The sequence below is a fragment of the Caloenas nicobarica genome, chromosome 7, assembly GCF_036013445.1.
Source record: "Caloenas nicobarica isolate bCalNic1 chromosome 7, bCalNic1.hap1, whole genome shotgun sequence".
In the NCBI taxonomy this organism is placed as follows: Eukaryota; Metazoa; Chordata; class Aves; order Columbiformes; family Columbidae; genus Caloenas; species Caloenas nicobarica.
In genome coordinates, this window is record NC_088251.1 from 1,024,302 (window position 1) to 1,168,158 (window position 143,857).

Genomic DNA, 143,857 nt, shown 5'->3' on the forward strand with positions numbered 1-143,857 from the left:
ATGAAGATTAAAAGACATATGACTGTCTCCTCTGGACTTTGCTCTCTTTTCAGCAGCGGTAGCATCTCTACTGGCTCCAGAGGTAGGAGAAAAAATTCTCTGAGATAATGAGACTGGCAACTTATAGCTAAATATTGAGACTTTTGCTTGGAGCAGAGTAGAGAGTATCTCATGCAAGTGTTGGCAGTTTCCATTGCCTGAGCCTCCCATAGCCGAATGTCACATGAGATGGCCTTCGGGGTGGCTTTCAAGGTGAGAGGGAAGAACGGGTGATGTGCAATAGACGTCCTGAGATGAGGAGGGTGAGCAAACTCCAAGCTGATCAAGCTTTTTGAAACAAGTTTTTTTCTAGCTGGACTGAAACTTGTTAAAAATCAGTCAATTAAGGTAACAGGCAGCACAAATTTCTTTCTAGAAAAAGAGAAAGAGTACATAAATGAGCAGCACAAAAAAGAGTAATATTTTCTTCTGCGAAACCACGGGTATTTAGATTAAACGGATCAATAAGCCATCTGTATCGTGGTAAGAACAGTCATAAATTACTCAAAAATTCAGTTTTTGAACAAGTCTTTGGGCATATGGGCAAAGACAGAGCTGCTAAGTGCTGCCGCTGGAAGCCGTTCTTGCATATTGCAGATTTTAATGATTCTGTCTGCTGTCATTGGCAAGTGAAGGATGGGATGAAAAAATGGGCCAACAGTGATAAAGCCTTAAGGTAACACAAAATAAATGAAGTAACTACTTTAAATTGTGTTCCGCACAATGTATTGAAAATCCCAGTGTTGATTCTGAGTGTGGGAAAACCCCGTTGCCCGAGACTTATTAAACATCATAACGGGAGAAAACCAGAATTTTTCAAATTTTGTTGCTTACACAGCCGTTGGAAATCTAGGAATCGTAGTGTTTTTTTCCTTCTGGTTGCAAGTTAATTGCCACGACCCATGGTGACATTATCTCCAGCCCTCGGGGCGCTGGGTTTGCGGGGGCAGCTGCCAGGAGCCCCCGACCAGCAGTCCCATGTTTGCTCTCAGTAAACCCATTTCCAAGGAAAGCTGGCTGGGTGCCTGCCATCCTTTTCATGCTTTAAAAATGAGCTAATGATAATTTAAGCTGTTGAAATTTGCCCTTTGTCCCTTTGCCAGTTTCTCTGGTTTTATAAGCACATGCTGACAGTTAGAAGTGTTTTCCCCCTTTTGCTGTGTTATCCGCGCTGGGGAAATGATGTGATCAAGTACAGAGAGGAAACATGATGCTGCACAAAATGATATTGAAAGAACACAGCAGAAACAGATTTTTTTTTTTCTCCTTTGCTCTCCAGTTCTTCTCATCACGATAATGAGAGCTGGTGTTTGCAAAGCAAGCAGAAGCGCCTGTTTGGATGCGTGTCCGCAGCAGCAAATGGAGACAGACCAGTCCCTGAGTGACCAGGGGTCTGCAGAGCAGTGCGGGCGCTCCGGCTCCTCGTTCCGGCTCGGTGGGGCTGGTGGAGCAGCAGCTCTGCTGGGAGGGACTCGTGCCACCCCGAGGCAGAGGCTGGGATGTTCCTGGTGTTGCCCAGTGAGCGCACGGGGCATCGGGAGCAAGTGTCAGTGCTGCAGCAGGTGAGGCAAGACGATCATAGAATCACAGGATGGTTTGGGTTGAAGGACCTCCCCAGGTCCCCAGTGCCCCCCTGCCATGAGCAGGGACATCTGCACCAGCTCAGGTTGCTCAGAGCCCGTCCAGCCTGGCCTGGGATGTCTCCAGGGATGCTTCAGCCACCACCTCTCTGGGGATCTGGCCGGGCTCTCACCATCCTCAGCGTAAAAAAATTTGTTCCTCATGTTTAGCCTGAATCTCCCCTCTTTCAGTATAAAACCATCACCCCTTGTCCTCTCACAACATGCCCTGCTGAAAAGTCTGTCCCTATCTTTCTTATCGGGCCCTTTTAATTACCCGCTGCTGCAGATGGTTACGGTTCCTGCTGGCTGGAACTTGTCCTTCTCTGGGGTGCTGTGAGCTGCAGCCTTCTGCAGGTCCCTTCTGCTCCCTGAGGACCGGGCGAGCGGCCCGGCGCGGCTCAGCCCGCGGCTCCTGACGGTCACCATTCATTCTCCTCTGAAGACCAGCATGCTTGGAGAGATATGGAGTTATTTTTTTTCCCTCTGACTTCTGCTAAATTAGATTTTATGGCAATACCGCATCAATAAGCTTGCAGGATTTCTTCTGAAGGCGCTTTGCCACGCTGAATGATTCCTTTGGGGGGATTGCTCTGCAGTTTGCAGCCTCCTCCATGAATCTCTCCTGTGACTTTAAAGGCAGAAGCAGCAAAGGGGAGGGTGGGATTCACCTATCAGCGACTTTATCTGTTACTTCCAAAGGTCACATCAAGAAAACATGTTATAGTCAGCTGTGTTATCTGCTAGTCCATCTTTATATTACATAATATTTCTCAGGAGGATATTTTAATACCACTTCTTCTTTGCTTACCAGAAGCTCTTATTTCGGTCAAACAAGGCATGTGGCTCATAGCTGCATGCTGGAGTTTATCTGTGGCTCAGATATAAAGTATAATAACATATCTTTAATAATGCAGGACAGGGCTGCTCCTTTGGTGATTTATAAACTTCATAGATAGAGCAAGTCACTGCTGAAGTAGATTTACTGCTCTCCCTCCACAAACATCACAGGAACACCAGGGCAAGCAGACACCAAGTTAAAAGCAAGTCCCCGTTTGTTTCAGCCTGGCCTGGGGGCAAATCTGTCTGCTCATGTCATGGATCGGAGCTTTGCTTATGGGCCAAGCAGAACTTCTAGACAAAAAACAACCACAAGTGCTGTGAGGAAGAAAATCAACAGACGGGGATGGAGCAGGAAAGTGTGTGCAAAGCAGGTCTGGGTCTACGGAGGGTCTGTCTTTAGAGCTGCAGCACCAAGTAGCTTCTTGTGCCCATCCTCCGAAACATTGTCCATTTTTCATCTCAGCTTGTGAGAACTTGGTGCAAACAATTGGAGAGAAATGCCAGGACACCTGGCTGAGTCATGAAAAGCCATTTGGGTCTTCTGTGCCAAGTCCAAGCGCACCCTTTACAGTCCTTCCATTGTCCAGCCCCACTCCGAAGTGCTGTCTGTGGCTTCCACCCTGAAAATTAATCCTCTCTGGTCAAAAAATTGTATAAGGGGAGGCTTTGAGAATGCAGAGATTTCCTTGTGGATCTTCCAAGGAACAGCAGGAGGGTTTTTGAGGGGTGAGGGTAGATGCTTTGGACCAGCTCTAGGCTGTTTCTGTGGCCTGAACCCTGTGAGTGACTGGAGACCATCGAGTGGTCCCTGGGTCCAGCCCAACTGAGCTCTTGACTTGAATGGAGATGCTAAAGTAGATTCGTTCCCAAGTACCAAAAATAGCTCTTCCCACCTGTCCCTGCTGATGAGCACCCCAGTCCCCTCTGGGAATCCATCTCACTCCATCCAACTATCTGTATCTACAATTTCTCAGTAATTTTACAGAATCTTCAAAATGTGTGCAACCAGCTGGGCTCTCATTACCGGATAATATATCATTACGGTGACACTGCTACTAACTAACTAATAACAACTCCAGATGGCAAGGATGCATTATGGGAGCTACTGACCATGACGTGCTAGTCTTGAAAAATCTTAAATATTGTATTTGAATCTGCTGCTCTCGGTCTCTTTCGAAAAGCAGCAGGTCTGAGAGGTGAAGGGATTAAATGCAAGGCAAAGCTTGAAGTTCTCAGGATCTTGGGCTTTGCTGTTTTCCATCTGGAGGGGAAGGAAACCTGCAATTAGTGATGCATGACAAAGCAAGGGCTTTCTCAGGATTTTCCTCTAAGTGGATTTTTAAATGCCTTGTGTTGTGTTAAGTCATTTGTACCAAGTAATGAAGGAGGAGGTTTGTCATGTCTTCAGTCTCTGCTGCCATCAGTGTGAAAATCCAAATGTTACAGCCAACAAAAACACAGCAGGAGTGGGCTGAACACTTTGAACTTTTCAAAGGAAAGAAAAAATAAAGATATTTTCTACAAATTCCCTTAAAATACATGTTCTTATTGTTCCCAGGCCTGCTAAGAAGCAGGAATGGAAAGGAGCACCAGCTATAGCTGCATTAACTGGTGAGGGGGTGAGCAGAGCTTTCAGCAGCCTGGGAAGAGAATTCGTCATCCACCTGTTTTCTTTCTTCAAATGAACAAATGGGAAAAATAAACAAGTAACCTTTTTTTGGTCCATTATTTTCCCTTCATTGTCAAAACAGATGCTTGCACAGTTAAAGAAAGAAGGAAAGGTCTGTGCTTCCTATAAAGTGCATGTTTTCATTTTAGCTGACACTTTTAAAAATTATAAAGAAAATGATGTTCTATTTTTTTTTTCTTACTGAATATCTGTTTATCCTTGTTGCTGTGTCTCTGCTCTGAACTATTGTAATATGGTAGGAGGTTTTTTTTTTTCCTCTCTCATTGTTGGGTTGCTGTTGCACAACTAAATCACAGCATAAGGCAGATGGTTCTATCGCAGCCTCTTCCATCTCCCATGTGTCTTTATTAAATAAAGCAGGCAGAGCTCCTGCGGAGGAAGGGTCACAGCCATGCCTCCAGTTTGGTCGCTGATGCTCTTCCAGATGTCCCTGGTGGTGGCTCTGTCAGTGTTTCCTTCGGCATCCAACTGCTCTCCTCCCACCACCTCCTTTTCCAGCCCCAGGTGCCTTCAAAACCAGTTTTATGGCACTTGGTTTCGGCAGGAGGGATAATTCTCTTTGCTAGGTTGGATTTTATTCCAAATATATGGCTGAGAGTTTTAATCTGCCGCGAGCAGGTGCCACTGCAGGTGAGCACTGTTAAAAGCATATGTTTACTTATGCTGTTGAAATCTGAAAAAGCTGTTATTTTAAAAAACTTCCTTCAGTAATCTGTGTGTTTGGAAGCCAAATGTTCTCAGCTGCAGATGTATTCAACTTTTTATTTAAAAACAAATTTCAGACTTGCAAATAGACTCAATTAAAGCAGTTTAAGTACGAAGTAAAAAATACAGCTATTTCATTGAGGGAGGTGGTGTCAGACCCCTGGACGCATCCCCCGTTCCCAGGCGAAAGAGAGCATTTTCCTGGATAAACCCCTTTGGCTCACACCAAGTACGTCTGTGGCTGAAATGTGCAGGAGGCACCAGCGGTGCTGATGCTCCTTGTCCAGGGGTCTCTGGCAGGAAGATTTGGGTCAGAGCCCTTGTGGGGACAAAGTGCTGCTGGGTGGCAGCAGCAAGGGATGTCTGTGACCCTGGGAGGGAGATTTGATAAGGGACTCGCAGAAAGCCACGTGCCATCCCAAATGTCTGCCCTTGCCTTTCCTGAAGATTCTTTGACGCATCAAAGCTCTCGCCCTCTCCCGTTAAAATCAAAGGTGAATTTTAACACCAAACTGAACAGAGACGACTCAGTCCTACAGAGGGAGTGTGTGGGGTTTGGAGCCTTGGGTTGGTGGCTTCAAGACATCCAAGGATAAAGATATATGTGTTTAAATTGAAAGAATCTGTGGTTTCAGTGTCCTAATGGGGAGCCAGACCATGGGTGGATCTTCCTGAAGCAACTGTGGGTCTGTGATAGTGGGTAAAAAAGGCTTGTCCCCCCGCCCAGACTTTTTTCTCTGTAAGAAAGTAAGAATAAATAGTTGTTTTTGTGTTTTTTTCCCTGGCAGAAGTGAGCCAGGGGTCTGAGTAGAATTTTCAGGTTTGAAGTTGGCGTTGCCATGCTGAAGCACAAAGTCTGCACAGGCTGGGAGGGGACATGGGGGTGTAGGTCTGGTGTAGGTCCAGCTTTCCCCTGGGGATGGGAGCAGGAGGGACAGGACACCCTTCTCTCAAAAAAAAACCCCAACCTGTTCCTGTGTTTTTCTATGAAATAACAAGTCACAACTAATTCTGCTCAATTCTTTCAGTGAAATATCTCCAGTTAGTTCCCAGGAAGCATCTGGAAGGAGCAGCCAGCCATCCCATTGTGGGAGTGCTTCTGCAGAATTACGTCTCGGCTGCAGGGAAAGCAGTAATGTGGAGCCAGTGTAGACTCAATGACTACAGTATAATTTTATTTATGGGTAAACAATACTTAGCACTGAGCTCACAAGCATTAATCTTAAAGCAAGGGGTTTAATTCTACATTTCCTCCTATTGTAAAATTAATAGCAGGTAAGAAGCACTGGTGGATTTAAAGGGCTGTTACGCTTGTTGCTTTGGGGAAGCATCTGGGTTCGCCTGTTTTCTGACACAGCTGCACTCCCAGACCTCTCCCGAGGAAGATTTCCTGAGAAGCTCGGATACCTTGGAGTTCAAGCAATAACAACCAGGTGCAAATCCAAGGTGATGTTTCAAACGTATCCTCTGCCACTGAATCAGAGCCCCCTGATGACGGAACACTAAGCCTATTCTGAAGGCTTTCAGTGAACGGAGTTTCACCGGGAACTGTTGAATCGTCACAACAGAAGAGTTTTGCTGCAACAAAAAAGGTGATTTGCCAGCTCAGATTTGCCTCTCTCAATGTCAGTGATCCTATTGCTGCCAGTGAATGTGGCTCAGACGGAATGCCTGTGAATTCCCTTCCTATTCTCATTTCTCTTAAAACTCTGCCCTATGACTGAATGTCTCCATTCACCCCAGTCTTGCTCTTGACTTTATGGCTTCTCCTTGACTGCAAGGTCCTCCTTTGCCATGCCCTCTTCCAAACAACACACTTTCATTTCAAAGTCCTGATTCATAAATGTCAACACTTGCAGAGATAGGAAAGTAAATGTGGGCTCTAAATCTTTATTTAAACTCATAATGACATCTTTTGATTTCTAAAGTGCCCAGTGTTAAGCAGTTTCCATGGGATTCTCAGCCTAAATCAGCAGTAATAGGATATTCCCAATCTTGTAATATAGTCTTTCAGCCTATCAGTCATGAAAAGTTTGCATCTTGTACATGCTTGGGGTTCTCAGCTCTCAGACCTACGGATCCATATTTCGAAATTTATTGGGCATTAATCTGTCTTTTAACTATAAATTTACTCATTTACTTTTGTGATGTGATGTGTCAAGGTAGTGTCAGCATTTGCTTGATCCTGGTAAAATAGAGAAGTCTTTCAAAAATAAATTGAGCGAGTGCTAAATTATTCATATGCAGTATCTAGAAATCTTTACATTGGTTTCCTAAATCAGAAGCACTAGAAAAAATGGAAACCTCAGCTAATACCTTGTAATAATGTGTCATTCTGAAAGGAATTAGAACTAATATTTTGTCACTTTTCAGCACTTTGTAAGCAGAGCTACATATAAACGCTTTGTGCTCTTTGATGGAAAGCTGCGGATGGCATATTTTGGCCGTTATCGAGATTGCAATCCGCGGGATATTGCAGGCTTGCATCCTAGTGACAATAATGGGAAATGATTACTGAAAGTGCATCTTCATTGTGAGCGCGGTGGGAAAGGAGGTGCCTGGGGGGCGTGTGGTGGGGTGGTGGGAGCGGGGGCACCAGGGGATGCTCTGGCGTGGGTTGGGATGACGGGAACCCCCACCAGCTGAGAGCTGTGCTGGGACCCGCTGCGATAAGGTCATTTTGATACAGCTCTTACGGGACGTTACCCGGGGAAGTGGTTTTAATGTTGTTATTACCGACACAGGGTAAACTGTAGGCAGCGGTATGTTGACATGAGACTATGATTTTTTTTGCTTTGGTGTTCTCTTCTTTATCTTAACCTTTCCGGGGACACGAAGGGGATTGACACCATTGAGGACATTCTTCAGGGCATGGGGGCACACCGCTTTACCAAGGATGCAGAATGCAACTTTAATACTTTTTTTGATCTTTCCCTTGCTCTATTTTCCTTCAGGCACGACATTCAGAATTACTGTATGGGTAAGATTTCTGAAAGCGTGTTGTACTGGGGGGATTAAAACCACAAAGCTCCGTATTTGCTATCCGGACCGCTGGCTTGCCTCTCGAGGAGACACGATGGGCTGATTTGTCCTGACACTGGGAAGCAGAGGAGCAGCAGGCTCGGGGGCTCATTCACCAGCACTCGCTGCTGTCTGCAGCGCCGCTTAACCCTCACCTGCGTTATTTGTGCTTCGGCCGGGACGGCGCTGGGGCTGCGGATGGATGTGTGGGGCCAAACGGGGCGGCTGGTTCGCAGCAGCAGCAGATGTGGGGTCCGTCCTCAGCAGGGACCCATCCCGGTGCAGCCCTGATGTTCCATGTGCTGCAGAGGTTGCACCAAAGCCGCTCGGCTTGTCCAGCACGGCTGCACAACGGGGTCACCGGGAGGGTCCCCTCGCTGGAGATACCTTGGGAAAAGGCACCGCGGCCACGTCCCCAACGGCTCCTCCAGCCCCGCGCTCCCATGCGTGCGGTTCTCTGTGCTTCCCAAAGCCTGGAGAGGACAAGGTGGTCACCGCCATGAAGCGGTTACGCTGAAATGCCACCTGGGAGAAGGGACCTCTTCATCCTGCATCTCTACGGGAAGCGGATTAATGTTTGTATTCTATAGTTGAAGTGGCACCGCCTTAATAGCCTTTATAACTGTGATCATCGAGTAGCACTATGTTCGATTTCATCTAGTTGTCCACGCTGATGACTAATTTAAGTCCCTGGGAGAAATCGTGGGGGACTGTTGGAGCTGCCAGGGTCTCGCTGAAGTAGCTGGAAGAGGTTTTGTCAAAATCCCTTACACACTGTAACCACCCCAAGGGCCTTTCTGCCCATTTGCCTCTTACATCTGCACTTACAACTAGCAAACCTAAAGTGTCTCCAGCCTAAAGGACTTTTAAATGTTTTTGGCATTTCGGTCAGACAGTTTCTGGAGGAGGGGCGGAGGGGATGTGCGTGTGTTATCGTCTGTCTCAAATATTATTAATCCTCTTATTATAAACACATCTTCGATGTGAACGAACTTCCAAGTTCTTATTCCATAACAAATGTGCTCACGTGGTCTCAAAATGGAAAAGTCCTCATGTAACATAAGGGTGTAACCTGAGGTGGTAGCAGTGACCTGGGATCAGGCAAGCTTGGCTTTAAGGACAGCTCATGTCTCTAAGCCTAGCAAGGATTTCTCTTAAAATCCAGTCTTACTCCAAATAGCTGTTGTTCAGAATAGCCTAAACCAGATGGAATTGGTGTAGGTAAACATGAAAATAAAAAGCTCAGAAATGTCTTTAACATTTACTTTGAAGAAAAGTTATTGTAATGAATTCCAATTAACTTTAAAAAAAAAAATCCAACCAGACAAACAAACAAAAAAAACCCAAAACACAACACATTTGCTAGACTGTCCCTACGGTTAACAAGAGATGCAGATGTTTTTTTGCACTAATTGTTCTAATCTAAGTGTTTCCCTACTTCGCATTCAGAGTGCACCAGCTCACATTGCCCCATGGTATTTAAATATGAAAAACTGATACCATGATGCTTTATTTCATGATAATGGAGAAATAAAACCTGCTATACTTTGCATTTCAAAGTTATCTGACAAATGTTATAAACTTCTGGATTTTAAAATAGGCAACGTTTCAAAGATCTTTTGCAACACCATAACTAAGTCATTCTCATTTATAATTCAGTTTATCGTCAAAAAAATATATTTCACCAAACTCTTCCACCGCTGCCAAAAAACTCTTCCCTCGAATGTCTTGTTAAGTAATGTTGACAAATAGACTTGAAGCAAAAATAAAGTAAATTCAAGTCCTGTATCTCAGTTGTTGAATAGTCAATGTAAGTCGTGGAAATGAGTCAGAAATTAAACCACTGTGCTCCAGAAGAAATATTCTAAGCTTCACTTGACATCTTTAGTTTGTGTTAGACAGGAAAATGTTCCTGGGGAAATGTTTCTCTAGTTAAAGGAAAATTGTAACGCTGCAAAAAACACTGAACTTGTCAGAAACTTTGCAGTTTTGCTTTTGAAAAAGGAAGCGTTGACTGGGTTTTTCTCACATTTTCCAGCTCAGTGTCAGAACGTGCCGCTCCGTGGTGCTGAGCCTGCCTGGCGGCCCAGCTCTGCTCAGCTCCCCCCGGGCTCCTGGTCCTCAGCCCCGCTATTTGATTTCAGATGGTTTTGGATGTACCGCAAATGGCATTGCTAGGGTTCAGCTGAATGCTCTCAACTGAGAGACCCTCTTTTAAAACATTCATTTACTTAAAATCTTCAAGTCAGTGTTTCGTCTGGGTTCAGGTTCAGTTGTCCATGTAAGCCTGGTTAACTAGAACCTTAACCTTCAATCCGTCCTCTAATATGACGTCATATTGTAATGTGCTGCTGCTGGTGATGAAGATTTTGAAGGAAAATCCCTCCAGTCTCGGAGAGAACTTCATACGCACACGGTTTATCTGAATGAAGTTATTGGAAAACTACTCACCTCTGGTCAAGAAAGCTGCTTCAGAATGGCAGAGGAAGGGTAAAGGTCCCGGGGAGAGCGTGCCAGTGTTTCATTGGGTGGGCAAGTCTCCACTGGTGGTTTGACTGGAATAAAAGCCCCGCAAACTGGGGGATCCTCCACAGGTATTGTCTGGGAAAAAACAACCAAACCAAAAATAACCCATCACTCACAGACAACCCCTGTGTGTATGTATTGCATATATACACATAAATACACAGAATTATAATTGCTATTTTGTGTTACTTAATTATACTTATCTCTACCATTATACATGGCAGATTATCCTGAGCTGGTTAATAATTCCATGTCTTTGATCTGCCTGTGGCCTTCTGGAGTTACTGTCACATTCAATGTCCCCTCATCTTCCTGAACATGACGTTTCAAGGAGAGCAAGCGAGGTTTCGACACGGAGCACTAAAGATGTCAGCCAGCGGCAGGGCAGGTTAAGCCTGTGCTTAACTGGGGGCAGCAGGCTGTGGGTACCCATCTCAGCGGGGCTGAAACACCAAATAAACCGTGTGCAGTGCCTCAGCTCGTTGTTACCCGCAGGTGCCTCCAGGTTGGGTTGCACCCTGCTGGGTCCCTCACGGGGCTGGGGCAGAAGCGGGGGTTCCCCAGGGTCCCCGGCCGTGGTCAGAGGCCACATGGATGCACTTTCTGCTCCAGGCCAAACGGGAAGGGTTTCCTTTAATACACGAATGATTGTTTTTTCTTCATCTGCTGGTTCTTCATTGTGCTATAACATTGCACACAGGAGTATGGGGAGAATATTAAGAGAGTTTCATGCACTGGGATGCTTATGCCACGATCACATAGAAGTGTATTACTCCAGTTATAATAACATTTACTCTAGGGTTGTACACGAAACGAACACCAATTACTGCTTTTCCCACCCAGGAACATACTGTCAGTGCGTGAAATGATGCCGCAGCTCAAGAGAAAGCTAAAAACACTTTAGACCTTTGCTTCTCGTGAGCCAGATTCCTTCGCAGAGATTTCAGCAGGAACGCGGCCAAGCTGGAGCTGCCACCACCAAGAGAGATTTCTTTTTGCTCCGGCTCATTAGCGAGAAGCAGCTGTTAGTTCATTCAGTATTAATGTCAGCCCTAATGAAAGACACCCACTTGTAGGAAGAGGTGAATTTGGAGAGAACTATAAAGAAGGACTCTGTGCCAAATTGGACTGTATCAGTCAGGGAGGCTGAATTATAACAAGACTCAATTTTTGTGAAGCCATAAAGGAATAATGATAAAAGCAGAAAAAATGTACATATCTCTGACTCAGCAGACTGGCCAGAATACATGTACTTGAGTTGAAATTAATGCAACATATAAAATTCAGAGGACTTTTGCTGGGATGATTTCAAATGTTGAAACGTAAGAGATATAGATAGAGAGATATCTGTGTATGATGCTTTTCATGCTTGATGCAACCCGACTCTGCTGCTGCTTCAAAACTTTGCTCCAGGGAATGTCTGAAAAAAAACCCTTGTGAAATGAAACTCACTCCATTTATTTTCCACTTCTGAAAATACAGAACAAGACTTTACAAATCTTTAACTGTTTTTCTCACTTTTGAGAATTAAAAGGGAAACAATAACTCTGCAGTGAGGATATTCATTGCATTACAAAACCAGAAAATATAAAGCCAAAGTATTTCCTAGAGGAAATATATTTTCATAGAAATTATTCATTTTGCAGAAATATACATGGATGGGGCTACTACATGGTGGGAGGGCAGGAAAGAAAGCAACCCAGAAGGTGGCAGCTCTGCTTGCAACAATGGGGAGTAATTTGGTTTACCACTCATGTGCAAAATTCAGATTAAAGCTACTGATTTTATTTTGTAAAAGAGAAAAAAATGGCAAAAGTCTAGTAAAAGAGAAAAATATAATGAAAATTATTTTCTGAGTCATTAGTGATGGGACAGAATGAAGATGGGTGGTCAGGAGAGGCTGGTGCTGCCAGCTGGAGGTGGCACCACTCACGCAGCGAGGGTTTCACCAGCCTGCAGCGATTTTGCAGTATTGGTCCATTCCAGAGCCAGATATTTGTTACAAAAAGCTGCTCTTGTGGCTGAGGTGCTGAGGTCCAGAGGTCCAGGACTTGATGCTCACAGAAGGTGAGCTCCTCCACTGCCCCTGGAGCACAGCAGGTTATTGCAGGCAGCCAATATCCCTCCTTGCCCCTCGTTAGGACAAATAAAATACTCCTGATGCAAATACTGCCAAGGTGGGTTTGTCAGTGCTTTACCTCCCTAATTGTTTTTCTCCTTCACCTGTGGTGCTGATGGGTTCTGCAGCATCTCAGCCAGGCTCTTGTTCACTCTCTTGCTTTTTTTTGTTGCTGTTAAACCCCATCTTTGTCAGGCTTAAAGCAGGGGAAATTTGAGCAGCGGCCCAGGATGAAGGAGGTAATCCCTGTATGGAGGTGATGGGGACTGGGAGGGAAGGAGATGGGAACGACGGCTCGGGAGGCTCGGTGTGCTGGTACAGGCTGGGGGTCTCCAGGGTTAATGATACCGTGGAATAAATTGCTTAAATGTTGTCACTCAGTCAATCACAAGTGTATCAGCCTACTGCTGGGATACTTACAGCTGTTCTTGTATCGGTTTGAAAGAAATTTGTAGTTTGTTAAAATCACAAGAACAAGCGAACATCCAAGTAACTTAAAATTTAAATTATTACAAAAAAAAAAAAATCCAGCACATAGGATCGCAGACTGGTGTCACGCTGTGCCCTAAAGCCACAATGACCAGTGTCACTACAAGCCAGACTCACACCCAGCACCTGCAGCATTTCACACCCTCCTGGATGCTGACAGCTGTCAGAATGTGTACAAGAGAAACAAATTAAAGGAACAATTACTTTGCCACTTAAATAACCTGTTCTGAACAGAAAATTAGTTGGGTTTTGGGGTTTTTCGTTCTCTGTCAGTTCCTGAGCTCAAGCAATTAAGGTCCTTTTGCTGCTCCAGGAGCTGAGCTGCGGGTAAAGCAGAACAATTTCCATGAGCAAAACCCGTCTCCCCCTTTCACTGCCATGGGCAACTGTGGTGATGCCCAAATAGCTCATGTCCAAATAACTTCCTTCTTTCTCATTTTTGCTGCGTGTAACCATGCCAGAATTACAGAGCAATGCTCTGCTGTGGAAAAGGGCTGTATCCAGCATCACTGGGGCTGGCCGGGCTTTCCCGAGAGACCCCGTCCCAGCAGGTGCTGGGCTCGGGCGCTGTCTTCGTACACTGAACCCAGAACAGAGGAAGGACAGAGGGACATCAGTCTGCATGTTAGCAACTAGATGGTGTTAGAGGTTTTTTGGTTCAGACCCTCCCTCTGCCCCCTCTCCATCTGCCATTTCCCACCAGGTCTCCCCAGTGCTGAAATACCAAGAGCAAAACACTTTGGAAAAGTTCGCATTTGCAGGATTTCAGTTATTTTTTTCAGGCTGCTTCACTGCATTTTGATCCAGCTGTCAGCATAACGCTTTCATATTTGTTTGCACAGCTAGCATGGGGTTTAGCAGAAAACAGACAGATATTTTCAGCCACAGCGGACACCACATTATGCCCCAGGGCATGCGAATTTCCCTGGTGGAAAAGTCTGACCTAATTACCTGTTGGTTTTGTATTTCTCTTTATCATCTCTTTTTGAGTTGAACTGGAAAACTGCAGTTTCTCCTGGTACACAGACGGGTCTCTGCAAAGTGCTGCATGAGGGGTTTCTGTGCCGGTTTCTGTGCATTTCTGGGGCTCAGTTTCACCCCCAGTGAAAGTCCCACCGGTGGCATCTGCTCCCCGGGATGGAGAAGAGCTGCAGGACAGCCCCAGCTCTCTGTGGTCCCCCAGAACCGGGGATGAAGGATGCTCAGGGTGGAAACGTGTTTATGTGCAGCCTTTAGCACAATAAACCTCAACGCTGAGCGCCGGTTCTTGGTGCTAACAGTGTTCCTGGGTGATTAAGACAAAGCAGAAAGCTTAAGGGATTGAGACATGTCATCTATTAAAGTTAATAATGGATAGGTAGTTAAGCTCGCTGCACTCCTGCAGAAACCCAAGTCAATTTTTATGGAGGGCAATTTTGGGGAGTTTTGTAGATTTAAATTTAGGGAGATTGTAGGGGTGGGAAAAGAGGAAGATGGGAGATAAGAAATGGGAAAGCAAACAACTCAGAGCTGATTGGGGCTGAGAGGAGAGAAATCCAATTCTCTCACAGCTTTTAAACAAACAGATAAAATCAAAATCAAAGGAAAATAGACGAAATGGCAAATATTAAAAACATAGTGTAATGGGAGAGAACATGTAGTGTTAGTTCTGCTTCAAAGCCATGCACAAGCTGTAATGCAACTTATGTGAGGCAAAGTGTGATCATACATAAAGAAATGGGAATTTAGGTATTTCGATGATTTCCTCCACGAGCCCTTTGGCTGACTTGTACAGCCAGCTGTGCCGGGCTTCTCCAACTCTTATATTTTATTTTCTCATCTCTCCCCAACACAACAGAATTATGGCAGGTTTTGGGGGTGTGAAACACCCAGACAGGTAAATTCAGCTTTTCCTGAACTTAGGCAAGAGGAACAACAACTGTGCCCAGCACTATTTCTCCTATACAGACCAGCGCTGCAGTAAACAAGCGCAAAAGGATGATTTTTCTTCTTTTTCCTATCTTTCTGCAGATACACATTGGTGTTACCCAGCAAATTGGCGCCTTTCATTCTCATCATGTTGCCGGCACAGCCTGGGAATGCAAAAAATGATGTTGCTCCTTAAGCAGGAAATATTAAGGTCATGCGAGTAAACTCAGTGTCTCTCCCAAACAGTTTTCAATGTGTTAGAAAAACACCCATTTTCACCAGCTTCATGCTGGGAGGGGGAGAACGCGTGACATGCAGAGCTCACCCAGGAGCGTTTGCTGTTGCTCACATAACCACGTCTGAGCCCTAAAGCAGGAGATGAGGGCCAGGAGAAGACCTGGGCAGCACTTCTGCAGCTCTGGTCATAGAATATTAATAGTTTGTGTTGGAGGGCCCTCCCCAGCTCCCCAGTGCCACCCCTGCCATGGGCAGGGACATCTGCACCAGCTCAGGTCGCTCAGAGCCCGTCCAGCCTGGCCTGGGATGTCTGCAGGGATGCTTCATCCACCGCCTCTCTGGGCACCTGGCCGGGCTCTCACCACCCTCAGGGGCAATAGTTTCCTCCCCATGTCCAGCCTGTTGTCAACAGCCCTTTGCCTGACGCAATAAAGAACAAAGGTTTTGGGGCTAAAGCAGCCTCAGGTTTGGGAAAGCAAGTTCTGCCTGTTGCCCCCATGGAAAGCAGGTGGGTAAGGGCAGGGGGGCCTGATTCGCTGCCCCCAGCTGGGGGCAATCCCACCCCTGAGCAAAACCAGCCGCAGCGGGGGAATAAGAGGCCTGGGGAGGGCAGGGGGCTGGTTGCAAGGTGCTGGGGAGGGGATTCTGCTCTGCTGCTCCTGTGAGTGCCCCCAGGGGCATGGGGGGGCTGGCAGTGCCCTTCACAGGCACCTGCTTGGCTGGGGGTGGCTCTTGTGGACCGTTTCATTAGAAGATGTATAGGTGAGGTTCTTAGGGATGTGGTTTAGTGCTAGATTTAGGTTGTGTTTGGACTCGATGATCCCGAGGGTCTCTTCCAACTGAAATGATTCTACGGTTGCTGTCTGGGTTATGGGGGGTTGTCATCATTGTTGTCAGCATCATCATCATCCTGCCCCAGCTGCCTCCTCCTGCAGCCCCCTGCTCCTCTCCCCTGTGTCATGTGCAGGCTGAAATAGCGATGCGACTAGAAATAACCTGGTTTAAGTGCAGTATCAGAGTGGCATCACATCTTCCTCGTGACTGGCAAAGAAAAGTCCTTATTTTTCAATGGTATGTGCAGTTTGCCTGTGCCTGTCATTCCTCTCTGAAATGATCTTGCACAAATTATAACCCTTGTATTTGCTGACACGTGCTTCTGCATCTCCACTTGATGAGAACGCAGAGCACTGGGCGGGAGTCTCTGCTGCGCTGATACGCACCAGTATGCGAGAGGGTTTGCAGGTGGAAATGGTGACGATAACCCCTCCTCGAATTTGGGGAGGCACTGTGTGAATTTTGGCCATGGAATAGCTGCCATTTGCCTTTTCTTAGCTGGTGAAATGGGGGTTTTTTAGGTACAGTGATGTTATGAACTCACTAACTTTAGCTCCAGCCACATATTTTATGCAAATACCGGATGAATTTATGAGCTGTAACTTCTTTTTAATTTCGTATGGGATAGCTATAAATACCTAGACCAAAAATAGGCTTATTAGGAAATTCAAATGCATGTTGATTTTGCATATACATATATTATCTGGTTTCAAGGATTCCCAGGGAATAACATTATGCATGTGATTAGGCTGTGGGTTGCAAGTGATGGTGGTGGGGAAAAAAATCCAAAGCTCATGTATTTAATGTCTTCTATGTTGTTAGTACTGCAAGAAATTAGATCCTCCGCAGTGGGTGTTCAATTTTATTTTGATCTGAGTTTCTCTTGCACTGTCCCCTTCTACTGATGAAGTGTAGCCATGGTTGGTGTAGTACAAACCACTTTTCTCTAATGAAACCACAATCAAATTTCACTTTTTTGGAGTGAAGCCTTGTATCATGATGCAGGATGCATTCATTTGCAGCTGTCATCATTAATTACATGCTATCAGGTAATTTTACACTGTGTGATTTATGCAGCCAACTGTGAAACACTGCATTAAATGCATTGCTGAGGAGACACCTAAAGCTGAGCTTTAGTGAGACTCGTAGTTAGGGAACAGTGGATTTAATGGTGAAATCTCCTTTTACAGGTTGTAACAAAGGTGTACGTGCTGTTTGTTTATTCTGTCTGCCAGGTAATGTTCTGTCTGCATCATGGGGCAAACCCAAAGAAAATAAAATGCTCATTTAGCAGCATCATGGTGCTGTCAAGCTGAAAAAGAAGTGCATGAATAAGTGGAAGTCTTGAGAAAAGAACCCGTTAATAACGACAGATAGCAGTAGTCACTGGCATGCACGAGGCAATTTTGGAGATTTCTGAATTGGACAAGTTCTAGAACCGTAGATGCTTTTTTTTATGGATCCAAGACATGTTTTCCTCATTCCCCGCTGTCTCACGACGAGAGCATTGCTGCAGTTTCTTTTCGTGTTGACAGTTCTATCTCTGCTCTCCCTGCAGTCCCCGTCCTGATGGCTGACATGGGTACCAAAGCGATGCTCCTCTCGAGTGACTGGGGCAAGCAGTGAGACCGTTACTTCTCTGGTTTATATGTGATTACCATGATCAACTGGAGCCATGCACAGGTAGAAATATCACTGATTATGCATTATTTATCTATACTAATAGACAACTCAATAACATATATTGATGGATAAATGCTGAGTTTTTAAAAACTGCTAATCTGCCGCTTTAAATGAGAGAAACGATCCGTGGAGCTGTACAGGTGTTGGGAAGGGGGATTTGTACCTATTTTTAAATGCAGACAACTTTTTTGCTGATGTTTATTTGGATATCTTGGTGTGAGTTAAACAATTAAGGACTTTGCTGGTGTCCATAGCAGTCCTGAGCACCCCGGCCCTGCGGCAGGTCTGGGCATCCCCGTGCTGGAACTTTCCTGCTGGCATTTGCCGTGTTGAGTTGCCAGTGGCTCAAGTGCATGGAGAAACAAAGTGGAGTCAAGGCTGAACTTGTAGAAATGCTGTGGAAACCAACACCTCGCTAGTAAATGTGGTATGTTCTAGTCCTCACCAAAAGCAGGTGAGCAGGGGCGTTTCTGAGAGCCCGGCAGGTCTGAGCTGTGTTGCTGTAAGTCTGGAAAGCGCTATTTCTTAGATGCTTCAGGAATTTGCTATATCAAAGTTTATGCAAACCAAAAATATTGCTTCTCATAAGCCATATTGTACTAGCAGTATGAACACATTTCTAAATCCTTGCTTTTCAGAGCAAAGTAATGTGCAAGCCAAGACTATAAACCACTGAACTCAGCAAGCTGTTCTCTGCCTGACAACCAGGTAGTCATTAACTTAAATGATGCCTTTCTACCCAGGGTGTTTCAGTGTCTAATGAACTTCTGGATAATACTGATTGCAATCAGTTCTCTGTCCAAAATTCACTAAATGATGGCTTTTTTTCTTTTGCAAAACAATTCAGAGACTTTAAGCACACATCTTCTGCCAACTGTCCAATGAATATTAATCTGCTCTCATAATAAACTGTCATATGAATAATTCCAGTTTCACAAAATGAGTGGATTTAAGATATTGCAAAGTTAAATGAACCATTAGTGATGTATCTCTTGTAAATATTGCCAATTATTGGATGTTCTTTCAGAGAGCTTTCTGTCACATGCTTTTATTCCTTCATTTATGAATGTGTTACAAAGAACCTTTAGTTTTTGCTTCTTATCTCTCTTCTCATTGTCTCTATTGAAATGTTAGATGGATTTATGTTAGATTGCAATGGTTATGGCCCATTGCTAAGCATGAAAGAGACTGAAACACTAGTGTGCAGTGAAGAACAGAAGCAAGAGATGATGAAGTATCTTGATAAAGTGAGGGCTAAGGATGCCTGAGTTAAGGCTTTAGATCTGGAATTGCCTGTGTTTCCCAGGTCAAGACTTTCAACCTGCCTCAGTTCATTATGTTATAAAATAAGGATGATATTCCCTGTTTTGTTTAAGGAACCCTATTTTCCTGGGCACATTCTGTGCGAGTGTGCTGCTTAGCTCAGGGTACTAAGTTCTGCCACCTGATTTTTTAATAACAAAAAGTTTGCAAAGGTTAACCAAATCCAGCTTAGGTAAGTAAAAAATTGAATTAAATGCAAGCTTTCTCAGCTGTGTCTATCTATTCCAGGGCCCCTTTGTCTCAGACCTGCGATCCTGCCCTGGTGTCGGTGGCAGGTGCCATTCACTGTTATTTCTGCAAAGCTTCAGGACCCAACAGAAGTGGTGGGGGGTGGGAGAAGGGCCCCAAATTCACATGGTCTGCAGGGTTAGTTAACCATTTGTTAACTAGTCACTAATTTATTTGAGAATATCACGTGATGGCAGCATATATAGCACGCCAATAGGTATCTCCTCTCCCTGTCTATTCCCTGGTGAGAAAAGAACTTGCATCTAAAGAAAAGGAGGAAATCAATCCACCAATGTCTTCAGAGTAACTGTCTAATTTAAAACAAATCAATATTATCTTAATAACACATTGTTTTCCCATTGTTCTCTTATTTTGTGGGTTACTCATTTCTGTCAGTGAGCATCAGAGAGGCAATATGAAGATTTGCCTTTGGAAATCACAAAAATAGTCAAACCATGTGAGCTTAATTATTAATCACTGAAAGTGCAGTGAAAAATTTCTTAAACTGCTTCCTTCAAAATAAAACTGTGGGGAAAAAGCAATTTTAAAGAAAATGTTTATAGCAGTTAGATGATTTATTCCCTGGAAACCACTCTCAGCTTGACTTTTTGGAAGCTCTCAGTAAAAAATAAATTACTGCTTTAAATGATGCAAAATTTTAAAGTAGACAATAAAGTCGTAATGGCAGCGGCCTAATTTATCCTGCAATTTAAAGCATATTAAAAAACTAGACTCTTCGTATTTAAAGCTTTTAAAGCTGCTGTTATGCCTGATTATAGGAATTTCTTCATAATTGCTGATATTCACCCTTTTTTTTTAAATGAAGAATGTAATCTATGTATGGAGGAGGCAATAAAGAAGCAAATGCCCTGGTTTTTGTTTGCACTGTCTAATCCAGCGATGGGAGAGTGTTTTCCTTGCGCGAGCACAGATCAGAGCAGGTGCTTCGTCAGCAAGTTCCCTCCTTTTCAAACTGCCCCCTGTGGTTTCCAGTGTCGGTGTCTGGGCTCTGTGTCACACAACCCGACTCGGTGCTGTGGGGCTTCAGCCAACTCACCAAGCTGGAAACCTCAGACTAATTAAAGTCGGCTGTACAGCAGCCATAAATCCATTTCCTCCGCGAAATGAGCTGAGACGTGGATCTCTCAGCTTCCAGAGTGCGAATGGTTAAATAATTTAGCTGTTTATAAAAATATGCAAGCTGTACGGAGACAGATAAGGCTTGCTTATGAATAACATTACCCTATAATTCTCATTTGATGCTCTTATCCTTTCTCTGCCATTGCTACAGAGATTGCAAAGTAGATAATAGGCCCATTTGTAAATTAAACAGAATAGGTTTTATGAGTTATTCTAACATTTCAATTTGTTTCTCTTTTTCCACTTTGGGCTAATTTGCACCTGACCTTTTCCTTTCACTCCCGGTAGCCCGTCGCTCAGCTTCTCGCTGATTCCTGCCCGCAGCACAGGAGCCCCTGGGTTCCGCAGGGTCGGGGATGCTGCCGGGGTCGGGCATAACTCCGTTCATGCTCCGGGCTGCTTCCTCGCGTCACACATCTGACCACATCCAGCGTCCTGTTTCCATCTTAATTTGGATGAAAGTTACTCTCCAAGTCACCTCTCCATAAGATAATGCAGGTTTATGGTTGGACTCTATCTTAAGGGTGACTTCCAACCAAAATGATTCTATGATTCTATATCCCTGGAGGTGTTTAAAAGATGTATAGATGAAGTTCTTAGGGACATGGCTTAGTTCTAGAGTTTGGTTATGGTTGGACTCGATTTTAACGGTCTCTTCCAACCCAAATGGTTCTGTGATTCTATGATTGTGTCTCACTGGTATCCTGTTTTAAAGACTCACAGAATCTCAGGTTGGAAGGGACCTCAAGGATCATCTGGTCCAACATTTCTTGGCAAAGCACAATCTAGACAAGCTGGCCCAGCACCTGTTCAGCTGAATCTGAAAAGCGTCCAATGTTGGGGAACCCACCACTTCCCTGGGGGGATTATTCCAGTGGCTGATTGTTATCATCAGGAAAAAAAATTCCCTCTTGTATCCCATCGGAATCTCCCCAGGAGTAACTGGTGCCCATTGCCCCTTGTCCATCCTTAATCTTGAGGGGTGGCGGTGCTGGGGACATCCTGCTCCCACCATGCGGGTGGTGATGTGCTGGGTGGCAGCTCCAATAAAACCTGTACAAAACAAACCCTTTCAGCAAAGCTCTGGCCGTTTTTCCTGTACCAGGAGCATCTGGCCGGGAAGGCTGGGAAGGAATGAAACTGGAGCTGGTTTGTAGAGGTGATTATTCAACTTTGTTCTTTTATAGAAAATTAATTAGGCTATTATCAGGGGCTCATCAGCAGCACGTTGCCATGTGGTTCTCGTGTGTGGGTGTAGTCCTGAAGGTTTTCTGAATCTTTTAATTACTAGTCAGGAGTGTAGCAAAGCCTTGTGGAGTTATATGTCTTTGGCAGAAAATATTAATAGTATCTGGACAGGAGGCTGTGTGGAGTATTTGCAGGTGGGTGCCTGGAGGCAAACCTGCTTGCAGGCGTCTTTGGGAGAAGTACAATCAGGAGGAACAACTCTATGGCTTTGAATTAACGTTACAACAGCAGGGGGGATATATACATTATGTTTTTAATTTTAACAATCTTATCAAATCTGGCTACCACAGAGAGGGTTTCAGAGGGCCTTTTGCTCTGCCAATATTTTTTTTTTCTCCACTAAAAGTGTCTTTTCATGTGTTTCCTTCTGGGAAAAAACCCTTCCCGTTTTCACTTGGCTAATCTGGTTTCTTATACAAATTTTAAAGGCTTATTGCTTAAGAACAGAAAACACCTCATCCATACACAAGCTGTGTTACACTTCTCAGCTGTCACTGAGGAAAAAAGAAAAAACCCTTAACTGAAATCTCCCTTGGAAGCTGTCTGTCCAGCATCACCCAGGACAGAGCGCCATGCTCTTTGGTAGCTTGTAGTAAGATGCTGCTAAAGTCTGTTAGGGGTTCCCCTGAGCAAGAAATGCAGGGTTTGGTCCACAATCCTCATTCATACATCTTCCTATAAAATGGGAGGTGGTACCAGGTACCCGCAGCTGTGCTGCCGTCTGGAAAAGCTGTTGCCTTGGTCCCTGCGGGATGTGGTGCCCGAGCGCGGTGTGGGGCCGTGTGTCCCGCCCCGCGCAGCGCGCCCGGGCATCGGCCGGCTTCGCACAGCGGGCGTCGCTCTGCCCACGTCCACCGCTGTATTTCCCTTGGCCTAGCTCAGATGGGAAGGTACCAACATTAGTATGAAGCCTAGAAGCAATGGGTTTAAACCAAACCCGGAGCTCTACAACCGTCTCTCTTAATCTGGATTTATTTGGCTTGCCAGACAAACCTCAGTCTTTACCTCGCACTTGAGGCACGGCTTCTGCTCCATTTGGTGGGCAAATACAACATCTCCCATACTCTGGGATGTAATATTTACTCAAAAAAATGACATGTTAACACTTCGGGCTTCTTTTTATTTGATAATTCAAAGGGCTGAACAATCTACATGTTTCATCTGCCCACAAGCTCTGTACTCTGGTGGCCATGGGATTCTTTTAGGCTGACACTTTTCTGAGGTTGATTAGGCAAAGCAGAACATGAATGAGGTGGGAAATGGGCATCGTTAAAGGTATTCAACACTTTCTGTGGACAAACGGGGCTAAGAGGAGCACTAGTACCCATAAATGCATCGATCTTGGAGCTTCCAGTGTCAAAAGAAAAATCCAGCACTTAATTCTGCCCTGAAGTGGAGAAATTCCCAAAGCATTATATTTTTTTTCTGTAGCTTTGAACAAATACACTGAAAGCAGCATGAAGTAATAATAAACCTTCCCTATAATTTCCAGCAGATTACTGGTTAGAACAGTGTTTATTATCTATAATGTTACCCATGATGTTGTGTAGTCTCTGGCAAACCTTAAATGTCACAAAGATTGTCAAAACTGGAGGGTTTGAGCAGCATTTGCTGTCCCCAAAAGCCAGCTAACTTTTTTTTTTGTGACAATCTTTAGATTATGTTTGTGCAACTGCAGGTAGAAGTTTCCGCACGTAATCTTATTCTGAAGTCAGACATAAGTTTAAAAAAAAAAAAGAAAAAAACAACAAAAAACCCCTCTGATAGCCTGTAATAACTCATAATGTCAGTTCCTAAATTGTGTTTCTGAGGCATTGAGATTGGCACTGAGACTACAGAAAGGTTTTCTTCCAACAGAGGATCTGAAAAACCTGCGTATTTTATTTTCTTGATGAAGACAAATTCTTCAAATGTTTGGTTGCATTAGGTTAATGTCAGAGTGTGTTTCCTTAGGAATATGAAGATAAATTAAATTGGTTGGTGTTTGGTATGCAGTTGATAAGCACAGGGTTTCAGGATAGTATGTAGAAGTTATCTACCTACAAGGTTATTCTGGATATAGCAGTTGACATCGCATGCGTTGCTGCCATCATGTCTACTGGTTTCTCTCCCACCCCAAGTTGACTTGTGGGATTTTGAGCTTTTCCAGGGCTCCATTTGCTTTCACCTCTTCTGTACAGAAATTCAGCTGGCATTCAGCATTCAGCTGAAGCATTTGGTAAAGATCCAGTTCTGCCTAACCTGGCTTTCATCATGTAAAAAACTTTCATTTGCAAGATGCTTTAAAACTTGAGTTTTTCTCTTAACTGAACTTCTTTATCTCTTTCTTTTATTTTCTTTCCTTCTTCATTTTACTGTTCTCACTTGTTTTTGAGTATCCATTTTTTCTGTCTCCTTGGCTTTTTAGTCCTTCTTTCCATTTCTTACCCATCTTCTTGATGATCTTTCATTGATCTGCTCTCTTAACATTACTTTCTTTGTTTCCTTTTGACGTTGCTTTCTTAGCATTAATTTCTCAATACATTCTCTGTGCCAAGGGGGAGGGAGGCAGTTGTGTCTGTGCAGAAAGCTGGCTTCTGGTGCTACCCTTGAACTCAGAAACACCTTCCACATCCTTGTAGTCAAACCCAGATTTTGGTCCTTCATTAAGATGACGGCTAAATTAATAAATTAACCTTGCTGGGAATGACCTTCAGCTGCATCAGGCTCTTATGGGGTTTTTTAGAAGAGGGAGAGGGTGAACCTGGTGATTCTTGTCTGTGCCAGCCAAGCATTGGTTGGATGTCAATGTAAAGTTCCCTGGTAATATAATCTTATCTCCCTAATTCTGTACTGCTGTTGAGAGAGAGAAAGATGGGGGAAAAAACCCGGTGATTCAGAACATATTTGTCTCAAGATAATGTCTGTGCTTCCTGCAAACGCAGCTTGACTATCTATGGAAGAAATATGATCTATTTACTTTCATATTTCAGACTTCAGTTTCAACTAGTACAGCAGTAATGAATCACTGACCCTAGAAAAATATCACTGATTTGATTAATTAGCACTGAAAAGAACCCTTCAGAAAGGAAACTTTCAAAGGTTGGAAATCATGCTAGTATTTTATTTGTCCTTTCATTAACTGAAATCCTAAGAAAAATTCTGATGTGATTTTCATGGGGATTACTTGCCAGCTGGTGCAGTGTGGCCTCTGATTAGGCCACTTTTAGCAGAAATGTTACCATAGATAGACCGGGAGAGAAATCCAAAGGGAAGTAGATTTCACTTAACTGAGTTGGGAATTTCTCTTTAGAATTCATATTTTAAATTTAGAAAGCATGGGTTCTATTCAGGATAATGTATAGTTTTTATTAGCATCATAAAGGTGGTGTTGGATCATGTTTCACTGTTTTCAAAGAGATACATCCCAGTCGACGTTTCTGCTGGTTCCATCCTTTAACAGCAGAGCTGCAGGGCAATGAGGGAGCGGCGGGTTCTCCAGAGCTCTGCAGGAGCTGCTCAGATGGGCGTTTGGTGCTCAGGATTTCTGATGAGATGGGCGACAAACTGCAGATGGACCAAATATTCCAAACCTGACTGATGCTGTTGCAGGTGATCATCTTTACCTCTGCTCTGTTTGTGACCTACCAAGCACAGTGTTTGCTCTAGGACTTGCCAGAGCATCTCATCAGCAGGCAAAATAAACCACTAATGAGTTAGACAAGGCTTTAAGCGTCAAGTTTGCTTTTGCTGCGGGGTGCGCAAAGCCTCGCAAATGGCCAGTGGAGGGTGGAGAACAGTTTTGGGGCAGGGAAGCTCAGCAGGTGCCCGGAGGTGCTTTGGTTGTGACCGAAGCCCAGTGCTGGTGTCCCCGCGGGGACCCGGGCTGCTGGCGTCCGTGGGGCAGTGCGGGGTCCCGCTGGGACGGCGCTCTGGGCACACGGAGCTCCTCTCCTGGCTGGAAGGTGCTCGGGGCCAGCAGGAGCCTTGCTGTGACCTGGGCAGAGGCAGCCGGAGCGAGCAACAACAAAAACTGGGCAAACTCCAGTGGAATTACAGAAAATAACATTATCTCAACCTCTCCCTGCTGCCGCCCTGCCTTTCTGTGTCACTTCGCTCTCCTTCCCCGTCCCTGCATTTTCTGACTTGCTTTTCCCCGACTCTTTCCGCTGGACCTGACTTGTGCCATAACCAATTTCTTATCGTCATGTTTGCACAGAAAACAATGTTGACAAGCAAATATCTTTCAAAGCACTATGGGCCATTACTTACCCTTTTTTCAAGATTGCTATTTTGAAAGTGATCTTTATTTCTTTATTTTTTTAAAATGCTTTCTAGTAGACCAAACCAGGCTTTTGAAGAGGCTGGTGTGAAATACAAGCCAAGATCTGGTGAAGTACCCATACCTTCATTTAATGAATTCAGTTTTCCAGAATTTAAGTCTGTGTGTCCTTAAAAGGTGCTAAGAAGAAAAGGGGGAAAAAGCAGCTTTCATTTTTATTTCTTTTGGGAATGGACATGTTCTGCAGTAATTTAGAATTTAATCTGAAAGCAATATACAGTGTTATCTTTGTATGATGTAATGTTATTACATGTTAATTAGATTAATTGAAATATGTTAACTGGTGATTAGTCAAATGAACTTTAATCGGATAGATGGCATTACGGCACAGGGACTAAAGTGACAGACACTTCTTACAGATCTCTCCTACCTCTGGCTTCTCTGTGCATGCAGTAAACAGGCTGCATTTTACACTGCTGAACTTTACCTGAGCAGCGTTCTGCCTGTTGTGCCTCTGGGATGTTCTTTGATCCATGCTGCTTATGTTTCATTGGATTAAAACCACCTTAATAACTGTAGAAAGCTGTGTTTGAATTAAGGAGGAAAATTAAAGCTAAAAGGAAGGAAATAAGGAGACTGATCCCACGCCTTGCTCCACTGACTCCAACTCGTCGCATGAGCGAAGTCTGTGTGTCAGGGTGAGGGACGGGCTAAAATGGGCACTTCTGATTCCTGTGGAATATCACAAGAGGGTGTTTACTAAACACAGGAAATATTTACTAAACTTTTCTTAAGCTTTTGCAAATGTTGTCACCTGGAATTGCATCTGTGGTCAGGAAAGCCCTCGGTGCTGGGGAGCGGAGCAGCCGTATCCAGCGCTGCCTCGTGCCGGTGCTGAGTGTCCGGGCGCTGATTGAGCTGAGCGGAGCGGAGGCGGCAGAGGGTGCGGTGTGGGAGCAGGGGCGGCCGTGTCCCAGCGTGGGGACACCGGGGACCGCTCCCCGGCCGGCACCGCAGCTGCTCGCTGCAGCGGGGTTTCAGGGCTTCCACTTCCAGAGGTTGCTTCAAAAGTTGTCGGATTCAAGCCATTTCTTGCATTCCACCAATGCCTGTGTGTTTCTAAGATAAGCCAAGATTTACAATGGATGCTGGATAATTTTTAGCCACGAACTATATAAAATTAAATTTTTCACTGTGCTTTGATGCAGCAGTCTCAAGTGTATGCGTTTCTTGAGACCAGTAGAAAACTCACCACTCTCATGGAGAATACAATTTGCAGAGTTGTTGTATTATCAGTAGAACTGGTTTAATGTGAACATCTTTTCCAACACCGTAAGAGGCTTCAACAATGAAGGCAGAACATCGGTATCATGTCAATTAGTGCAGAACACGCCGGGTGGAGGGATGCGCACACCCGTGTGTGTCTGAGGAGCAGCCGGTGCCTGGGGCTGGCTGCCCGTCGCAAAGCTGGGCTTTGCCGGGAGCCTTGCGCTGCTTGAGCAGGATTAACAGCCAGCTCCAGCTCAGCCTGGCACCCGCTTCCAGCACAGCCTTGCTGTCGTCTGTTGTGACTGGCGGTTTGATCGGATCTGATGATTTGGCAGTTCTTCCTGGGAAGATCCCAGCACAAGCCTATACCGCTTAGGGTGACCAAAAAATGAAGTTAATGCTTTCTTTGTTGTTCTCATTCAGATCTAGTGTAATTTTTTTTTCCTTGTTTACAGCAATGAATCAGGCTCTAAAACAGAAACTATGTAGAGTAACCCATTGCTAATAACTTCTTCACTTAGACCTGTGCAAACGCAGTGCTCGCTGCTTGGAAAGCTGCTTCTGGAGCAGGGCAGGCTCTGGACTCAGGGTTTTGTTTTCCAGCGATTAATTGCTGACCTTGTTGAGCCAGTGAATAGTATGACTATGAGGACTTAAACCTTGCCTGTTTTAAAATGTATGCTTTTCCTTTGTGTTGTTCCCAAACCCCTCTTGGTGTTGCAGACCTGCAGGCAGGGACATGAGTGCTCGGCCGGGGCCAGAGGGGGCTGCTTATTTGGTACCAAAAACTCATAGGCTGAGTTCTGTTTTCTTTTATGTTTAGGAAGCACAAACATTTGCCATAGAATCGTAGAGTCATTTAGATTGGAAAAGACCTTTAAGATCATTAAGTTCAACCATAAACCTGACACTGCCCAGTCCACCACGAAACCATGTCCCTAAGAACCTCGTCTACATGTATTTTAAACATCTCTGTGGAAAATGACTCCACCGCTGCCCTGGGCAGCCTGTTCCAATGCCCAATAACCCTTTCTGGGAAGAAATTAGTTCCCAAGATCCAACCTCAACCTCCCTGGTGCAACTCGAATTACTTGCACCTTAGCAAGAAGAACAATCAAGTAAGACAACAAAAAGGAAAATTTATGCGGCTGACTACCATGACTTTTTGGTCAACAGTCATTGTACCAAAGAACAAAAATAGCTGCTGCATTTTTAATAATTAATGAGTGAAGAAAAACTTCAAAATTCCTAACAATGTGCCACATCTCAGAGATATACCAGGATATGCTTTCAGACGACTTCCTGAGGAAAACCAGGAAATAAGTAAAAAAATTAGAAAACTAAGAAAATAGAAGGGAACACAAATAACAATATATTGTGTAACTTTTAATTTCTTCTGTCGATTTTTAACTAATGAAGGCAGTAAGTTCACTTGTAATTAGAAGGAACAATCAGGCTCCCAGGGAAGTTTGCGTGTTCCCCCAGGAGCAGCACGTGCGCTCTCCCGTGTCCTTCCTGCTGTCACTCGAGATCAAGTCACAAACTCCTCCCGTCCCTTTGAACTCCCTCTAGTGTATCTCAGGGAGTCTGAGCTTTATTATAGACTGAGAAGGGAAAGAAACTGTCCCTGGCTGCTAAAATCTGAGATTTGGGGACCAGCTGTGGTTAAATGTTTGGGTGTTTGTGAAACTCCTAGAGAATGAAAAAGAGCCTTTTAAAGGACTTTGGTTGTCTATTTGTCCAAACTGATAACTACAAGACTTTCTATCTTTTCTGAAGTGCATAATGTGGAGTAAGGGGCAGTGAAAATAACATAAGGCCTTAGGGGTGCAGTGGGAGCTGGACTGGGCTGCTGGAATTCAAGACAAGAGGGCAGTCTGGAAGCAGGATTGCTCGTGGATCGCAGGCGGGGAAACCTTTTCTGCTCGCACCAAAGGAAAAATAATTGACATGCATAAAGTAAAATTAGAAAACAGCAGCAATAGCAAAATTCAGAGGGGTTGCAGAGGAGTGTAAAAACAGCACTGACATTTTGGGAAGTTTTTAAAAGATATGTGTAACTAAAACATTTGAAGTGTTATGATATTAAGTATACACTGCTCCGTTCAGACCTGCGGGACCTGCTGAGATAGACGGCAGTGGCAGCTTTCACTGGAAACGTTGCACTTTCCGCACCCCATGAGGAACTTGGAGTTCTGCCGGCTCGTCACCACAAGCGTGGAAGGATTTTTGAAGGGAGATCTTAGGAGAGGGCAGGCCACAAAGTTAATCTTGTCATTATCTCAGCGGGGAAATAATTCTTCAGGAGCAGCATTAAACTCTTGTGGTTTGCAAACTATGTTATTAAAATGTTTGGCCATGTCAAATACAAATGTTTGTATTTGGGCTTTTTTTTTCTTTAGAAAGTTACTGGGAAATCCAGTTCAGCTCCTCTGCTACGTCCACCCCAACCCATGCGTGGTCCTACAGGCCATTAGTACACTGGGTTTTCTCTAAAAGACCCCATGAAGAACCCAGGAAGGATTTTAAAACCCCCCAGCCAACCAAACAAAACCAGCAACCAAAAAGCTCCCACCAAACCCCAAACAAACACGCACAAGACAGTGATGAGCCCAGGACCTTCTCCCCAGTTTTTCTGGGGGGACACGAGAGCCGCTCAGACCTCGGTTCCGGAGCAGCGAAGCCGCGGCCGGCGGAACCGTGTCTGCCAGCAGGACCCTCGCCAATTGATTCCTTTTCCCGGTAGGAGCTTGCTTGTCAGCCGAGCTTTGCTTTCATTACGCTCCTCCTTTTTCTTTCAGTTTGTCTGCTCAAAAATATCCTCAAAAGAAACTCACGATTTTTTAATTATTTTTTTCTCCCTAGTAGAATAGGACTACCAGCAGTTGCTTATGCTGTTTTTAAGTTAAACAGAGTGGAGGAATTTTCTAATAAGAAGAGAGGATTTCAGTGGTTATTAGTCTCCCTCCAAGCCCAAAGCAGTTTCCCCGCCTCCAGCTGTGTTTGGAAGAAAGGCACAAGTCTGCGCCAGGCATGGGGTTATTGGTTTAGTTTGTTTTTAAATGTAAGACTATTTACTCTTGTATTAAATTTGCAATCCTCAAGGTGTCTGGAGAATTAAACTGCTTTACAAGGTCAATCACAAGTCTTTACTGAGTAGTAATGGTGATTTTTTTTTTTTTTTTAATGAGCAATATCAAGATGGCTTGATGTGTATTCCTTTCAAAAACCTGCATTAACTGGTTTTTTTTAAAAACGTGTTTAGAAACTCCCCTACCCGTCCCTGTCTCTCTTTCCATCTTCCTATGAAAATTTAAGGTCATATCCATTTGCACATTAAAAATAACCTTGCCTTTTCCTACAGAAGAAAGTAATAATTTGGGATTGTCTCAATGACTTTTTAGTATGTATTTCTTTTAAACATACTTGAATGTTTTCTAAGAGTTAATCTTATAAATTTAGGAAAGTTCCATTATGGATGGATGAAATAACAAAGAACATCATTACTTGAACAAAAGGAACTGATTTGAATGCAGTTATGATTAGTTTAATGATAATGATTAGCAAAAAATACTTTGGGCCAACAATTTTTTTATGTAGGCTGGATGCATATTTATAATTGACGAAGTATATCTGGCACAGCAGAAGTAAGTGTTTGGAAGCAAGATAATAGACTTCTGTGATATTGCTGCCAAAACTTCAGCAAAGAAAAGTAGATGTGCTCCTAGGGAAGGAGAAAGGACGGTACAGCAAAGCCTGGGTTTCGGTTTGTTGTTGTTTTGTGTCTGGTGTGTTCGTGGGGTTTTTTTGTTTTTTAAATTTGTTAAGAACTCTGGGTCTACCAACCAGAGGGGCAAAACATGCAGAGGATTTGATGAAACATGAAACGGCCAAATATCTTCTCTAAGTGTATTAATAAACAACGACAGAATTTCTGCTTGTAACCATAACTGGTGCAAACTCATTGCTGGTGTGTGGTTTTGAGATGAGAACCTACGGTGCAACTTTCAGCGTGGTGTAATGGGTCCTTTTTCCTTAACATGTCAAGAGAGATAAGGAAAAACGAACAGCGTAAGAGAAATCAAGCAGACGGCTATTGTGGGTGTCTCCACTGGCTGTTACAGTAAATCCAGTGAGTGTTTATGGGACTCCAAGGGCGTATGATGGGAATTCCATTCTTCTGGGGACAGTCACCAGCCCAAAGCACCGTGTCACTTGGTCCCGTTCACTCTTGCAACGCCAGGTTAAATGGTACGTGAGGTTTGTGCTTTCAAAGGGTGGAATTTCAGCTGTGGTGAGCTCCCCGAGCGAGCACAGGAGCTGTTCAAACGTGATGTTGTGAGACGTTCCCAACCAGGAGCTGGTTCTGGTTGGGGGGTGTCTCTGGGGGTGATCTCAAGAACACGCTGGCGTTTGGTTCATCTCGGGATGCTGCTTCTCTGGTGCGTTTCGCTGTTTTCTGCACCTGGCAGCTGACCGGGGCGTCTGCACTGAATCCTTCTGCGAAAGCAGCCGAGTGCAGAAGGTTCTCGACGTCAGCTCACAGCCCGCAGGAACGCTCATTAAGAGACGAGCCGCTCCACGGACCGTTTTGAAAATAGAAGTTCTCACACAAGGAAGATCATTATTCGACAAAATGATTTCTTCAAGCAGCGAACAAAATACAAATCGGGCTTGTGATATGAATGACGTCTTGTGAAGAAGCATCGGTTGGGAATATCGCCTTAACACAGCGAGTGCATCAGCCGTGGGACGTGCGCTCTGTCAGAGCCGCCTTCCCAGAGCACTGAACCCAGAGAAGAAAGCGGGGATCAGAGGGACACTCCGGCTGTAATGAAGGGAAGAAGGCTGGAGAGAAAATAACGCCGGCTTCTGCCCTCCGGTGTTTCCTTTTAACACGGGAGGTGTTGTCCTCCTCAGCTGAGCAAAACATAAATAACTTATGATGCTGGTAATGCTCAACCCAAAGACAGAAACGCACAGCTTAGAGAGGTCTCCGGGGAGAGGAGAGTGTGCGCTTACCTGCTGTGGACACAGAAATAGCAGCCCTTGAAGGGCTTGTTTTGTTTTGTGTGGTGTGTGTGTTCTTTTTTTTTATTGACCAAAATGTCAGGGAAGTAAAGAGGGAAGATGAACTCCAAAGGCTAGCTGAAAAACGGCAGCAACAAACCAACCCAAAAATGTACTTTAAGATTTTTGAAATCAGTGGAAATCAGCCTAACCATCTCAGAGGAGGAAAACCAGACCTGAAATGCAAAGTGATGATAAAAGCAGGCTGAGCGAACCCCTGAGGCTGGGAAGGGGTGGGGAGGCTGCCGGCCACGTACCAGAGAAGCACGGCAACGGGGGGTACAGGATGATCTTCTGCAGCCTGATCCTGAGTGATGGGAATCATTTTTTGTATTTGCTGCTCAGTTCAATGTCATGTAGTAGGATAACATACCACGAGAAACTGCTTGCAAAAGTGCACATGACATTTTTTTTGGTCGTAATTTGCATATTAAAAAAAAAGGTGGTAAAAACAAACAAAGCTATCCCACCACTTCCCAGAACTCTTCCCGGTCTTTCCCTTTGGACTGCATTGAGCACTTTAACTTGGGGACCATAAAGTTGTGCCCACCCCCACGTGGCTCTCTGCAAGTGGTACCTTCAAGCTGGAAATTCATGTTTGGCTGTTTTACAAGGTGATTTAATAATATGTGCAATTTTTTAGCATGAGTTCCTTGCAAACAAGAAGTTTCTTCTTATTTCATAAGAAAATAATGTTTTATAGTGTTTTCTGCAAGAATTTTAAAGGCTGAAAGCCAAAGCTTGGTGCTATTTGCAACATCTGTGAAATGGGGTGATCAATAAGTGCAGCTCCCGTGGCTGGTGGCCCCAGCCCTGTTGCTGTGGATGGGAGCCCAGCAGGGATGGATCCAGGATGGTCCCAGCCCTGTGGACTGGAGGGATGGGGCTGGATGCAGGAGTCGTCCTTCACTCTCAGTGCGCCAGTGTCCAGGGACATGCACCATCATCTGCCTCCCCCCAAATTCCAGTCCCAGGGCTGGGGAGTGGATCCAAGAGACAAGTGGGACGAAGCCTCCTGAGCCCTCCCCAGCATCTCCTCGCCCTGGGTTCCTCCCGGCAGGTGGGGGAAGCCGCAGGCTGTCACTGCTGGACGCTGGGGTGTTGCTCTGCTGGGGATGAGGGTTGTCCTGGGGATGCGAGTGCCAGGGGATGCTCTGATGCCTTTGGGAATGGAGCACAACTGCTCCTCCGAGGAGGTGGTTACTCAAGGCAGCAGGACTGAGTCCTGCCCCCAAAACCAAAGGGAGAGACATTACCGGTATTTGCTCACCATGCACTGGTATCTGCTGTGACAGCTGGGAGCTTTAGTGCTTACTGGAGGAGCTGGGACTGGGTTTGGTTCTTGGCCAGAGGATTTCCAGGTGCCAGAGGTTGCTGGCAGAACTCAGACCCCACTTCTCTTGGGCTCAGCTGTGCCCAGCAGCACGCGCCCTGCTCGGAGGCAGGGATTTCAGCACGAGCGTCTCTTTTGAGGATGGTTTTGTGCTCTACTTAATTCTGAAGTGAATGGCTGAGCACTTCAATATGTATGAAAAGCAGATGTCTTTTATCCAGCCCACAGAAGAAGGTGGCTCTGGCGCAGCCTTGCTCGCCAGCATCTCTGAGAGGCAGGGAAGCTGCAGCATCCAGCCCTGCTCGTGGGCTTGCCAGGCACCCCGAACAGCAGGAGAAGGGACTGGGGGTGGAACAAATGGCCTCAGCTAACAGCCAACTGCAAAGTAAAATCGTCCCTGAAATGGGTAATTAGGTAGCGAGCAAAAGTGGCTGCAATAAGGAGAGACTGGGAGAGCTCTGTCCTGGAAATGCTGTGAAATGTTCTTCTGGGAGCAGAGCAAAACCTATTACAGCTGAGTGACTGGAGAACGATACCAGGGGATTTAATGCTAGAGAAATTAAAGTGGAAGGCTTCCAGATGGAATAATTAGTTCTTGGTACTTTTTTTTTTTTTTAAGTTGACACTGATATTTCCGCATTTGGTTCCCAAAATGGTTTTGGAGATAAGTATGTGATCTGGTCTACTATCTCCATCACTGAATTCAGAATAATAGTGATGTTATTTAAGAGCAGTAATCTGGGAAGAGAAATAATTAGGTAACAGAAGTGTATTAAAGTTACTACAAAGAGGATAAAGCTCATAAAACTGAAATTGCTTGGCTGATAAAGTGAAGTTTTAAACTTGCAATGAGCTTTCACATAACTGTGTAACCATGGGGAGGTAAAATGCTTAATTAAGAGGCTAAAAACTTGTATTTATACCTTGGAATAATGTGTACAAATCAGAGGTAGTAACGATTTTCCACCTTCTGCAGAGACCAAAGTGCCCACAACTCCTCTTTCGTGTTTTAAATAACCCAAGTTCAGGGTAACCAACTGTCTCATAGCGCTGCCTGCGCAATCAGCCCTTCTCGGCAGTTTGCGAGAACAGCGCGTGGGCTGATGATAATTGGGCGTCTCAGGAAAAGTCTGTCCTTGGCATGGAACGCTGCTGGCTCTTCCCCCAGCGATTTGGTGCCCGTTGGGTCCAGCAGTGACGGGTGGGCAGGGGCAGAACCTCCTGAACACCCCGCTCGGCACCCCGAACGGTGCTGGGGGCATCACGTTGGCACCAGAAACCTTCTCCTTGCTTGGTGAACGACGTGACCGTCCCGCAAGGACCAGCAGTCCTTGTGCTTGATGGAAACAGCGGCTCCCAGTCAGAAAATTGTCCTGTGCGCAGTTTTGAAGACTTTCTACAAGACACGAAGCGATGAATGACCATTTCCAGCCCACTGCAAAGCTGGCCATGCTTTTTGTTGTTCTCCACGCTCCTCAAGTTTTAGAGCCTTTGCTGTGCTTTCCGAGGTTCACCATGGAGTTTGAATAAAGCAGGTTTCAGGAAGGGCTTCGTGACTACCAGATAAGCTGTGGGGCTGTCTGATGTCTTATCGGTTAATGCAATGTTGCTCCCATGTCTCTTCTGGAAAACTGATCCTTTCTAAACTGGTGATTAAGCAATAACAAATGTTTGTTTAGGACTGCAAGAGCTGATGGGAAGACTCCTTCCAACTTCCATGCAAGGCACAGTGTTAAAATACTGAGTGGTCTCTACAGCAGTGAGAAAACAGCAACTTTTATTCCTCTGGAGTGAAACGCGTCTTGCTTTTGAGAGTAAATAAACAGGCTGCTGAGGACGCGACAGGCTGTTTCGCTGAACTGTGGTGTCTTCTGCCTGCCCTGCTAGTGCTATGGAGTGTGCAGACTTGGTTACTGCTCTTCACCTGTTTATTGATAAACTAGCTACTAGTGGGCACCAGCAAAAGTTGAATCTTTATATTTTAAACCCTACTGTTGGTCCTTCTACAAGGAAGCTCATCTTGTCCATCAAGTATCTCTCTAGAGTAGTAGGTAGATGTGAGGTGGCACCATCTGTTGTTTGTTGTTTTGGAATCCACAGCTTTTTGACTAGCTAGATGTTTTGAGCTTACCAGATACATATTTTGCTGAAGTGTATAAACCAGCTAATTTCTAAGCAAGTTATTGTGACTGAAATCATTGATCTGACTTCACTGAGAATGTCGTGTGCTCCAAACTTATTCCTGTCTACCTAAGGCACCTGAAATGCATGTGAGACACGTGGTGGTGCAGAGGACCAGAGCCCCAGGCTTTCAGTGCTGGGTGAAGAATGTGAATCAGGAAAGCATCCCTCTTTTGAAAAGTTAAAAATAAACCACCCCCACTGATTCTCTTCTGGGGTGTACCAGCTGCAATCCACGTATCTTCAAACCCTCAATGCCAAGCATGTGCCTCAGTGCTTTGCAGGACTAAGAAGGTGCAGATCTGGTCCTGAGAAGGCTGCCTTTCTGCTGTACGTCTCCCTGGCATCCGCAGATTCCTTCCAGGCAATCTGGAGGCTCTGAGAGACAGGAGGGGATAACAACGTTCTCCTCTTTCTGCTGGTGGTCAGCAGCACCTGCCAGGAGTATCTTGAGGACTCTGGCTGTAGAGGAGAGGTGGGTTAATATATCTATGGATTGTTTGGTCCCAAACCAGTGTGGAAACTTTTGGGGGTCTTTTAAAGGATCCAAGCGAGCTGCGTGTGTTCTCAAGAGGGTTTGGAGACGAAGGGTAGCCAGAGGTAGAGATCTTTATCCCAGGATGTTTTATCCTTCAGCTCCTGTGGGATGGAACTGGGAAAAAAATAAAGAGGGTTAAAATCAGGCCAGAGATTAATTCCATCTGACTAGTTAAAAAGCAAATCTTGCCTCAAATGACTGTGCTCTTTACTGTCCAATTCAAAAGTGAAATGTATCCAGCAACTTAGTTTCTTGCATGAGCATATAAAATATGCCATTTTTTGTGTTTCTCTTGGTCTGAACGCCTTTCTGTTGCTTTTCTTAGCTGACTGAATTGATCTTCCTATATGCAAAACCCTGTAGAGCTTTACTCTGGATTGTGCATTAATTGTGCTGTTTTTCAAGGAAAAAAGTGTGTTTGACATCTGCATCCAACGTGATTAGAATGAATTTGGGATTTTAGCAAACGGGTTTATCTGTCCCAGCAGCCCTGGCAGGAGATGTTTGTCTGTCCCCTCCATGCTCCTCTTTCCAGTTGGCCATGCAACTGGATGGCAATGGTCTCTCACTTGCTTTCCCTTCCTAAATGACCAGAGTTTGAAATTTTGGTATGAATAACTCCATCTTTGTACAAAAAAACCCCTCAAGAACATTGTATAAGTAATTGGAAAACAAAATTGATGGAAGTATAATGGAAAGGAAGTTCATATTTTACAGCTTAACTTGCCAATTAATCGTCTTTGTGCAATCACATCCTTCTCTGGCAGCTGCTCCAAGTGCCATTGGGTTAATCTAGCACCAGCAAGGTGAGGATTTGCCGTAATCCTCCTGAACCACGTGTCTGCTATTCATTTGATGCCTATTTCTGTGATTTCTCTTAATGGGGTTGAAATGGGGCTCATGGAAATCAACGGAATTTTGCAAAAATTTGATCAGAGATTGGGTATTATTATAGGAACAGAAACAAAAGGTCATTTCACTTTGGGATTTTTCACGTGCTGTGTTTGCCTCGGGGACTCTGTTCCGTGGAGGGCTGACTTGTGCTCTCTGGCTCCTCAGCACGAGTATTGGCAGCTCCATCACCCCAGAACCCCCCGGTTCAGCACCGGGGTTTGATCCCTCTGTCCCAGCTGGAGGGACTGCTGCTTGGTGGCCACCATTCCCAAAAAGAGGGGTTTGTCAAAGCTTCCAATGAGCTGCACAGGAGAATAAAAATAACATCTGTGTTTCTGCTAGCTGGAATGAAAGATGTAGGAGCAATTGATCCTCGTGCTACAGACCATGAGCTGATCGCTAGCTGGACTCAGAAGCTCATTTCCCCTTATAGTGTGGTGTTGCACAATTAGGTGCACAGTGCATTTATTTGATACATTTCTTAAATATCTGCTGTTTACCACTGCTGGAAACAAATGGCTAATGCAGCAGATAAGGATTAACCCAAGGGACAGAGCATTAGTCTGTGCTGTTGTGAGAAAACTCAACAAAATAATCACCTGGCCAGCTCATTTGTTTGGCCAGAAATTTTGACAGCTCTGCTTGGGAAGAAACGAGCTCCTCGGGTGGGGTTCCCGATCACTGCACTGCTGAGAAGGATCGAACCGGGTGGGTTAGGACCTCAAAAGCAAAACCTGCTGGTGTTCCCTCTTCACACCGCACAAGATGCAGAGATTCCCCGTCCGCACGGTACCAACCCAGCAGTTTAACCCCGGAGCAGACGCTGGCAAAGAGCTGCAGCCTCGCTCCCGGGCAGCGGAGCACACGGAGGCAGGCAGGAATTTATTTATTTATTAGGAATTTGCTGGAGCGTGTAATTCTGCCAAGATTCTGGTCCGTGCTATCATCTACAGGCAACTTTAGCACATTCAAACAGACGTGGCTACAAATATATCTGTAAATAGGGAGTGCTACATAAGGCCTTCTGGACCGTGGTACAGGCTACTGTTCTGTTCATGTGTGTCACACCAAATTAAATTTATCCCTATGGGTGGCTACTGTGCCACAACAGAGTTACATCACCTGTTCTGAAAACAGTTTGGTCAGTACCTGATATTGTCTCACAAGATAAATTTGGCGTCACAAAAAGTGGTTAACAATGACCTCAGTAATAAAAGTCTGTAATTTAGATATTAATGAGAGGGGTAACTTTTTGATTGTTCAGATCCATTTTTCAGACTTAAAAATTAGGATGATGAACCTAAACCTTTTATTCCAGTGCTCAGCTGGCTTTTTGTCTATCTGCAGTACACTTGGTGGCAGCTGAGGGCTCACGTGTGCACCAGATGTGAGACTGATTGACTGTCTCAGCTTTTCCTTACGGAAAACGCGAGGGGTCAGCAGGAGGAAGGTGTGTGTTCAGGGCAGTGCCCGGCCAGAACGAATCATTTAGGTGGGAAAAGACCTTTCAGATCACTGAGTCCAACTGTTAAAACCCAACACTGTCCAGTCCACCAGCAGCAGTTGCTAGTGAGCAGCATCAGAGATGCCACTTCTTCCTTTAGGAGAGGTCACCCCATGCTCTGAAGATGGACGCAATGCGGTTCCCGCACGTATGAACAGCTGGAGCGAGTCCACAACATGAAAACTTTATTTAACTTTTTTATCCAACCCTTTTCAGAGCAGTGATGGCCCAGCTGTCACCAAGCGCTCCGCAGGGACGAGCAGAATCCATCTTCTGCCCCACAGCTGGGGGCTGTTCCCCAGGGACAGAATTGCTGCCCCAACGCTCATGGATGTCTCTGCTGCATCTTGCCCGATGCTGGACTCACCATCGCTGCCGCTGCCTGGGCTGGTGGGGAAAAGCAGAGCCCCGGCAGCGCTGATCGCCTGTCTGGCGTGGGGTGCAGCCCCAGCTCCTGCCGTCACCCCTCGCTCCTGGGCTGCAGCATGGGAGTGCTGAGTCTTGGACCGTGATGAGGCTCTTGCATACGGGCTTGTCATCAACCCACTGTGCAAATAGACCGGGAAACACTCAAACACCTCCCCAGCTGCGGGGATGAAAGCAACAAGAATTTTATTACTAGTTTTAAAGTGGAGGAAAAAGAAGGCTAAGCCAAAAAGCAGCTGATGCTTGTGTGTGCATCCTTCAGCCAGGCTGCGTGATGTCTGTCAGACGAGAAACTCCTCTGACCCCAGCGAGCTGGGACTTTCTGAAGCCACATTATACACACAGACCTTCCTATGTAATATTAGGAGAACGTTAACTAAGACTGCCCACTAGTAAGAAATTATACTGATTTTGATCTATTAACCAACATTTTTGATAGTCTAGACAACAACACTGATTTGTGCTTTAAACAGTTACACAGATGCTGGATCCAGGCTGGACTTTGCTGATTTTAGTGGGCTGATGATAGTTGTGGTTTCGGCAGAGGGAATAAAGTCCTGTAAGAAACAATCTTTCCTCTGGAGTTGAACCAGAAGCAGCAGCCCCGTCAGTGGGAAAGCGCAGCTGTGAGGATCTCCTGCTGCTGGGGGGGTGGAGATGGGGGAACGCCGGTCAACACAGGGGTGGGTGGACACAAACAGGTCCTGAACTTATTCAAACTCTCTTTCAAGCTTTTTCCTCCCAAAAATAAATCTCCAGCCACTAATAAAAATGAAACATTTAATTTTGCTCTTATTTTCAATATTTTATAGAGGGACTATTGCATTTATCAAGGACCACTGCATTTTGTAGGGAACAACCTTTTTATTTGTTTGTTTTTCTTGTTGTTGTCATTGTCATTATGTTTCTGTTTCTCTGTTTGCTTACAACTACCAGGAAGTGATTTTTGAGTTTAACAAATAGTCAAGCACTAAAACATTTAGAAGAGATCTTCTTTTTATCTGCTTTCTGTCACTTTGTACATTACTCAAGTGTGTATTTCTCAGTATCTCTCTGAGGATAATTGTAAGTAATGTGTTACCCTGATCTCGTGTTTATCCACAGATCATAACAATTTGATTTCAAAACTTCTTAGGAATTATCTTTACTAAGGTTATTCACTGCCACGGGAGATCCAATTCTTCTGCACACCAAATAAAATTAGAGAGGCTGAGGAGACAAGATTAATTTCTGAGACCTTTGACTTTCTTCTGTGCAGTTTTAAGAAGCTGCAGGTTTGCCTACGTACAGCTGTGTCATCCCAATGTAGCAAGTTTTCCATTACACTCTCATGATCTGGGATCATGGTGATTTATCCCAGTGCAGCAGGATATTCACCTTTCTCACCATGCAGCACTTGCCACGCTGCTACAACGGAGGGCTGGAGTAATGCTGGTGGTTTGGCAGGGAAATATAAGCAACGATTTTAAACCATAAAGTTGAAGCATTTCTATGTTCTGCAGGCTCAGGCCATTTTACTGTTACTCATTCCCTTAATTTTTTGCGGGAGCGGCTGGAAGCTGCGATGCTGTCAGGAGCTGGAAGAGGCTTGTTCAGCTCCTCTCTCCTCCCAGCCATGGCAAGCAGGGAGGGGAAGGGAGGAGAAACAAGCCCATAGGTTGCAAACAAACAAGTTTGTCACCCCGGGTTAAGCCTGAGCTGGGCCAGAGAAGGGAGCTGCTCTCGGGCACTTGCAGAGATCGGTGCATGTTTTTCATCAAATCATGACACGAGGTATGATTACTCACACCTAGAGGTTACCTGTGACCAGGTGTCAAAGGCTTAATTCTTAATGAGGAGCTGCCAATGGCTTCTTCCGCAGCCCGGCAGGAGCAGAGGGCACGCCTGGCCAGCGGCGGTGGTGAGCCGGCGGGGGGACCCTTCCCCGCCTTCTCTGCACCGTGCTGGGCACCTGCTGCCCGAAACACCCTTCGCGCTCACGGGTTCATCCCCTTCCGTATGCGAGGAAATTCGTGTTGCGAGGATTTTATTTCTATTGGAGAAGGCAGAAGGGCCCCGTTGGAGGGGGTGTCCATGGGTTCCCGGGGCTGACGCTGGTTCCCGGGAGCAGCGCTGTCGCTCCCGGCCGCACCGCGGTGGGGGTGACGGAGCCGCCGTGCCCAGCCCGCCCGATGCCCCCCGGCTCCTCCCACCCCGCCTCTCCTGCCCCCGACACCCCCGCGGGAGCGCAGGAAGACCCGAGACGCCGGCGAAAAACCTTAATGCGATGTGATGCTCAAAAGCCTCTCTTTCCCCATAGCGAAGGGGCGCTCCCCCGGCGGGAGGGGGGCTGGCTTCGGGGGCTGGCCAGCCCGGTTACCGGCCGCCCCCCATCGCGGGGCGGCCCCAGCGCGGCCCCCGCCCCGCTCCCCCCCCTAGCCGGGCGGAGCCAGCCGCGGAGCGCCGCCGCCAGCCGGAGTTTCACTCGGCGGCGGTGCCGGTGCGGAGCGGGGGGCTGCTCGGCCCGGCTCCGCCGCGCCCCGTGCCATGTAGGATGCTGCCGGCTCCCGCAGCCAAGCGGCCGCCGCCCCTGCTCTGGCCCCCCCCCGCCGCCGAGCCCCCGGCCACCCCCTGGGCCTGGGTGGTCCCGGCCGCTGCGGGGCTCGTCAGGGTCGCTGGCGCCGCCGGGGCTCCCCCGCCGCCCCCGCTGCTGCTGCCGGCGCCGCCGCCCGCACCCCCCCCGCCCGCCGCGCTGCTGCGGGCCGGCCCGGGCTGGCGCGTCCCCTGCGAGCCGCTCCTGCCGCTGCTCGCCGCTGACCAGCACGGAGCCGCGCTCCTCCACGGGCAGGTACGGGCCGCTCGGACCCGGGCGGGAGCTCGGGCCGGGCCGGGGGGGCTCGGCGGGGTCCGCCGCGGGGACAGAAGTTTCCCGTCGCCGCTGTCCGGAGCCCAGCGCCGGCCCCGGGGAAGGAGCCTCCGGCCGCCGCGGTGCCGGCAGCCGCTCGCCCGTAGGGGTGGGAGCGCCGGGGAGGGGGACAGCGGTGGGACCGGCGCCCACGGAGCGGCGGGGGCGCTGCGGGCGCCACCCGGGGGAGTGTCTCTTGCCCGCCGCCCCCGGGGGTCCTTGCCCGCCGCCCCCGGGGGTCTCTTGCCCGCCGCCCCCGGGGGTCCTTGCCCGCCGCCCCCGGGGGTCTCTTGCCCGCCGCCCCCGGGGGTCCTTGCCCGCCGCCCCGGGGGCTCTGCCGGCTGCGGGGCCGCGCTGCCGCCGCTGTGCCGGGCAGCCGCCGGCGGGGGGGGATGGAAACCTGCGCTGGGGTTTTATCGCGGAAGAGAAGGGCTGGGAGAGGGTCCGCGGGTCCCTCCAGACGGGCTCGTCTCCATCATCCGGTAACCGCCGGTGGCAGGTTGCGTTTTCCGCAAATACGGACCAGAAAGGGAAAAAAAAAAAATTGCTTCAGCAATGCTCGTATAGTCATATGTAATGTCAAGTGTTTTGTTTTTTTGAATATTCATAAAGGCTAAAGTTTTGAGTCATGTCAGTTGAACCAATCTGTCTCATCAGTGCTTCCCTTGATGAATATCTCAATTATTAATTGCTGTCGTAAGGCTGCTTGAAATAGTGAAGCATTTCAGCTGGAGTGTTTATCCCGTTACAGTTGGAGATATCGGAAGCTAGATGTGTAGTTTTGCCTGGTCTCTTCATTTTTTATAAGAAAGAAGTAAAAATAAAGCAGAGGTTTGAGCACTGTAGTATCCACTGGATTTCATGTGAAGATTTCCAGCCTTTTCGAGCACGAGCGTCTCTTGTGGTTTGGGAGCAGAGTGAGCGGGAGGGAGAAAATAGGTAGTGCTGGGTCTGATGAAACAGTAACATCAATGATTCCCCAGTGTGAGACCACTTAAATAAACTGCAGAGATGGTTTTACTGTGGGAACCCATTTGCCAAGCGAATTTAAGAGAAAATACGTCTCAGACACTTCCTTTTGTTCTCGTTTGCCTCCAGACGAATTTTAAAACCACTTTCTAGTGATGTTTTTGTTTTGCATGTGAGTTTCTGTTTGAGCAGAGGAAAAATCGAGCTTCCCTGGCGACTTGCAGCCATTAGCCAAGTCCTGGTTTACGGCCAGGCTACCGATTCCTGGCTTTCTAAAGCAGTTTATAATGTCAGTGCCACGTGTCACTCACCATATAGTGCCTAAAGAAACGCAAATGGTTGTTGGACTGAAGAGACATGTTTGAAATTTTCTATACTCTTTTATGTGATTAGGAAATCATGAAAAGCATTGATTGAGTAAAATCCTTTGGTTAACTTTTCTTCCTGTGTTTTTCCCCTAAGTGGATATTTGGAGCTCATTCTCCAGTCATAGGATTTTCACCTTCTTCGAGCGTGGAGTTTGTTCCTGTTTTTCCACCTGTGTACACATCTACGGTTCCGCCTCATGCTGGGAAAAACTGGATGGATAAAAGGCTACCAAGCTGCAAAGTAAGTCTGATCTTGGTAGCTGAAGTGTTTTTAAGGCTGAAGTGTACGGGCTGAGGAGTGTTCTGGGATTTGTGAATAGTGAAGGCGAGCGAGAGGTCGGGAGTTTGTCAGGCAAAACCCAGCGGAGGAGAAATGTTTACGGGGTGGTTAATGGAGGAGGCTGCTCCTATCCACAGTGGTACCTCTTCACTTTTCTGAAGTTTTTATTATAAAAAGACTAAAATAGCTTTAATATTAATCTCGATTTCATTGAGTAGAATGTTTTAAAATACTATGGGATGTGATCATGAGAGTGTTTTATTTTCCCTTTCTTCTTGGCACTTCCCCCAAAGGGATGCTGTGGGGCAGCACTGGCATCACCGTGAGCATGGCCGGGTACCGGTGCCAGGCTGTCACTTGCGTTCCTGCGTCCTCATCCCGCCCACAGTTCCCTACATCTGTACATTTACCCACCTGAGTAATTAAAGTGAGGCTTTGTGGCTTTATCCCCTGCCCCTCCCTCCTGCTGTCTGCCCCCTTCCGAAGGCAGCCGCAGTCTCTCATTCCAGGTGGGTTGCTCCGGAGTAGCTGTGGCTGGGACACAGTTGCCTTCAGCTCTTCTTTTCTTTTTGTGATGCTGCATCAGCTCATTAGTTGTGTTAAAAGCTGGTTAATTTTTAAACGGTCAGCTAAACTCAGCCTGCAACATTTATGGAGCAGAGATCAATCTATTTTTGCAAATTTGTCCCTGAATGGAGATACTATCTGTATTATAATAATGAATGGAGATACTATCTGTATTATAATACTGAGTTAAAGATACTTTATTCTCACTTTTATTTCTGAATTTTGTATCTCAAGCCTTTACATTCTTTTTTTTTTTTTTTTTTTTAATTTATTTTGAACAGATTTACTTGAATAACACATTTGCTCTGGATTCAGCGTGGATACATCCTGAGGAATCAAGACTCTTCCAGGGCAATGAGAAGCCTCTTTTACTGACAAACCAAGTGGCCATGGCCATAGCCAGGCCAGCTGCTGCCTCCAGGCCCCTGCCCACAGTGGTGCTGGCACCTCAGCTCATACCAGGTCAGTAGGACAGAAATCATTAAGTACTTCCCTTTCTTTTCTTTTTTTTTTTTTTTTTTAATGCATCTCCCAGAGATACACAAGCCATTCTGTAAAGTAAGTATTTCGTTCCATTCAGCTAAAAATCTCTTGCTGGATCCGAACCTTGATGGCAAAGTGCGTTTCATCCTCTAAATTACTTTTAAAGAAAGAAAATACCATGTGTAATTATAGAAGATTTAACTGATTATTTCATAACTGGTTGTTGATTTCTGGAATGAAGAGGCCAGCCAGTCCCAACATACTTGATTTCTTTTCAAACAAGAAATTGCCAACATAGTTCATGGCTTAGAGCATGGCAGCTCTTACTGGCAGTAAGAGCATGGCAGCTCTTACTGGCAGCTCTTACTGGCTGCTAATTTGAAGAATTTGGTGTGGTCTGTGTAGACAGCTATCAGTAAGGAAGAAAAATTAATCCATCATCTTGTTAAGACTCAGTTATGCACAGCCATATTTGTGAAATAAATTCTATTAATCTATATAACCCACATATGTCCCGGCTGTTAACAGGAGAGCTGAGCTTTGCAGTTGGAAGAGAACAGGAATACATTGCGGTAAAGCTGAGTCTCTCTGTTTCGGTGCTACAATAGTTGTATGAAATAGCTGTTGTCTTGTAGAACAGGTTAAGAGGTAAAATGCTGCTGATGTTTAAACCCCTAACATCATATATTCTTACATTCAGAATTAGAATATTCTTAATGGCTTGCTGTCATTGTTTCTTCCGTTCTTAGATCGAAGGTAATGTCAGTTGGGTTGACAGCAAAGCCCTTCTTACCTTGGTCTTTGCCCTGTCAAGTTCTTATTTTGCAACTGTATAGCACAGGGGAAGATTTCTTGTATTTTGCCAGTAATGCAGAGATTTGGTGAGCGTGTGCTGGAAGAGATCCTTACTGGTGGGGTCCATTTGCCAGGCTGATTAATTAGCAGTGAATATTGTTCTGCATTGAAAGATGTTGAATCACTCAAATCGGTTCTGTAGTTTGAGGTTGTAGCAACTCCTTGCAGCAAGCTGCCTTCTCCCTCTGCCAGAGATGCCCGATGCTGGACTGACGAGCTGCTCCACAGCGCTGGGAGATGTGGCTGCCATGGGCAAAGCCCCATCCAGCTGCTGCATCCTCCCGGGATGCCGTGGGGACCACCCAGCTGCTGCATCCTCCTGGGATGCCGTGGGGACCACCCAGCTGCTGCATCCTCCCGGGATGCCGTGGGGACCACCCAGCTGCTGCATCCTTCCTTAGGGAAGAGTGCCTGGGCATTTCCAGTCTGATGCCACATTTATGGGCTGTAAGTAGCACAGAGTAAAGAAGATTTTTCTACCCCCTGGACAATATTTGCACACTCAAGCCTGTTTTCAGAGGAGATCTTAGGTGGTTCAACTCTTCCTCCGGCAGCATGCTCAGTGTTGGCTGCTGCCTCTCCAGAGCCCCCCAAGCTCCTGTTTGGATGGGAAAGGTGCAGGGAGGAGCACAGAGATCCTTGACCACCTTTCTAAATCTTCCCATCCCTTTTTAAATCTTCTTTCTGATGGACATGATCAGTGCTGACCCAGTGAACCCCAGCGCCTTGCAGAGCAGCATGTGCGGTGCTGGCGTTACCGCAGGATGGCAATATCTGTGCCTGCCAGCAGAAGTTGTTTCTGGGAAATGTTATGGTAGTACTTGAAGTATTTCCTATATAATCTTTACACTTAATATGAAGAGTAATAAAAATACTGAGAGCAAATTGCTTAGTTAAGTGGTTTAAACTGAGAAGTTAATAAGCTTTTTGCAGGCTATGCAGCTGTATTCATTTGGAAAGCCCGTCTTAGGGCAGGTTTGCTCTCCACAGTTATCAGTAATGATATAATTGTTTTCTCAATGTATCAGCAATGTTACAAAGATAAAGGAATGAGGCATTGTAGTTTGGCAAATGGTACTGCACATAATTTAACAGCTGCGAGCCCCAGCTACTAGAAGGTGTTATTTTCTGTAAGAAAAGGAAGCAGCTATTATTCTCGCTCATATTGCAAAACATGAATTTATGTGCTTACCATTTCGTGTATCTAAAGCAAATAGTGACATTTTATTTCCCCACCTAGGAATGATAGCTTGTTTTATGTCTACTGGATACTGCGGGGTTTTTTTGTGAGGAAGCAGTGCCTAGATATTTTTGCAGAGCAAGGATTAATGTTTTTGTCTCCTGCGCTGTGCTTTGTGCGTGTGGATGAAATCGGGGCTTATTTGGTCCCAGGTGAGATGTGCCCATGTGGCACCTGTGTGTTCTGTACATCACGTTCTGTACATCACGTTCTGTACATCACGTTCTGTACATCACGTTCTGTACATGTGGTTGGTGGCTGCTGCATGTGGTGGGGCCAGAGCACTGTCAGGACTCCTTGGTGGCACCTGTTAGATGAAAGCTGTAGCCCTCTGGTACATGATATTCAGTGATTTTTACTATTATCGATGCTATTTTAAATGTTTGAGGGTACATTCTTGCAGTTTGGCATTCCTGGCTCTCCAGGGCATTGCTCACAGTGGTTCCTTGCAAAGTGGGTGTTCTTATCGGTGTGTTCGAGAAGGTTTTCCCAGGAAACCTTGGAGAACAAGCCTTTCATCCAGGCTCCTGCGAGGGAGGGAGCAGGAGATGCAGATGGGAGCGTGTTGCCATCTCTTCAGGAGTGGAGCTCCCCAGAAGGGCTTCAGGAGCCGCGCTGCAGAATGCCAAGCAGAGCCCGCGCGGGCAGCGTCCCCAGTGAGCTCAAAAATTCAGTGGTTTTGTTAGGTGGAGATGGTGGCTTTCAGCTTATAGCCCTTGAAATCCGTGTTTGCCTTCTGCTTGCTGAGGGTGACAATGAAATGCGAGGTCGGTGAGTCAGTGTCTCCTGTAATTGTGCACAGTCCCGTATCGCCCAGGCTCAGCGTTTGCAGGGACTGACACCTTGCTGGCTCTCCAGAAACCCTAGTGCAATGCTAAATGCAACAATTTGTGGGCACTCCAGTAGAACCAGTAATAGATTGTCTTCTGAGGAGCGGCTGAGGGAGCTGGGGGTTCAGCTGGAGAACAGGAGCTGAGCGGAGACCTTCTGATCTCTGACCTGCCTGAAAGGAGCTTGGAGCCAGGGGGGTCGGGCTCTGCTCCCCGGGAACAAGCGCCAGGACCAGAGGAAATGGCCTGAAGTTGCACCAGGGGAGGTTGAGGTTGGATGTGGGGAACAATTTCTTCCCCAAAGGGCTGTGGGGCATTGGAACAGGCTGCCCAGGGCAGTGCTGGAGTCACCATCCCTGGAGGGGCTGGACAGACGGACATGAGGTTCTCAGGACATGGGGCAGTGCCAGGGCTGGGTTATGGTTGGACTTGATGATCCTGAGGGTCTCTTCCAACCAAAATGATTCTACGGTTCTGTAATGGTCATTACCTGGGATCCTTACTGAAGACCATAATACTTTGCAGCTAATTTCAAGGTATTGTCCTTTAAGCAGATCATGGAATCATTGAATCTTTTTGTTTGGAAAAGACCTTTAAGATCATCGAGTCCAACCGTTAACTCAACACTGCCAAGTTGTCTCCATACAGACCCGGGAATTCTGTCGGGAGCCCCTCAGCCTGCGGTAGGGAATTCCCACCCCCACCTGACCCAGGTCCTGGCACGACCAGCGCTGCAGCCACATAGAAACACAAGTTGCTGCTGTAGATCTTGCCAGTGGCTTGTTGAATAAACACCCTTCAGATGTTCTAGGGCTTAAAGGTGTGGACAGCTGCTCAGCAGCAACTTGGAGGCTTGTGTAACCTTGAAAATGGAGTATTTGTGGTACAGGAGCTTTGGCTGGGGTGTTGGGTAAATGGAGCCTGGATGCTGCCTCCTGCACTTCTGTTTGGAGCAAAGGGAAATAACACTTGTGCATCTATTTTCATTTTGAAATGTTTGACAGTACTCAAATGGATTTTTTTTTTCAATGCACGTTTCAACATACATTGCGTTACCTTGCTGACCTGGGGTGTTGTACTGGCCCTGGTGCTGCAGAGGTGGCCGCAGCACAATGTTTGATGGCAAACACGCGGGGTTCTCAGATCTCCTTCGGGGAGCCCCGTCAGGGCGGGAGCCTGGGAGGAGACGCTCGAGGAGAAAACCGTCTAATGCTTCTTGTCTTTAACAAAACGCTCAGAGTATTTTTTCATTTGTAACAGGGGCTGTCTAAGCTGGAATGAAGACTTTCCGTATTGGTTTCCTTGAAGGAAAGTAGTCGTCTTAAATCAGATATTTTATTTTCTTTCTTGTTTTTTTTAATGATTTTTCAATAGAAAATATTTTCTATTAAGTTGAGTCTTTGTTGCTGCCTCTACATTTCCACGGTGTCTCTTTGCTCCAAAGCAATCTTTTTGCTCTTTCATCCATGGGTGTTGAAATCAGAAATACCAGAATGAAGAATTCATAGATATTCTTTCATCAAATTGCCCATGTAGATTAAAATGTTGATACTTCCCATTAGGGTCTTTTTTTCTTTTCATCCCACTAACTTTTACAGAACTGATCTAATATTTTTCATAGCAATTATTAGTATTAGAATTTATATGCATATGCAGATATATGTATATATACAGTTTTGTAGGTAATTTCAGTTTAAATTGCAGACATGACAAATCTATGAAGAAATGTGGTTGCTTTCTGTAAAATTTGGGTTTCATTTCCTTATGTTTTTTAATGGTTTTGAAATACTTGACACAGGACCTCTGACCATCTGTGTTTCCTAAACACAAACTTCATGTTTGAAGCACATATGTATAGATAAGTAGCCAGGTTTTGGGTCTCTGAAATCACATTCTTTGATATTTAATGTGCATGTGCTAGGGCTCCTTCTTTGTAAAACGAGAACAGCACTGCAGGAACCTGAATATCCCTGAAATGCCATGAAAACCCTCTTTATTTGTGGAGCATTTGGGCACTGTAGAGAAGAACACTTTATTAAATCTCTGGGAATGCTTGACTTTAATCACAGCATTTACAGAGGTTTTGTTTTGCTTATGAAGTTTGTGCTTTTTAGTGCTTTTTGTGTTACATACCCAAATCAAGTGAAAGCTTTAGGCAAGTTAAGATTTTTTTTTTTTTCCACTTAAATGATAGAAATAAAACTACATGTAACGTGTTTATGGGAAAGGCTTGTGGTTCTGACCCTCTTGTAATATTGTCCTACCTGGCCCCGAGACCTCATTATAAAGACATTCAGCTCTTTCAGCGATTTGCAGAGACTGTTCCTGTTTGTGAGGAGCCAGGTAGTTTTATTTATTGCGTATGAGCAAAAAGCGAGCTGCTAGTGCTGCTCTTACCGGCAGACTCGTGCAATAGCTGGAGTTTACAAATGGAAAAGGCGATAAGCTTTTTTTCCTCCCTCTGGGCTACAGAAGATGGGGATATCAATATGTTTTCCTTTGCATTAGGATAAATCTGCAATTTAAGTCAATCCATTGCTTCATTTATCGATGGATAAATGCTGCTTGGGAGCTGACATCCCAGACCATGCACAATTTGGGCAGCGGGGCCAGCAGGTTCTCGGCCATTTGCCTCCTGAGAGTATCGATACTGGTGCTAGAAATGCCCATGCTGCAGGTCTGCCAGGGGTTTGTGCTTGGTTAAAAAAGTTCCTTCCAAGAGGCACTGGAAGCTGCCACTAGAATCAGGATTGGTGCCAAGCCCTGATGCATGGGGGGGGAGCATGATTGCATGGGGGGACATTGCAATGGTTGGACATCATTGCATGGGGGGACATTGCAATGGTTGGACATCATTGCAATGGTTGGACATCATTGCATGGGGGGACATTGCAATGGTTGGACATCATTGCAATGGTTGGACATCATTGCATGGGGGCAGGAAGAAGAGTGAAATTCCAGGTGGCTCCTAGCCACACAAACCGTGGTTATAAATCGTTGTTTGGTGAAGTCTGGGTGGTGTAAGAAATGACAGGAGGGGATGAACCGAGAAGCAACCATGTCTCCATTTTCAAAGCTCAAGCCCATCGTTTCAAGGATGCACTTTGGGGGAGAAAGGGAGATTTTTGTCCTGATTTGTGCCACCCCAACCCTGGCCGGTGCTGGCCAGGTGAGCCTTCCCACATGTGATCCATCCAGCCTTCCCATCTGTGATATCCTTCATCAGAATCGCAGAACAGTTTGGGTTGGAAGGGACCTTCAAAGCTCAGCTGGTCCAACCCCCATCTCGCACAGCGTGGGGTTACGCAGGGCTGGGCTCTGTTTAAATAACACTTGCCATTTCCTCCTCCTTTTAGAGATATGTTAATGCTGTGGGGAGTATCCAGCTGGAATGACGTGTTCTGCTGAAGCAGATCGGTCCTATTGACCTATAGTGCCAGGAAATCTCTTCTAAATGGCAGAGCTGAGTGGAGCAAGCCAGGGGGACAGCTAGTGCTTGATCCAAGGGCTTGTGCTAAACAGCCTTCTGATCCTATTGATGAATGCAACAATCATGAAAGGAACTTACCTTCCCAGCTGCTATCTGGGATATATTAAATCAAAATATCCACAAGATGTCTACCGGCATGACATTCACCTCTGACTCACTAGACTCGGACTTCTCCGTTTGTTGTGTTTTGTGGTGCTGTGGGTTTTTAAATTTTTTTTTTTTTTTAACCCTCTTTCCACTTGACGTCTTGCATCTGATCATCTACCAGCACGAGGGACAATTTATTGAGAGAGTTCAGAATTCAGCCTCTAATTTCATGGAGCGTGTGCCCCTACCCTGCTCCAGCAGCTCCTCAGCCCTGAGAGAGGAAAATTCGAACCCAGCCAGCATCTCCTCGGCTGTACTGAAGCCAGTATATTTATGTGTATCGATACAGAGCATAAATATTTATATTATTAAAACACTCATGTCTTCAAACTTAACATTTTTATAATCAGCAGCCTTTTAATCCTAGCTATCATTTTTTACGTGGAAGTGCTCATTTTTATCAGCTCTGCAAATGATCCAACATGTAGGGTTTTCAGAAATCCAGGATTTGTAACTGATGGCTCAAATACTGCTGAGAAAATGTTTTTCTCTCAGCATCCTGCTGTAGCTGGGCCAGGGCGACCAGCGCCGGGTTGCTTCCCCTCTGGCTGGCAAGAACGGGGAAAACAAGCAGAAAAAGGCTCCTTTTCTTCTGTAAATTGTCAGCTTTCGCCCCGTCGTATGGTTTGGTTGGTTGGTTTGTTTGTTTCCTTTTTCTGACCTAGTGTTTGTTTTTCCCCGTTTTACGGTTCATCTTCAAGGAGGGGGATGCACTGAGGACAGTGCATTCCGCCTATTTCAACCACCTGGTTTTGTTTCCTTTTTTTTTCTCCTTCTACCAAGACAGTTGTTGTCAGTTTTAATATTGATAACAGTCTAATAAGTTTAACAAAGAGCTGTCCTCTGGAAGAATTTTTTTTTTCTCTAGCAGATGCTGCAGATGAAGGGAAAGGGAATAAGGGATAATAAACAATAATTCCATTTTTTTTTTTTTAAATTTTCTTTCTTTCGGAGCCGTTTTTTCGCACCTCTTTGAAGCAGCGTTCGGTGTTTGATGGCAGCTGTTTCCTCATAGCTGCGCTGCTGCGGTGCTGAGCCCGAGTGATGGTCTCTGTGGCCCCGGGCTGGTCTGTACTGGGGTGCGGGTGCCATGGCAGCAAAAGCTGATGGGGCATTTGTCCTGTGACAAGGGTGCTGCTTGTCAAAACTCACTGACTTCGTGCTGGCGGGCTGCGGCCGCGTTAGCCCCAAACCCTCCGGTCCTGTCGCTGATTTGGGTGGCATCAGCTGAGATTCAGTGGACATCTCTGAAATGGCTTTTTATTCACAAATGATGGGCTCTTAATTTTTTTATATATATATGTGTGTATATATATACATTTTTTTTTCTTTCTTCCGATAGCAGCTGGGACTGTGCGGGGCTGGATGGAGCCAGGTCGGTAGCAGCGCGGTGCCCGAGGCCAGGGCGGGCACAGGGAAACCCCCAAACCCCATGGCCACAGGCAGCCGGTGTGTTGGGTTCAGCTGGCTTGGGAGTGAAAATAAGGAGCCTGCATATTGCTTTAAGAAGAAGAGAGCATGGTACACATCCTTCTATGGGAGAGGTTCAGCACCTCAGTATCACTAACTTTTGCTAACTCTGGGGTCAAAATATTTAACTGCTATTTAATAGTGTTTAATTTTTAAATGACTTCCAGAGCATGCACATTTAAATTGAAACCCTTCAAATTTTTTTTTTTTTTTGTATTTAAATATACATTTCAGGTCCCTTAGGAAGCTACTCTATACATGGTGGGGTTTTTTGTTTTGTTTTGAATTTTTTAAAATTTTTTTTTTTACCCTAATAGCATTGAGTTCTGGTGTCTTTAACTAGCATGGGTGATGGCCGTGAAAAGGGAGGTTTGGGGGTTGCAAAGCTTTGATAGAAATCAGGGGCTGTGTGGTTCCGTACGCTTGGTGTTCACCTGGACAGAGACCGAGCAGTGCATTGCAGTGGGAACCCGATTGTGTTCTAATTGTGTCTTTTGGCTATTCCGGGCTAAAAAGCAGAGGCAGGCAGGTCGGTGTGTGCACTGGGTCCTTGGTCCTCGCCCCACGGAGGGTTTGCTAACGCAGAAGAGCTCAGAGGGGCCTCTGGGCACTTGCAGCAGCTCGTGGGCTGGAAGGAGATGCAAACCCCCATATTTTATTGGAACATTAAGAAAAGTTAAAGGGAACATTATGCTCATATGTATTAATACTTTTTTCTCCGAGAGAGACAAAAAGTTCAAAAGGTCTTTAACCTGCTTGAAATTTTTTCCTCTGTTATTTTTTTAATGTGGGTCTTTTGGGAAAGGTGTTCATAACCCTTTGGTAAAGCTGTTTTCCTGTAGGCAAAACTGAAGACAAGGACTGAAGGGCTGTAATAATGAAGTGCAATTTAAAATTCATTACATTATCTGTACCATAGGTTTTCCCAATACCAATAACTTTTTTTTTTATCTGAAAAGGAAGGTCCTGAATTACCCTTTTGGGTATGAGTGGGTATTCATAGCTCATAAGTATTAGTAGTCTTTACTTTTGTCTTATTAAATAATTGCTGTTCTTTTGGGTGTTTTCTCTTCAAGGAGGAAAATCTCACGGTTTCAATTATTAATGTGTTAGTGTCAGCAGCCAAAGGGCGGTTCTGGAGCTGAGGGGTTTGGGGCTTTTGGGTCTTCTCATCAAGAACAGGCACTCGGGTACAATTCCCAAACTCGTGTGGATGATGCTGTGCTGGAAGAGAAGGCACAGCAGAACCAGCTGCTCTTCCACACCTGTGCTCCGGGACCCTTGTCCCCGTGGAAGGCAATAGGGAGACGTTTGAAGACCATGCCTGGTCCCTGGCGATGGGTTTGCTGGCTGGTTCCAGTGCCTTCCCCACTGTCGGTGAATTATCTCTGAGTAAGCTCTTGGTTGCTTCTTCAGCTGCTCCCTGCTCTTCAGTTGCTTCACATCAAAATGTGCCGCACATCTCAGTGGTTTCCCCGTCATCTGTTTGCTTGAGAAGAGCAGAGCTGGGAGGCTGGGGGCAGATGCTCAAATGGGGTTTGTTATTAACATTCCAGCAGACAAGTGTTACCTTACTCCCCAAGACGTAGTGTGACTTGGCAAAAACAGATTTGGGGAATCTACCATTGCTAGGATTTTTTTTTTCCCCCCTCAAGGGTATATAAACAACAGTATTTTACTGCTATTTTCAAGGCAGTTGACTCTTGAAATTCATGTGAATGTGGGGTGATTGATGATGATTCTAAAAAACCCTTTCAAGAAGTTTCTGGAAATATTACTTATTTTGAACCATTCCTTATTATTTGGAAATAATACTTACTGCAAAATCTCACTGGTTTGTGAGAACTCTCCATCCAGGTGTGCTGAGTGCAGGTGCAAGTCCCAAGCTCTCAACAAGTCACGTCCTGGGCCACCTTCCTGTTGCTTTGGCAAATCGTATGTTACATTAGGGGCTGATAAATTGCTGAAATAATTATTCAATTGAGTGCAAAGAGCTTGATGAGCCCCAGCCCCTGGTCCGTGCTCTCCTCTCCAGCACTAACCATGACAGGGCAGACGGTTCTGCACAGAATTATTTAGCACGAGAGAGGGAGAGAGAACTTCATCAAAGGCGGGGAAATCACCCAAACTTCTCTTTCAACCGGCTGATGAAACTTTAATAAGGGATTTGATGAAACTTTAATGCGGAAGCCCTGCTTCAGGAGCGTTACTCATCTGGAAGACTTGGGCTATCCGAGCGACCAAGGCTTCTGTTACTGGGCTGCCTTCCCGGGCTCTGCGGGGAAATCGCATCTTCTTCTCCAAAATAAAAGAATCAAACGAGAAGTAAACAACCTTTCTGCTCATGTACCCTGTCAGAAGCCAGTAGGAAAGTCCTTTTGTCTAGAAAAGATTAGTGTTCATGAGGTGACAGAAGATGTTTTGTGGATTTTTCCCAGCTGCAGGCAGCTTGAATTAGGAATGAGCGCAGGCTTGCAGAGGCCAGGCGTTAAACCTAACCTAGTGAGCTGGGCTAGTCCTCAGGGGAATAAACAAAAAACTTATATTAAACAGTTGGATTAGTTGGACACTTTTTTAAAATTATTATTTCAGTTGTGACTCTCACACAATAGTCTGTTTTTCATCTGTCTGTGGCTCAGTGATTCAAACTTTAATATTTATGGGCTTTTTTGCCTGTGTGCCTTTTAATTAGTGCATGTGCAGGTGTTTTCAGTGAATTCTTCTTGGCATTGACATATATAGTAGAAATAATAGAAATTTTTTTGTGATGCTTACTGAAAATATTTGACTTCTATTTTGCCAATACAGAGCTTATTTTGTTGGCAGATAATTGTTTTTAAAGAGTATAGGAGCAAAGCTGCCCAAAGTGAGTATAACAGGTAGCCTTAGGAGCCCCAATTAGCTGCAACCAAAGCAGGTTCCTCTCCAAAAACCCCTGACCCAGTCTTTCCCCAGTGCTAAGTGGGAGCAAACTGGCACTTGGCATCTGAAATCAGAAGTTTTTAGGTGCATCGCCCCCCCAACGGTCACTTCCCCAACACCGGTCGTGGGCCAAAAGTCCCTTTATTCCTAGCAGGGATGGATGTGGAAAAATACCTACAAACTCACAGAATGCCTGAAGTGAGGAGTCTGATCAAATAGTGATTTTTTTTTTTTTTTTTTCCAGAGCTACAGTTGGCTCTTATTGCCTGAAGGATTTCCACATGAACTCAAAACATTTGCTGAATGACATAATAAGCTAATGATGGCTTAATTTTTGAATGCACAGCTCAGTGTAGAGGGAGGAACAGCTGGTGTTTGTCAAATTAGGTTTTCTCCTTAAGATTTTTACTACTCATCTTCTTGTTTATTTAACGTATTTAGCCAAGATTGAGCTCTGAAGGTCTTCTCCCCAAGCTTGTTAGACTTAAAGGTAAATATTGCACAGTCTAAAGTGCGTTAGAACGTTGATTTGTGGGACTTCTGTGTCCCCACATAAAACCATCAGAAATTTCCTGCATGGAGGGTTTTCAAGATGAAGGATACTCGTACGTAAAACTTGGAAAACTCAGCTATTTTTGTACATAATATGGGACACCAGCTGGGCAGATAACAGTGACATGGGATGGTTAATATAGCAAGTAACAAAAACCTTCAGGTTTGAAATCAGACAACTCATATTTAGGAAAAATCAGAATAAGTGCTGCCATGCATTGTTATGAAACTGGGAGCTGCAGAAAATGGCGACCAGTGTGTTCAAATATTTTACTTTTTTATTGTGTTTTTTTTTTCATTTAAATTTAATAACTCTGTGCAGTTTATATATGACTCACTACTGTCTTGTCCCTCTAGGTTACAATGATATTTTCACATATATCGGATTTTAATATCTATAAATGCGCCAACAACAAGCTAGGACTTTTAAGAATAATGATTAGGAAAGGGGCTTTCAGAAAATACGTAATAAACTCAAAATTTAGCGTCTCACTAAGGGGGATGTGGAAAGCGGAGGCCACGTGGGAAATGTTGCAGACTCTTGTTCCATCTTGCGCTGAAATTCAGAATGCCAAAAACATCGTTTTACCCAAATCCCCTGGTTTCCGATTAAAAATAAAATCTCTTGTGTGTCTCGCCCTTCCACAGGTGGTTGCCAGAACAGCCTCAAAGCGGCGGGTGGCAGCCAGGCCCTGGCGCTGGCCACCGCGGCGCTGGTGTCGGCGGAGCCCGAAGCCGCGCAGGGCCCGGGCAGCCAGCCCTGCCACCTCCTCACCTTCTGCCCCATCAAAATCCCCCTCTTGGCTTCGCCTTTGCCAGGTAAGGTCACTCCTGGTGACACCAGTGAGCAGCTTTTGGTGTCTGTTTGCAACGGAGAGGAGAGAGGCTTCTGGGCGAGAGGAGAGAGGCTTCTGGGCCTGAGGTGTGGTGGGTGTTCAGGGGATACAGGTGGCGCTACTGCCATCTGGTGCGGTTTAGAGACAATCTCCGAAATTGTTTGTTAAAGGTGAGTTTGGAACTCCATGTACGTTTGCAATGGTTGTGTTGCTGTGACGTTTCCAGGCGGTAGGAGAACTGAGCTGCACCCTCTGTCGTCTCGGTGTAAGAACATGTGGTTTTAGTGGCACCAAGTCTTTGCGGCAGGTCCGCAGGGCACGGTGTTGGCAGCTGAAAGCTGTTTGCTCAAGATACAATAATATTTGATTAAGACTGAAGTAGATTGTTTGGGTGTTTATAAAATATGTTGGGAAAATGTAGCCATGGTTTTGGTTTGTTTTTTTTTTTCCTGATAGGTGTAGATGTGGTTGCTTACTGGAGAGGTCACTATTTTCTGAGCATGTCTTCACGTAACAACGTTGTGAATATGGCAGCCGGGGAAGTTCTGTGGCATCCCTGGCTTGCTGTGGAACTCTGACTGATTTAAAGTCTTTATGGCAATTTTTGAAACTGTACTTTGGGTGCTTAAGGCTATATTTAGAAATGTTATATACCAATTAAGTTAAAAATTTAAATTAGGGTGCATTTTCCGTCTTTTTGGTACCTGAAGTGTAACACAGCAAGATACAGCCAGATTGAATTTCACAGAAGGTATGCAGTTATGATTTTCGGTGTTCAGATGAAATCTTTTAATGAGAAATGCATCTCAGTAATTATTGTTCCCGTTGAGCAGTCATTAGAATCGCCGGGATAAATGCCTGCCAAGGGCGTACGGCGGTGGTTTTGTGTTCAGGGAGTCTGAAGAGCAAGCTGACCTGTGGGGAGAAAGGTACAAGTTGACAAAGGCTTTGTTGCCAAAGATTGGCACTGAAATAAGAGCAGAAAGCAGAGCTAACAGCTGCGACAGGCAGGGAGTCGGTGCTGCTTCCCATGGGGTATTATTTGACCCACAGAAACCATTTTGCCTGTTTGTAAGTGAGCATCTTAGAGGAGAACCCGAAGGGGAAAAATCTCGTTCTTTATCAGTGCCGAAGAGCAGAATTACATGCCCGATGTGTTCTTCCCCGGATTGAGATGCTGGGGTGATCTGGGAAGGAGCCGCCGCAGGACTTTTGATTTACAGCTGTGGGGTGAGCTCTGTGAAGGGTGTTAGACATGATCAAATATTATAATGCCAGGAAGCTCTACCGCTTTGATAACCGGCTCAGCTCCGCAATGATAAACATGTCAGGCCATGATAACTGTTGCTTTCCTTTGGAATGAGTGTATGATAGGCTATCAAATAGCATGCTCTGAGTGCCTGGGCAATCATGGTATTATCAATCATTCACAGTAAACCACACACTTCTGGGTGTTTTCTCCTACAGAATATATAGTAGCTTTTTAGAAAAGAAAGCCTGAAAGTGCCCGGTCCGTGTACAATAAACTTGAGATTCAGCTAACCATTTTTCTCTATTAATCACCATCTCTGGAGGGAAGGCTGGTGCCTTTGCAAAGCCTTACATAAAACATTTTTATGAAATTGCTTTTCATTGTGCTGGCGGAGGAGAGGACTCGAAGGCGTTGGGTTTTAGACGGTTCTCTTTGCCAACACCGGTTTGATGAGGAGCTGGTGCTGGGCTGGGTGGCTGGGGACGAGCATCCCTGTGCCCTCGGGATGCAGCTGGGCTGGCATCCTGCAGCCTCTGCGTGGGGCTAAGGAAGGAGCCAGGCTTTTGGTAGGTGTGAAAATGGCCGTGCAGAAGCTTTCAACGCCACGTGTGCTGGGGGTGCGTTGGGGCCGCCCCTGCTCTCTGCTGCCGAAACAGGCAGGCGAGGCGCTGGAGCTGGTTTTAACTGAACTTACAGGAAAAAATGGTCAGCTGGCCAAAGGCAGCGCTCTGCTGTCAAAAATAAATGTCTCTATTGCCGTGTAAGTTAATGGCTGGGAAAGCATCAAGAAAGTGTAATCTAATGTACAGCTAATCCCAGGTGTGGAACATGCTTCATAACCCTGTCGGCAGCTCGGTTAAAAACATCTGCGCGTTGGCGTTTATTGGAGATGACTTATTGTTCTCAAAGAGAAGTTCATCTCGGAGAGATTGTAATCTGGGGACCCTGAGGGTAGCTATGCTTTTCTTGATCCATGTGTGATTTATAAAGTAACATGGTAATTAATGAACTTTCTATGTTCTCCTTATCTAAAGTTTCTGCAGGCAGTGGTCAAATAATAGGAATGAACTTAAGAAACAGAAGATTAAATTATTTCCAACTTCAATCTACATGTATATTGGTGCCTATAAGGCTGAACATTGTGTGCTTGGTTTTACACTGTTAATTGATGATGCTGAAGATTGGTATTATAATACCACCTTGTGCGGTACCGTGTTTCTAATCACAGCAGTTTGTTCAATCAATAATCTTATAATTGAATATTTACTATTAAGGAGGCCTTTTAATATGATTAGTTTTGTAGCCTTACAGGTTTGGCTGTGCTACCTTTTGCCAAACGAGTAGATGTATTGAATTAGTAAGAAACAGCAAGTCGGTGAAACGAGGCGGTTATTGGGGAGGTTTGGCAGCAGCGCTGGCCGGGACAGCATCCAGGCTCCGGCGGTTTTCCAGCCTCACAGAGGGAAATTTTTGGAGCTTCCTTGAATTCCATAAATTAAGGAGAACCCGAAGTATGCAGGATACAGCGGTAATTTTTACAAGCTCATTTTAATACAATTTATTTTACATTTTGTGAAAGAAAATCAGAAGTAGAGCTATAATAGAGTGCGGGATGTTTGGGGAATTCAAAAGCTTTTGTAGCTTTTCCGTGTGCAGGATGCTGGAAGGATCCTGCTGGGTCTTTGGCCCTGGGGATAAGCAGATGAAGGTGGGATGTGCCGGTCCCTTGGCTCTGTGATGGGAGAAGCTTCTGAAATCGTTTTTGCTGTTGGGTATTAGCGTGGCACCATGCTGATCTTAGAAACTTTTAATGATGAAGTAAATTTATGGAAAAGAAGCAGCATAAAACACACTGGATTTAAGGGTAGCTGTTTGTCTCTACGTTAAGTGGTCCGTGGTCTTCTGGGGAGCTGTGGATGTTGGAACGGAATGAAGAAGGAAAGTACAGGCAAGGCTGTGGCCGCCAGTGAACAGGCAAAAAAACCCCAAACCAAACCAGAACAAACCAACCAACCAAACAGCAGCCAGACAACAACAAAATAAAACCAGAGAGAGCATTTTCTCACTCTCGGAAGTTCATGCTCAGGTGTTTATATGCCCCTGGTTTTAGGTTGAGGACTCAGCACCTCTGCGCTGGGGTTAAATGCCAGCTCGGAGCGTGGCCTCCCCAGGCATCACCAAAATCAGCCGTGCTGGGGGCTGGAAAGGTTTCTGTTTTCCAGCCGTGAGACACGTCTTTGAGCAGGGAACCCACTGCAGCCGCAGACCCTCCTAGCACGGGACGTGAACTTCCTGCTGCTAATGCTTCTCGACTTGACATTTTAACTGCTAATATCCATTAAAATCAGAAACCAAATTGAATTTCAGTATGATGTGGTCATGTGAATAAATTGTTATTGCAAAACCTTGTCTTGTTGCTACAGCGGGTTGAAATGGAATTCCAGCTTGTTCTCCTTCCGTATCGGCCTTCGTTTACTGCTCACAGGATCGACAGCCGTTGTTTCTGGTCTATAAAAGATGATTTCTGGTCTATAAGAGATGGTTTCTGCCATGCCTCTGATTTGGAGCTGTGTAAACGCGTTGCTGGAGTGAGTTTCTGGAAGTCACGGGTCAGAGTGATATTGTAAGGAGAGAAGGATGGAGCAGGGGCTTTTGTCTCTCCTTTTGACTTTGATGAATGTGCATGGAGAACGTGTGTATTGAAGTTCCTTTTTTTTTTTTTTAAATTATTTTTATTTGGTCATAATTTCAGATAGAGCAAATCTGTCTTTCTTAGCCACCTGAAAGGCAGATTATTCCTCTGTACCTTTGAAAACCCATGTCTGTGGTCAGGTTCCTCATGGACTGGAACGTGAGAAGGGCCACCAGGTGCCTGGTGTCCCGCGTCCAGCTTGGGAAAAGCTGCGGGGGCTTTGCTGATGATTCAAATGACCATAGGGTCACATCTACAAATAGCGAGTAGGTGTGTGATAAGACTGGAAAATTGGAATCCTTGTGATGTGGTGTTGTAGACGGACAAAGCCAAATGCAGACCAAATGTGATGGGGAAAGCTGATGGTCCCTGGAAATGGTGAGGCTCCAGGGTATTACAGAAAAAGCTGAAATTAGAAAAAAAAAGAAAAAAAAAAGAAAATAGAATGTAAAGTCAAAATTCTATTTGAACTATGGCAGCCGATGGTGCTGACTCCTCTAGCTGTGCCCCAGGGAGGTGTCACGGGAGGTCTTGGAGATCTGGGCTTCTCTTTACAACAACTCTAAGAATGTGTTCTCCTTCTGCTCTCCGCTTTTCTGGTTTGGTTTAGTTAGGCATTTCTTATTTGGTTGTTTCTCTTTTTTTAAAAAAACAAAAAAGGGTGTGGAAATATCTGGGGAAAATCAGAGAATTCTGTTTCGGAGGACAATTCTGTAGGTTTTGCAGGAGTGTGACATTTGAAATTTTTGCAGATGAAAACTTATATACCCCTTAGGCTTTATTTCCAGATTTTCTTCTCTTTGACTTTTCCCATCTCAAAACTGATGATCTCAAACCATTCAAGACCAGTGCCATGATGACCAGTTTTGTAATATAGTTGTGAGGTATTTGTACAATTGCAAGATACATTTTTCTATTTTGTGTCCACCTGAATGTAGAGTCCTGTCTCAGTTCGTTGTACTGTTTTCTCACGAACTCCTAGCATGCTGCATTGATGGACTCCTGCAATGATAAAAATGAATTCTTTGGCACCATTTTCGCTTTGTTTTAAAGCCCGTTGAGCCCGAAGCGGTGGGTTTGGAGGGAGGGCTGTGCTGGGGTCAGCCAGGGTTCGCTCTTGAGGGATGTTGATTATATTGTGTGTCACTTGAGATGCTCACCCTGCAGTTAGCACCTGGCAGGTCCTGGAGGATACGATGTAGTTCTTTTAGCTTACATTTTATCTGCGAAGACCTGAGAAAAGCCTCAACCATAGCTGTTCACTGAACGTCCTTGTGTATCCAGTGTAGCCACATGAACACTCTCTTTAATGGGCTTTGATCATTAGTGCCTAGTAGCAAAAACCCCTCAATACCAGCAAATACCCCTATTGCTGGACAAAAAAATCACCCTTAGGCAGAGGGAGCCAGCTGAATGAGTCTGACACGCTGAATTTGCTACATGGCACCGTGAACTTTGGGATGCAACTGCTGCTTTCTGCAAGTTTTGCATCGCAAAAGGTGTTGGATCTTTTCTGGCTCTTTTGTTAAATGATCCTCTCATGCATCCTTTTTCTAGAGTACCTCGTGATTTAGGTGAAATTGTTCACAAGCGGCGGGTGTGTTATAAGCAATGCTGCTTTAAAAAAATTCACGTTTCTTTGGGGCATGGCCAGACCTGGAGCATCGCGGCTGTCCTGGGGGAGCATCTCTCGCTGTTTGGTTCTCCCTCCAAATGGGGTTTGTTCCAGCACAGGATGGTCCATACTGGGGACAGTCTCGTCTTGGGAACTGTGCATGGGAACACTCACTGCAATAAAACCCGAGTACCTGAGGATGGAGCCGTTCAGAAACACTCTATAGTGGTACATGTCGTAGTACAATAATTCTATGTTATCTGCTGCGCATGAAAAAAAACATTTTTGCATCAATGAACTAAAATGGAGAAGGTTCCAGCAATGCTATTGGAGCTCCACTTTGAGTTATTTGTTCCTTTTTTCCTTTCTTGTTTTTTTTATCCACTGGTGGTTCTGCTCATACATGTACCAGGCAAAATGTTCCCTTAAATATTTAATGTCAGCCGTGCTGTTAACTTAGGTTTCATGCCAGCGTTAACATAAAGACTAAACAGGAGCTTGTGGAGATGCAGCTCCTTAGTGATCTAGGATGCATCTTCACACTTATGTGCTCCGCTGGTGAAGAGAAAACTTAATTTTCCAGCACTATCAAGCCAAGTCTTTGAAAAGGACTCTCTTAAAAAAAAAAAAAACCCAAAATGCAATAAACTTTGGGAACGTAAACGGTTATGTGGATAGTTCAGGTATGGGATATCTAGTGGTCTCTAATACCACTTTTATGGCTACTGTATTAAGAATTGGGGTAATTATTTTCTTGCCCTCACATAGGATTTCTTAATTATTTGAGTGAAAAAGGTAAGATGTGAGTCTGTGGTTATGGACTCTCTAAATTAGCAGTGAGTACAAATATTAAAAAAGGCACCATCTGCCATATAAACCATTTGCCACCTGTTCCCTTGCTTTCAGAATTATTTAATGGTTTAGATTTAATGTTTAAGCCTGCCACAGAACAGCTGGGAAGTGACTAAGTATTTTTCCTATCAGTACCTTAATGGCCAGGCAACATTATATGTTAAAAACGGCTCTTAATGCCAGCGTTTTCCTCCATGCTCTTTCATGTGTCTGTCAGCTTGCTTCATTAGCAAATGCTGCTGATATAAAACACATTTTCAGAACAACAATTACTCAATTATTTTTATGGTGGTTTTTTTGAAAGAAACAGCTTCTCCTCTGTGGCAAACGGAGGCGATGGCGACTTCAAAGCGGTCCCAGCACTTAGGCAGGCTCAGCGGGGGGAAGGTGGTGTGACAGCAGAGTTAATCCTGGGAAACCCTTAAGCTCAGCCTAGCATCTTCCCTCCTGAGTTTCTTACTGCCGTTGTAGGTAAGACTGAGCGTGGCAAGATAAAATTTGTCTTTAAGAAATGTATTTTCCTGGTGAATGGAATTTAAGAGCTTAGAGCGGTTTGCTCTGCCCATCTCCTCCCAGTGCCCAACTGGTGGGGTGGGGGTGGACCCGCGAGCTGCTGGGGCGAGGAAATTTGTGCAACCTCTGCGGAAACTACAACTGCTTTGCTTTCCTTTCTTAACAAGCTTAATTAAACAATGTAATCCAGGGAGTAAAGGCTCGGCGAGCTGGCGCGGTTGGGCTCTCCCCCGCTGCGGGTGCTGTTTCCCCAGGTGCTCGTTCCCATCATTAACACGATTCACTCACTGGTGATTTTCCTTGTGCATTTGCTGCTCAAGACAGTCTGGCCATTATGGAATTCTTAGATTTTAGGTGCAGGAAATAGCGTTTATGAAAAAGCAAATAAGCAAACTAAAATATTCCAACCAGAAATGTGATATTCGTCTACCGGAGAAGCTTTTCTTGCCCCTTCCCGCGTGTCCCGCGCGTCTCTCAGTGAAACAGACCTGACTTTGAATACTGAGGAGTTCTAACAAGCTTGTTGTAAATGATCTGCCCAGCTTTAATGCTGTGTAACGAAGCAAGCAAATGAATGTTTATAGTTATTAAAGTGATAACTTCCTACTCGAGCTAATATTCGGCATAAAATTACCGTTCCGTTTCATATCCGCGTTGGCATGTGCATGGACGGCGTGAGTGTGCAGTGGGTTCCGAGCTCAATAGTGCCAGCGATCGCATGGAAATGAGCATCAATTTTCTTCTGCTATCGGACAGTAAATCTCTGCTGGAAACTGCAAGTGCTCAGCTGCCCAATTAAGACTCTGAGAAGTGGGATGATCATTCCTAAGATGGTTCTTGTTTGTGCGAAAATTCAGCCGTTTCTTTTCTGTCATTCCTGAAAAGCTGGATGGCCCAGCACGGCGTTCCTGGTGAGAAGGGCAAGGCAAACATGTCGCATGAGAAGGAGATGCAGAGCTGGCAGAATTTTTTCATATTGCAGATTTTTCATGCCATCCGCACTGAAAAATAAAGTAAATCATGGAGCATTTATTGATGCAAACACGTGGATGGACTAAACTGGCTTTATGGTTCACAAAGTCAGTCTGTACAAATAGACAGCGATTTCCCAAGGCTTTGAGATAATGTCTGTCTTATGTATCGATAGGAAAATACATCCCTAATCCTCCCTTTCATGCAGTATCATTGGTATGACTAACTAGAAGGCAAGATCTTCTGGCAGGGTAAAAATACACTTGCAGAGGCAACGTAGTGCTGTGATATTTCATCTTCTCTCTTGCAAGAATCCTGCAGCCAAGCTGGGATCAGTTACTAATTAGTCCTGCTTCATTTATGCTGTGTTCATGGGTAAACAGCTATTTTCTCTAGTGGGAACCAGAAGAAACCGCTTCAGTGTCTTGAATGTAATATCAAGATATTGACAATTGCAAAAACTTAATTAAATATTTCATGTAGTCGTTAGAAAAGACAAACAACCCAAATCCTTTCATTCATGCCCAGCTGTTTGCTTGGTAAATGTCATGCAAGTCAGACTTCATTTACTATATGTTTAACTGCCTGTTAAAACAAGTAGTAGGTTTTTTTGTTCAAAAAATGCCAGCGCGCTGCTGTACAGAGAGTTTAAATCGGATTTCACAAGTTAGTAATAGCATTTACACTGTTAAAATACCTGTGGGTGGTTTTTCCCCATTCGAAAGACAAGCAAGTGGTGCAGACCTGGGCAGTTCTCGCTGCTGATACTTGGAAAATTAACAGACGAGAATTATTGTTTGTGATCGTGAGTTTTAAACCAGAGCTGAAGGAACATATTGTTTTGGTGGCTGCTGTTGTTGTTTCCTTAAATTCATTTATGCCATTAAACCATTAGGATCTTTGCCTGCGTTCCCAAGGCTTAATAAAGTTATGATGTGATGTTAACTGCAATGCAACATAACTCAAGGTAGGATGGCGCAAAGCCGCCTTTTCTGAACCGCATCTTCGTACCCACCAGAAATATTGTGGAGATTTTGATAGTGGTAAAAAGGAGCAAGTTTTGCTGAGGTCCATGTGGATGACAGAAAGATGCAACAGGAGTGACATTACTTTGTGTGCATTCCTCTTGCACTAGAGAAAATGTTAAGTATGTTATCGGCAAGAAGAGAAATGAATGAATACTTTTTACTTATTTGGTAATTTTTCCTAATACATTCAGCCAACTTTATTTTTGCTTTAGTTTGATATTGCAAAATGAAGCTATAGTATGGATTTGAACCAATGTGCTCTCAGTGTTTGATGGGGATTGGAGGTGCTGAACCAGCTCTGTGTGTTGTGTAAACTCGGAGCAAACCCAATGTTTGATGGAGGAAGAAATTCTGCGGTCTTGGTGGATTGATCTCTTCTTGTAGCATCTGCAGAATCTTGGACCTTCTGGTAGAAAATGGCCAGAATGATGTGCTAGGTAAGGAAATGATTTCACAGCATTCCCCAAAATAGAATTGGTTGGTGAAAGGCTAGGAGTTTGTTAATTTTCTCTTAAACAGTTTGTCTAATGCAATTGTGAACTGAATAAACTCCGTGCTCCAAAAACGCCCTTCAGATAATTTAAGAATGCTATTATATTTAATCTTGGAAATTAAAAATAATATACAATACCTGTTTGGAAGTTTATTCTAAGGAAACCTGAGTGTAAATATGAATGTCAGGGAATTGCAGCAGTTCTGTGCTGTTGGCCGTGGGCTGCTCAGAGCAGATGAGGAGGTTTGAGGGCTCAGGGGTTCCCTGGCAAGGACCTGTCGGCACTTCTGGTGGCCCTGGTGCCCCAGCCCTGGGGACACTCGGGGGGCTGGCACACCCAGAGGGGGCACAGGCCGTGGGAGACTTGGGAGGATGATGATGATGACGATTATTGTCATCATCATCATCATCATCCTTATTCCAGTAAAACAGCTATGTCTGTTCAACGTCTTAAATGGTGGGAAACAAATATATAGCAGATTTCAGGTATTTTTAACCAGTCACAGTTAGGAGTCAGTGGATGTTTTCTGGCTGCCTTCATGTATTTCTCAATCAGGCCCCACTGTATGAATGTAAATAAATTTAACAAGGTAAAATGAATCTTACTTAGTTGGCCAGAATATAAATAAGGAAAATTAATTAAAATCTACAATTTTAAGTGTGCCATAGTTGCTTCCCTAGAGCAGCTAAATAGGATTTTATTGCAGATTTAGTTCTGCTTAGCGCATGCAAGGTGCGATGCTGATGTTTCTGCAGGAGCCAGACATAGGATAAAAAAGATAAAGATAAAGAAAGATGAAGATAAAGGGCTTTTTCCGAGTTGCAAACCCCAGCGCTGGTGCGGAGGCGGTTCTGCGGTGATGTCAGCTGAAGGCAGATAACGTCACATCACGGAAATCTGGAGAGAGACCCAGGGATGAGAACTGTTCAGCTGGAGGGTTATCAAAGGAGCTGTTTGGCTTGAGGAGCTGGAGGCAAAAATCCCAAAGCCGAGTCCATCTGTCTGGGGTTTGTTCTGCAGAATGGATAAAGCAGCAAAGTCTGACGAGACCCCCCACAGTTCCAGAAAAGAAAACCCCTCCTGCCAGGCCCTGGATCGTGTTGACTTCCCACCGTGATTTCAAGAACCAGTTATTTTTTTAAATCTTGGCTCAGATCCCGTAATAAGATTTGTGCAAGAACTGAAAAAAGAGAGAATTGCACTTTGGTTTCTACTTTACTGGTTTCAAAATTCCAAACCTAATTTATAACTCAAATCCTTGTAGAAATAAGTATTTGAAGATTTCACTCTGAAATACAAAGGATTAGTTCATGCAGAAATAATTACTCTGATACGACGGAGAGTGGAAATTCCGAAGGTTTGATACTGCATAATTTAGTGTATTCTTTCAGAATTACATCCTATTAAAGAAGAGATTGAAATTTTATGCTGGAGTTAGTTTTCATAAGGCTGGAAATAAATCGGAAATGTTTTGCAAATGGGGCTGCGTTAAGGAGCAGCGAGAAGCGCTATGGGAGGTGGGCGGTGTGGGGTGATCCTCATTTTCCCCTTCACGTCCCCAGCATGGGCAGCTGCATCCCGGCCCCGTGGCTCCCATGGGCGCAGGGTGGGCGAAGGGTGGGCGCAGGGTGGCCCCACTGCATCCCTACCGCATCCCTACCGCATCCCTCCTCTGTTATTGCTGGAGCATCTCAGGTGTCCCCTCTCATGGGCAACCACCACACTTGCAGCCTTGGAGATGCTCCTGCCGAATGTGCCGAGCTGCACTTGGCATAAATCACAGCTCTTGGGTTTGGGCACCTACATCCTTATTTTCCAATTTTATGTGATGGACCGCGTAAATAATTCAAAAGGAGCTTTTCATCCAATACCAGCTGTCGCGTCCCTGGCTTCAGGAGGTCACCCGGGTGAGGTGCTGCCGAACTGAGAAACTTGCCAAAAATCTAATATTAACTTTTCTTGCCATTTGGGAGAACTGCATTATGCTCTGTAATGCAACAGGAGCCAGCGGTGCCCGAAGCGATCTCGGTGGAGTTTGAGCCGTGCGTCCCCAGAAAGGCTGCGAACTGCTCCTGGGAAAACACGGTGCCTCAAACGCCGCTTCTCTGAGCCATCAGTTACATCTCATTTGTGTTCTACTCAAGAGTAAAGTAGTAATGCTGCTATCATGCCCTTTACAAAAGGGAATTACGAGGAAGTAATCTTTAAAATGAGATTCCAGAAACATTTCTATTATTGGTTCTTTAATACCAATATTAATAATTACTTGGCAGTGCTGGGTTAATGGTTGGACTTGATTTTAAAGGTCTTTTCCAACTAAAATGATTTTGTGATTCTATGGTTATTTTAAATATAAATAGGAAATTCAAATGTTGAGAACATGCTGGTTTAGTTCTGGGTCTATAGGATGCACTGGCAGAATAAGGCAGAGTTTAGTGTGCTGCCTTTTGACAGGCGGTCCTTGCCTGGGGACCTGGTACAGAGCGCGGTGGTGTCCCCTCTCCAGCCCAGCAAGCCACAGGGGCTCTCTGATGGGAAGGGTGTGACAGCAACAGCGACATCGGGTCTGTGTGTCCCAGCAATCCATGTCAGCTCCCCCAGCATCGTGCGCTGGAGATCTGGGATCTTTTGCCCAGCGTCCATCAGCCGTGAAAGCGGTGGTGTCGCCTTTTGTCAGGTGGCATTGGTTTTACTAGCTGGGAAAATGAAGCGCAGAAGAGAAACAGTTTTCAAAAAGAAAAGGGTAATCATTTTTTTTTAAGTGAGCAGAAGAGCTTGGCTTGCTTCACACATTGCTTATTTTGATGGTAAATCCAGAGGATGATTTAATTCCATGGGGTTTGTAAATGGCACAAACCAAGCATCCAGATTTCCTTGGCTTTTCACGAGTGAGCGGTCTGACTTTCTGTGCAGCATTGCTCAAATCCAGCTCTGCCTTTTGTTATGCCTGACAGGTGCACTCTGTTTACTGTAGGCAAAGATGATTTTGCTGGGGGAATGGTAATGTTTGAATTTTTTTCTGAATTAGCATATTGTTTGCTTTCCAGAGGATCATATTCACCGGGCTGCTTGGGTTTGGGAGGCTGTAGTCGCTTTGGAAAGGATAAAGATAACGTCCCCTCGCTGTCTGCTGTAGGACTCAGTACTGTGGTTCACATCTCAGCTGTGAGCACGTAGTACTGGCCACGTGTTCCCAAGGTGTGTGCCAGTAATTAATTTAATTAGGTGGTGGTGAGCTCGTAGCATTCGCGGAAATGCAGATGAATTTTGGTAGGATCGGTCCTAGCCCCGGTGTGGCAGTGAAGCTTGTTTCATCCTGCGTGGTCCCATCTGCAGATCGCAGCTGCTGGGATGTCCAGGCTCTTGCTCCCAGTGTCCGATGGCATCTCGGGAGGTTTTATTCATGACGGGAACAACGTCTCCCTTTTTATTATTTTTCCCACTTCCCTTCTGCATTTTCTTGTGCCTTTTCCCTGTCTGCCTCTCAGCCTGGGTCAGCTGGGAAAGTTTTCAGGATTTTTTTGTTTCCGTACTGAATCGAACTGGCTCAGCCATCACCACCGTTATCGGCTGACAATGGGATCCACCTCTGAGGTGCCTATTTTTTTGGCACAATTCTGGCAAAATTTATTTTTAACCAGTAATACCACCTTGATAGTTTTTTCTCAGTGTAATATTCTGAAAATCAGGAGAATATTCAACTCGAAAGGTATTAATGGAAGAACAACAGCAGATGTGAGTCACAGTCTCTGTGATGAAAAATGGTGATAATTGGTGCAAAATGGCCCGGGGTTATGCCAGGGAACGTGGGACATGGGGTGTTCCAGCTGTGCCATTTCCCACGTTGCCAAAACAATTCAGTAACTTAGAGAAACTTGTCAAATGAATCCTGAGAAATGTGCTTTGTTTGTGGTTTCCAGTATGTATTTTGCTGTCTCTTGCTATTCTGTCCCACTTCCCACAAACCAAACCAGAAGACAAGTCCTTGTGGACGCTCTTGTTTGTCCTGGGCACCCAGTGTAGGGAAGGGTCTCGTGGTTCAGTCTACATGATGTTGGTGCAGGAATAAAAGGAGAAAAAGTGAGTAAAGGTGATTGTTTTTCTGGCACCGGCACCTTTCCTGGCCGCTGCGGCTGGTGCTGGGGCAGGAACCGCACGGTGCAAGGCAGAAAGTGGAAACTTGCGGCTGATTTTCTTTGTTGATTAGAATTGCGACAAATATTTTTTTCCCCTTTTCCACAGTTAATCTGCGAGCGGTGGTTTTTTCACGTTAATTTTCCTGAGCGGGCTCACAGGAGGAGTTTTGCTGTGCCGGCTGCTCCCGAGCGTCAGGATTGCAGAGGCTGCGTCTCCTCTGGAAACGGCGCTGCTGGAATGTACAGACTGAAGGAGTGCTCTGGGGAGAGAAACCCGCTCAGGCTGCTGCCATAAAATGCAGATTTCTCCAGTCTGATACTTGGCCTTTTTTTTTTTTTTCTCATTTTTTTTCTTCTCTCTCTCCTTCTTCTCTCCTTCTTCTCTCCTTCTTCTCTCCTTCTTCTCTCCTTCTTCTCTCCTTCTTCTCTCCTTCTTCTCTCCTTCTTCTCTCCTTCTTCTCTCCTTCTTCTCTCCTTCTTCTCTCCTTCTTCTCTCCTTCTTCTCTCCTTCTTCTCTCCTTCTTCTCTCCTTCTTCTCTCCTTCTTCTCTCCTTCTTCTCTCCTTCTTCTCTCCTTCTTCTCTCCTTCTTCTCTCCTCCTCTCCTTCTCCCTCTCTCTTTCTCCTTCTCCCTCTCTCTTTCTTCATTTCTTCTTTGGAATTGCCTCCCAATTATCAAAGTAGGCACAATTAGGTGGAAAAGTATACTTGCTTCTAACGCTTTTGAAAGAAGGAACACACAGAATCACAGAATGGTTTGGGTTGGAAGGGACCTTAAAGCTCGTGCAGTTCCAAGCCACTGCCATGAGCAGGGACACTTGCCACCAGCCCGGGTTGCTCAGAGCCCGGTCCAGCCTGGCCGCATCTCTGGTTTAATGTGGCAAGGTGGCTCAGTTGATGGCAGGGCAGCCCCGGGTGGTGGCGGGGGGTCTTGGGGGTTTGTTGGTGAGGAGGAGGAGGAGGAAGCCTGGGAAGGGGGAGAGCTGGCGCTCCAGCCCCGGGTGTCGTACGCTCTGTGATTACTGAGATGGATTCCGCCAGTTAATTAATGAGAGCAAAAGCAGGGGATCTAATTTCACACTTGGTGTATGCAGCTGTTAGGAAGCTCGCTGTAAATGGTGCTGAAGATCTGTGTTACTAAACAGATCAAGATCTTTCCCGGGGCTGAAATCTTAGGGTGTCTCTTGGTTCCCTTCTGTGACCGCCCGGCCCGTTAAACTGCAGAAAAACCTGGAACATTAGAGATGGGGAATTCCAGTTTTATGACTTCAGGTAGGGAATCAGTGTTTGATGGCTCAGAATCTTCTGGGTTGTATGATTCATCTTTTAAAAAGAAAAAGGGTGAGAAGACACTTCTGGGCAGGATTTGTATTTTCAGCCTTGTAAGGGTGTGGGATGTAACCCCGAGCAAAGTGGCTCAGGCATTGGGGTAACGGGTCCGGACAGCTGAGCGGTTCATGGGGACATCAGCTGAGACTTTGGGGATTCACATAATTTGCTCTTCTAACTATTCGGCTTAAAGTGGTGTTTAATAGTCTGGTTATTTCTGTTATTAAAGATGTCATTTTTAATACCATTATGATGATTCTTGCTTTTAAGGCTGTCGTGATGAGAAATCTCATTAGAAGTTGGGAAATGGTTTGTGTTAATTTTTGCTGGTCACGGAGCTCTCATTTAAATTTGGACTTTTTTTTTTTTTTTTCAATTGAACGCCAGCGACAGAAGATAGCTGGTGTTGTGCACAAATGGAATCATTCGAGCCGGAGATCACAGGTGTGTAACGGAGGTGTCAGAGGAGGGATTCTGGGCAAGGAATGTCTCGGGGTGGGTGTATGGACTTGAAGAACCATTTCTCCCCAAAAGGCAAGAAATGAGGAAGCTAAAAACCCCATCTAAAAATAATTCCTCCGAGAAATCTTTTCAATGGGGAAGCTTCAGCTTTGCCAAATGTGGCCACAAGACTTTGGAAAAGCACTCAGGGTTGTAAGTGCCTGCAATTAGTGCCTGCTGAATGGCAAAAGCATGGCGGAGAGGGGAGTGGGGAGATTGGTACCGGCTTTTTCTTTTGGGGGTATTTCATGCCTGTTAAAACCAGCTGGCTGGTGATGCAGGAGCGTGCACAGCCAGGGCTGCTCCCTCCCTCGGGTCAGACACACGGGTTTCGGTTGGTTTTTTTAACCCATGGTATTTCCAAGCATCCATAATCCAGTACACAATTATTGGAAAAGGCTAAATGAGATACTTTAGCTTTTACGGGATTTTGAGTAGTTTTGATTTCACTTTCGTTTTGAAGCCACTTTGACTGGACTTGTTTCTCTGCTCATCTGTTGGAAATTGCAAAAATCCAGATTGTTAAAAGAAGAGAAAGTAGATAGAAAAATCTCACCTCAGCTTGGCTCGTTGGCAGAACATGCTCATTGACACTTAGTACTTACGCTGCAGATTCACAGGAATATTTGCTGACTTTCTATCTGCACATCTTCAGTTCCCACTCCAATGAGCGATTTTCCTCATTGCTTACTCGTTCCCAAAGTGGCTGTGCCAATGTGTGCTGAAATGAAAGTTTAAAATGATCCTGTAGAAACAAAAGTGCAGTTGGTGCTTGTGCTGTGGAGGGCACGAGACTTTGCATTTGCAGCTGGACATGTGTGATGACTTTTGCCTTTCCCACCTTCAATGGAAGGGCAAAGGCAAAGCCATAAGAGTTTTTGTAGTAGGAACAAATATGGAGTGAGGCTACGTACGTCTCATGACAAAAGTGAAGCACCAGAGTTTGCTCTCCTTTCCTCAAATTATTATTTTTGTGCGTGTATTTGCAATATATACTTGATATCAATACAGATCATTTTGAAATGGGGTAAGCTTTTGTAGAAGTGAAGTAATTTAAAACAACATCAGTCTAGCACGGATTGCGGTCTAACATTCGTAGCCATGTTGCCTTTATGATTTGTGTCTTGTAAATATCCACTTGCATGAAATGAGATTAAATCATGTTTTCCCTTTGTCCTTAAAAGTTAGTTGTCCTGTTAAAATCCTAGTGAATGAAAATTACACTTTGCAGAGCCGTATCATAATTTGCAACCATGTGGGGCAGTCTGACCATTTTTCTAGTCTGTTCTTGGATATGAAGACAGTCACCTCCGTCCTTCCTTTGTAAAGGACCAGGGATGTAGGATGAAGTTAAGGACACAAGTCATGGTTTTGTGCCACGACAGGTCTGGGGGTCCCAGCGGAGCCCCAGCACTTGTTCCCCTGGCACACACCAGAGCCGGGACACAGCTTCAGCTTGCTGCTGCTCAAAACGTGCTTTCAGCGGCTCTTGTGGGATAAGGGCTTGTACAAAGCAGGAGTGGAGGACCTGCTGTTGGGTACGGGAGGAAATGCAACGCCAGGACCTTGGAAATGGGAACCCAGACTGAGATTCTGGAACTTCTCATAGTCTCCTGAGCCCCAACCTGGCTTGTGCAGAACTAGCAAATGTTCTAAAAAGAGGAGGTGTAGGAGGAATAAATGGTACCAAACCCATGAGTGCATGAGGCTGAAGAGCATCCTGAGGTGGAAGCCTCTGTCTGGGAGCCTCCTGGGTTTGTTTTACCAAAAGCTCTAGATTAAGACTCACGTTTAAAGCAAGGCAGTAAGGAAGGTGCGGGAGGAGAGCGCTGTATGCTCTTAACTGGGCTCTATAGAAGTAATTGCCAAATTATTGGGATTTGGCTCTGGTCCAGAATACATTAATTATCTGAAACTGATAGTGACACACAGCTTGCCAATTATTTGACATAATTTTTTTTTTTTAAATCTTTAAGGAAGCAAGGGATCATTGCAAATAAAAATATTTAAACCAGAAACTCACCAATGTTGGTTTTTAAAAATTATATGTTTCTCTTAGCACCTCATCATATTGTATTTCTGGTAAATTTTGTGTATTTATTTCTTGAAGAAAACAAACACTGAGTCAGATTCCCAGACACACAGAATGGGCCGTGTTCTGATTTCTGTGCTTAGCCAGACCAGAGAATCACCCAAAACAAAGGAAGCTGGTGAGAAAGAAAAGGAGCCAAACAAATCTGTTTTCTTAGAATCCCTAATTTCTCTTTAATGAACTATAATATGCATCATTTTAAGCACATGTTTTGCATCTTTTTAAAATGCATTTTTGGAGGAGAAAACTGTAGCTGTTGCCCACGTCTCCCAGCCGATCTAGATCTGGGGCAATGTTCTGGTTCCTTTAAAATTTCATGAGAAAAAGTGTTTCTAGCCCAGAACAGCTCTTGTTTGTGTACTGGCAGACAGTCAGAAGCGAACCACTCCGGTAGGCTGGTGGCACTCGGGTTGGTTTGGCTCAAGAAGGATCCCTTTCTTTTAATCCTTTTTTGGCACCTTAGCAGGTCCCTCGTTTCATTTGCTTTCTGTTGCTGATTTGTTTCTTCAGGCAGATCTTTAAGAAGTGATAACTTCAGTCTGAGTGCTTGCTCGTGTTGATGTCAGCCCAGTCTGCACAAAACAGTGTAAAATGGGAAGCAGTTTGGGGAGGCTTGTATCTACAGTTTTATTTTGCATATAAACATCGAACCATTAAGATTTATGAGAAATTTATACGCAAGGATTGGATCATGACTGATAAAAAGCACAGAAACTTGTGTCAAGCCATATTATGAGCCAATGTTTTCCCATTTTTTAAAATATCCTTTTCCCAAAAGAAAGAGCTAGAGGGAAAGGAAGGTCAAAGACTCTGTCTCTTTTCTAGATGTGTCCGAAAATGCAGGTCCTTAAACCTTAGTCTATGTTGTAAATTTATGTCTAAGGGAGATTGTATCATGAGAAGCTTGTCCGCAAGTCAGATGAAATCGGATATGATAGTCCTGGCTCAAAATCCCATGGGAAATTAAGTCTTTCAAGGAAATCTAAGTTAGTGTGTAGGAGGACTTAAGGGTGGAAAGTCAATCTTTATTTTAACCGCAATGATGCCGTGGGTCGGTTTGCCAAGGGAAGACAAGGGCCGGCTGCTTTTTTTATTGTGCTGGAGTACTTCAACTCTATAAAAGGATGGAGAGAATGACTGGTATGAGATTCTGTTCCGATTTTATGAAGGCTGAAGACTTATCAGGGACCCTGGAAGGTCACCATCCTGTCAATGGATCACCTGTACAGGTGCCCAGGTCTCCGTTGGGTGAATTCTGGGACTTGCCAACCAAAGACCCTCCCCAACCACTTCCCTGGAAAATCCAAATATGAAAAAGATTATTGAGCTTTCTTGTGGAGTGCAGGGAGGAATCACAGTGTGTTAGAACTGCTCTCTGGCCGTTGGCCGGCGGTGGAGGACTTGGGTGGGTTCCCCAGTTGAAATGTGCTGCGGTCAGAGGAGTGAGTTGTAGGAACTAAACAAAAAGAAATATTGTTTGTTTTGTGAGCCACATAATAAATGTACACATTTGTGCTCATCCTGAGTAAGGATGTTCTCATTCAAAACAAACAGATACTTATTTTCTCTACTTTAACTGTACTTTGAGAGCTGAATCTATCTTCTCAAGCACCTTTTTCAGGCACCACAAGCATTTTCTATGCAGATTATCATGAAAATTCCCCATGTGCCTCTCCCGTTGCTCGGGGCACAGCTGCGTGGACGTGATCCCTGAAATTCTCTCATTACATGCAAGACGTAGAGGAAAATATTTTCCAATGATCTGTTTCTTATGCAGGAGTCACTTGGCAGCCTGGCTCTCACAAGTGTAACAGAGCATGGTCGTAATGAAATGTAAATATTTTCCAAACATGGGGCCTGTTCTGTCAGGAGATGGACCCTTGGCGATAAAGGACGATAAAACAAGGCTTTCCCAAAGCGAGATAATTCGGCGGCCGTGGGAGGGGATCGCTTGTCCCTGATTGCTGTGTCTGTTGGCCGGTGAGTGTGCAAGGAAATAGGCAATTACCTCCGTCTGCAACGCTCTGACCCAACGAGGGCTGCTTTCCTATGGGTTTACGCGTCATGGTATTTAAACAAGTGCAACCTTCAAGAGAAGCTTTTTTGACATTCAGAGCACTTCCCTTCCTTGTGGATACTCGGGTGCTTATGAAAAGATGAGGTTTTGCTGTCGTCGTCTTTCAGTCTGAGCACTTGGAGCATCCCTCCTCCTCCCTGCTGTTCCTGAACTGTCTGTTCGGTCCATGAAAAGCCAACTTTTCAGATTCGTACAAAAGCTACTTGTAATTTCAGATGTATTTGTGGTGCAACATGGGTATGTTTGGGGAAATCTCCCCTGAACAAGAAGGTACGATGGAAAACTTGGTTTCTGCAGGAGGCAGGTGAAGGAGCCTGGAGCCGTGCTGGGGCAGCTCCAGGTGATGGAAGCTCATCAGTGAACAGCTCGTTAGTGACGTGGAGGGATGAAGGGCTTTGGGCTGGCGCTGTTGGCAGCTGGGTCCTCGGTGCAGCCGTCGTACTTCTGTTCAAAGCTCTGTATATGTGTCTGTACCAGAGCTCCGTAGGCTGGAAGTCGGGTTGGGGAGGGAGGGATGCGGCGCACAGGGGTTTTGGGGATGCTGCTGGGGCTTTGCTGCCACAGTTACCTTCGAAACCTGTTCCAAGGCAAACAACTGTAATTGAGTAGCTGGAATTTCTTTCTTCCATATTAATTAAACAAGTATTCATGATGCCATATTAACTGAATTCTGGTGTAAAGGTGGAAAAATGAGTGTATCCTTTAGAAAAGACTGGTGATAGTTTTCCATATTGCCTTTCAGCTATAGGGTTATACATGCACACGTGGATATGTATATCTGTCTGTCTGTCTGTCTCTAGTTACATGTGTCATGCTACTATTTTTCATTTAACCAAAGACTGGAAATTCTATACTAATTCTCTGACCTCCTTATGGGGCAATTTACTAATCTGGTGGAATAGTAATGAGGTGACTAAGCTTTTACGCTATCCATTTTTAACTAAAAAAAAAAAAAATTCTGTGTCAAGATTCCTAAGCCAGCTAATGCTTATTGCTGGGATGCCCCCGAGTCCCTTGTGTCTGTGCCAGGTGCTCCCGTAACGGGCTGAGAGTTTTTCCTTTCTAACCATACATTCATTCTGGTGTCACTCTCCAACCTCATCTCATTGCCGTTCTTCCGTTTTCCATCCCAGGTCGTTGAATATGTTATTTTTGCTACTTTCCAGAACAGTAGCAAAATAGATCTTCAATAGGAATTTCTTTTTTTTTTTTTAAATTTAAAACCAGGAAAACTCAAACAAAAATAAAACCACGGGAAACCCGGACTATAAACTGCAAAGCAATCAGGGTGGTTCTGCCAAAACCAATGATGCTGCCAAAATTTAAAGTGTTGTTTCTATTTGGATAGGGGACTATACAAGTTGTGATTTATAGAATCCTTCTCCATTTTCCTCCCAGCCTACACAAGCGGTCCGTGGGCCGTACAGCTGGGTCAGGGCTGTCCCTCTTAATGGCGGAGCTGTACACATCTGCTGCTGCAAACCAGACCATATTGAGGCAGTTTTATGGTCCGTGCTCAGAGAGGTCCCTGCTGTGCCAACCGCCTTCCCAGGGGTTTCTCCTCACCACCAGCCCTCCCGTTCTGCGTTAGTTATGAACCAGTAAATGTTTGGTTTGGCTTTGGCTTCCAGTTCAGCCCCGTTCACTGGAACAAGAGAAATCTGGTTGCAGATCAGGCACCGTACGCTTCTATCGCATGAGGAGGAGGGAAAAATGAGGGTGAATCCAGCACCATCTCACCCGGTAACTGGGGAGGAAGGTCTGTGCCTTACATGGGGTTTGGGGAAAATGTGCTTTATAAACTCCCATTGTAAATGCTGTTCATACATGGCCTGTCCTTCTCTGTAAGCGAGTGAACAAATCCTGCTTGCATCTCATTGTTAATTTTGCCACGGTTTCTCTCTGGTTTCCCACTGAGCAGTAAAGCCGGCAGAAGAGAAGGCTCTGGGGAGTCCGTATTGTGTCCCTTCGGTATTTAAAGGGGCTGTTAAGGAAGATGAGGACAGACTTTTTAGCAGGGCCTGTTACGACCCTGAGGGTGGTGAGAGCCTGGCCCAGGTTGGCCAGAGAGGTGGTGGCTGAACCATCCCTGCAGACATCCCAGGCCAGGCTGGACGGGGCTCTGAGCAACCTGAGCTGGTGCAGATGCCCCTGCCCATGGCAGGGGGGCACTGGGGAGGTCTCTCCAACACAAGTCCTTCTGTGATTCTAAGTCACGGGGCCATCAGGACATTCCGGGTGAGGGAGCGCTCAGCAGTCGCACGCAGGTACGCACGGTAAATCACCATTACCCCGTGTAACTACTTTCCTGGTAGATACCAGGGAAAATTCCAAACAGTGATTGCTATTTTCCCTCCCATCTTCTGAATTTTGATGGCTGTGTCCTCTGTGCATTCCTACATAGCAATTGCTATGTATCATTGCAATATACTGCAGGGTGCTGGAGGTGGGGACAGGCAGGGTTTGCTCCACCAGGCTCCAGTGAGACTCTGATCCTTTTACTGGTTTAAGCTGGGGGTGGGAGGGAGGGCAGGGCAGCCTTCGACAAAGCTTTTAGCAGCCGGGCAGTGTCTGTGCCGCTGAGCTTGGGACTTTTCTTGCAAGGATTCCCCCGCAGCACCTTAACAGACCAGGGACGGAGCCTCTGCTCAAAAAACACGACACGTTTTGCACTCTGAAGCAAAAGGAAGAGGATAATCAGATTCAGAAAGTGCTGAATATGTTTTAATGAGCGTACCTGGGCCTTTCAAAGAAGAGCAAGGGAAGAGAATTCAGCAGAGGTGGCTTCTAGGCAGCCCGGGGTTCAGCCGACTGCAAATAGCCTTGAGGAAAAGTGTGGGGTGACCTTGAGGAGGTAGAAGCAGAGCCGAGGGGCTGAATGTGGCTGGAGGAGTCTGCATGGCTTGCAAAAATCGATATTTTTTTTGTTACTGTTCAATTCCTCCTTTGTTCAAGCAGAGAGACTTCTTTCAGCCTTCGCAAATAAGCAGTATCGCCCCAAATTACCTAATCATGATGGATGTTGCTTCTGAAGGAAGCAAGTCCCTGGGCCCTGATCTTCACTAGCTTCTGGGGTCATAAAATGATAACAGCAATAATAAAAATAAATTGATGTGTTTCTGTGTCTGACTCTGTTACTGGCTATTAGACACAGCAATTGAAATTACTAATTTCATTGCATTCCACTTTGCAATAGTAAACTGCGTGGTTATGTTTCAGGAATTTTTACAAACTAATCCTCCCTGTCACTGACAACAGTTTGGCCAGACCAAGATGAGCAACGGGGGGTCCCCACGGGGAAAACAGGGTGACAGGTGTCGCTGTCACCTTGTCCTGGCAGAGCTGGTGACAATGCCATTCACATGGGTGAGCGTCCCTGGGGCTGGGAATGGGCACACAGCTCCAAAGTAGTGTTTCAGTAATGAAAGAATTGGACCAGACACAGATTTATTCTGTTTCCTTGTTACGGAACCGTCCTGCCGTGGGCTCCCAGCCTCTCTGGCAGCAGATGGACTGCACCTCGCTGCTGGGCTGGGTTTGGCCGGCTCCTGCTGCTGCATCTGGCCCGACCTGCTCAATCCTGGTTACACAGTCTTTAGCTTATTATCTTATTTTTTCAAGATTTTGAACTTTACCCCTGCTTCTTTCACTCAATTCAAGTCCGAATCCCACAGGAGACGTTAGAGAGACAACAGAAATGAGTTATATGTGAAATGCCGTCAAAGGTTTTTATAAGCAAGCTGTGGTTTCCCTGCAGCATCGTGCATTGGATTTTCATTCCCCGTAGTTGGCTGCAAACCTGCGGCAGCAGCCGCCTATTGCAGGCATTTCTCAAGTTGGACAGGGCTGCGTGTAGTGCCCGCCAGCAAATCCCTCTCAGGCTCAGTGCCTCAGACAGCCAGGAGCGGTTTGTAAATCTGGTCAGCACCGCAGTGACGAGGTGATGTGGACACCGTGTTGGGCAAAGGCACCTTTCCCTCTTACCTGTCACGGTGTCCGTGTGTCACAGTGTCCGTGTGTCACGGTGTCCGTGCGTCACGGTGTCTGGTTGCAACGGCTGTGTCCACACAGCAGGGCAGCACCTGCCAGGGACGGGACGGGGCTGGACGTGCCTGCCCTGCAATATAGACGTGCTCGTTAGGGATCACCGTATTGCTCATCTGCTTATTTGCTGTTCCTTCCAGCAGTTCCCAGGAATTTGGGTGTGATTCCTTCACAGTTTAATGCTTTTCTTTAAACCAGTTTTGCAATTTTTAAGTGTTACAATGATTTGATTACTTTTGAATGAGACATATATATATATATATATATATATATATATATATATGTAAAAATGATCTTGATCCCATTTGCTGGTGACCTTTTGGCTGCACGGTGTTCAGGGCAGGGCCAGAGGAACAGATGAACAGCTGAGCATCCTCGTGCCCTTCGGCTGGACCAGGGACGAAGGGCAGGGTGGGAGGGGATGGACAGAGCTCTGTAAGGTCAGGGGAGATGTGGGATGTGTGAGTGTCACCCTCTCACAAAGACATGGAGACATCAGGTGTTAAACAAGGTGTAGAGTATTTGGAACTCCTTCTTAAAGAGTCTTGTCAATGCAAAAGCCGCTGTGTGGTTTTATCTTGATGGGTGCAAAAGAGTTACTGGGGACATTAGTGGACAAAGAAAAGCCTGTTTGGGTTTGTTCAGTTCTTTGAGCCATGGATATTTGAATGGTTGGAAGAGTGTCCTATTGAAATATTATGCTATCTCTGTGCTTTTTTCTGACACCTTTTCCCTGTCACTGTATCCTTGCTCCATTCCTGCACTCTTCCCACAGCATTTACTGTTGGCTGTGGCTGGGAGCTGGACCTTTGCTTAAATTTATTGTTCTTACAGATACACATTTTTGTTTCATATTTGTGAATTAACCCTTCCAAACCAGGGCTCTCCATGCAGCCAACAGCAGTTACCCATTTGCAGCACCCCTGGTACATTTGTGGCTGTTTCTCAGATGTGTGCAAGGGTTGTTTCTTTGCTTTGTTGTGCTTTCTCTTAATTTGATGTTATATCCCATTAGATTACTAATAGGTGCTCCATCCTTTGCTGAATGCAGATTTTAGTCTTAAAAATGCACAGAAGCCAGGAAAATTTTGAATAAAATTCTGACCCTTGGCAGACAAGGGAGGGTTTGATGTGCTCAGTGCCGGAATTTCTCCTCTTGTCTCTGAAATGGGTTTTACAGCCCTGTGTTCACCCGCTGCACAAGTTTCTACATATTCAGGGTTATTCTCAATAACGAATAAGGAGCTGATGGCAAGTTTGTGAGTAATGTGCTCTGCTCCCAAAGCTGTTGCTTTCTGTAGGTACTCACCATAAAGGGAAAAAGCAGCTATATCTGCTGCTGGGAGGAAAGCTCTTTAGAGTGTTCAGATTCAGTATTAGCATTTTATATCATATTTATAGGTTGTCTCCTGCTTTAGGAGTTGGTTGGATTTTGTTTAATTTTTCCATGCAGAATTGGAATTTTTAATAATGGTAGGAAAATGACAAACCACAAACCTGCCCAACATCAGCATCGCCTTGCGGGTCCCTCTGGAAGTGCCAGGTAAAGCCTTTCCCCAGCAGAGCCAGGCCACTGAATATTTAATACCCTTTGTTAATACCTTCTCATTACATTTCAATTTGGATGTAAAAAAAGAAGAATTGCTTCTCACATTTGACTTAGAAATCAGCATATATTGGAGTACCTGCTGAGCCGCTTATTGAGGGTGGGATTTTCGCTGTTGCATCAGCGACTTAAAAGTCAACAAAATAATACCGTTAATGGCTTTTCTGCTCTTTGGTCATGGGCGCACTTTTGAAAGTTACATTCTTGGGCTTTACACCAGGTTTTTAAGACCTATTCCTGGCTGGATTATTTCAGGTGAAACGGGACTAATGTTCTTAAAAATGCCTCTGGTTTATATTACTCTTTAACCATCTAATCCAACTGGTACAGAAAGACTGCTTCAATGAAATGTGTTTTTCATGTTTTTGAAACAAGTAGGTAACTACAGGCAAATATGAAGTATGTCATAAAAGGTGGGAAAAGATTAACGGAATAGGGATATTTTTAGGCATATGAAAACCATGCTGGTTTTGGAATGAGAACCTCGGTGCTTTTTTCAGGGCTGAATGGGATGGCAGCGCAGGTTGGGCCATTTGTGAGGCAATCTTACAAACGACAGTGTTCAGTAACGCATTAAGATCTTTTGTTGCATGGCATAAAGAGTGGCTTTGCAAGAGGCCAGTGAGTTGCCGGAAGAAAAGCTTTGATTCTGTGCCCATAAAGCTCCACAAAGAGACTAGTGCTGACTTGTAAGATTAGGCCCATGCTATGGATATTTTCCATATGAATATGTTAAAATAAACGATGTGGCCTCTGTTCTTTTGAGCACAGTGCTGTTAAAGACTCCTTGAATCACAGCGAGGAAAATTAGGTTTAAACCCTTGCTGAACTGCTAACCTGAACAAGAATAGCTTTAACATAACGATGTTGGAAGTGCCATGGTTTATTTGGGAAAGGTAAGAATTAGAATTTAACAGCAGGAGAGTTCCGCTGCCGCCGCCAGCTGCTGGTTGTCATGTTATTTTGCCCGTGGGCGTCGTGACTCCCCTTAAAGCGAGTCGTTAACGTCCAGTGGTGTGTAATGGAGCGATGAGAACCCAGGGGTCTGTGGAGGCACGGAGAGAACGTTCATAAAGAACAGTTTGGCCCTAAAAATCTGTCCTGACCCTTTCAACCGGGTCATGAGCATCAGTCATAGATCTGCTCCCTCTCCTGAGGTCTGTTGTGGCCACGAGCAAGTAGAGGAGGGAGCTGGAAACAGCAGTATGGTATGGGGTAAAAAAAGATATAGGCTTTAAATACTGTTTGCTGGAAATAACGAAGGTGGAAAAGTTAGTTGTCTGTTCTTGGAATAATCTGCTATCTAATTTAATTGACTGGTGGTGCATGGCTGGCAATAGTGGTTTCTGCTGGAGGGGAGGCAGCCGAGCCTCTGACACCCAGCCCTGCGCGCTGTGCCCATCATCAGGGGTGCGAATCAGCATCCGCTCCTCAGGGATGCAAATCAGGGCAGCGTCATCACTCGCAAGAGGATCTTCAGATTTCTGAACCTTCCACTCATGTGCTTTTGTCCTCCTTTGTCCTTGGAGTGTCCTCATTGAGACGTAGGGTGCTTGTGTTTGTAAGTGACAGTAAAATGCGTCTGTGCTCGAAATAATCTTAAAAATGGACAGATGTTCTCAAAATGCCAGTCAGGGCTCCTTGGCTCTAGCAATAATCAGAAACTTCCTAGAAAACATCACTTTCATCCTCCCCCTCCTCAGTATTGTTTTATAGTCAAATTTGCCTAAACTTCATAATAAAATGCTCAGAGTGCGTGTGGGTGGGTGTTTGGTTCTTTACAGTTCGTGTTTAGGTGTTATTGCAGCCCGGGTTGTGTTCAGTTCAGACTGAAGGGTGATATCGCGTCATGGCATTAGACTCAATCCTCAGAGTTTATTTGTATTCCAAATCCATCAGTTGCAAATACTGCTTTTTATGAGCACAAAGAACTAGAAAGCATAAATATTTATTCCTTAAAGGTTAAGATTGCCTTAAATCATTCAAGCTTATTTGGTGAGCATCAAATGTAATTAAACTAAGCAGTTGAACTTGATCTGCATGTGTGTATACATATATATGTATATATATGTATATGTATATGCTTGACTCCAATAGGCATGGAAGCTGTGAGCTAATTGCTTCCATCACATCCAAAGATGCACTGATAATTTTATTGTTCCTGGATGTGATAATAAATCAACGTAGAGAAGCAGCTGAAATTATATAATGGGAAGTCATGTTTCAACATGCAGCATCCACCGCGGTAACGAAATAAGCAGAGCTCATCTCAAGTGATGTATGTCTTACTATAGGGAGATAATTAAGCATGTTATGAAAATTATTCCAGTTTTAGGTGTAGAGGATTGCTTGTACACTGAAATTCATGTGCATACCTTAATGTATTTGGATTTGTTGTTATCTTTAAAGACGGTCATTTTGGTTAAATTCAGGGTAGGTGCATAGCCTTTTCCAGGTATGTTGTTGTAGACAACAAGACATTCATGTGCACGTACCTCACCGAGACGAGATGATGAAATACGATTTTATTTTGTATGTGATGACTCTGAAAGCAATAGGATGAAAGTATCTTTCTTTGTTGTCATTAAAATTAATTGGAAAAGCCAAAGAAAACAAAGCAACTCTTGTTCTGTAAAAGATTATGAATGGAATTAATTGTGTAGTAGTGTACAGGTAAGTTGCAGATGGAAATCCTAGCTGAAGAGATGGTCTCCAAGGATATAGAAAGCAGAATTTCAGTCCATTTGTGTGTTTGTCCAGCTGGGCATCTCCGTAAAACCAGAGGGGCTGTTGTGAGTCTGCTCTTGCAGGGATTGCTCCGTATAATTGGAGGCATCTTGGACTCCAGTGCTGGAATTGATGGTTCCTCAGCGTTTCTTTGTATCCAGAGAGCTCATCAAAGTTAATAGTTTTGCCAGGGGCTTTGACAGAAGCAGAAAAAAGAAACTGTCGTTGCCTGAGGTCCGAACGTCAGCTCAAGCTGGAAAATGGTTCAGTGTCTTGTTAGAGATGGTCAAGTTATGAGCGCTTCCCCTTACGTTATTGTGCTGTAGGGAGCACAACAAACATCACACTGACCTGTTCCTCTTCTGTAAATGCTTTATTTATCGTTCTTTCTTCAAAGGAAATACAGATCAAATTTATCGTACCTTGCAGGGTAATTGCTGTATCGTGCTGCTGATCGTGTCGCGCAGGAATTTCTCTTACCCTGACTTAATGGGGGGGGCGGGGAAGGGGAAATACTAAAAATACCCCCCTTTTGAAGGTGTCGTGCCTTTTCAAGTGCCTGTGGCAGGTGCATCGAACATCTGTGGCTGCCCGAGGGGAAGGTCCCTCTGCCCCGGCTCTGCTGGTCGCTGAGGAGGTGGCACCCGCCGGCGGGGTCGCAGCCCACACCACACCCAAGACTCTATTCAAGGAAGGAAAAGTGACCTTTTTAATAATAAAATATTGTTATAGTTGCAGTCCGAAAAACGACCAGCGCCCTGTGTTGGTGAGAGTTACGATTGGTCTGCTTTGGTACCTGGAATCGGAGAAACGAAAATCAATGAAGAGGTTTATAGCGTGCGAGTGAGTTTTTATAGTAGTGAAGGTTTCAGAAATGACCTTATTACTGCAAAATGCAGGCAACTTGGGATGAGAAGGGTTTGACAGCTCACGAATAGTCAGTGAAACAAAAGGGCAGTAAATTGTGCAGCTTGGATCGTGCTTGGGAAATATGATTTATTGCCAGGTCTGCCTTAGGCGAGGGCTCTGTCCCCACCGCCAGCTCCGATTTGAAGTGGTGGCTTCTAAACTGGGTGTGCAGACAGCTGGTGGGACACCCGAATTCACGTCTGCAATGAGATGAGGTGGTTTGGGTCTTTCCATTTCTGAAAAAAGGTTCTGTGTCTAAATGTACAGCTAATGGGAAACTGATGCTCAAGGTTTGGCCTCAAATTCAACAATAGCCAGGGATTCTCAAGGATTAAGTAAACTGGTTTAATTAGCATAGTTTTAGCAGCAGACCTGGATTAGTACTCTATCATGAATAATGTATGGGAGCAATTTAGTGATTTTTCTGTTTTGTGATTTTTCTGAGCAGACTGTGATTCCCTTGGATAAAGCTGCTGGTTTAAATTATCGGCAAAATAATTTCCCATGGCTGGAGTGAGACACAAAGAGTTTGTGATGAGTAACAGTAGAAACTGGAGGTGTGTTATTTAGTCTTAAATAAGAAAACTGATCTTGCTGTAATCTGCTCTGAAAGCATTAATATATCCTTGCAAATTCTTATTTTGAGGGCCATGTTTTTATTAATTTAATATTGCCACTGGTGTGTATTTGCTGAGAATCAAGGGACGTCACGGCCAGATGAGACCAGTGATTCAGCTAAACACAAATCCTGTTGCTTTAACCATGCAAACGGGTATGGGGAGGTGAAGGGAGCGTTCTGAGAAATACAGCTGGGAAAAAAAGTGAGTTTTTAAAGGCATTTTTATTTACTTGAGGAAAAAAAGAGGTTTTCTTGTGGTTTGCCTGCAGGTTCTGCCTCCAGACTGGATGCTCACGTGGGTCCTTTGATGCCGACACAAGTGACCCGGGTCACGGCTCTGTCACCAGCGGTGACGCTCGTGGCAGCCAACCTGATGGATCAGACACTAACAGGTGGGTTTATGTTTCCATATACTGGTCATATCTCTGGAGCATATGTTGTAGATGGGCTTTCTTCCAACCAAACCACATGTTCCATACTACATGGAGATGGGGGGCCCTTAAAAAAATTGGATCAAATTTTTTATGACGTTCGCTTTAGCTAATTACAAGCGTATTCCAAGTGTTTGAGATCCTGTTGGCTCAGTCTGGCGATTGGCAGTAGCTTCGCATTTGATAAAACAAAAGGCACGTTTCTGAAAAGTCCTTGGGCTTTTCACTTCCCCTGCCGGTGGAATTCGTGAGCGTTACAGTGGCAACGTGATTATCTTTTGGGTGGTTTCTCCATGAAGCCTCGTTGGCTGGAGCCTCCGAGGATGCTTTGTGCTGTACCGTGTGGTAAAACCGGTTTATTCCTCATCATGGAAATGTCTGTGTGTTGTTGTGTGAGGAGGGGCAATGCTGTTCCCAAAGGCTGGAGGAAGTTTTGTGGCTCGATTTAGATCCACGTGTACGCTTTGCAAATCTCCATCAAAAAGCAATCAGATTTTGATAGGAAATTGGTAACATCTTTCCTCATAATGTGAAATCCCTCTTATGATGCTCTTGTCGTGAAGTTGGGAGCTGGGTTAATGGGCAGAGATGCTTCGATGGGGCTGGACAGGTTGTCCCTCTGCCGTGGGGAGGGGGTGCCAGCCAGCCCCTCAACGCACCTTCCCACGCGTGTTTCATGGGAAAACCTGGCGTTTGTCAGGAATTACTAGGTATCAGTTCAGGCGTGATTTATCTGACCCTTCACACCTAGAGATGAGAGCGGCTGTGGAGGTGTTGAAGAGTTAAAGATGAAGGTACTTGTGCTGTGTTTGTTCATGTACAGGTTTTTGGTATAGAAGCTCTCCCTCGTCCAGCTAAGCTGTTTCCTTCGTGGGTACCTCAGGGTCACCAGCTCTGCCCATGGCTGAGATAAAAGTTTCAGAAAGTATTTTTGGTCAGCTGTGGCAGGCAGATCCATCAGCAGAGCTGGAGGTTCCCTTTGCAGCAGGTCAGTCCGTACCTGTCCTGAACAAGATCCCCTGATTGAATTGATGTTGCTGAGTATTCCAGCTCTGTCTGGGAATTCCTGAAAATTTGATGATGTAGACACCTTAAAACTGAAGGAAAGTTCATATATGTCTCTTTTGACACACTTTAGGTGGAAGTTTCTTGTCTGGTTTGGTTTGCTTTTGGTTTAGACCTACTTCTTTCATCGCTTGTACAGTTACTGTGCTTGAAGACCATCATACTCCTCCTTAAAGTCTCCAAGCATTGCCTTGACTTGCTCTCCTGGCAGGAGCAAGTGAGATGGAGGAAATATTAAAACGGTTCAAAGAATGCAAGGACAGAAAGGTGAAGATTTGTGCTAGGATCGACTGATCTGAAGCTTGTTGAAAACTGAAATAGTGGTTTCTAATATATTTTGTATCAAACATATTTCATAGTCTTCTTCTTGGCAGACTTGACACAAAGACTCCTGATTTTATCTCTTATGCTGAATAAGGATTTGACTGTATAAAGCCTTTTGATGACTAGATAACTTCTGATGGTGAGGCCAACGTGATATTTGGTCAGTGTTGCCTATATCAAGTGGCTGTACAGTTGGGAGGCCATCAGTTTGGAAGAGCAATGTATTTATATGCATGCAAGTAATGTAAATAAGACAAACATTATATTTTTGATTCCAGCTTTCTCTTGAAACTATGAAATACCACCTTCTTCCCACTTTTGTCATCTTTGATTTGCTGATAACTACATTGAAGAGAAAAACGGTGGTTTCACTCGAGTATAGCATGGATTTTTCTTTAATGTTTTTGAGGAGATCATACTCTCTTCCAAAGGTTGCTGCAAACTGTCGTTACCTGCAGTGCGAAAACAATCAAAGTAAGAATCATAATTAAGAGCAAAAGACAGTAATAAAAGTGGTTTTGTGCATCAGCCTCAAAGTGCTACAGAAAAAAAAGCAAATGTGCCCTTTAGGATGCTGTTGGAAACACTGGGAACCTAACAAAGTCCTGGGGGTCACCAGCTCCCCCAGGCAGCGGGCGGTGGGGACTGGGGCTGAGCTGGCCCTGGCGCTGGGACCTTCTCGTGCCAGGGTGGCAAGTTCAAGCTCAGCAGCCTGCTCTGAACACCAGGTGGGCAGGTACGGTGGAAAGATGGTTGAAGAAGATGCCGTCCTCCAAGTTTGGTTTGGTTTTGTTATAGTTTAAAAGCTCTGGACCTTGAAAAATGTGTTCATTGAGTGTCTCCAGCCCAGGAGCACTGAAACACAGAGGCAGTTGTTTCCGAGAGAGGACTGGGACAGACAACTGGAATACCAACGTGTTAAGCCATGAATCTTACGTCTAGTATGTAGATGTACATATATATACACCTATATATCTACATACTAGGTGTCTAACGTACATATACAAGCCCGTGCCACCATGTTTTGCTGCCAGGACATGCAGTGGCAGTGTTAAGCCAGCACACAGACTTTCTGTGGCATGACAGGCATGCTTTCATTTTGCAATAATAGATAAGCCTTTCTTTGGCTTTGTTTCTAAAGAGAAAATTGGATGTTCAGTGGGGCTTGGCACAGCTGGATTTTTCTCATGACAACACAAAATCCGCCCTTCTCTGAAGACAAAACTAATAAATTTTTCTGTGTTTCTGCAGCAGGAGGAGTGAATTTTGCCATGGCCCTGGCTTCTAGTAAGCATTTATTTTTATATTGGAAGGTGGAAGAGTCCAGTCTCAACTACAAATCCGACTTGTTTGCATTACAGTAGATGCAAGAGAGGCGAAGCTGTAACCACCACCCTCGCAGAGCTCAGCATCATTTCCCAGATATGCAGAGCTCAGACCATTAAGTGCCTTGAAGGTCAGGGCCGAGATCTTGAGCTTGATATTTAAAAAGAATCACATGTGAAGAGCAGAGGAAGGAAGGTCAGCAAGAATCAGAGAAGTTCTTTGACTCAGAGCCTGGCTTAGCCTGGTCCAGCCTCGCAGAGCTGCAAAAACAGCTGGAGGGAGAGGCTGAGAAATGGTACAGAGGCTCGAACGAGGCGGAAATGCAAAAGTAGATGGAAATACCCAGTTGATGGGCATGTGGTAGCAGCTGCCTTGTGCTCGGGGAGGGAGGAAGTGAATGGATGGAGGCCCTGTGCTGTGCCTGGCATTGGTGGGAGCTGGTGCTGCTCTGCAGGCAGCGATGCTCGTAGGGATGCTCGTAGGGATGCTCATAGGGATGCTCGCAGGGATGCTTGTAGGGTTGCTCATAGTGATGCTCCTGTGGTGCAGCTCCATGGGACATGAGTGCATGGAGCCAGTCTGGGAGGTGGAATTTTACGCTGCCCTCCCTGCACTGTGTCTGAAGGAATACGCCAGCATAGTTTTTTTTCACCTTTTCTTTTTTTTTTTTTTTTTTTTTTTAAAGAAAGAAACTATTTTCAGGGTAGTGGCAAATAGCATCTATTGGGCAGCATTGGCTGTGTGCCTGAAAAGTCCAACAGCAAAATGAGTTTGTCCTTGAACTCTGCACCAGGCATACAGCCCGCGGCATGGTACAGCATATAGAGCATTTGTCCTTGTTATTCTGCTGTTCCCTGTGTGAATCTCCAGAAAAATAAAGGGGTGAATGGGAGGAGATGGCTGCAGAAGGAAGAAAGCACTGCTCAAGGAGATGTGCTAAGAGGGGAGATGGAGCGTCTGGCAGAGCACAGCGAAAGTGGTCAGGGCAGAAAACAGACCCTAATGAAAGAGTGAAATCCGGTGTGCAGGAGGAGCAGGATCTGGTGCCCTGAAACGGTGCTGATGGGCTGGAGGTGGGATCCGCATCTTTGGGAGGGGGCCACAGACCTGGCTGATGTAGCCAGTACTGAAATCCCACCCTGGGCTTGAGCAAGAACCAACAGGGGAGGAATTGTGAATCAGCCAGATACGGGTTTTGGGCAAATCTCAAAAAATGAAAGCAGTAAGGTTATGGGGAGGGAGAGAACTGACCTGCAGAGATACTGGTAGGATAATAAAAACCTGAGTTTTGAGATGTGTGGACTTGAAATAAATCCAATTCTTGAAACATTTTAAACTTATTTTCAAGTTAATGAAGGTTTGGCCTCCAGACACCTTTGCAAAACAAATGTTTATTGTCTCTTGTCCATTGCTTCTTGTGGCATGAATCTATCTTCCCTCTTCCTCTCTCATTCTTCTTTTAATAAGATATTTTTGATCATACACCTACATCCCCTGTGACATACCCAAGGTAGTTTTGCAACTTCACCTTTACTTTTCATACTGTGAATTATTCATGTCTCTCTACCTGCCATGGAGCCCCTGAGAAGTCTCTTTAATCAGACATCTTTATCCTCCTGTCTCCAGCGCATCCTTCGGCAGCATTACGGCAAGTGTGGGAACACAGTGTTAGTAATTACACTGCTAAGTTTACGGGCAAAAAAAGGCAGCATGATTATGTTAGAAATATGTTAGAAATAATTGTCAGGCTGCAGTTTAATTTATGCACTTAAGTTACAGAGGGGAGGAAAAAAGGTTAATTCATGAGAAAAGTGTAAACCTGAGCAAAAATGTGCACCAGTTGCCAGTGGAGGCTGAACATGCGTCTTGCTGGCTGTCCTTTCCCAGCCTGTGCTGAAGAGATATCTGTAATCATAAAATCATAGAATCGTAGAATAGTTTGGGTTGGACCTAAGAAGTCCCAGCGCTGGGCTGCAGGATGCTCAGGGGATGCTCTGTGGGATGCTTGACAGAATGATATGCGGGATGCTCAGGGGATGCTGTGCAGGATGCTCAGGGGATGCTGTGCAGGATGCTCAGGGGATGCTCTGTGGGGTGCTCAGCAGAATGATGTGCGTGCGGGATGTTCAGGGGATGGTGTGTGGGATGCTCTGTGGGATGCTCAGGGGATGCTGTGTGGGATGCTTGGCGGAATGCTGCGTGGCATGCTCAGGGTGCTCTGCGGGATGTCCTCTTCTGGAGCAGAGCAGGTCCATGAGCAGCGGCATGGGCTCCCCCCAACTCGTTTTTTGGGGGGCTCGGGCTCTCCCCAACACAGCAGCCCCAGCCTGGGGAGCGTGCTCAGCCCTGTTGTCACCCGGGGACCTCCGAGCTCCGGGGGGACGCTCAGCCTTGGATTAGTTTTCCCTTGCAGTTATACTTCAGGAAAATGGTCACGATGTTCAACTATAGCTATAAAAATAAATGACTTCTGATGTGCACAGTGCCTTTCAGGACTTCCTTTTGTTATTTTATTTTGACTTTTTTATCCCCATCTTATTTTATGTGTGCTGACTGTCCAAACTGTTGTGGAAGTGTATTTCCCATGTGAATGAACTGCGTGCTGCAGTTCCCCTCCATGTGCTGCGCCGGTGATGCTGTATTTGGAGCAAAAGCTCCAGCACCCAAGTCCCTCTCTGGGGCTTCACCTTTCCTGTTGGGATGGTGTGAGGGAGCTTTTCACAGGAGGTAAAACAGAGGTTGCCTCGGGCGTTGGCAGCGCAGAGCGTCTCCACACAGAAGATGCATCAAGTCAAACAGGAGCGAGAGCGGCTGTCTGTGCACAAGAGCCTCCCGCACCGGTACGTTCCTGCTCTGGGCTCTGAGCCAGGCTTCAGTTCTCAAAGAGCAAAGAGCAGCCGGCACAACAGCAATTACGCCATATGGCCTCAAACCGGAGCTGTGTGAGTGTGCGTCGGGTTCTCTCTCCTATTCTGTTTCTTCAGCGTCAGCTGTGGGAAAATCCTCTGCTGAATTTTGCTTGTGCAACGGTTTGTTTAAATCTGCCAATTGACATTTATATATTTGTATTAATGTTTGTAAAGCTAGGTAAACATGTTTTCTTGTTCCTCATGCATGTGTGCGTATGCATATACATAAATGAAAGATCTTGACTACTTCTTAAACCAACGTGATAAAGAAAACTATAAAAGAATCAACATTCTAATAATAATAAAAACCCTTTACCCTATGACTAGAGAAATAGAAAGAGAAAAAAGCAGAACTGGAAGAGGGGCTGATGTGATTTCCCTAGAAATCATAAGAACAAATAAATTCCCGGTCTGCTAAGCATTGTTTCCCAAGCGTGCTGCTCCATGTCCAGCTGCTCCGTGTTTGAGTGCCGGAATCCACACAGCAATTTGTTTGCGGCTGTTTTATCAGCAGTTGATTTGCCTTCCCGAGTTGTTGCTTCAGGGATTGTTTCATGGCAGAGGCAGAAGAATCGAGAGCTGGAGAGGCCAAGACATACTGTGCTGCTCAGCAGCGTTGACCTCAGAGGCTCCCAGCACATGGGTGGCTGTGGTGCCCTGAGCCCAGTGCCAGAGCCAGATGTGCGCCTGCAGAACATTGCCAGAGCCAGATGTGCATCTGCAGAATGTACCCGGAGCCAGATGTGCACCTGCAGAACATGGCCTGTGCCAGCTGTGCGCCTGCTAAAGCCGTCCCAAACCTGGGCTGTTCCAACTGCCTTTAAATTGCTGCAAAACCCATGACTTGCAAAGGAACATTTGCTGCAGAGAGGGATGTCTCGAAGTTCCTTTCATCCTCTACAAATGTGTTTCCAGAAGGCACCCCAATGGTGTGAGGACCTCGTCAGGAGGAGGCAGGCTGCACAGGACACGTGGCGCCTGCCGTGCCATGTGGGACGCTGCCCCAGCAGGCGGGGTGAAGCCAGTTCTAACTTTACTGTGTTCACAGACCGAGGTGCCCGGTGATGCTTGGATTCCTGATTAACATCTGTCTAGTGGAGAAAGATAAATTTAGAGACCCTTTTGATATGTATTTGCTGCTCCCTACTTGTAGCTCCTTTAATGTGGAAATTAATTGATATGGTTTGTAAATCTTCTTTTTCACTACCCATAAAAATTGAGTAAGTCTTCTTCTGAGAAAAATGACGTATATTTAAATTTTTATTATTGTGATATATTCCATAGTGAAGCAGAATCAAATGGCTGAGACTCCAGCCTTTTCCTCGGCATAGCTCCTGTTCTCTGTATGCCTATTCTGTAGTCTGAGTAAATTTAAAATTAATTGAATAGTATTTTGCCATGTGAATCTGCTAGGTAATATGCGGCGCTTGCAGTTTCTTGAACCTACTATAGCAAAGTTTTGATCTGTTGGGCAGAGAGAAGGTGCTCGGTACCACTTGGGCCGGACGCGGGGGTTACACTGTGGTTACTCGCGGTGTAACTCTCAGTACTGGTGGTACCAACCCGTCCTTGCAGCGTGTGGTTGCACTTGCTCCAGGGAGCGGGTGACAGTGCTGGCTGGGTGTGGGTTGGCTGTGGGTGCTGGAACTCTTCAGGCACAGGAATGCTTGGTTATGATCATATATTGTGGAGGTTTTGTCATAAATGAGTTGAAACGACATCATTATTTGCTGTTTAACTCTGCCTGAAGTTTGTTAAGGTTGAGATCCAAGCGCTGTGGCAGGGGGCTGTGATCGGGGTTTGCAGAATTTCATTTTGGGAGGAGCGCAGTGGGTTGCGTAGCCTGGGTGGCTGCGTGTCCCCAGCCGTACGTGCTCCGCGCCGTCCCCGTCCCCGCTCTGTCCCCAGAGCAAAGACCATGGCTGCGGGTGGGCAGGGCGGGTGGCAGGGGCAGCCAGCGCTCCCCTGGCACTGGTTAATGTACAGAGAATATACGTGCACCTGCCGCAGGTGGGATGGGCCAGGGAACTAGAGAGCACCTTGCTCAAACCCCCAAGTATGTGTTTTATGAGTAATGGAAGGATGAGACAATGAAAAAATCCTAAATAATATTTGTTTTATGAAAGTGTTTTTCAGCATTTCTTACTGTCCAAACTACATATTACTTATTGTTAGGCTTGTCTCTCGTACCTGCTGCCATTTTTGCCTTTCCTTACTGTCCCTTCTGGCCTCTCTGTTATCAAGACGTGCACATTGTGTAGCCAGCAGAACTCCAGTGTTCAGCACTGCAGGCTGGAGACGGCTGTGTGTAAAGGAGAGGAGCGTGTTCTTACAGATGCTTCCCGTGGAAATGCGATGAAACGCTCACGGGCGGTTCCTGGGGAGGTTAACCCGGCACACACCAGTGGCTCCTGGCTGGGGGACGGGGGGCTGGTGGCCCCCAGCCCTCGGGAGTGAGGCATGTCCCCTGAAAAAAGAGCTTTAGCTTCAGGGAAAGCAGGACGAAAAGCTCGGGGCGATAAAAACCTCACTCTATAGTGTATGAACGTGTCCCATTGACATACGGCATGGTCTTTAGAAAGGCGATCTGGTCCTCGGCACAGACATACACCTGTGAATAAAGGAGGTATAGAGAGGAGACTCGGAGCCACAAGGAGTGGTTTGTTTTTTCTTTGCCAGTTGTGGCTTGTTGGAAATGTATTTATTGCACATTGAAAAGAAATCCTTTTCCCTCACAGATAATGGCAAAGAATCGAGTAGACCCTCCTGCCCGCCGACCTTGATTTTACACGCAGAGAGGAAGAGTTCCCCCGCGGAGAGCAACGGTGATAAGGTCTGCGAGGGCATTTCTTCTTTATAAACCTTTTTATTGAGCTGCACAAATCGGAGGAGTCGGGATAAAGGGCTGTCCTCAGGCGGGAAGTGTGCTGCCAATGCGGGATTGTTTGCTACGGTCGATTTTTCAAGAGCTATCTGTTTAATTGGTCTGGAGCTCCGTCACTAGGGTGGCGGGGAGGGATGCTCACGGCTGGTTTGCTCCCCACGCTGGAGGAGAAGCGAGTCGATGCGGGGTGTGAGGGTGTCAACGTGGATTTGGGACACAGCCCGGGACAAACCGCGTGTGCTGAGATGCTGAAGCGCAGAAATGGGGTGTCTGGTTTTGTCAGGCTCCCTGCGGGGCTGGGTCGGCCCCCGCTCAGAGCCGGGGCAGCTCGCTGAGCCTCCTGCCGCTTATCGCGACATCGGCCCCAGGCGCAAGGAGGAACTTCTTCATGGCCCTCGCCTTTTTGGTGTTACTAATCTCACTGTGCTGGGCATTCCTGTAGCCCTCCTTTACAGATAATTGTGCGGCCCTTAAAAAAAAATTGGTAGGTGAATGTAAACGGGTAGCAAATAGTACATGAGACTTCCAGATGGGTAGCACTGTATGTGTGTAACTTCATTAGCTTTTTATAAAAGCTGAGGGAGGTTGTTCCTCCCCTTCTACTCTACCCTGGTGAGGCCCCATCTGCAGTACTGTGTCCAGTTCTGGGCTCCCCAGGTTAAGAAGGACAAGGAGTTACTGGAGCGGAGGGACACTAAGAATCTGAAGGATCTGGAGCATCTTTGTGATGAGGAGAGACTGAGAGAGCTGGGGCTGTTCAGCTGGAGAAGAGCAGCTGAGAGGGATCTGATCAGTGGGATCAATATCTCAGGGTGGGTGTCAGAGGGTGGACCAGACTCTGTTCAGTGGTGCCCAACGCCAGGGTGAGGGGCAGCGGGCACAGACTGAAGCACAGGAGGCTCCATCTGACCACGAGGAGAAACTTCTTTGCCGGGAGGTGCCAGAGCCTGGACCAGGCTGCCCAGAGCGGGTGTGGAGTCTCCTCTGGAGACATTCAAACCCGCCTGGACCGACCTGTGTGATCTGCTCTGGTGACGCTGTGTGAGCAGGGCTGGGCTGGGGGATCTCCAGAGGTCCCTTTGACCCCAACCAGTCTGTGATATCTGCTGATTTTTCATTTGTGAGATGACATTTTTATTATTTCCTCTTTATTTCGGCCATTCTCAAGGTAGCTGGTTGTTCATGAAGCCGCTGATGGAATAATGGCAATTAGTGTAACCCACTTCACGTTAGGGAGGGTGATTTGTATCACAATAACAGCCTTCTGCATGGGCTCTACTTGTTGACTAATCTCAATCTGTTTTTCAAGGATCATTCTTTTAAACTAGTGAATGAAGACGACAGCACATCAAATGGAAGCAAACCCGTGGCATCCACGCCAGTGCCAGGATCCCCATGGTAAGCAAATGCCATCAGACCTGCCATTCGGCGCTGCCATGTCCCTTGCCAAACACATCGGTGGTCTGGGACCTGGGGAAAATACCCGACCCTGGGTATTGAATAGCAATGCCAGGTTCCTGTTCCAGCTTCTGCTGGAGCTTTTCTTTGTTCATGATGGAAATACAAGATCTGCATTCTTGCTTTTTAGGGACAGATCCTCTTCCAGTTATTTCATTGCCAGTGGTTGACTCTTAGTGTCTTGCAAGATTAGAGTTGATCTCAGGTTGTATCAGTGAAAATAGGTTGTGTCTGATGAGCGGGGTTTCCCAACCATGTTCCCATTCAGGTAACCACATGTTGGGTAACTAAAGCTCTCATGTCATTTATAAATAGATAAAAACTTTCTTCACTTTCCATCTTGGATGGTTAACTAGAAGGATTTTTTTTACCTCCTTTACCCATGTAATAATTAGTTTATACTTAGTGGCTGACATGTATGGGATCTCTTGCTAAGGCGCTCCACGTAGATATCAGCCTTTAGTTGTTGTTGTCATATTAGTTCCATTTTGCAAACCAGTGTTGTAAGCACAATCCGATGTCCTACTTAATCTCAGCATCATAAAAATGAGATTTATATCATGTACATTTTTATCATATGCATTTATATCACATACATTTTTTTTCTGATGGGTTGAAACTAGATATGCAACACAAATTCCAGAAATCCTGAATTCACTTCAACCCCTTCCCACCCATATGGTGGCTCCCTGCTTCTGTGGGACCCATGGTTGATGCCATCACCAAACACCTGTCAGAAGTAGCTAAACTATAATTTTGAATGGCAGAAAAATTTTCAGGAATGTTACCAAGCCTTACCTACCTAATGAAAATAAAAAAAAAATATACTAGCATCATCATCTTGTGCCCTTACTCATTCTTAAATTACAATTTTTGAAACATGAACATAACAATATCTACATTTCCAGTTTATGCTCCGTGACTGAAAGAAAATACTATGCATCCCCTGTGGGTAATTGAAACTGTTATTATACTGAAGAGAAACAGGTGACATGTTACATGGGAAAAGGGACGTTAATTTTAAATTAAATGTCAAATTATATTAGTCATGGAAAAGCGACGAGCTGTCACAAGGGACCCCAGGGTTTCTAAGCTGGGGTGATGGCACGTGAGAGCTGCTGATGCTCGGTGATGAAGGAGCTCCGTGCAGGTCGGTGTGCGTGGCCGGCGCAGCGGTGGGCGCAGCACGTGCCAGCAGGGACAAACCACCCGTTTCCAAGCCCACTGGTTGTCACCTCTGTCAGGTAGTGGCTTCCACAGCCGCATGTGCATGTGGTAGCATCATAGGTCCCAAACGAGATGCTGGTTCCAAGTTTAGCATCGTTTGCAGCTAATTCCCCAGGTGGTTCAAGCTCTGCAGCGTGTTTATTGCCGATGGAAGACACTGCAGCCAGGGGCGTTTGCTGGGCAGGATTGCGCCTGTGCCCTGACTGTAATTCTGATATTTAATAAAAGGATAACAATAACCCATTTATATTAATCAGCTACGTCTCTCCACTTTACCTAAGTGCCAGGATTTTTCCCCTCCGTTTTGGGACATCTGTGGTATTGATGGGAGTGTGGTTGGAAATGCTCCTACAGAAACCACTCTGGTGCGCTCTGCAGGGGAGGCTGGCGATACCGGGTCGTATTTCTGGGACAACAGAGGTTCCAGTAGCTCCAAGAAGTAGTAATTAGACCTAATTGTTGTGTAACAGAGGATTAGAGCATCTGTCTTGTGCAGCTCTTTTGTGAGCCAAAGCATTTGTGCATTAAACAGAAAGTTATTAAAATAATTTGTCACGTCTGTGTTGCTGAATTCAGGATGCCAAAACTTCCGTGGGGTGTAAGTGGGACTGAAGCCAATGGCTGGGTTGGTACAACCAGTTTTGTGCTCCTGTTCATTGGGAGAACATTTGACTCTATGAATATAATTACCACGATTTTGGGGCTCAGGATCGCGCACCAAGCTGCCCCACAGCCCCTGCCGTCCTTTCTCACCCAGGTTTATGTGTTTTTCATTCTGTGTTTAGGCAAGATCAGTGGTGATGTCTCACCGGTGGTACAGAGTATGTTGGATTATCTTATTGTAGTTCTCTGCAGTGATGGAGCATTTTTCATATTTGCAGTCTTTTACCCAGACCAGACCTTTTTTTTTAACCAGTTTTGTTCCCTGCTTTTAATAACATTTAAGTATCAGAGCTTCTGACAGTAAGGTTCGTTCCTTTCAAGTATTTATGTTTCAGAGAGAGCAACATTTTCCCATTATAAGTGTGTGTAAGAGGAAGTCTGAGTGTGTATATGATGTTTGTTAGTTTTCATTATGATTCACAAAGTGCGGGCTTGAGCTTCATATTGTGTTTGTCTATTTGCATATAGATTTAGTGAAGTACAACTGGAGTTTTTTGCATGCCTATTGAGGATGGTGTGATACTTATTTTCATGCTGTTTTAGTAGAGTGAATGTCAGGAGAAAAAGTTGAATGAATATTTCACCTGTGTCTTCTTTGGGGGGTGTTTAGACCATTTCTATGACATTTTATTAGTATGGAGAGAGTTTTCTCTGCCCGCGGTGAGCGGCAGGACCTGGGCCAGGCCGTGGGTCCGAGAGGAAGCTCACCCCCAGGCTGCAACCAGAGATGCAATAAACCAGCCGCGCTTTAATTTCGTGTTTGTGGGTGTACCTGACATGATCTAAACATAGTTTATCGCTTGGAATAGGTGTGTAGTCTGGACTGGAGATGATCGGGTCTTCTTCTTCAACCCTACAATGCAGCTGTCGGTCTGGGAGAAGCCACTGGACCTGAAGCATCGCGGCGACATAAACCGGCTCATCGAGGACCCTCCTCACAAGCGCAAGCTGGAACCCGCAGCAAGTAACTAAAGCCCTGTGATTATTGGCCTCTATTTAAACTCCAATGTCGAATGAAAGTTGGTTGCTAAATACATTCAGTGAAAGTTTGATAACCGTAATTAGAAAGGTTTTTCCTTTTGAGATTTCTTATGAAGTATTACATTAAAATTGATGTTTATAGCAAAATGCTGTTTTCACCGAAATGCTGACCGGGGGCACAGAGAAATCTCGTTATTGGCAATGAAGAACCAGGCGGCTTCTTGTACTGGATGAATCTTTGATGTATAAAATACACCTCGGAAGACACTGTCTTTATGTTTTATTACACTTGTTTCCAAGTTGTACATTAGGAATGCATTACCAGTGCATTATTCAGCTGTTATGCAGAAGCAGATCGTCCATAGCTAATGATTATCCAGCCGAGTTGTAGAGGGGGAAGGAATCCCAGTAGTAAATCTCTCCTGAGTGCTAAAAGGTTTGGTGGAAACACGGATGCTTCCATGTAAACGTGGCGCTGCCAGGGACCTTCTGATGGCTGTGGATTCCCAACAGGACAGCTGGGGCTAAAGAAACCAGCTGATCTGCAGAAATACAGGTTGCACTTCATGTTACCGTTTGCACGGAGCTGTGTCAGTAAGACCTGCCTTGCCTGGCAGGACATCGGGGCGCATGGCAAAAAAATATATCTGAGATGCTGCAGGTCTCGAGTAGCTCCTTGTAATTCTGGAATATTCTGCTTTACAGCAGTTTCAGTGGCAAGCCTCCCTCAGCTGATGTCTGTTCTTTAGTTAGAAAAATGGGGGGGTAAAAAGGCAGATAAAAGCGCGTGATAATCAGGATTTATGTTACCAGTATGAGCAGACGGTTACTGAAGGAAAGCTGCAGAGAGTGGGTTCTATTAGCATAGTCCTTGTTGACGTAAAATGTCGTTACATTTTTCAATATAAATTTCAATCGCCAGATGCTTGTATATATAGCACGTATATAGCATTAAATAACTATAGCTGTATATCTAATAATTTGAAAGCATATCTGCTGAAGTTCATTCTTCACCAGAAAAATATAGCATACGTTTTTTATTACAGGATATATTGAAAGATCAATTAGTTACTGACAAGGGGGAATGATGGCCAAAGACAAAACTGAGTGTTCATGGTCTATAATTAATTAATGAGAAGAGCTTAAAATCATTGTCGATATGCGCTATGTCAAAAATCTGGTTTTTGCTATGTATTCTATCCTTTTCATTTATGGGTACCACTAAGTAGGTATCTGTAGGTACCACCAAGATTTGATTCATGCACCAGTTTCTTTATGACCATGTTTTTCACTATTGCTAATAGTCTTCATCTTCCTTGATATAATGGGGCTTGCAGTTGCCCAGTATTCAAGACAGGTTATAATTAGTACATATTAGCTGCTGAGGTGAAAGGAATTATTTGTTACCATTTCTCTTAGCTTGTAATTTCAAGTAAATAAATAACACAAATGAGCTGTGTGTTTGCAACAATGGTTGCCCAATTTATGTAGCTTAGTAGCTGCTGCTGAGTTTTAATTAGAATTTTTAAATCAAAGGCACAAAAAGAAGTTGGCAAGTGTAGTTTTTCATGGGGTGCTATAGGTTATCTGTGCATTGCTCTGCTGGAAGATCAAATGCATTTGTAATTTAGGCATAAATGAAAAATTACTCGTTTATCAATTACTCCGCCTCCATGAAGTATTAGTTCTTAGGGAGATGGATGAAGGTGTCACGGCTCTTTGTTAACGGGCTCCCATCCCGTGGAATCGGGGGGCACAGCCCGTCCCTTGGCCCTGGAACAGCCACACGGGGACCAGGTCCCAGCCAGCATCACCCCAGCGGGATGTCACCAGGGGGCAGGGACCCACCAGCCACAGGGACAGCATTTCCAGGACTTTCGTACCTTCACCTGCCACGTTCCCCAGTCCGAGCTGCCTGACAGCAGCGTGGGACATCGCGCTTCTTGTCCCCGATGGTCATTACTGCCCTCTCCCAGTGCGGTCACAGACTGGCCATAATACCCCTATTTTCCCTCAAAGATTCCTCAAAATGTTTCTGTCTTACTACAATGGAGAAAAACATTTGTATCTGTTCCTATTCCACCTGCTAAACGGTTTGTATGGGTGCTTAAGCTGAAGAAGATATTTTTTCAGCTAATTAAAAGAAAACTGACGTTTTGACTACAGATGTTGATTCATATTTGGTACCCCTATTCAAAGCCAGTTATGATTTAGTTTACTCTGTGCCCACAAATATTTTGGAGCCTTTAGCATTCAGATAAAACTACGAAGCACGGTCCCTGGCAGCAGCACAGGTAAGCACTGAGGCTCACGTGCGATAACATGGGTGCTGGGTCTCTATGAAATTGCAAATCAGATTTTTCCGCGTGGCCAATGGATTGACAATGCTTTAACTCACCTGGTAAATGCCGGTGTTTCCTCTTTGTTCTGGAAAATGAACCGGAATTCATGACATGGCTGGGATTAGCTGGATGATTTAATTAACCAGCACTAAGCTTGATAGACCATCAGATTGTGGCAGTGCTCCGCTTCATGATTGCATGGCAAGATTACTGTCAAGCAATATTCTTCCTCAAAGCTTTAAATCAATTATTAGATTTTGTGCTCGGCTGCCTCTCTTCCCTTTCACAGTCAGTTTTTAATCTTACCAGAGGTCCAGCAGTGCGATGTGATTCTCTAGGTTCTTGAGTGAGTGTAGATACCATTTGTCATATTTTACTGAGTTTTCCATTGCATAGAAATTTTAAGTGATGATTCTGGTTCCAATCTTGTCCCATTTATCCAAGACCATATACCCATAGCTGTCACTCGCACAGGCAAAGCGAGAAGGGTTTGGTGTCACTTGGTGCTGGTGAGGTTGCACCCCGAATCCAGGGGTCAGTTCTGGGCCCCTCGTGCCAAGAAAGGCCTTGGGGTGCTGGAGCGAGGTGGGAGAAGGGAACGGAGCTGGTGAGGGGCTGGAGCACAAGGGTGATGGGAGCGGCTGAGGGAGCTGGGGGTTCAGCTGGAGAACAGGAGCTGAGGGGAGACCTTCTGATCTCTGACCTGCCTGAAAGGAGCTTGGAGCCAGGGGGGGTCGGGCTCTGCTCCCCGGGAACAAGCGCCAGGACCAGAGGAAACGGCCTCAAGTTGCGCCAGGGGAGGTTGAGGTTGGATCTGGGGAACAATTTCTTCCCCAAAGGGCTGTGGGGCGTTGGAACAGGCTGCCCAGGGCAGTGCTGGAGTCACCATCCCTGGAGGGGCTGGACAGACGGACACGAGGTTCTCAGGACATGGGGCAGTGCCGGGGTTGAGTCAATGGCTGGACTCGATGATCTTAAGGGTCTCTTCCAACCAAAATGATTCTATGATTCTATGAAATACTCTCTCACTTTTTGCCTTCAGAATTCATTCAAGTTAAGCCCACCACCGCCTCCATGGGTTGCTCGGCTCCTGATTAATAGCTTTATAAAATCTCTATTGGATTACATTCCACCTTCTCAGTTTACAGGTTGTTTTTCCTATTTCTTTGTATTTTTAATTGCATGTCCCAAAGAAGAATTTACCAAGAAGAGATAATAGTTCCAGTGAATTTGTGTTTATTTAAAACGTTATTAAATTCATTTATGTATTCATCGTGCTCGTGTATTGTCAGGAGTGTTGAGATCCAACTCTTCTGATTTTGGAACTCCATTAATTTGTCCTTATTATCATATTAAGTTGTAGTTAGTTAGGTGTCCCTTGCTCCGCTGTGGATTTCTTCCTGGTGTGCTCTCTGTTCCTGCCTCAGTTCTTCCCACACCACGACGTCACAGCTGCTGTTTGGTTCCTTTTGCAGTGATTTAGTGTATGCTTTGTTGAAGCACTTAGTATAAATAGAAGGTAACATTTGCTGAAAACATACTAATAAACATGTAGTTTCCCTAAAATGGGGGAACAAAATGAGCTAAGAACAAGATTCTTAAAATGAAACTTGAAATAAATGGCCAAGTTTCTGTTAGTTTCAATGGTACAGATGCCCATTTTCTAGCAGATGTCTTGGAGTTTCACCTGGTTTTAGTGAGATCAGACCTCAACATATCAAGTTACTCAAACACTTTCTCTCCATAACTTAAGTTGAATTCTGTATTTATTTTTAAATTATTTTTTCATAGTTTCCTAAATAGCAAGACGTCTTCATTACCAGTCTCACACAAAAAGGCTGAGGTTTGGTGTTTGTGATATTCCCAAGCTCACCAGATACAGTTTGATTTTTATATTTCTCAGCTAATTTGTGGTGAATTACTGGAGTCCCTGACACAGACCAAGCGCTGGGTGGACGTGGCTTCTGGTGGTCTGTCCATTTGAATGGTGATTAAAACTGCAGTTTGTATATGTGGAAAAAAAAGCAGAAATAAATATCTGTTCCATGTGTTTCATGTTTGCTATGAGTGACAACGCAACCTCAGAGACCTTCAAGGATCAGGTTAAATGTCTGGATAAGCAGCACTGTATTTGCATATATAAGAAAGAGAAGGCAAGTTCTGGTGTGAGTTGACACTTGAATCCCTCAGGCTGCCAGGACTGAAATAATTTTGCAGAAATGTCTTTCTAGTTGCATTTTGAAGGGAAGGGAAGAGGGAGAGTCAGGTGAAACAATAACAAGATTTAAAACAATCATGTCACAAATGATCAATGAGTAATTTTTCAGAATGAAAATGGTAATTTTTGTTGCCGTCACTTTCATTTGGATGAAGGCATTTCTGAGGGTCTGATGAAATATGTGTTATTTTGAAACCCTCTGTGGAGAGTGAAAAATAGTAAATACCTGAGCAGCAGCCAAAGACAAGAATTGAAAGGTTAATTTGGGGAATTTGTACTCCCATTTATCTAGTTCAAATCTAATAGCTATTTATTTCTTTTTAGCAGATAAATGTCTTAGTTCTTGTCCAAGGGAAGAAAACGATGATCTTAGCATCAAAACTAAGAGAAATAAGTAAGTTCTAAAGTTTACTTATCTCTATGTAATGTTAAAAAGCTAATGTCTGGTATAAGTAAGTGCAAAGAGAAATACAATTATTTTCTTTTGTGTGGATAACTATAATAAATTGTGAAAGTAACTTTTAAGGTACCCAGTCTTCATCAAACTCCGTGATTCTCTAGAACATCTGCTTCCAAGCATCAGGCACTGAAATAAACCTTTAGATTAGGAGGAAACAATTATTATTTGCTGTATTTGGGCAATTAGTCCTGTGAAAGTCAAGGGCAACATTCACATAATAAACAGGCGAGGTCTGGTCTGACAACACAGCTTTTTCTCAGACTTCCTTGTGATGATCCCAATTCCCCAGAAGTTTGACCTGTCACCAGAAAGCCGTAAAGTGTTTATTTTTCTGTCAGCAGAACATGCATCCCCAAAGTACTATGTGATTTCTACAGCTGTTTTGAATTTTAAATTCTCTTGTATAACTTGTAAAGATTACCTGACATTTTGCTTTGTACCCTGAAACAATGGCAGAATACAGAGGTTCATGGATGGACACTGAAAATAGTGACCTTTTACTGAAGAAACACAGTCTAGGGCTTTTTAAAAATGTATTAATATTAGACTATAGCTAGCAGTTCATGATAGAGAAAATAAAATACTGTAGGATTTTAATTTCAAACTAGAATTTAGTTATCTTCAGGATTAAAATAATGTATAAACTCTTTTGCTATACAAAGATTGTTTTTGTTAATGTAATTGAGAGATGGCACTGGAGGTGGCTGAATTAGCCAAAAAGCAGAACTGATTTAAAAAACGTAGCTTGCAATTCCTTGTAAGAAAAGCTGTTGAGTTACTCCGTGCCGTGAACAGCAGAAGGGGAATTCTCAAGATGTAGAGTCTACTAAAGTGCTGGTTGAGCTCCGAGTTTTGGATAAGAGGATACACATCACCAGCTTTTCACCTTCCAAGGTGCAAATCTGACTTTCTGCTCCCTCTGCTTTGTTTTACTTGGGCACGGACCAGGTGCTGCTCACTCCAGACTGAAACCAGAGCTTAAAAAGCTTTTGTCCTTACAAAAAACCAAACAAATTTTAATTCTGGTGCTGGATAGACAGAAAAATAATTATTTCAGGGTTTGTTTTTAAATATGCTGTATTCCCTATTCTATTTTATTACATTTAAGTAAACTTACTTAGTAAATCATATTGTTTCTTTGAAGTACAGTAAATCATCTGCTGTACGGAAAGCACTGTCCTAAGGATAAGATCTAATTCCAGAAGCTGCAGGTGTGGGAGCTCTGGCCTCCACCAGTTGCTGTTGCACTTTTATTTACGTTTCATTGGGGTATAATGAAACTGCTTAAAAATAGCGAAGTCAAGTTCTTACTCAGGCGATGCTCTGGTTGTACTCTATGCCAAGGAAAAATGATCTTCAGAGAAGCTTGGGTTTTCTGGGTTTTCTTCACAGAATGACAGGAGATCTCGGGGGTCCCTGTCCCACCCCGGTCCCCGCAGGTCGCCGGGGACCTCTCCATGGAGGTTGAACATCTCCAAGGCTGGAGCCCTGGGCAGCCTGTAAAAAGCTTTTTCCTTTGCTTAGATGGGTTTCCCAGTATTCCAGTTTGTGCCCATTGCCTCCTCTCCTTGCAGTGGGTACCAGAATTATGCAAAAATACCTCACTTGTCCATTTTTAGATTTGCAGGCTTCCAAGATCCTGCTAATAGGCTGCCCACATGTGTCCTTCTGAGTAGGAGGTCACATAGTTTGTTATGCGGATCACTGTATTATTTGCTAAAGAAAACTCTATTGTCGTTTTTGGCACAAAAAAAAGCCTATGTAGTTTATATCATTTTCAATTGCCTAAGAAGGACTGAAGGAAAGGGCCTGTTCTGGTGCTTGGCTGGTGGAGCAGTGTGCTGTATTTCAGTTTCAGCTTGAAAAAGCTTTTTGTGCGTGCTAGAAATTGGATCGGGCCTTTCATGGATCGTGTCACACAATAAAATTTCCTACTACAATATAAAAGTCACTGTCATTCTGTGGAGAATGCCAATTTGATCTCTCTCAAATCACTAGTAATGCAGCATCATTTTAGGATGAATCTAAGTGTAATGGAATTATTTGTAGAAGAAAGGTAATACGCTGGGGCTCATGTTACATACTGATCTAATTCATTTGCTTGCAAATAAAAAAGTGTTTTCCTGTTGAAATTTCCAACTAAGTGTTATTCTGTAGTGGTGAAAATTGCATGAGTGGAAAATGCAGTCATGCCTTGTAGGAGGCTAAAAATCAAATTGCCTTGCTTTCGTTACCGTTTTGAGGCTCCTGATCTTTTCAGAAAGAGCCTTAATTTGTACTGAATCCATTCATTGCTCAGAGCATTACTAAACAGCAGGATCGGCCCACAGGTCTGATTTTGAGGTCTGAGTTGGTCACCTTGGCCGAAGTCAGGAGTTTTGGATCCCCATCTCAGATCCCATCACTTCCTGAAGAAAACTCCGTCCCACCTTCCAGGTCCCCATTTCACTGCCCTCTCCCTGCGGATGCTGAGGGCACCTGGGGGCAAACCTTCAGCCCTCTGAACCATGGGGAAATAGGTGTTTGCTGCCAGCCCTGTGGGAGTGTGGTGTTCGTGGCCTCTAACACCGATAATATTACGTAGTTATTTATCTGGGGTGAAACAGCAGTGCCACAGATGTCCCTTTATCCAGAGGGTCTTGTAAGCAAAGGGACTCAGGTAATAAGTAGTAAGTGTTTTCTCAGAAACGCCTGTTTATTCTATTGAGATGCAATGTTGGGAAAAGGCTGTCAGGATAAATACAGACCGCTGGCACTGGCAAAGGGCAGGTTCTTGGCTGATGCTTGATTTGTTTGTGCATGCAATGCATTGACGGATTACTTCCCTTTGGAGTGAGCTTCTGGGGTCCGTGGGAACATAAAATAAGGATTAGTACTGACTTTCAAGTTTGGGGGCACAAAACCAGGAAAGAAAAATAAAACAAGATGTGTCTCTTCAGTCACTCCTTTAGAGTTTTCCCTCCTTGGCCAATTTTATATAAAGCTATCATTTTTCTGCAGCTTGAAATATGGCATGGTATTTCGCTGCCGATTTCCTCTTTGATCACCCCGTAGAGCATCCTTCCCCAGAACAAGCTGTCGGGGTCCCTCAGCAGCGCCCGCCAGCCCATTGCTTTAATAGCAAACCGTGGGTTCGGGTCATTTCTCGGCTGTCAGTGTCTGCTACGGGCACGCCGAGAAGTCCTGCGGTCCTGGAGGATTGTCTGGAGAGGGTTAAAAATCCCCTCCCGAGCTGGCAATTACTGAACTATTTTCTGTCTTGCCTTGTTAAAGAACAGACGATTCGCAAGCTGCTGACCAGGCGAAGGCTGAAACGGAGGAGGAAAATGAGGAAACGTCGACCCCTCAGATCACGCCTCCCCTCGAAGAGCGCATCACTCATTTCCGAGACATGCTGCTGGAGAGGGGGGTAAGGAACGCGCCTGCTTTCTGTGGCGGATCTCACTGATGGGACTGGGGCATCATCTCGGACCACTGCAGGAACCATTTCATAACTATGACTTAGGAATCAAATGAAGAATTATTAAGAGGGGTTTTTCTGTCTGTTAACCGCATGGGTTTTGTGTTACTTCGCTGTGACTTTTCTCCCTGTGTGGCTGTGCAGAACTGAAAGGCCCTTGCAGGTGCAGCCCCAAAGAAATCCCTGCAGACAGACCCAAGGCTGACCAGAGGCTCTTCCAGCCCAGCCCAGTGGCTCTGCAGGGCGTGGGGACTGTAGCCACACGCCATCCCAGGGGTCACAGGAACCCCCGAAGTGATGAACAAAGAACAAAAGATGTGTCATGTACATCACCCAAGGCTCAGAAGCAGTCCTGGCAGAGCCCTTTGCTTTCTCTAGCGTGGAGAGTGTTCATCACCGCAATCTCCAATGGTCCCAGCAGCGGTTAGCCAAACACACTCACCGACCACCTGAAATCTGCCCAGGCTGTTGGGAAACGAGGGTCTCAGGAGGGTTAAGAAAACCTGCCCTTTCCTTGGGACATCCCTGGCTGTCCTCGGACGTCTTTGAGAAGAGCTGGTGGTTCCAGCTGGGGCGGTGGATGCTCCGGGGTTTGGGCTGGACAGGCACTAGAAGAGGTGGGAGCACCCGGAGCATCCTCCTCTCCCCCAGACCTGGTGGCTGCGGAGCTGGTCCAGGGTACGGGAGGGCTTGGGGTTATTACAGCCCGTTTCCCATCACCTCATCGAGATTATGAGTGGATAGATGGAGCATAAATTCAATTTACAGACAGAACCCATCAGTGCTCTGGGCCTCCTGAGCAACAGTGAAATATGAATTACGGTTCAACTACTATCATCTGGCGACTGAGTTGGTAAAGAGCTTCAGCCTGATTTTTGTGTCCTGAGGCAGCACTTCCAAACCTGTGCTGAACTGACCATCAATGTGAGGGATTTTGGATACCGTTGTCTATGTACATAAAGTCCTCTCCACAAAAGTTCGTCTCACAGTGTCCCTTCTTCCAGAGAACTGATGATTTTTAGCATGAATGGTATTAATAAGCTTAACACGTTTAGGCCCTGAGCCTGCAAATGTAAATAGGTGTATAATGGAGCAACGTGTGCAGATACTGTACCTCCCTCCAACACTCTGCAAATATGTATTCTATAGCAGTTTGTGTAATTCATGTGAAGAAAAAAAATCCAAGGTGTTTGTTGTTAGGCAGTAAAACCTATAAAATTTATCACCGGTAATCAGCAGACTTTAAAGGTGGATAATTAGAGCTTCAGAAGCCCAACAGTAACTTATCTCCGTGCCAGACCTGCTTTATTAATCCGTTTTGTTATTTATGCCTAAAAAATGCAGAAGTGCCATAAATGAGTACTAGTGGAAGACTTCTGCTGACATATTTTAAATCAGGGGCCAATAAGTAAAAATTTGAAAGTATTAAGGATATACTGTAATAGGATTCCTCAAGTGTTTCCAGTGTAAGATTCAGACTTGCTCATAAAAATAAGACATTCAGGGAATTTACTGTTTGGTTTTGCTATTATCTTAAAATGCATAGATAATGGGTTACTGTGCTTTTGCCCTAAGCATTTTTAAAATGTCCAGAGGAGCCGCGGGTTAGCACCAGCCAGCTGGCGTTTCTTGAAATGCAGTGAGGCCATTAGTGTTATTTTAAACTGATTATTTAAACAAATGTCTCCTGTTGTTTCCTTGTAATATTATTTCTCGAGAAGTTACGTGATGGCGTTACAAAGAGCCTGAGCTAGATGGAGTTCTTCAGTGTACTTCTGAACCTTCCCACATAAATTAGATCAACAGAAAAATATTGATTGTAACATTTTAAAAAACAAATGTGATTTTGGTGTAGCTCCAAGACAACAGCACCATTCTGAAGTCTGTGGCAAGTTTTCCAGTGTAAACGTGTAATCTCAGATATCCTCCTGGAAGTTTAAAAGTTTTCACAAAATCCTCAGCAAATCCAAGCCTCCTGCTGACTCCCTCACAGCCGCGGCATCAAAATATCCAGGAATTTCTAGGAAATTCTTCTCTTTGCTTGGCTGGTGTCAGTGAAACAAGACTTTTTTAAGGATTCAAAATATTTTTTCTCAAGATTTTACTTTCTTGATACTGAGGAGAAGAAAGGGGGCTGGGGCTCCTAACCCCCACTTTCCCATCTCAGGTTTTTCCTGTACTTTGCACTCTGGCGAAGAGCAGGGGTTGAGAACTGGAGACCCACGACAAGCTCGGATTTCTCTTCTCCTTTTTGTCTGTGCTGATCCTGGGCCACAGAAGTCAGTATTTACTCTGGGAAGAGATCCCACCCCCCACCCCCTGTACATGTGTTCCCTGGTTGAAGTCCCGTAGTAGGGAAAATCACCACGGTACAACAGGCACTGGGAGATTAGTCAGAACATTCATATTTTGTATGCTGCTTTAGAGCTCCAAAATGAATATCCTGAGCAGCATATGATACGTGTAGCTAAAACTAAATTATAATATATATAGCTAACACTTAATTTTAGTGTACATCTGCAGTATGTGAAAGTAAATCATTACTAAAGAAAAAAATCGTAAACAGGAATGATTATGTGATAAACTAGCCTGAGCTAATCTAGCTTTGAGTTCAAACTGGCCTTTGTACTGGAAACAAAGCTGATGTTCAAGAGAGAGTATACAAGAGATCCTGAAAAATAACAGTATTCCCGCTGCTTGATCCTTCTGGAGGGGGGAAACCCCAAAGCTCAGGACTCGGCCGCCTGTGTGGATGTGGAGGGTGACGCACAACCTGCCAGAAAACGACCATTGGAGGGGCAGCTCTGAATCACTGCCTGAACTTCACATTTCCCCGTTTCTAATCACTCCAAGAGGAAACCCAGTCCATTCAAACCCACTTTGCATCCTCAGAGCTTTCCCCTTTGAGTGTTAATCACTCTGTTTTAATTATACTTCGCATACTTAATTTTTTTAGTGAGTTTACTCTTCCTTGTTATTAGATGGAGTGAATAGAATGTTTTATGCTTCTCCAGAGTTTTCTGTAGCAAACTAATTAACGGTGATAGAATAATAGAATCATTTTGGTTGGAAGAGACCCTTAAGATTATGGAGTCCAGCCATTACCCAGCCCTGGCGCTGCCCCATGTCCTGAGAACCTCATGTCCGTCTGTCCAGCCCCTCCAGGGATGGTGACTCCAGCACTGCCCTGGGCAGCCTGTTCCAATGCCCCACAGCCCTTGGGGGAAGAAATTGTTCCCCAGATCCAACCTCAACCTCCCCTGGCGCAACTTGAGGCCGTTTCCTCTGGTCCCAGCTTCGTGTGAGGTACCGAAATCAGGCTGGGGCTTTCCACCTAGCGCTCCCAGAATGTTGCTTCGTTAAAGCCGCGGGCGAAGGGGACAGGGCAGATGAGGAGCCCGCTCAGATCTGTGGTGGTCCTTACAGCGCCGGGAGGAGGCTTTGGAGAAGATGGAAGAACCTCTGGAGGAACGTGACGTTTTCGTGGGATGCGCCTGCAGGATGTGAGCGATGGTGGGGATCAACAGGGAAGGCTGGAAGCCTCGGGGAGGAGATGTGACAGCCCTGCTGTTGGAGGGAAGCAGCACCTTTACTGCAAAAACACTATGCTTTGAAGATTTTCAGCGTGTGCATGCACTGACAGCCCCGTTTGGGTTATAATTTAAGTTTTGGAGAGCAGGGGAGTTAAAGCTGAGATAATTGCTTAAATGGAAATTGCTGCTTCTGTTGTACAAAGCAGAAAATAAAGTGGCATTTTCCTTTCTGCTACAGATTCTTTCCATCAAAAATTGTGGAATGAGCATCTCCTAGATTCTCACTGAGATGTCCTAGAGCAAATCAATACTAATGGTGTGGGGGCGACCAAAGTATTGCCAGAAACAGATTAAAATTCAGTTTCCAACTGCTCCAAGGCATCCTTTAGAGGGTTCATTAGCTTTCTGAACTCCTCTTTTGCTTCACCTTGGAACATTTCCTTCTTTCACATCCTTATTAAAATTCCTTAATGCAATTGTGTTTGTGTACTTCACAGGTTTCAGCATTTTCTACGTGGGAAAAAGAGTTACACAAAATAGTGTTTGATCCACGCTACCTTCTACTAAATTCAGAAGAACGTAAACAGGTGAGCACCACCTCCAGCGCAGCTTCTGATGGGCAGCAAACATCTCCCAAATTAACTGTAATAACAGAGTAATTATCTTGGTAGGATTAAAAAAAATGCTTAAAATTAAAATTCCTTTATTTAGCTTTTGAGTGAGACTCGTAACGTAGGCTCTGCCTGTAGGAAAGTGCTGTCTCCTTTGGACAGCAGGTGGTGACAAGTGGGTTTGCTCCTAGAGAGGAGCTGCAGCCTCTTGGCTGGTGGGAACAACTGCCCCCGAGTCTGGGACGCCGGGCGGTAGAGGGGGAACTGCCGTAAGGCAACGTTACCTCTCTGAATTATTTAAATATTGCAGAGAGACTGCTTCATTTTTATTGCTTAGAATATTTTCTAGAGTTTGGCAGTATTTACTGCTATATTTTGCAATAACTCAACTTGCTATAAATGGCTAGAGCGCTGTGGCTATGCTGGTATCCGTTTGAATGGGAAAGGGGACTTTTTGCTGCCCTGTTGATTTGGACATTAATTATCACTGGGGATCTAAAAGGACCCGAGGGCTGCGGATTAGTCTAAAAAAATTATGAGAGATGCAAGATTGCTGCGTGGAAAGTGAATGCTTCTGTTCTGTAGTTATTTCTCTTCCTTACCAGTCTTTTGTCTTCCCGGAGAAGGAAGAATTTTGAATATGGAATTGGCCATTTTTTAAATAAACATGATGAAAAATGTACTTATTCCTATTCTGTTGCACTGGGGCCCATAATGTCTTGTGATTCTCCAGAGAGCTTCCTGCAGGTATTTACTGAGGGACTGGGCGCATGTATCTTCATTCACTGCTACCTTTCCAATATTTTCTTTCCTAAGAAAAAAAGTGAAATAAAATAATAATGAAATATGGGAACGGAAATGTAAGAGAAACTGCTAGAATGGAAAATACTGCTAAACAAGAGACTAAGCAGCCAGTTTTATATTTATTTCAGAGAATCAGCAAGGACAAAACCTAGACCTTGCTGAGTCAATCAAGATACATCTTTCATTTTATCAGCCTTGGAGATGATATAATGAAAATACATCATGAATACACATAATGTAATGTGCTGCTGAGGGGAACTTCGTTTGTGGGGTATATTTAATACTCAAGGAAAGAGTGATGAAAAGCAGGTAGTCAGCAATCCTGGGGGTAGAAACCCACGGTCAGGCAGAGGCTGGCTCTGCGCGTCACTAACAGGCTCAGGGGGAAGAGGGTGATCGTTGGGTGCTCTTCAGCACAACAGGCTTAACAAACCAGTAAATTCCAGGTGTGTAAGATATTTCAGATACTTTACTTGAAGTTAATGCTTCTAGATGGTCATTATGTGCGGTTCTGTTTAATTAGACCTCATTTTCCTCCAAGAAGTAGTTTAAGAAGAAAGACTCGGACAAGAGTAGATCCCTGATTTAATGAAAGTACTTGTTGGGGTACAACTCAAATTAGTAGAAGGCATTATTTAGGTTTATGGAAACATTTGCCTTCACGGATGCTGGCTGTGTCACCTGAATAGCGAGCGTCTGAGTAGTTTTTAAATTATATTGGGGGGAGTTAGGGGTGAAAAGTGGCTCACAATGAAAGAGGAATGAATGGAGTGAGTGAAGGAGTGAAGGAGTGAATGGATGAGTGCAGGAATGAATGAGAGAGTGACTGAGTGAATGAATGAATGGCTGAATGCAAGGATGAGCGCTGGGACGCGGCTGGCTCGTTTCTCCTCCCCACGGGCAGGCAGGTTGGGACGGGCAGGACAAGTGTTGTGAGCGTGATCTGCAGGCGGCTGAGGGAACTCCCCCCGGCCATGAACTCGTGCCGGGGTGGGTCTGGGCTCCGGGGCGCCAGCTCTGCTGCGGGCGCGTGTCCTCACGCCGCCCGAGGGACGTGACGATCTGTATGGAACATCTGCGCCTTGCTCCGCTTCCTTACCAACGCTTCCCAAGGGGTTATTAGCAGCTGAGAGATGCTGCTATGTTTAAGCAAAGAACAGTGAAGGGCAAAGTAGCATCCGTATTAAAATAATGAGCTATCTGTTAATTTTGATTTAATACTTTCATAATAGCTTCACTGATACCAGCAGGGCAAGCAATAACAATGTCACCTACTTTATTTGTTCCATTTTTTTTCCATCTCCTTTCATACTCAACTTACGCAAATGCACACAGTACAATATATTCAGATTTCCTAGGTTTTTCCAAGTACTTCTCTTATGGCCATTTTTGATGTTTACTTTTCCAGTGCTATTTCTTCCCTTTTCCACATACCATACTAAATACCAGTTGAAATTCGGTTACTTCAGCTTTCATGACATGTAGATTTTCACCTGTGCATCCTCATGGCTGATGAGAAAGCAGCTGTGGTAGTAAGCGCAGTAATCATATTTAGTGTGTGTAATTTGTGCTGGAAAGGATGGTGAATACGAAAAGCTATTAGCATTTCGAGGAGCAGCTCCTTTTATTCAACAACGTAGTGTGCCACACTTTTTACAGCATGAAGTCAGCAGGGCCAGATTTTTGGTACTAAACATGTGATTAAAGCAGTTGGCAGAATTTTGTGACGGAGTGAACTCCTTAACTCCTTTTCAAGACACCAAAAATCCTGATGCTGAGCACTCTGCTGCATATTTAGCTGCCAAATACTGTTAGAGGAAGGTTGTCAACCCTTCCAAACACATTAAAGCTTTTGGGTGGATGTGTACAGAGGATCTTGTGTAAGCTCGTGGTTTTTGACAACTGATTTGAGAAGTCTTCAGGCTTTTTTGGGGCTAAGCCACAGAATTTTGATGTTTAGTGTTACAGACATTTTCAGGAATTCAAGCAAGCTGGGAAAGATGTAAGACCCAAACTAAACCCCAGTCACTTGTACCGATGCACAGCAATAATGCTATAGGCGTGAAAATGCAAGTGAAACACTGAAATCAGGAAATTTTGATTTATGTTGCAGTTGATGTTTGAATGAAGATGTTGTCCGTCCAAATTATACATTTTTCCAGCTACTCATTTTGTGAGAACATGATCAGATTCAGCTGAGGGCAGATAAGAACTGTAGATTGACAGCCCTTTGATCCAGCAGAAATACCATAAAGGCTTTGTTAATAAACGCTCTGTCTTGTTTCCCTTTCTTGGAAAGATATTCGAACAGTTTGTCAAGACCAGGATCAGAGAAGAGTACAAAGAAAAGAAAAACAAGTTGTTGTTAGCCAAAGAAGAATTTAAAAAGCTCCTGGAAGAATCCAAGTTATCGCCAAGGTACGGCTGTGCCTTATGGAGATTTGTTAAGATAAGCTTTCTCATTTACTCTGTGCTTATCAGCCCTGCAACGCCCCAGCAGTGACCGTACTCTTTCTAACAAGCTTCTGCATCTAGTGAACAATGCTGTCGTGACATCTCTTACCTCGTATTTTACGATATTTTGTTATATTACTGGGAAAGGGAACGTACCGTCATTCTCTCTGTTCCTTTCTCTCGTTGTCATTATGAATGTGCAATATTTTGCATAACATATTTATTTTATATGCATGTAAATGATATAATTATAGAACACACACACGTATATTAGATATATAAAATCAGTGCCTGAATGTTAAATCTCATTTATATTAGGCATACAGGTGTAACCAGTGAAAAACTGTATTTCGGTTTGTTTTTTGATGGAAGAGAAACATAATTTAACAAAGTTATCAATGCCACATTACTCAATTAAAATAAGGCATGCAATGTAGTAATTTATTTTGATTTTTAGGTAACAGATCCAAACCTGCACAACAGCGAATGCAGGGCTTAGGATAGCACTTGCTCATTTGTAAGTGATATGAAAATAAGGAGGTTTATATGTTATAAGTCTGGTTAAATTGTTGGAGCTAAGAAATTACAGTTTTCTTTACTAAAATATGCAGGTAATTGTACAGCACTACCTGCCTAGACGTACAGATACAAACAACACATCAGGCTCTATGGAGGTAATAATTATCAGAAGTATTTTTACAACAAAACTGAATATTCTGGGCTAACATAGCAGCTAAACGCTGGTAAAGACTGACAGACCTGGAGCATCTCCTGTGTCCTGTGTGCTTCTCTGCATTGACGGGGCTCATTATCTTGGTTTTTTAAATAAAAACCCCTTGTTGTTGGCCTGTGAATCATGACGCCAGTTCTTTCTAGTGCCACCACGCTGCTTGTAGACCCGGACCTATGGACCTGGGCTGGGATTAGCCACGGCATCTGGTGAAAAATACCAGTGAAATACCAGTGAATTCTCATGTATCCTGTTTGCACTGGGAAGTGTTGGGCCTGAGGATGAAATCCCAAGGCAAAGCTCCCTGTGGATTTCAATTGTGTTGTGCCTGTCGCTCAATGTTACAATTAATTTTTTTGCTATTTTTAGAAAAAAATCAGGGTAGCATGGTGTTTCTTCAGGTATGGCGTAGTGCTGACAGTCAAAGTGGATTTGTTTGCAATTAGCCACAGGTGTGGTTTTCTGCTCTATTTTAGGCTAATCATTGAAATACCGGCCATAAGTACCAGCAGGCATTGATTGAAGCCGCAGTGCCCTGTGGCGCAGCAAATACTGTGTTAATGATTCCAAATTGTCCTGTGAACCATCACCCAGATTTTTCTAAATTAAAAAATCAAGTTCACCATTGCAGGCTGATCCGTGAGGCTGAACCCCGGGCGGGTCTGTCATGGTCTCGCCTCCCTCGTCCCGGGGTCACCGGCATGTTCCCATCAAATACTCCCCAGAACAGCCCTGATTTTTGGTGTCTGTGCGAAAACTGAAGTGAGATGCAGGTCAAAGAGTCTGCGAGGGGATTGGCAAATCACAGCTTTTAAATGTCTCTCTTTTCTGCAGAACAACGTTTAAAGAGTTTGCAGAGAAATATGGAAGAGATCAGCGGTTCCGCCTTGTGCAGAAGAAGAAGGACCAAGAGCATTTTTTCAATCAGTTCATACTTATTCTTAAAAAGAGGGACAAAGAAAACAGGATAAGGCTACGGAAAATGAGATAAAAACTCCTGAAACGGGCAATAAATACGCAAGTCCATGCTGTGGCTGCAGTAAGGAATTCAAATGGAGGCGAAAGCGTTTGGGGTTAAAGTTAGAACATCTTGGTGAGGAAGGGGATTTCCCCAAGAAAAACTTTCTCTAAACAGAGTTTATTGAACATACACTGAATTTGTGAAGGTCGTTCTGCAGGAATCTGAAGGATATTTTGTTCTCAAAGAATTAATGTTTCATATTGAAGCTCTCTTTTGTACAACATCCAGAGTTTGATGCATTTCTAATTGCCATGATATGTCAATTCCTTAATTGTTTTAATTATGCAAATTACTTGTAATATACACAAATTATGAATCCAATGCAGATTCGTAATTAAGCAGAAGCAGATGCCATCCATAACAATCTCAAGATATTTTCATCATTTAGGGGAATTATCTAAAGCAATCTTTTGGCAACTTTATGCATTAACACAAAGCGTTTAAGGTCCGGTGGTATGCAGGAATTCATTACCCGGTGTTCATACGTCTCTGTCCAGTTCTCTGAGTAGTAGTAATAAGATATTAATTGTTAATCTTAGTGAAGAGTGTGAAAATCTTGGCATATGTTCCATAGGAAAGCTCTGAGTTTCAGAAGTTGCTTTCCGCTTCCCGTGAACGGTGCGTTCAGGCACTCGGGCAACAGCAACACCTCTCCGGCACCGTTCCTGGCAAGAAGTTCTTTGGTAAAACCATCGCCGTATGATTTTAATTATGTTACTGTATGTGAAAAGTCTGCATGAGATTTTTCTCATCCTATTTGTATAAATAAATATTTAACTTTTTTAATTAATAAATATTTTAAGCCAACTTTCGGGGAGTTTGAAGTTTCTAAACTTCTTGAAATACTGGGTAAGGTCATGCAGATCTCGTGGTTTTTACTTGAGAGGTAGAAAACCAGAGAGAGTTGCTACCGCTCATGGTTTGTGTGCCAATTCCACTAATACCAGTTGGAGTTCTGAGCATATTGAGAGCAAAATAGTTGCTCTGACTCCAAAGGTGAGAAATCATGGCTTGATGAAATCAGCACAGCTCTGCTGAACATCACTATATCACATTCTGTCTCTGACCATAACCATTTGCTCAGTTGACCTCATTTTTAAGTTATTACTCATTAGATTTATAGGTTTCTATTTAGTAGGAGTGATTTTGATACGTTCTCCAACTAATGGTATTTTTTCTTTAGATGTGTGCTGGATATTTTTTATAATCAAGGAAAAAGGGACTATTTTCTAATGCTTTGGAAAAATGAACTCGGAATAATTCAAAGAAAAGTACATAATGTAAGATGTAGAGTTTCAAACTTCTGCTTGAAAAAAAAAATTGCCATTTATTTCTATGAGAGCAATACCTGACCCTCCTTCATGGAGGTTTTCGTAAGGTTTTGCAATTTTTCCTATTAAAGAAAAACAAAATGCAGGAAGCCAATGAGATCTTGCTTTTGTGACTGAAAGCTCTTCTCTATCAGTGGCTTGTACGCCTGGTGTTGGTTTCTGGTTTAAATGTATGTGCATATCTAGACCCTATGCTGCCATCCCCTATTTCAAATATGAATAAAATGGGGTATTATTATATTGGGAATTCTTGATTTTAGCATTTCCTAAAAGTGTCAGAAATCCTCGTCACAATGTAAGTACAGTGGTGAATAGATAATTTGTTTGATTTTATGGTGAAATTCTGGAAACACAAGTGCTCAGTGCCGCTGGTGATACATATTTGTTAGAAAGCCTCCAAGTTTGGCTGTGTTTTCTTATATCTAAAATGGAGGAGTATTAAAATAGACACAACTTGCCCCACGATTCAACAGGAGATGTGTAAATTAAGGCATATTATAGTGTAAAATACTGGTAGTCACCGAGGTAAAATACGTTCAGACAAGCACTGCAGGTTTGCAGAAGTGTGTGATCTCATCCCAAATAATATTTTTATGGCCTGTTCATTTCACAATAACCTTAACAAATCCTGATCTCACTTCAGGTGTCTCACATTAAAACATTTTCCCCTCTTGTTATTAATACATGAGAAAAATGCCTTTGTCGGGAGCAACTGCTTTTCATTGTTCATCAGAAGTCTCAGAGGACGGCAGAGCCCGTGCTCCATGGTACATTCTTGATTCATATAGAAATCGTTTTGTCGAGCTGGAAGGAAAACCCGGATAACAATAACAACAACAAAACTATTTCAGATTTTAACTTAAATCACAGAATTAGGGACGTGTATTTATTCCTTTTGGCTATAGGCTGTTGAAAGTAGAAATAAAGGTGAGATTATGCTGGATTTCTGAAAATGAGAAACTAAACCAGATGTGTGTGAGGGAGGCTTTCCTGGGTAGTTGTTGGTAAAGTTAGAAAAAAATTCTAGCAAGACCCGAGGTGGTCCTAAGGGAGCCAATAGAGCTGCATAACCACCTTCCGGTTGCTGTTTCTACAGAGGAATAACTGAAACCGAATCTTCAACAAGGCTTTTAATAAATATAGTCTGTCTTTGTCATAAGAGGAAGAAAACCAGTGCTATATTTGAAAGTACCGAGAAAATGAAATGCAATCAGCAAAGGACAGAACTAAAAGTGAGTTGGGGCATGTGGGCAGCGAGACTGAGCTGGAACGCCTTCAGAAAGAAGCTGCTCGTGGTATTGAAACTTTCAGCAAATTGGAGTTCTTAGGACTAGAACATCTTTTGTCAAACTGATGATATTTTGATCCTATAGCAAGTGTTCAACGCCGCTGTATTTGAGTAAACCAGTTGCCGATCTGCTTCGTTGGAAGAGTTATGGAAATTAAACTTGGAATGTTTGGGGAAAATAAATTTTAAAAAATAAATTAAAAAAAATAAGAATTTAAAAACATTTTTAAAACAACCAAACAAACCAACCCACAACCAAACAAAAACAAGAAACCAAAGCCCTGTTCCTTTAAGGCGCTGCCTGTGTCCAGGAGCCTCAGCTGTATTTAATCCCTCCTGGGGGCACTTGGCTGCTTTGGGTCTCCAGACCTGCAGCAGCAGATCTCGGAGCTCCCCGCGTGATCTGTTCCCAGTTTGAATGCTCCTGGCAGGAAAGGTTTTCCCTTTCCAGCGTGACCTTGCTGCAGTTTAAGTCCGTCATGGCTTGACCCACACGGACATGGAAAGCCATGTATATTCTTTTTATCTTGCCTGGAAACTTTATATATGTGAAGCAGTTGGCTCTTTGGGCTGAGCAATGCGCCGTCTTGGGTCTGCTTGCGCCATGATTCTTCTCCAGACGCTGGTTTTGTTGCTGCTTGTTGGTGCCTCTGGTTGCTTTGTGCCTTCCTGCAGTTGCTCCATGATTTCATCTGCAATGGACTCTCTGTTCTTTCGCTCAGGTAAGTGCCTTGGGGTTTTTGGATATCTGCTCTTTCTCAATTCTCAACTTGAAAAAAAAAAAAAAAAATTACAAAGCGTGTAATGGTGCCCAGTTTAACCAACAGGGTAGATAGAACAGCCCTGAAACCTGAAAAAGCCCGCCCAGAACAGGGCAGGTATAGCAGCTGTTTTTGTAAATTGATGGGGGTCAGTGGGAAACCACTCAAAGAAGAAGGAGTCTGAGCTGACCAGAGAGTTGTGCATTCAGGGGGAGCTCTGGTTCTGCCTCCCTAATGAACACGATGCCAAAAGTTAAGGAAGTTGTAATTTAAAACTGACGTTGGGGTGAAATGGACTGCCGGAGGCTCGGACTTGTCGCTTATTTACGTTGCATGCTGATAAAATACTAATAATCACTTAGCTTGAATAATACTGTTTCAAGAGTAATTTCTTTGTGGACGTCCTTAGCAGGATTGTATTTGGCTAAAAAAATGAGATAAATAGGAGGAAGAATCAAAGGTGATAATCTTATGGGGTTTTTTTTAGGAAAAATGAAAAATACTTAGTGAATAAATTCTGAACAATATGGGCAATGTGACAACGTACGGATTACTGTTGATGGCAGGTTTTTGTGGGTTTTGGCTTGGGATTTTTTTCTCTGCTTTTTGGCCTCCTAACAAAGCTACATATTTTGGGGTGGAAGTTTAGTGGTTCAGTGATAGTTACTGAGTCATTTTGTTTCACTTTCCTAAGTAGTTTGTGGCTCTTTTTTTTAAACTTAGTTCTTCCTATTTTGATTTCTCTACTTGGGTTTACTTTAGTAAATATTACTTTCATCCCATTCCTCTGGGAACACGTTTTTATATTGCTGTGATCATTGTTGGGAGAGCTAATCTCCAGCATAAATGAAGAGAAGTCAAAGAAATGAAAACAAATGATGGCAATGCTCCCAAGGGACTACAAATTTACTTTTCTAGATTCACAGCAAGATGCTTTGGGTTTGCTTCTGTGAGCAATTTAACTTGATTTATCCTTCCAACCGTCAATGAAATATCTATATATTGTATTTCTCCAGCAGTGGCTGTGACATCCAGAATTGTTGCCTCTCCGCTTGCTTTTCATAATGAATACACTTCTGGCAAGTTTGCTCGTACTGGAGCTGTTTTGTATCCAGACAGTTTTTCATGGTTTTCTTCCATTTACTTGTCTTGAGGTTGTTATATTTAATAATGTCTTCATGTTGGGAAGAAAACCAGGGCAGCAACTAGAAATGCAGGAAAACGCTTCCCCTCACAAATGGGGCTGAGATTCGCACCTCTCTGCAGAGAGACCTGCAGCTGGTGTAGAGAATTCAGCTTTGGGACAGTTTGTGAACAGTTACCTTGCGATAGTGAACCGGACACTCGCTGCACCCCTGACTGAATGCTTTAGAATTTATCACAATTGCTCTAAATTGGACTTGTTTTCCTCAAGCATCCTGTCTTGGGAGGGGGGTGGATATTGATGCAAACCCTGCAGATGTCTGTCTGTAGTCTCGGTGTGCAGTAACCTCTTTTTTCCAAGACACAAGGTGAAATATGTAGTTGTGTAAGTGAAATGGGTGAATGTATGAAAACATTTTGGGAACCCAACTTCTCATATCAGCACACAGGCACTGCAGTCACTGGCTGGAGAGCAGCAGGTTTGAATTTCTCTAGGCACCCAAATCTCCTGATAGCTGATAACATTAAATTAGCGTGTAGATAAAGGACTTGGGTGAAGTTCCTGCTGACAGCAGCAGAGTCAGGCTTCACCCCTTGCTTTGTAACCGCTCACATTTGGAAAACAGCAAACAGCTTTTCAGTGCAGTGGAAGAGTCTCCCATTCTACGCTACACGAGCTGCTGTGCTGTAAGGACTAGTTTATATAATTTTTCAACATCTCCTTGTTGGAGTCTATTTTGCTTTAGCCAACCTTGACTTCGAACGAAAGCACTTCAGGGTTAACCAATCAAAATGATTTGTGGGGTTTTGGTTTGGTTTTGTTGTTGTCGTTTTGTTTGTTTGGGGTTTTTTGTTTTTTCTTACGTCTAACTAGCTGGTTTACACAATTCCTAGGGTTTATCAAACCTGTTCTTAACGCAACGTCATATTTTGTTAGTAATTTTTATATCGTGTATGCAGCTAGAGCAGCTCTCCTGTTAAATCCTCTCTGTTGTTGCTTTCATGGCAGAGCACAATTACGGTGAGATTTAAATTCCAATATTGTCCTTCCTGCTACAAGAACCTCTGCTGACCCTTCCTCAGACTCCTCCTGCAGCGTCTCCTCTCATATATACAACAAACCAGACAACTTGCAGGGGCGCTTGCTAGAGGCTGCGTCCTTCACCAGCTTCCCCCAACTTTGGGAGCAGCATAAGCTGCTGCTGCTGCTAAATTGAGTCTGAACTGCCCAAAAAGCCGCTGAAGGACTTGACCCGCAGGGGAGGAGAAGGGAAGAGTGCTGGGAAACCCCGGGCAGCCCAGCGGGCTGGAAGGCAAAGCTGCGAGCGTCGCATTGCTGTGTTCTTGGCGTAGGCTTTACCTGATGAGGCAAAATGTCTTTTTTTTATATATTTCCTTTCCTAGTTTGAAGAGAAAGGCTTTTCCCTGGCACCACAGGAAAGCAGTGTTTCTGCTTGGAACCAGCACTGCATGAAAAATGAGAGTATATTTAACATTAAAGAGCATTTTTAATAAGGACCTTCTACATCTGAAAAGGCTGTGATTGTAAGCACGGTAGGATGAGACTTTCAAGGCCTGTGTTTTGTTTGCATTAAAAATAATTTTCCACAAGATGTGATATTTTTCCTCCTAAAAGAATAAAATGTTGATTTAATAATTCAAACGTAGGCAACTGGTGGCTGATACATCTAGCCTGCGTAGGTATTCTTACAAATTGCAATAGGTTTTTTTTAAAACAAAAGCTGCTCGTATTTGCTGCAATGTCACAACATGAGGAAGATCCTTCCCCCTGCAGCACCTGAGAGTGCCAGGCACCAAGTGGCACAGGGGGCTCTGCCCAAACTTGTCCGGGGTTAGCGGGAATACGTTCGGGTGTTTCGTCTAGGAAGGTCGTAAAATAGCAAAAGTAGCAACTTTAGGAGAATTCAAGCAATGCTAATGAGCTGGTTTGGGCGGCACAACGCGCAACGCTTCCTTCCACTCTGTTGCCATTTAATACTTCTAATCCTAAAGGAGATTAAAGGCTTTTAATTCACTCATAAGTTTTTGTAAGCGGCCTAAGGTGAAATTCTGGCCTTAATTAAAACGTATTATTTCCAGACCGCTGGAGACCTCTCTCTTCTCCTCCGTTTCCTTGTTTAACCCCTTCCAGAGGGCGTATCTGCCGGTCGCGGTCCCGGTGCTGCTCAGCCCTGGGAGCAGCCGCTGCGTGATGCTGATGTGCGCGTTGCAGCTCACACCAGCAGAAGTGGCGCTGGGCAGTAGCTGGGGGGAAGAGATTGAGTTGTGTTTGAGTGTTTGCCGGAGGGGAGCGATGTCCAGCTGGTGTTGCTGTATGGGGGGGGACGGTGGGTTGGTGCTGGTGGGTGCCCAGGGAGCCCCTCCTGCCCAGCACCCCCAGCAAACAGCCCTTCTGGGCAGGCGGGGCTGCTCCGAGCTCCCTCCTGTCCTCCTCGCGCCCGTGAGAAGCCCAAACGTAGGTTGGCTATCTGAACTGCTTCTGCTGGGGCTGCTGCTGCTTCTTGTGTGTATTCCTGCATCTTTGAAGCCTGGCCATCCCTTCATCCCTGGCTGAGGAGCGGTAGAGGGGGGGAAATAATCCCCCAAAAATATATTCCCTAGGTGGTTTGCTCTGTGTTTAATGAGCTTGAAGTGAGTAGCAGGGGCAGTTGTTGCTTGTCATCCCCTGGGCTGAGCTCCTGTCTTTTGGGAGATCCTTATGATGTTTAATTCTCGCAAGTTATAAATTCTTCTCTTTTCTCTATCAGAAAAGCCACAGGTTTAAAAGACTGTGGATGTGACACTTAAGTCCACCACTAAACCATGTCCCTGGCAGTGCTGGGTTACCGGTTGGACTCAACAACCTTAAAGGTCTTTTCCAACCTAAATGGCTCTGTGATCCTAAGCAGACATTGTTCTCAGCCCTGGTAACCTCCGTGTATTATTCCACCTCAAAGCAGACATTTATAAGTGATGCTGTGACTTTTTTCCTCAAGATGACTTTCCCTCCATTCTATTCTATGGCTCTGTGATAATTCCCACCCACAGGCCTGTGCCTCGGTGTACACGACGCCAGTCAGGACACGCTTAGGCTTGGGGTGAACTGGTGTACATCGTGGCATCAATGCAGGAATTGGTTTTTAGTTGCTGAGGATCTCAAATCCAGTGCTGACACTGACTGTTGTTCATATGACTGATTTACAGCAGCACGTTTATTTAATTGTGGGTAGGACGGTGGTAAAAGAGAGAGGAGAAGCGAGCGCCTGTGCGGTGTTGTGAGCACGGAGACCCCGCGCGTTTCGCAGCGTGACACCAGAGCCTTGTGCTGAAAGAGCAACTCTGCTGGGGACCCACATTGTCCAGAGCGTGGCCTCGGCTCCTTCCAAAAATAATGGTTGCTCGGGCAGCTTTCAGAGCGTGTCCCTAAGGCCATCCAGTGCAGAATCTTGCCATTAAAAGAAGAGGTTTCTCTTTACAGCAGGGTCTGCAGCCTCGGCTGTGCCCCACTGTGCTTATTGTGGGGTCGCCTGCACCGTGGACGTGGACTTTTGTGTTTGTCGCTCTCCAGCTGAAGACTGGGAAGAGAAAAGGCGACTTTTTCCTCTCCATTTTGCTCGTCTCTTTAAGTATTCTGTGCTTGTCCTCTGTTAGGAGAAAAGTTTTGTCACAGAAGGGAAACTAGGGAAAAAGAAAAAAAAAATCTGTAAGATTGTTTACTGTATATGCTGCGAGTTATAATACGAATTATACAGAATGCTGAAAGCGAGCTGAAATGCGTTCAGGAGAAGGAACCGCGGGTTTACGTCCTGGTGCTGATTTATTCCTCCCAGCGCTGTCCCCACCAGCCATCGCAAATCCAGGTTGTCCCATCGAGCAGGATCCCACCGCACACGTCTCGTTCCTCCGGGTTTGGGGCAGAAATTCTCATTGCATGGAAAACACGTTTCTAGATTTCTGTGTTTCTGGATGTTTTCAGTCTTGCTTGTTAGGCTTCAACTATGAGAAGAAAGAATTTTATTTCCCTCGGTGGAGTTGTTAGCTATTTCTTGGGCTTTACAAGTAGCTTGAGATTATCTTTCCATGATAATCTTCATGGTGATAAAACCATTGTGTTTTCCAACTGGTATTTGGTAGTGTTAGGCAGAATAAGGACAAGGTGGGGTTTTTTTGGTACTGTCCTCAATATATTTCTTTTGAAACAGCAGATGAGATGGTAAGTTTTACCCCACTGGTCTGTTCGTAATATTTAGGAAGGCAAGATGATATGTTTAGAATCTTACTTATTTTTTCGCAGTGGCTCTTCGATGTGTATTTAGCAGACTGTCTCCCAGCGGTGTGATCTGTACTTTAAGGAAGAGTCAAAAATCAGCGTATTGCTGTACTGTGGCATGATGTGGGATTGGCCCCAGAGCAGGGGGCACCGAGGTCCCCAGCCCCATATGAGCATCCCCAAGGGCTGCAGGGGAACCCGCTGCGGGAAGCCCAGCAAAAAGCTGGTTTTGGTCAAAGGGAAACAGAAACATTATTTTTCAGTCCATCCACCTCCACTCTGATTCCCAATTAAATGAAAAAGAGCAAAGCAAAACAAACTGGAGAACCTATTGAGTCACAGAATAGTTTGGGTTGGAAGGGACCCCTTGATAATTTCAATCGCACCGATGCAAAGCCATGGTAAAGCTGATGGTTCAGTGGCTGGTAGTAACTCAGTTCCTTCTGACAGTAATGACAGAAGCAGATGGTTTTGCACATGCTTTTTATTTCAATTTCTATAAACAAACATTTATTCTGACTGCTATGCTAAACATATATATTTTATTACATGGTCTTAGCTGCTACTGTGAGTAACGGTAATTACCCAACCCATGTGTTGGGTTTATAGCTAGAGTCTGACACCTACTTTACAGCAAATGAATATATGATATAAATATATGTATGAATATAGTGACATCACTCCAAAGTTTAAAAAAATAATAATAAATTGAGCCACCTTTAGTTGATGCTTCACAGCCAGAATAATTTCTAAAGCAATCTTCATGGCTGCCTTGCATGCTGCTGAGGATAGTCTAATATGAAATATGCAACAGCTCCAGTTCTTCCTTGTATTTCTGACACGATGCTTTTAATAAGAAAATATACAATATACCTTCACATCACCTCTCTGCATCTCCCCAGCAGTTCAGGGAAATGTTCCCAGGTTTTAGTTACACAGAAGATGATCTCTTCTTTATCTAGCCACAGAAAATCAGCTAATCAGGGACTGGGAAAACCCCAAGTAACTGGGACGGTTTCCCTTAGCTTCTGGTGTTAACCAGCTTGGTCCTGGCTCTTCTGCTCCAGATGAAATAAGGAGCAGCAGCATCATCCACCACCAGAACCATCTTTCTGCTAAGCGAGGTGCCATATGCAGTGATGGATTTCCAAAGTCTTTCAGAAATAATGCGTTTCACCATGCTGCTGCTTTTCCCTCTCCAGAAGCCGAGGCTGTGGTTCAGTTTGCGGGGAGCCGGGGTCGCTGGACGTGCTGCCCATTGAGCCCTTGGAAATAGAGATTTCCCATTTTTCCACATGGGAATGGGCTCCACGCTAATGTTTTACCCAGGCATGGCTGAATTTTCCAAGCTTTCCTCTGGGTTGACTTTTTTTGTCTTTGCACAAATTGTTTCATGAACCAGCACATTATTGAGCAGCAGCATTAGCAGAGGACCCTGTAACACTGAGCGTGCCCCAGCTGATGAGCTGGCTGAGCCCTTCCCATGGAAACGCACATCCCGGCTTACTGGGGGCTGCGGGCAGGGCTGCAGCGGGCAGGGCTGCAGGCAGGGATGCGGCGGGCGGGGCTGCAGGCAGGGATGCAGGCAGGGATGCAGCGGGCGGGGCTGCAGGCAGGGATGCAGGCGGGGCTGCAGGCAGGGCTGCACCATGGACTCTCAGACCCCAGACGGGTTCATTAGTTTAGCAGACGGCAGCGGTGCTGCTCGCTGTTGGAGATAGCGATGCTGGGCTCTGCGCCTTCCCCGGGTGCCTGCTGGCACGGCTGCTGTGATGAAACCAAACGACAAAGATCCTGTCTTCCAAAACAGCAAATAGAAAAAGTGCTCACCTCATACCCTGCTCCCCTTCTGAGCTCAGGCCGGTGCAAAACCATTTTGCGATCCAGCACGAGCTCCCCCTGCAATGCGTTAGCTCATGGGTACAGCCTTGTCAAAGCAATACACTTGAATATGAATGCTGGCAAATCAGAAATCATACTGCTTTTGGGGGAGGCTAGCAGAAAAATTGCTATTACACCTGCCATCTCCTCTGCTTCCTTCTCCACTCGGGATGCTCCCAGGCTGGCTGCAGCGATGCATTAAAAACTGCAGAAACAACACGGGGAGTGAGAGCGATGTCCGGCTGCTCCCAACCATCGGCAGGAGCAGGACCTGCAGTTACACCTACTTGGTCATGTCTTTCATTGCCCATGCTGCCCTGAATGCTGCAGAGCTGAAGCATCCCCAGAAAATGCATCATTCAGTTTAAAGGCTGGAGCTGAAATTGGTATTGAGGTTGGACAAGCTGTTGGGGGGCGGCTGGGGGGTACCTGTGTGTGCTCAGGCCAGGATCTCACTGTGCAAAAGCATCTAGTTGGTCCATCATAATCCACCACGAGTTCCCATTCTACAGCTCATCTGTAACCTGTCACCAGACAGGAAAGTGTGACAGCATTTATCAATAAGCCATAATAACAATAAGAGTCGCAAATACGCAGGAGCAGAGTATTTGTAGTCAGAGAACAGCACTTTGCACAAATCCTGCTGGGATTGGATTATCCTTGACTTGACTTTCCTGATCTTTTGGTATGCTGCTCAATAAACGTCCTTCTAAACTCCATCTCCTATTTTTTCACTTTAATTCCTGAACTCGATTATCTGCTTTCCCCTGTGTTTAAGCCAGTTTTGGTTCACTTACTTCACACTTATCTTTTTGAAAAAGTGCCTGTGTTTACAGTTTAGCTCATTTAACTTTTGTTTTCCCCTCTCTCTTGCCACAATTATGCGTTATAACTGATAATTTATGCTTGGGGGATAAAAAAAAGGGGCACTTTGTTCCAAAACTGCCTAGCTATTTAGCAAAGCCAGCTCCTTCCAAAGCGCTTGCCACTGCTAGTAAATCTCTTGCAAATCCTGCAGATGTCCCTTGGCTGGGTCAATATCTGCAGCCCAGATATGGAGCATCTTTTCTTATAAAAGGAATAATATTGTTTAATTATATCTGGGTTTTGTTTAGAAGCCATACCATGGTGACAGTGCTGCAAAGGGACGCCCAAGCCTGCGGGTCTCTCTCTGTCACCGCACCCTGACAGCAGCAAATTATTGTTGCTAACCTGAAGGAGCTGCTTTCCCTGTCCCACATACCAGAAATCACTCCTTACTGCACTATGTCTAAGTTGGTTTTGCTACTTAATAATTCTCAAAAACATAGGCAGCGAACTGCATTTGCAACCAAGGTATTTTTAGCAATAAAGTCGCTGAGTAGTTGAGACGAGTTAAGGAGCTGCTGCTGTTTGGAGAGGAGAGCATGTTTTCGATGGCAGCACTGGTGTAAATGACCTTAAATTCTGTTTTCCAGCCACTATTATGCACATGTAGCTTTTGGAGGTAGTTTCTTTGAAAGAATTAATCCATACAAATGTTTGCAAATATTCTCAGAGCAAATAAAACAGGGGAAGAATATTACTTGTAAACATTGCAGGTGTATTTGCCAAAAGTTTGTGGATTTTTTTCATTCAGTCCGCAGTGGCACTTGCTACATCTGGTTTATTAGAGATGGAGGTGAAGTGAGCTCCCTTTTACGTGGGTTTAAATACACCACCAGGCTGCAAGCGTCGAACCTCGGCCGCGGGGAGTTGCCCCAGCCACACTGGCGTGGGATATCCTGCTGCTGCCCGACGTTTGTGGCTCGCTGCAATTGTCCGTGCAGGGGACAGTCAGTGCGATGACACAGCCGGGACCTGCCCCACATCTGCACGGTGCTGGGTGTCCCCAGGCAGCAGCCAGCACAACAGCTGATGGTCCCAAGGAGCCCGTTTCATGCAGAAAGCCTTTGGCAAAGTCCCCAGGAAACAGGCACAGCAGAGAAGCTGACTGGTTTAGGGGAGATACAAATTTCTCACCTACCAGATTCATTAAGCCACCCAGTGTACTTATACATATGTATAATCAGCCATTTCCAACAACTCCTCGTTCCTTTTATCTCCTGATAAAAGGGGATGCGTTCAATTAGCAAACAGAGGCTTTAAAAGGGTGATTAAACAGAGCTCCGGAAATAATAAACCCGTTTAATGAGCAAGGTGTTTTTGGCCTTGCCATTTAAGCTGCTTTTGTTCTTGGAGAGGCAGAGTGAGCTCAAGCCAAAAAAGTGTTTACTGCCACATTAGCTGGGAAGTTTGCGTTTCCCGGGTGCCTGACTTGCAAATAGTTACATGCCAAACAAAAGCACGCTCAGGGAAAAGTTTACAGCTGTTCCAGACGAACATCTGAGGTACAAGGCAAATTGGATTTTACCTTTAGACTCCTTTCCCCTGGAGTTTTCAGAGCTTTTTTTTTTTTCTGGCTGATGCTGGGAGGGTAAGCACACAGCTGCTTCCACAGCACTGTCCCAGAAAAGCGACACCTCATTTATTCTAGACAAGAAATAGCCTCCGTTACACCAAGTTAAGCAGGGAGGTAACATGGGCAGCTCCACTCCACGCTCGGCATGGCGGGACAGCGGCAGATCCCGGGAAAACCTCCCTGGTCTTTAAGAAGCCACTTCTCGTTTTCATTGGACTGTGGTTTCCAGTTGGAAATCTTGGTTTCTTTGTTCCTGTCTCAGCAAAAGGGCAAGCCAAGACCTCTGCTCTCTGTGCATCCAGCCATTGCCTGTTATCCTCTTCGCTACTCTGTGTTTGGATTTGTTTTTTGTTTTTCCCTATCCTAGCATAAATGGAAAGTCTCTGTGGTGTGGGTTCATCTCTTGGCCTCCCCCATCTTCCCGGGGAGGCTGATACCACAAACTCCCACAGCGCCAGGCAGGAGAAGCATCCCCATGGACCAGGCAAGGGTTTGCCAACACTTTGGTTGTTAAAATTTGCATCAATCTCCTGTAGTGCCCACTTTTATTGACATCGTGTCACTTAGTGAAGAAAAACGCCATTACTATCTGCATTTCTCCTATCAAATGTATTCCTGCCCATCTGAGCTGCCTCCCCAGAGTCTTTTACTTCTGCGATAATTTTGTCAAATTGATGCTTGCCTCCCTGTACAATACTTGTAAGTGTATATTAAGTGAAGCCATTTGCTCTGCATCACTCCTCCGTAACCTTTTGTTGAAAATCTTGAGATTCTTCTTAATATGCTTTTAATTTGCCTTTAACACCAGCAATGTGTGGAGCGGCAGCACCACCGCGCCCTCCCGCTCGCCTTTGCAGACTCGGGCTTCTTTTTCGTGCCTGACCACTTTTTTTTTTTTTTTTTTTTTCTTTTTCTTTTTTTTCCCTTGGTCTACTTTGCTGCAATAATTTTAAAACATCAAAACCCAATGGCAGACTGTTTCAAACCATGCAATTCTGCTTGAAATGGGCGTTGCACTGGTGGGCACTGGAGTGAGCAGCTCAATCAGGTGACACTTCTGTAAATGGCATTTACATTAAAACTGCATTAGCAGTGAGTTTGCTGGTTATGAGTAGAAGAAATATTCTATTAGTGTTCATTTACATTAAATACCTATGTATATAGAAATTGTACTGTTATCCAGCCCTCAATGAACTTGGGTAGTAGTTCAACAAGTTTGTGCGGAGGCATCAATCTTTCTAATAACCTTTGGTTGTACTGGACTCTCCTGGTTTGTTGTCCCTCCTGCTCCGGTTCTGGCCCCTCCGCTGTGAGCGCGGTGGCGGTGGCTGGTGCCCGGGGCAGGTCTGGGTGACAATGGTGGCTCCAGACAACTGCACACAGGTGGCTAATAAGTGGAAAACACCATCTGGTTTGAGGTCCCCTGAAAGCAGCTCTGCGTGGATTTCTTGCATTAGCTCTTTCAGTCAACTCCAAATGGAGTTTGTTGCATGTCAGACAATAGTTTTCCTCTGTAGCTGGTTAGAAAGTGTTTGGTTTATGGTCTAAAGTGTGGGGCTCGTGATCTAATGCAAGCTTAGAGCGGCACAGTATTGCGGTGTGAGCGGAATCAGCAGGACATTGGTATCCTGACTCCTGCAACAGAAACCAGAGGGCAGGGATTGAGCGAACGCTGGCTTGGGAGGTTTGAGAAATGCTTTACAGCCTCCTGGCTGTAGTCGCTGTCCTGCAGAAGCCAGGTCAAAGAAAATTGGATTTTGTTATCGCTAAAAATTCTCATTTTTGCAAAGAAGCGTCACTGTAAAAAAAAAAAAAAAAAAAAAATCTTTTTCTTGTTAGGAGAAAATGTTCTTCCTTGATGGACTGTGTGGCTAAGACAAGCCCTGAAAGGGTAACAGATTATGTTTTATGGAAGTAATTTCCTTAATCTTGTGGGCTGCTTGAAGGCTTTAATCTCAGTTGTGAGGATCATAGAAAGATGTTTTACTACCGCTGGTACTGCTGATCTGGTTGGGCTTACAGACTTGTTAATAGAAATCCCGTGTGCCCTTTTCCTGAAGATCACATCTTCCTTATCAATCTTTTAATGTGATTCAGTGAGAAAAGGAGAACAAGACTAGGTGCTTTTTTTTGTATCAGAATATTGGAGTGTATGTAGGAGTGATTTGGTTGCCCTTTCCATTTACTGGCCAGCAAAGTTCTATAGAGTATCACCTGCACAAAACCCCATTTTCAGTTCCCAGCGGTGCTGGAGGGTTCCCTGCTCAGCCTGGTCTCCAGCTCCCGTTGCAGCAGCGCTGGGACCCTGCCTGACCATGGCGTTGGACTTTGGGTTCAATGAAAGTGAGCATTCGTGAAAAAACCCTCGATCACCTTCCAGTTCCTGTGCGAAATGAAAAATTAAACCACAACCCTCCCCGCAAACAACCAGATCCGCAGCCCAGCCGTGGTGCGGCGCGATGAAGAGGCAGCAGAGCGATGAAGGCTCCAGCAGGCACAGAACCGCGGCCCCGCAGGGTCCAAGCCGGGATTTATCGCTCACAGATAGCAGCTCATCCCCTGTCTTCAGAAAACAAGCAGAAAAGGGCCAAACTGGGATAATAAACCTTTATGTGTCTCCCAAAACTAATATATACTAAATACCTAAATTAGCAAAAAAGTTTTGCTGCTACGGTTGTGAACATATAGATACCTGATATATCAGCACACGTGCCCCCTAAATTGGGTTCAGGTTTGGAACATCTTACATTCAGGTGTTTCTCTTTCTAAACTGATGAAGTCTGTAAAAAAACCTGCGATTAAGCAAGTAAATGGCGAAACAGGTTTAAACCCCCCACATTTCTCAGTAAACTGCGTATGTACCTGACGGGACTCCAACCAGTTTGGCAGCAAACCGCCGTGGCTCCGGGTGGTAAATGGGTGGCTGCAGGGTCTTTCAGTAGTGCAGCAGGTTAATTGATCACACCACTGATCATCTCACCAGCCACGGCTGCATTCTGCCGGTGTCTCCCCTGTCTCCGTGGCAGACGGTGGTTTTGGGCACCGCAGCCGGTGCTGAGCCCCTGCCCAGCTCCTGGGGGCTCCGCTCAGCCCAGACCCCGGTGAGGAGGGGGAAAGTGCCCGAAATTCCTGCGTTGGCTGCCATTTCACACGGGGAGGCGTTGGGGAGATCTGCAGTGGCATGAAGTGGTTTTTACTGTGGTTAGTGAGCTCTGAAATAGGCACCACTTGATCCGCTCCTTGGGGAGAAGGCTTAATATGCCTTGAAAGGATTAGCTTCTCCATACCAAATCTGCTTACATTTAACCTGAAAAAAGCTCAGTGAAAATATTCTATGTCAGGATTGTATTTCTTCTGTCATGGAAACTGGCGTATAATAATACTGCCCGCAAATACTAGGCGGAGTGGGGGGGGAAAACAGAAAACGCAAAGAGGCAGAACAAACAGGGGTTGGGATGACTTAAGAACTGGGGAAAAGTTTAAAAAGAGATTTTTAAAAAGCTGTTTTGCATGCACATGTGTGGCTGTGCGTGCTGCTTATGTGCCATAACATGTTTTTAACATAACGATGAATGTCTTAAGGGGTAAAGCTGTTTCATTAGAGACCTGCCTTGCTGATGTGCTGCTGATCTGGAGCCATGCGGGAAATCCTCCTGCCGTGGGGCTCCCGATCCCTGTGCTGGTGACACACAGGACACCGCAGCGCCCGGGGGGCTGCAGAGGGGCCAACACCCATCCCAGGGGGTCCCCCAGCACTTTCAGAATACTTTCTGGCATTTACCCATTAACCGTACACCTCCACCAGCATTCGGTAAGATGCTGAATGGAAATGTGTGGAAAGCAGTCTGATCTGTGTAAAAACTTCCAGTCATTAAAGGCAGCGAGATGATTAAATATCCCTTTATAGACACGCACTTAACACACATTTAGTAATAATGCATGCTAATCTCAAATGATTAAGTTGATGTAAATCTAAATTTAGTCAGTCTAGGTCGTCTTACTGAGGAGTTGAGTGTTTAACCGCTCCTACTATTTTTATGCACATTTCTCCTGCAAGCAGCAGCGGTTGCGGGGGGTGCTGAGCCTGTGCCCTCCAGTCGGACCCGCTGCAGCCCCCCGAATGCAGCCGGGGCTGAGCAGAGACCCTGCAGCTCCGCACTGCTCCGAGAGGCTTTCTCTTTGCAAGCAAAAATAATTGAAGCACGCTGAAACCTAGTGAAGGAGCAGAGTCAAATATGGATCGTGGAAAAGTTTTTTTCCGATAATTGAACTTGAAGAGGGAATTAGATAATGATTGTAGAGTCTTGCAATGGGAAGCACTGACAGGCATCTCCCAGCCATCCCAATAGCTGCCGTGATGAGGCAAATCTGCATCTCCAGGGGAATGGTCTGCAAGCATGAAAAGGGCTGAGAAATTCGTAGGATCACAGAAGGGTTTGGGTTGAAGGGCCCTTCCCAGCTCCCCAGTGCCCCCCTGCCATGGGCAGGGACATCTGCACCAGCTCAGGTTGCTCAGAGCCCCGTCCAGCCTGGCCTGGGATGTCTCCAGGGATGGTTCACCCACCACCTCTCTGGGCAACCTGGGCCAGTGCTTAGATTAATATCTAAAGTAATACATATTAATATCTAAATTAATTACATATTAACCTACAATTAACCCATGCTGCTGGAGCTGGGGACCAGGGGAGCAGGGGACCGAGCTTCTCCCTCCCACTGGCTGCTGAGACCCAGGCGTAAATCCCCCAGATGCATTGCTGCACGAAAACAAAGTTGCAGAAGCTACAGTGGGAATAAATCATTCAAATGGGTCAATTTATCAGTGGATTCACAGTTCCTAATTTAAAACAAGTGAAGTAATTATTGAAAGAAAGTCATTAATTGAAGTAAAGCTCTTTATTGAATATGCTACTGAGTTGTTCTCACAGACACTTGGTGGTTTATTGCATTGTGTTTGAAATGAAGGAAATTGCTGTGAGGTGATGGTAAAGGGTCAGCCATGGGGATGGAGCAGCCCCCACCCCACGGGGCATGGGGACCTGGGGGAGACAGGCTGGTGTGGACCTGCAGGAGAAGCTGCAGGAGGTGCGGGTTGATGAGCTGCCTGCTCCACTGCTGCGTCCTGCTGTGCATCCAGCACAGGGCTTGTCCAGCAAGCTGCTTCTGCTGTGCAAAGCTGAAATTTGGATGAGTTTCTTGTATTTGAGTAGAAAATATTTTATACTTTAGTATATGGAGGTTGTAACATGGAGGAGGTTGGTGTCATCTCCCAAGTGTAATAGCAAGAGACAGGATGAGAACAAACGGCCTCAGGTTGTGCCAGGGGAGGTTGAGGTTGGATCTGGGGAACAATTTCTTCCCCAAAGGGCTGTGGAGCATTGGAACAGGCTGCCCAGGGCAGTGCTGGAGTCACCATCCTGGAGGGGCTGGACAGACGGACATGAGGTTCTCAGGGACATGGGACAGTGCCAGGGGTGGGTTATGGTTGGACCCAATGATCTTGAGGGTCTCTTCCAACCAAAATAATTCTATGATTCTGCTGTTAAAGTTCACTGCAAAGCTCACTTGGAGAGATTATTAAGACACCTCGTGTTTGAAGTGGGGAGGGGAGATGCTGTGGCCAGGACTGCTGCTCTGGGCTGGCTGGGCTGAGCTGGCTGCTCAGCGCACAGTGATGCTGTGCAAACTGGAGAGCTTCAGATGAAGAGACCTTTGCATGAGATTGTGGTACTTATCTGCCACCACAGTCTCTGCTGGGTTGCTGATTAGCCAGAATCTCTCTGCAGCAGTCCTTCGGGGTCTCTGAGCTGTGCAAACCCAATGGGCTGTCTCGTTCAGCGGACAATAAGCTGCCACCTCTCAGTGCGCAGAGTCCCCACGTTTGCCCTGGCTCAGCCCTTGCAGGTCTGGACGGTGCCTTAGGACATCTCTCCAGTGGCAGGGCAGCTGAGGTGGCTCCACGCTCTGGTCACCGAGAGGTGACACGGCTCCTCAGCAGTTGGGTCCCACGTGCACCTGTGTCCATCCAGAGGCTTGTGGTGAGAAGGTCTGGACATAACCTTGTGGTTGCTAAACCTCAGAAGGTTGTAAGGAGTCTGTTCTTCCCATGACCCACACCTCCAAAAATAGAGGTTTGAGAGAGCATTTTGAGAGAGAGAGTAATTTTCTGCTATGTGAATAAAAGAAATGAGAAGATGAAACAACCTATTCTCTTATTCCAGCTTTATCTGTCTAGGGTTTTCTGCTGCTGTTCTTTGTTATTGAGTCTGAGTTTATACTCTAATTACCAGCTCTGGCTGGCTCCTATCCCATTTTGTTTCAGCTGATGGAAAGCATCAAGTCATTCCTATGTCTATTAAGTCTCTCGTTGCTTCAGCCTCAGCAACTGGAAAGGCTGAGCTGTGTCCGAAGCCAAGGCAAACCCTGTGCAAATCCGTGTCTGGCTGCAGCCAGGCTCCCCACGGGTCCGGGAAAGCTTCAGTTTGAGTCCCAAAGTGCTTGTTTGCACAGGGAGCAGCTGGATATGCGCTCAGTGGCAGAAACAGCAAGAGGTGTCGTCTTCGAGGGCCGGTTGAGAGGAACGGTGAAATCCAGGTGTAATGATGCCTTTTGGGTAGTCTTGGTCTTTTATTAATCGGTGGCGTTTTGATAAAATTTAATGGTTGTGGAAGTACCTACTCGCAAATGGCAGATGGGGAGGGTTGCGAGCTGACTTTCCTTGTGAGGTACAGGCTTCTGCGGTATTTCGACAGGGCGAACATGATCAAAACCCCCAAATTACTCTGTTTCATAGAAGGCAGCTATGTGTGCCATGCTGTGAATGGTACATGAGCGTATATTTATAATTCATAGGTATCGCATTCAATATGTAGCACTTATTTTTAATTTTGCTGAAAAAATGCAGATAGGAAGAGCCATTTCAGCAGCAGGGTTGGTTTGTCTGTGCAGAACTGCACGCACGGAGCACAGCGCAGCTCCGCGTTAAGAGACTCGCTCGGGAGGACAATTTGCTCAGGGTGGTTTTAAAACACAAAGAAATCAATAGCAAACTAACCAGCCAAGCCCAGCAAACAGTCCCCGAACAAAGCAGCAGGAAAAGGCTGGTGTTACGGGCACATCGCCCAAGAGCTCTGAGGCTGAGCAGTTTTATTTTCAAAGGGTGCTGAATTAGGAGGAACAGAAAAATCATTCAATTCCTCAGTTTGCCGTTTCAAATAATACCGGTACTGTATTTCATTTACTCTTTCGATAGTGTTTCTTTAGGTTGTTTTCAAAGCTTTAACTACTCCTCCTCAGAATCACTAATAATTGATTTCCAAAACTGAAAAGTTACAGACAACATAAAGCAGACTGGCAATTTATTAGAAAAATATATTTCACCTGTGATCAGCAGATTGATCCAAGGACACTCGTAGCAGGGGAACTGCCTGCCCGGCCCCTGTTATTGCAGTAATCTGTTCTAAAAGTGTATAATCAAGAATGACAACAGGAAACAAATGAATAGGGCTGGTAATGGCATGGGCAGCAGCGGAGCTGATTAACATATATATTCCATAGCTTCCAAGTGCAATGCTTTATCTGAAGTGCAGGCTGAAGAAATTAAATCATTTATTTCCATGACCATAATAGACAGAAAAATTATATCGTAAGCAAAATGGAATAAACATTAAAACATAATTTAATGATGTTTTAAGTAATCCTAACTCATGTGCTAGTGCTTTGTAGCATGGTCCCTCACTTCTATTTCACATTCTTTTGTCTGAAAGAGAATAAATTTCAAAGGAGCGGGTAGAGAAGCGTGGGGCGGGATTTTGCCCGGCACCCGCGGGACATTGTGCCCCTTCCTGCCGCTGTCCCGTCCCTGTGTCTTCTCCAGTACAGCCTTCACTTCGCGGTGGGTTAGATCTTCAGACTGTCAAGTCAAAGCAAGCAGTCACTGATACCTTCACCGCTGGATCTGAGCACCTCCACGGTAAACTTTACCTATTATTTATGTGAGGTTCTCTTCGCGCTTCATGTGTGTCACTCCTGAGGATACCAGCCACATCTTCTCTCCTTTTCCTTTTTATTTAAACTTTTACGGAGATTTTCAAAAGCACAAATAGAATTTAAAGAGCCATGTCTTTTACAGACCTAAAGCTTCCTCTCCCCCGATGAATGGGGGAGATACAGCAGATGTGTTGCTGACGCCTCCTAGCTGAAATTGATGAAATCAGGACATTTCAGTTACTCTTCTTGTCCTCTGATGCTCTTGAAACTTTCCTAAACGCTGAATTTCTAACTCTTCTAGGTTGTACAGCAGCCTATACAAGCTCTTTGTGGAAAACCGTGAGGGTTTTGCTCTCTTGTTTGTCCTCCCTTTTGCATTCAAAGACCACGTGAGTTTTCTTGACTGCTGCACAGAATGGCATTGAGTTTCAGCTCAGTTCTGGCCCGTTTCAAAGCCGCCCTCTGCTTGTTTGTTTATGTGTGTGTACAACACACTCGTGCTCCAGTTCATTGACCCCCGGCGCTGTAAGATGCGTTTCTGACTCACAGGAAACTTACTCTTACAAATTATTCCCAGGTCCAGTCTCTACGTGATGGCAGGAAATCTTTCAGAATGTATACTAATGTGTCTTTGGTGAGATGAAGATTCATACACCATTATCCTGCCAATTGACCCGGACTTCTTTGGTACCCACTAAATATCCTCCCATTCTAGTTGTTTTTTTCACCTTTGCCTGGTTTTGAGGAATTTGTGGCATCAGCAATTTCCCCATTGTATTGCTCAGTCTCTTTTCCAGAGCCCAGACAGCAAAACCCACCAATTTAAACTGTAGAAAGTCTTGCCCATTCAGGCTTTGACCTTGATTTCTCTTGGTTTCTGAGTCACGACAAATAAAAAGCCTGAACTTTCTGAGCCAGTTCCCAGAAGTTTGTTAAAAGCTCGCCGGGGTCACAGGTCTGGAAGATGCGATGGTCCCTCCCGGGGGGCGGCAGCTTCTCCTGCTCTGAAGCCGAGCAGGGGGGCCCTGAGCACAACTGTTCTCTAAATATAATACCCAGAAATGTGCAACTGTCTCTTTTAGTACAATAGCTCTGTCTGCAACACCCATCTGTAGCTTCTCCCTGGGGAATTTGGGTGTTGTACGCTGCCAGGGACCAGAGATGCCCAAGGAAGCCGCAAGTCGTGTGAAGGACAATGCAGTCTACCACCTCGGTTGTTTTTAGCCACGTTTTATTTTGACAAAAATTTTTGACTCCAGCTTGAGGGAACAGTTCAGATTTTTTTAATATTATTTTTCAACAGATAATGCCTATATAGGGTGCAGACTGCAGAATAATGGCCATGAATATTCATTCGCAATCTGTCAGTAGCATTCAATGCTCCTTAACGTGATCCGACAGCTTCTTGGCTCGGTGGAGGGGTTGGCAGCCTCTGTCCAGCCGCTAACGCGCAGGTGACAACATGAAAAACAAAATCCCCATCCTCGTGGTAATTGTAACCCGCACCAGCCCACGCAGCAGGGACACATCTCCCATGCGCAGCTGGAGGCTGGGGGGTCCCTGCCCCCGACCCCTTGGGCGCAGGGCAGGGGACAGGACTGTCCTTTGCCCCCTTGTTCCTGTAATCACGGCTTTCCACACCGGTCCGTGCATTTTTTTTTTTTTTTTTTTTTTTTACAAGAACAAGAACTTCAAAAAGAAAATTATGGGTGAATTTTACCAGGGAGTCACATATCGTCAGTGCTATTGATCCGTTTTATTTGACATGGCGCTTCTTAACAGGGAACAACCTCGTGATCAGAGGAAGGTGAACCTCCTGAGACCGGAGCAGACAGCAGCTAATTTGTGGTCTGTGCAAGTAAAAGCTGATATAAAATCTTTTACTGCTTTTAGTTAAATTCCATGCTTGTACCAGACACATAGGCACCTCTAAATTTTTTTCAATTTTAAATTAAGACCAAATAAAAAGACTTTTCTGTGCCAATTGAAATTAGGAAAATCCTGCCAGACTTCTGCACATGATGAAAGAGGGAATTGCTCAGCCTTTCCTGAGACACCCATAGGTACCGTGGGGGCTGGGCAGATCCAGCCTGAGCTTTGCAAACCCACCGTCCCTGCAGGACACGGCAGCAGCGGAGCTTTGGCTCTCAAAGGGGAGCCAGGCGAGCGTTTTGGGGCACAGCCGGCACAAAGGGACCCCCGCCAGCATTTTCCCCGTGCTTTGCAGAGCCCGCGGCAGCTCCTCTGCAGGGATCCATTCCCGGGGGCTCTTTGGGATGAACTGCCAGTGTCAGCCCCGAAGCATCTCGTGTCGTGGGAGGGATGAGAAAGAAACTCTCTCAGGTTAACCTTGGGGAGCTTCTGAGTTTGTCTGATGCTCCATTCCTCTTCTGTGGGATATTCCTCCTCCCACCCATTGGCATTAAATTCAAGGATAACACAGAATTAATCATAAAGCCATTTGATAGCTCATCTGAAGATTTATATTCTTTTTCTCAAAGGAAAGAACACAGCCTTGTGCAGCTGAATAGCCATGAATCACATCAGTGTCACTGGCAGGACAGCGGAGAATTAATGTTTATTTTGCTTTTAAAATCTGATATTTAGGAAAGGAAATTCTTCATGCATTTTGTAGTGTTATTTTTATTATACTTGTCACTCCAGCATTTAGCTGAAATTAGGTTTTTGAGGAAGAGGAATTTGGAGCTGGAGTGGGGGTTTGCGATGCAGGCTGTGTGTATGGGCTGCACGCGGAGCTGGTTCCCCACACGTAGCCAGGCTCTAGCGCTTGGAGCTGCTTTGCTGGCACTTCAAAACCCTTTTCACCCCCGCCTCCTTTCTACCCTCTTCTGACTTTCCATTTTTCCGTTCCTGTGCACAGGTGATGCCCCCAGTGCCCTCGTTGTTTGGCCGAGGTCTCCTGCCTGTTCCTCCCCCTGTTTGTGTCTCTCACCCAGCCCAACCTCGCACACAAGCTGCTTCGCCTGCATCTCAGGTCGGGGCCACACGTATGCGGATGCTCAGGGGAGGCTCCTGCTGCCGTTGCAGCTACTTTCTGCTGTATAACAGCCTCGTTGTTGTTGAGTTTGGCTTTCTATTAATGTGTCGGTGGAGGATGGCTCTTACGCTGCCCCTTGTGAAGAGAGCACTTGACTCGTCGGGGTGGCCCTGACGTTTCCCACATGGCATTTCAGCGGTTCGCGGCCCCAGGTCCATGCAGGCTCTTACTGCCTTCACAGACACCACCCCTGTAATCCAAGTGAGGGTTCTGTGCTGATCTCTGTGGGTTTTGGATCCACATACCTGACACACACTGTCTGTCAAAGAGTTTGCGCTCCAGCAGGGCCAAAACCATTTTTGTGCAGGATGCTGAGATCTGACTGTGGTGCAACTGGTGGAAGGGCTGGAGGTGCGAGAAGACAAGCCGGAAACCCTCATCTTTTCAAGCAAATACTAAACAACAGATGAGCAACCTCGTGTTTTTTGCCTGCAAAGAGTTACCACCAGCATCCCACATCGTGTTTTTTGCCTGCAAAGAGTTACCACCAGCATCCTACGGATGGGCTTGTTCTCAGCCAGAGCCTCGTCTGCTCCCTGCGAGCCTTGACCTTGACCTGTCCCCGCTGGGGGGACGTCCTGGGGAGAGCACACCCCAACCCACAGACTCCCCATACCACTAATTTTGAGCAGCTTTGGTGGTCAGAGTAGCTGTTGCAGACCAGTTTCTAACACAGCCTTTTATAATTTGCAGTGCGCAGGTAGCAAAAAGCTTAGGCAATGAGTCTTTGTGCTTCGTTAGGTTCCTATATTCATAAAAAGGAGGATTCAATAACAAGTTAATTCAGGGAAACTAACTTCCCCTGACATTAAATGGTATTTAGCAAATTGGCTTAAATTTGTTTTTTAAAATTTGAAATTAAGATTGTCATACATCAATATCATGGTCTAGTTTTCCTTCATTATCATAACCAAATTTTAGCTGCACTGCTTAAGTTAATCATGGTGGCATGTAATGGTATTTAACATTGCTTACCACATTAATCTTTATGGACTCACAAGAGACTTTCAGTTTAGCAACCTGAGCTGTCTTGGGAGTGATTTTGAGATTTTATGTGGAGCAGATATATTTCAAAGCTATCCCCTTATTCAGTGATCAAATTTCTTGACCGAGTTTTATGATCTACGTTTTTTATTGTGATCCATATTAGAATAAGTACTTTGTCTTCTGTAGTCATAACTGATGTGGTAAGTGTTATTGATGCTCCGAGTGCTCATCTGTATCTGGCTGGCAGAGATCATTGTGCCTCTGGATAAACCTTGAACAGAGATTCATCTGCTTTGCAAAAAAATGCATGAGCCTCAAAAAAATGTATAAAAGAACATGAATAATGACTTGAACTTTAAAGTTCCTGAGACTAATCCATGTTGCTCGTAATTTTTCAGAATCCCTCTGTACGACTGGCAAAAGTAATAAAAGCTGCTTTTTTCCTTTCTGTGCTTTCTGTTGCAACAGGCCCTTTTGCCCTTTGGGCACCGAATAGCAGAGTGTATTCCAAATTGGCCGTTGCTGGACACAGAGCAGGCAGGACAAGCAGCTGCTCTTTGGATGAAGATGGAGAAGATGTGTAATGAGTTGGCCCCTTCTATTGCTTTGGAGAAACAAAGATATGCATTTCTGGCCTTTTATATACCACTGAAATGGCAGAAATCTGTCACCAGAAACAGGTGGTTGGCTGATATTTCTTTTTTGCAATGTGTCCAGAATTAATTGGCTTGTGTGTTTCCTGGAGAGTTACTCCTGTGTGGATGCTAGAAGACAAGGTTATTGAAAAATAGCTCACTAGTTTTCTGCTGGTTTTTTGGGTTTTTTTGTTGTCGATGACTTTTTTAAGTTCAGAAGGCAAATACTTCTGTTTTCTGTGAGTAATGCATGAAATTCCTGTCGCCTGTGATCATCTCATCTCGCACAGTTGGAGGGAAACCTTTTGATAGTTCTCTGCAAATATCCTTGCATGGCCAGGCTGCCTGTGACAGTCAGCAGCTGGTTTTCAAACGCTTAATTAATGGCTCTCAATACATACTTGGGACATAAACTGTTTCTTTCCCCCTTAAAACTCTCTGAAACTGTCTCTTTGATGAGAATTTGGGAGAAATCCTAGTATTCCTTGATGAAATTCTTTTATTTCATATGTCTGGGTACAAATGAAATTCTTTTATTTCATACGTCTGGGTACAAACACAGCCTGTCTTTGCAGAAATCTTCCCTGAGACAAAAACAAGTAGTACAGAGTTTAATCTTGCTGTATTGAGCTGGGCAGGTTAATACCATGAAATCATAAACATGGAAGGGCTTGTCAATCAAAGCTGAATCCCTGCTAA

General features: G+C 45.0%; 1 protein-coding gene across 1 annotated transcript; it reads left to right on the forward strand.

Moving 5' to 3' along the window:
• Positions 1 to 41,661: 41,661 nt before the first annotated feature.
• TCERG1L (transcription elongation regulator 1 like) lies at positions 41,662 to 117,348 on the forward strand. Its single transcript, XM_065639349.1, has 13 exons — positions 41,662 to 41,955; positions 43,444 to 43,590; positions 44,478 to 44,658; positions 56,834 to 57,004; positions 86,747 to 86,869; positions 95,271 to 95,365; positions 96,726 to 96,814; positions 99,574 to 99,728; positions 104,630 to 104,699; positions 108,039 to 108,174; positions 112,256 to 112,345; positions 115,473 to 115,591; positions 117,192 to 117,348. Exons 1-13 carry the CDS (start codon positions 41,662 to 41,664, stop codon positions 117,346 to 117,348), a joined length of 1,827 nt encoding a protein of 608 aa, XP_065495421.1.
• The last annotated feature ends 26,509 nt before the right edge of the window (positions 117,349 to 143,857 follow it).

What these genes read in the sequence shown, in the direction of transcription:
- TCERG1L (XM_065639349.1), top strand. Translation starts at nt 41,662, where the DNA reads ATGCTGCCGGCTCCCGCAGCCAAGCGGCCGCCGCCCCTGCTCTGGCCC. An exon ending in AAAGGCTACCAAGCTGCAAA is followed by an intron (nt 43,591 to 44,477) that starts GTAAGTCTGATC and finishes TATTTTGAACAG; the next exon opens with ATTTACTTGAATAACACATT. An exon ending in CTTGGCTTCGCCTTTGCCAG is followed by an intron (nt 57,005 to 86,746) that starts GTAAGGTCACTC and finishes GTTTGCCTGCAG; the next exon opens with GTTCTGCCTCCAGACTGGAT.